We start from the raw sequence: 138,025 nt of genomic DNA, 5'->3' as shown, positions 1-138,025 counted from the left end.
AGCTGGTTAGAGACAGGTCTTTAGTTGGTTAGAGACAGGTCTTTAGTTGGTTAGAGACAGGTCTATAGCTGGTTAGAGACAGGTCTATAATTGGTTAGAGACATGTCTGTAGCTGGTTAGAGACAGGTCTGTAGCTGGTTAGAGACAGGTCTGTAGCTGGTTAGAGACAGGTCTTTAGTTGGTTAGAGACAGGTCTATAGCTGGTTAGAGACAGGTCTATAGCTGGTTATAAGACAGGTCTTTAGTTGGTTAGAGACATGTCTGTAGCTGGTTAGAGACAGGTCTGTAGCTGGTTAGAGACAGGTCTTTAGTTGGTTAGAGACAGGTCTTTAGTTGGTTAGAGACAGGTCTATAGCTGGTTAGAGACATGTCAGTAGCTGGTTAGAGACAGGTCTATAGCTGGTTAGAGACAGGTCTGTAGCTGGTTAGAGACAGGTCTATAGCTGGTTAGAGACAGGTCTTTAGTTGGTTGGAGACCGGTCTGTAGCTGGTTAGAGACAGGTCTGTAGCTGGTTAGAGACAGGTCTTTAGTTGGTTAGAGACAGGTCTATAGCTGGTTAGAGACAGGTCTATAGCTGGTTATAAGACAGGTCTTTAGTTGGTTAGAGACAGGTCTGTAGCTGGTTAGAGACAGGTCTATAGCTGGTTAGAGACAGGTCTATAGCTGGTTAGAGACAGGTCTATAGCTGGTTAGAGACAAGTCTGTAGCTGGTTATAAGACAGGTCTTTAGTTGGTTAGAGACAGGTCTGTAGCTGGTTAGAGACAGGTCTTTAGTTGGTTAGAGACAGGTCTGTAGCTGGTTAGAGACAGGTCTATAGCTGGTTAGAGACATGTCTGTAGCTGGTTAGAGACAGGTCTATAGCTGGTTAGAGACAGGTCTTTAGTTGGTTGGAGACCGGTCTGTAGCTGGTTAGAGACAGGTCTGTAGCTGGTTAGAGACAGGTCTTTAGTTGGTTAGAGACAGGTCTATAGCTGGTTAGAGACAGGTCTATAGCTGGTTATAAGACAGGTCTTTAGTTGGTTAGAGACAGGTCTGTAGCTGGTTAGAGACAGGTCTTTAGTTGGTTAGAGACAGGTCTGTAGCTGGTTAGAGACAGGTCTATAGCTGGTTAGAGACAGGTCTTTAGTTGGTTGGAGACAGGTCTGTAGCTGGTTAGAGACAGGTCTTTAGTTGGTTAGAGACAGGTCTTTAGTTGGTTAGAGACAGGTCTGTAGCTGGTTAGAGACAGGTCTTTAGTTGGTTAGAGACAGGTCTTTAGTTGGTTAGAGACAGGTCTGTAGCTGGTTAGAGACAGGTCTTTAGTTGGTTAGAGACAGGTCTATAGCTGGTTAGAGACATGTCAGTAGCTGGTTAGAGACAGGTCTATAGCTGGTTAGAGACAGGTCTGTAGCTGGTTAGAGACAGGTCTTTAGTTGGTTAGAGACAGGTCTGTAGCTGGTTAGAGACAGGTCTATAGCTGGTTAGAGACAGGTCTTTAGTTGGTTGGAGACCGGTCTGTAGCTGGTTAGAGACAGGTCTTTAGTTGGTTAGAGACAGGTCTTTAGTTGGTTAGAGACAGGTCTGTAGCTGGTTAGAGACAGGTCTTTAGTTGGTTAGAGACAGGTCTTTAGTTAGTTAGGGACAGGTCTGTAGCTGGTTAGAGACAGGTCTTTAGTTGGTTAGAGACAGGTGTATAGCTGGTTAGAGACAGGTCTTTAGTTGGTTAGAGACAGGTCTGTAGCTGGTTAGAGACAGGTCTTTAGTTGGTTAGAGACATGTCTGTAGCTGGTTAGAGACAGGTCTATAGCTGGTTAGAGACAGGTCTATAGCTGGTTAGAGACATGTCTGTAGCTGGTTAGAGACAGGTCTTTAGCTGGTTAGAGACAGGTCTTTAGTTGGTTAGAGACAGGTCTTTAGTTGGTTAGAGACAGGTCTATAGCTGGTTAGAGACAGGTCTGTAGCTGGTTAGAGACAGGTCTGTAGCTGGTTAGAGACAGGTCTTTAGTTGGTTAGAGACAGGTCTATAGCTGGTTAGAGACAGGTCTATAGCTGGTTATAAGACAGGTCTTTAGTTGGTTAGAGACAGGTCTGTACCTGGTTAGAGACAGGTCTTTAGTTGGTTAGAGACAGGTCTATAGCTGGTTAGAGACAGGTCTATAGCTGGTTATAAGACAGGTCTTTAGTTGGTTAGAGACAGGTCTGTAGCTGGTTAGAGACAGGTCTTTAGTTGGTTAGAGACAGGTGTATAGCTGGTTAGAGACAGGTCTTTAGTTGGTTAGAGACAGGTCTGTAGCTGGTTAGAGACAGGTCTTTAGTTGGTTAGAGACATGTCTGTAGCTGGTTAGAGACAGGTCTATAGCTGGTTAGAGACAGGTCTATAGCTGGTTAGTGACATGTCTTTAGTTGGTTAGAGACAGGTCTTTAGTTGGTTAGAGACAGGTCTTTAGTTGGTTAGAGACAGGTCTATAGCTGGTTAGAGACATGTCTGTAGCTGGTTAGAGACAGGTCTGTAGCTGGTTAGAGACAGGTCTGTAGCTGGTTAGAGACAGGTCTTTAGTTGGTTAGAGACAGGTCTATAGCTGGTTAGAGACAGGTCTATAGCTGGTTATAAGACAGCTGTTTAGTTGGTTAGAGACAGGTCTGTAGCTGGTTAGAGACAGGTCTTTAGCTGGTTAGAGACAGGTCTATAGCTGGTTAGAGACAGGTCTGTAGCTGGTTAGAGACAGGTCTTTAGTTGGTTAGAGACAGGTCTGTAGCTGGTTAGAGACAGGTCTTTAGTTGGTTAGAGACAGGTCTGTAGCTGGTTAGAGACAGGTCTTTAGTTGGTTAGAGACAGGTGTATAGCTGGTTAGAGACAGGTCTTTAGTTGGTTAGAGACAGGTCTTTAGTTGGTTAGAGACAGGTCTGTAGCTGGTTAGAGACAGGTCTTTAGCTGGTTAGAGACAGGTCTATAGCTGGTTAGAGACATGTCTGTAGCTGGTTAGAGACAGGTCTATAGCTGGTTAGAGACAGGTCTGTAGCTGGTTAGAGACAGGTCTTTAGTTGGTTAGAGACAGGTCTGTAGCTGGTTAGAGACAGGTCTTTAGTTGGTTAGAGACAGGTCTATAGCTGGTTAGAGACAGGTCTATAGCTGGTTATAAGACAGGTCTTTAGTTGGTTAGAGACAGGTCTGTAGCTGGTTAGAGACAGGTCTTTAGTTGGTTAGAGACAGGTCTGTAGCTGGTTAGAGACAGGTCTATAGCTGGTTAGAGACAGGTCTTTAGTTGGTTGGAGACCGGTCTGTAGCTGGTTAGAGACAGGTCTTTAGTTGGTTAGAGACAGGTCTTTAGTTGGTTAGAGACAGGTCTGTAGCTGGTTAGAGACAGGTCTTTAGTTGGTTAGAGACAGGTCTTTAGTTGGTTAGAGACAGGTCTGTAGCTGGTTAGAGACAGGTCTTTAGTTGGTTAGAGACAGGTCTATAGCTGGTTAGAGACATGTCAGTAGCTGGTTAGAGACAGGTCTATAGCTGGTTAGAGACAGGTCTGTAGCTGGTTAGAGACAGGTCTTTAGTTGGTTAGAGACAGGTCTGTAGCTGGTTAGAGACAGGTCTATAGCTGGTTAGAGACAGGTCTTTAGTTGGTTGGAGACCGGTCTGTAGCTGGTTAGAGACAGGTCTTTAGTTGGTTAGAGACAGGTCTTTAGTTGGTTAGAGACAGGTCTGTAGCTGGTTAGAGACAGGTCTTTAGTTGGTTAGAGACAGGTCTTTAGTTAGTTAGGGACAGGTCTTTAGCTGGTTAGAGACAGGTCTTTAGTTGGTTAGAGACAGGTGTATAGCTGGTTAGAGACAGGTCTTTAGTTGGTTAGAGACAGGTCTGTAGCTGGTTAGAGACAGGTCTTTAGTTGGTTAGAGACATGTCTGTAGCTGGTTAGAGACAGGTCTATAGCTGGTTAGAGACAGGTCTATAGCTGGTTAGAGACATGTCTGTAGCTGGTTAGAGACAGGTCTTTAGCTGGTTAGAGACAGGTCTTTAGTTGGTTAGAGACAGGTCTTTAGTTGGTTAGAGACAGGTCTATAGCTGGTTAGAGACAGGTCTGTAGCTGGTTAGAGACAGGTCTGTAGCTGGTTAGAGACAGGTCTTTAGTTGGTTAGAGACAGGTCTATAGCTGGTTAGAGACAGGTCTATAGCTGGTTATAAGACAGGTCTTTAGTTGGTTAGAGACAGGTCTGTACCTGGTTAGAGACAGGTCTGTTGCTGGTTAGAGACAGGTCTATAGCTGGTTAGAGACAGGTCTATAGCTGGTTATAAGACAGGTCTTTAGTTGGTTAGAGACAGGTCTGTAGCTGGTTAGAGACAGGTCTTTAGTTGGTTAGAGACAGGTGTATAGCTGGTTAGAGACAGGTCTTTAGTTGGTTAGAGACAGGTCTGTAGCTGGTTAGAGACAGGTCTTTAGTTGGTTAGAGACATGTCTGTAGCTGGTTAGAGACAGGTCTATAGCTGGTTAGAGACAGGTCTATAGCTGGTTAGTGACATGTCTTTAGTTGGTTAGAGACAGGTCTTTAGTTGGTTAGAGACAGGTCTTTAGTTGGTTAGAGACAGGTCTATAGCTGGTTAGAGACATGTCTGTAGCTGGTTAGAGACAGGTCTGTAGCTGGTTAGAGACAGGTCTGTAGCTGGTTAGAGACAGGTCTTTAGTTGGTTAGAGACAGGTCTATAGCTGGTTAGAGACAGGTCTATAGCTGGTTATAAGACAGCTCTTTAGTTGGTTAGAGACAGGTCTGTAGCTGGTTAGAGACAGGTCTTTAGCTGGTTAGAGACAGGTCTATAGCTGGTTAGAGACAGGTCTTTAGTTGGTTAGAGACAGGTCTTTAGTTGGTTAGAGACAGGTCTGTAGCTGGTTAGAGACAGGTCTTTAGTTGGTTAGAGACAGGTCTTTAGTTGGTTAGAGACAGGTCTGTAGCTGGTTAGAGACAGGTCTTTAGTTGGTTAGAGACAGGTCTGTAGCTGGTTAGAGACTGGTCTTTAGTTGGTTAGAGACAGGTGTATAGCTGGTTAGAGACAGGTCTTTAGTTGGTTAGAGACAGGTCTTTAGTTGGTTAGAGACAGGTCTATAGCTGGTTAGAGACATGTCTGTAGCTGGTTAGAGACACGTCTGTAGCTGGTTAGAGACAGGTCTGTAGGTGGTTAGAGACAGGTCTTTAGTTGGTTAGAGACAGGTCTATAGCTGGTAAGAGACAGGTCTATAGCTGGTTATAAGACAGGTCTTTAGTTGGTTAGAGACAGGTCTGTAGCTGGTTAGAGACAGGTCTTTAGTTGGTTAGAGACAGGTCTATAGCTGGTTAGAGACAGGTCTTTAGTTGGTTAGAGACAGGTCTTTAGTTGGTTAGAGACAGGTCTGTAGCTGGTTAGAGACAGGTCTTTAGTTGGTTAGAGACAGGTCTATAGCTGGTTAGAGACATGTCTGTAGCTGGTTAGAGACAGGTCTATAGCTGGTTAGAGACAGGTCTGTAGCTGGTTAGAGACAGGTCTTTAGTTGGTTAGAGACAGGTCTGTAGCTGGTTAGAGACAGGTCTTTAGTTGGTTAGAGACAGGTCTGTAGTTGGTTAGAGACAGGTCTTTAGTTGGTTAGAGACAGGTCTGTAGCTGGTTAGAGACAGGTCTTTAGTTGGTTAGAGACAGGTCTATAGCTGGTTAGACACAGGTCTATAGCTGGTTATAAGACAGGTCTTTAGTTGGTTAGAGACAGGTCTGTAGCTGGTTAGAGACAGGTCTTTAGTTGGTTAGAGACAGGTCTATAGCTGGTTAGAGACAGGTCTATAGCTGGTTATAAGACAGGTCTTTAGTTGGTTAGAGACAGGTCTGTAGCTGGTTAGAGACAGGTCTTTAGTTGGTTAGAGACAGGTGTATAGCTGGTTAGAGACAGGTCTTTAGTTGGTTAGAGACAGGTCTGTAGCTGGTTAGAGACAGGTCTTTAGTTGGTTAGAGACATGTCTGTAGCTGGTTAGAGACAGGTCTGTAGCTGGTTAGAGACAGGTCTATAGCTGGTTAGAGACATGTCTTTAGTTGGTTAGAGACAGGTCTTTAGCTGGTTAGAGACAGGTCTTTAGTTGGTTAGAGACAGGTCTTTAGTTGGTTAGAGACAGGTCTATAGCTGGTTAGAGACATATCTGTAGATGGTTAGAGACAGGTCTGTAGCTGGTTAGAGACAGGTCTATAGCTGGTTAGAGACAGGTCTTTAGTTGGTTAGAGACAGGTCTATAGCTGGTTAGAGACAGGTCTATAGCTGGTTATAAGACAGGTCTTTAGTTGGTTAGAGACAGGTCTGTAGCTGGTTAGAGACAGGTCTTTAGTTGGTTAGAGACAGGTCTATAGCTGGTTAGAGACAGGTCTATAGCTGGTTATAAGACAGGTCTTTAGTTGGTTAGAGACAGGTCTGTAGCTGGTTAGAGACAGGTCTATAGCTGGTTAGAGACAGGTCTTTAGTTGGTTAGAGACAGGTCTGTAGCTGGTTAGAGACATGTCTGTAGCTGGTTAGAGACAGGTCTATAGCTGGTTAAAGACAGGTCTTTAGTTGGTTGGAGACCGGTCTGAAGCTGGTTAGAGACAGGTCTATAGTTGGTTAGAGACAGGTCTGTAGCTGGTTAGAGACAGGTCTTTAGTTGGTTAGAGACAGGTCTTTAGTTGGTTAGAGACAGGTCTGTAGCTGGTTAGAGACAGGTCTTTAGTTGGTTAGAGACAGGTCTTTAGTTGGTTAGAGACAGGTCTGTAGCTGGTTAGAGACAGGTCTTTAGTTGGTTAGCGACAGGTCTATAGCTGGTTAGAGACATGTCTGTAGCTGGTTAGAGACAGGTCTATAGCTGGTTAGAGACAGGTCTGTAGCTGGTTAGAGACAGGTCTATAGCTGGTTAGAGACATGTCTGTAGCTGGTTAGAGACAGGTCTGTAGCTGGTTAGAGACAGGTCTATAGCTGGTTAGAGACAGGTCTGTAGCTGGTTAGAGACAGGTCTTTAGTTGGTTAGACACATGTCTGTAGCTGGTTAGAGACAGGTCTTTAGTTGGTTAGAGACATGTCTGTAGCTGGTTAGAGACATGTCTGTAGCTGGTTAGAGACAAGTCTATAGCTGGTTAGAGACAGGTCTGTTGCTGGTTAGAGACAGGTCTATAGCTGGTTAGAGACATGTCTGTAGCTGGTTAGAGACAGGTCTGTAGCTGGTTAGAGACAGGTCTTTAGTTGGTTAGAGACAGGTCTATAGCTGGTTAGAGACAGGTCTATAGCTGGTTATAAGACAGGTCTTTAGTTGGTTAGAGACAGGTCTGTAGCTTGTAACAGACAGGTCTGTAGCTGGTTAGAGACAGGTCTTTAGCTGGTTAGAGACAGGTCTATAGCTGGTTAGGGACAGGTCTGTAGCTGGTAAAAGACAGGTCTGTAGCTGGTAAGGGACAGGTCTGTAGCTGGTTAGAGACAGGTCTTTAGTTGGTTAGAGACAGGTCTGTAGCTGGTTAGAGACAGGTCTTTAGTTGGTTAGAGACAGGTCTTTAGTTGGTTAGAGACAGGTCTATAGCTGGTTAGAGACAGGTCTGTTGCTGGTTAGAGACAGGTCTTTAGTTGGTTAGAGACAGGTCTGTAGCTGGTTAGAGACAGGTCTATAGCTGGTTAGAGACATGTCTGTAGCTGGTTAGAGACAGGTCTATAGCTGGTTAGAGACAGGTCTATAGTTGGTTGGAGACAGGTCTGTAGCTGGTTAGAGACAGGTCTTTAGCTGGTTAGGGACAGGTCTGTAGCTGGTAAAAGACAGGTCTTTAGCTGGTAAGGGACAGGTCTGTAGCTGGTTAGAGACATGTCTGTAGCTGGTTAGAGACAGGTCTTTAGTTGGTTAGAGACAGGTCTGTAGCTGGTTAGAGACAGGTCTTTAGTTGGTTAGAGACAGGTCTTTAGTTGGTTAGAGACAGGTCTGTAGCTGGTTAGAGACAGGTCTTTAGTTGGTTAGAGACAGGTCTTTAGTTGGTTAGAGACAGGTCTATAGCTGGTTATAAGACAGGTCTTTAGTTGGTTAGAGACAGGTCTATAGCTGGTTATAAGACAGGTCTTTAGTTGGTTAGAGACAGGTCTGTAGCTGGTTAGAGACAGGTCTTTAGTTGGTTAGAGACAGGTCTATAGCTGGTTAGAGACAGGTCTATAGCTGGTTATAAGACAGGTCTGTAGCTGGTTAGAGACAGGTCTGTAGCTGGTTAGAGACAGGTCTTTAGTTGGTTAGAGACAGGTGTATAGCTGGTTAGAGACAGTTCTTTAGTTGGTTAGAGACAGGTCTGTAGCTGGTTAGAGACAGGTCTTTAGTTGGTTAGAGACATGTCTGTAGCTGGTTAGAGACAGGTCTTTAGTTGGTTAGAGACAGGTCTATAGCTGGTTAGAGATATGTCTTTAGTTGGTTAGAGACAGGTCTTTAGCTGGTTAGAGACAGGTCTTTAGTTGGTTAGAGACAGGTCTTTAGTTGGTTAGAGACAGGTCTATAGCTGGTTAGAGACAGGTCTGTAGCTGGTTAGAGACAGGTCTTTAGTTGGTTAGAGACAGGTCTATAGCTGGTTAGAGACAGGTCTATAGCTGGTTATAAGACAGGTCTTTAGTTGGTTAGAGACAGGTCTGTAGCTTGTAACAGACAGGTCTGTAGCTGGTTAGAGACAGGTCTTTAGCTGGTTAGAGACAGGTCTATAGCTGGTTAGGGACAGGTCTGTAGCTGGTAAAAGACAGGTCTGTAGCTGGTAAGGGACAGGTCTGTAGCTGGTTAGAGACAGGTCTTTAGTTGGTTAGAGACAGGTCTGTAGCTGGTTAGAGACAGGTCTTTAGTTGGTTAGAGACAGGTCTTTAGTTGGTTAGAGACAGGTCTATAGCTGGTTAGAGACAGGTCTGTTGCTGGTTAGAGACAGGTCTTTAGTTGGTTAGAGACAGGTCTGTAGCTGGTTAGAGACAGGTCTATAGCTGGTTAGAGACATGTCTGTAGCTGGTTAGAGACAGGTCTATAGCTGGTTAGAGACAGGTCTATAGTTGGTTGGAGACAGGTCTGTAGCTGGTTAGAGACAGGTCTTTAGCTGGTTAGGGACAGGTCTGTAGCTGGTAAAAGACAGGTCTTTAGCTGGTAAGGGACAGGTCTGTAGCTGGTTAGAGACATGTCTGTAGCTGGTTAGAGACAGGTCTTTAGTTGGTTAGAGACAGGTCTGTAGCTGGTTAGAGACAGGTCTTTAGTTGGTTAGAGACAGGTCTTTAGTTGGTTAGAGACAGGTCTGTAGCTGGTTAGAGACAGGTCTTTAGTTGGTTAGAGACAGGTCTTTAGTTGGTTAGAGACAGGTCTATAGCTGGTTATAAGACAGGTCTTTAGTTGGTTAGAGACAGGTCTATAGCTGGTTATAAGACAGGTCTTTAGTTGGTTAGAGACAGGTCTGTAGCTGGTTAGAGACAGGTCTTTAGTTGGTTAGAGACAGGTCTATAGCTGGTTAGAGACAGGTCTATAGCTGGTTAGAGACAGGTCTATAGCTGGTTAGAGACATGTCAGTAGCTGGTTAGAGACAGGTCTATAGCTGGTTAGAGACAGGTCTTTAGCTGGTTAGAGACAGGTCTATAGCTGGTTAGGGACAGGTCTGTAGCTGGTAAAAGACAGGTCTGTAGCTGGTAAGGGACAGGTCTGTAGCTGGTTAGAGACAGGTCTTTAGTTGGTTAGAGACAGGTCTGTAGCTGGTTAGAGACAGGTCTTTAGTTGGTTAGAGACAGGTCTTTAGTTGGTTAGAGACAGGTCTATAGCTGGTTAGAGACAGGTCTGTTGCTGGTTAGAGACAGGTCTTTAGTTGGTTAGAGACAGGTCTGTAGCTGGTTAGAGACAGGTCTATAGCTGGTTAGAGACATGTCTGTAGCTGGTTAGAGACAGGTCTATAGCTGGTTAGAGACAGGTCTATAGTTGGTTGGAGACAGGTCTGTAGCTGGTTAGAGACAGGTCTTTAGCTGGTTAGGGACAGGTCTGTAGCTGGTAAAAGACAGGTCTTTAGCTGGTAAGGGACAGGTCTGTAGCTGGTTAGAGACATGTCTGTAGCTGGTTAGAGACAGGTCTTTAGTTGGTTAGAGACAGGTCTGTAGCTGGTTAGAGACAGGTCTTTAGTTGGTTAGAGACAGGTCTTTAGTTGGTTAGAGACAGGTCTGTAGCTGGTTAGAGACAGGTCTTTAGTTGGTTAGAGACAGGTCTTTAGTTGGTTAGAGACAGGTCTATAGCTGGTTATAAGACAGGTCTTTAGTTGGTTAGAGACAGGTCTATAGCTGGTTATAAGACAGGTCTTTAGTTGGTTAGAGACAGGTCTGTAGCTGGTTAGAGACAGGTCTTTAGTTGGTTAGAGACAGGTCTATAGCTGGTTAGAGACAGGTCTATAGCTGGTTATAAGACAGGTCTGTAGCTGGTTAGAGACAGGTCTGTAGCTGGTTAGAGACAGGTCTTTAGTTGGTTAGAGACAGGTGTATAGCTGGTTAGAGACAGTTCTTTAGTTGGTTAGAGACAGGTCTGTAGCTGGTTAGAGACAGGTCTTTAGTTGGTTAGAGACATGTCTGTAGCTGGTTAGAGACAGGTCTTTAGTTGGTTAGAGACAGGTCTATAGCTGGTTAGAGATATGTCTTTAGTTGGTTAGAGACAGGTCTTTAGCTGGTTAGAGACAGGTCTTTAGTTGGTTAGAGACAGGTCTTTAGTTGGTTAGAGACAGGTCTATAGCTGGTTAGAGACAGGTCTGTAGCTGGTTAGAGACAGGTCTTTAGTTGGTTAGAGACAGGTCTATAGCTGGTTAGAGACAGGTCTATAGCTGGTTATAAGACAGGTCTTTAGTTGGTTAGAGACAGGTCTGTAGCTTGTAACAGACAGGTCTGTAGCTGGTTAGAGACAGGTCTTTAGCTGGTTAGAGACAGGTCTATAGCTGGTTAGGGACAGGTCTGTAGCTGGTAAAAGACAGGTCTGTAGCTGGTAAGGGACAGGTCTGTAGCTGGTTAGAGACAGGTCTTTAGTTGGTTAGAGACAGGTCTGTAGCTGGTTAGAGACAGGTCTTTAGTTGGTTAGAGACAGGTCTTTAGTTGGTTAGAGACAGGTCTATAGCTGGTTAGAGACAGGTCTGTTGCTGGTTAGAGACAGGTCTTTAGTTGGTTAGAGACAGGTCTGTAGCTGGTTAGAGACAGGTCTATAGCTGGTTAGAGACATGTCTGTAGCTGGTTAGAGACAGGTCTATAGCTGGTTAGAGACAGGTCTATAGTTGGTTGGAGACAGGTCTGTAGCTGGTTAGAGACAGGTCTTTAGCTGGTTAGGGACAGGTCTGTAGCTGGTAAAAGACAGGTCTTTAGCTGGTAAGGGACAGGTCTGTAGCTGGTTAGAGACATGTCTGTAGCTGGTTAGAGACAGGTCTTTAGTTGGTTAGAGACAGGTCTGTAGCTGGTTAGAGACAGGTCTTTAGTTGGTTAGAGACAGGTCTTTAGTTGGTTAGAGACAGGTCTGTAGCTGGTTAGAGACAGGTCTTTAGTTGGTTAGAGACAGGTCTTTAGTTGGTTAGAGACAGGTCTATAGCTGGTTATAAGACAGGTCTTTAGTTGGTTAGAGACAGGTCTATAGCTGGTTATAAGACAGGTCTTTAGTTGGTTAGAGACAGGTCTGTAGCTGGTTAGAGACAGGTCTTTAGTTGGTTAGAGACAGGTCTATAGCTGGTTAGAGACAGGTCTATAGCTGGTTATAAGACAGGTCTTTAGTTGGTTAGAGACAGGTCTGTAGCTGGTTAGAGACAGGTCTTTAGTTGGTTAGAGACAGGTGTATAGCTGGTTAGAGACAGTTCTTTAGTTGGTTAGAGACAGGTCTGTAGCTGGTTAGAGACAGGTCTTTAGTTGGTTAGAGACATGTCTGTAGCTGGTTAGAGACAGGTCTATAGCTGGTTAGAGACAGGTCTATAGCTGGTTAGAGATATGTCTTTAGTTGGTTAGAGACAGGTCTTTAGCTGGTTAGAGACAGGTCTTTAGTTGGTTAGAGACAGGTCTTTAGTTGGTTAGAGACAGGTCTATAGCTGGTTAGAGACATGTCTGTAGCTGGTTAGAGACAGGTCTGTAGCTGGTTAGAGACAGGTCTGTAGCTGGTTAGAGACAGGTCTTTAGTTGGTTAGAGACAGGTCTATAGCTGGTTAGAGACAGGTCTATAGCTGGTTATAAGACAGGTCTTTAGTTGGTTAGAGACAGGTCTGTAGCTGGTTAGAGACAGGTCTTTAGTTGGTTAGAGACAGGTCTATAGCTGGTTAGAGACAGGTCTTTAGTTGGTTAGAGACAGGTCTGTAGCTGGTTAGAGACATGTCTGTAGCTGGTTAGAGACAGGTCTATAGCTGGTTAGAGACAGGTCTTTAGTTGGTTGGAGACCGGTCTGAAGCTGGTTAGAGACAGGTCTATAGTTGGTTAGAGACAGGTGTGTAGCTGGTTAGAGACAGGTCTTTAGTTGGTTAGAGACAGGTCTTTAGTTGGTTAGAGACAGGTCTTTAGTTGGTTAGAGACAGGTCTGTAGCTGGTTAGAGACAGGTCTTTAGTTGGTTAGAGACAGGTCTATAGCTGGTTAGAGACATGTCTGTAGCTGGTTAGAGACAGGTCTATAGCTGGTTAGAGACAGGTCTGTAGCTGGTTAGAGACAGGTCTTTAGTTGGTTAGAGACAGGTCTGTAGCTGGTTAGAGACAGGTCTTTAGTTGGTTAGAGACAGGTCTGTAGCTGGTTAGAGACAGGTCTTTAGTTGGTTAGAGACAGGTGTATAGCTTGTTAGAGACAGGTCTTTAGTTGGTTAGAGACAGGTCTTTAGTTGGTTAGAGACAGGTCTATAGCTGGTTAGAGACATGTCTGTAGCTGGTTAGAGACAGGTCTGTAGCTGGTTAGAGACAGGTCTGTAGCTGGTTAGAGACAGGTCTTTAGTTGGTTAGAGACAGGTCTATAGCTGGTTAGAGACAGGTCTATAGCTGGTTATAAGACAGGTCTTTAGTTGGTTAGAGACAGGTCTATAGCTGGTTAGAGACAGGTCTATAGCTGGTTATAAGACAGGTCTTTAGTTGGTTAGAGACAGGTCTGTAGCTTGTTAGAGACAGGTCTTTAGTTGGTTAGAGACAGGTGTATAGCTGGTTAGAGACAGGTCTTTAGTTGGTTAGAGACAGGTCTTTAGTTGGTTAGAGACAGGTCTATAGCTGGTTAGAGACAGGTCTGTAGCTGGTTAGAGACAGGTCTTTAGTTGGTTAGAGACAGGTCTGTAGCTGGTTAGAGACAGGTCTATAGCTGGTTAGAGACATGTCTGTAGCTGGTTAGAGACAGGTCTATAGCTGGTTAGAGACAGGTCTATAGTTGGTTGGAGACAGGTCTGTAGCTGGTTAGAGACAGGTCTTTAGCTGGTTAGGGACAGGTCTGTAGCTGGTAAAAGACAGGTCTGTAGCTGGTTAGAGACATGTCTGTAGCTGGTTAGAGACAGGTCTTTAGTTGGTTAGAGACAGGTCTGTAGCTGGTTAGAGACAGGTCTTTAGTTGGTTAGAGACAGGTCTTTAGTTGGTTAGAGACAGGTCTGTAGCTGGTTAGAGACAGGTCTTTAGTTGGTTAGAGACAGGTCTTTAGTTGGTTTGAGACAGGTCTATAGCTGGTTAGAGACATGTCTGTAGCTGGTTAGAGACAGGTCTTTCGCTGGTTAGAGACAGGTCTTTAGTTGGTTGGAGACAGGTCTTTAGTTGGTTAGAGACAGGTCTATAGCTGGTTAGAGACATGTCTGTAGCTGGTTAGAGACAGGTCTGTAGCTGGTTAGAGACAGGTCTGTAGCTGGTTAGAGACAGGTCTTTAGTTGGTTAGAGACAGGTCTATAGCTGGTTAGAGACAGGTCTATAGCTGGTTATAAGACAGGTCTTTAGTTGGTTAGAGACAGGTCTGTAGCTGGTTAGAGACAGGTCTTTAGTTGGTTAGAGACAGGTCTATAGCTGGTTAGAGACAGGTCTTTAGTTGGTTAGAGACAGGTCTGTAGCTGGTTAGAGACATGTCTGTAGCTGGTTAGAGACAGGTCTATAGCTGGTTAGAGACAGGTCTTTAGTTGGTTGGAGACCGGTCTGAAGCTGGTTAGAGACAGGTCTATAGTTGGTTAGAGACAGGTCTGTAGCTGGTTAGAGACAGGTCTTTAGTTGGTTAGAGACAGGTCTTTAGTTGGTTAGAGACAGGTCTGTAGCTGGTTAGAGACAGGTCTTTAGTTGGTTAGAGAGAGGTCTATAGCTGGTTAGAGACATGTCTGTAGCTGGTTAGAGACAGGTCTATAGCTGGTTAGAGACAGGTCTATAGTTGGTTGGAGACAGGTCTGTAGCTGGTTAGAGACAGGTCTTTAGCTGGTTAGGGACAGGTCTGTAGCTGGTAAAAGACAGGTCTGTAGCTGGTTAGAGACATGTCTGTAGCTGGTTAGAGACAGGTCTTTAGTTGGTTAGAGACAGGTCTGTAGCTGGTTAGAGACAGGTCTTTAGTTGGTTAGAGACAGGTCTTTAGTTGGTTAGAGACAGGTCTGTAGCTGGTTAGAGACAGGTCTTTAGTTGGTTAGAGACAGGTCTTTAGTTGGTTTGAGACAGGTCTATAGCTGGTTAGAGACATGTCTGTAGCTGGTTAGAGACAGGTCTTTCGCTGGTTAGAGACAGGTCTTTAGTTGGTTGGAGACAGGTCTTTAGTTGGTTAGAGACAGGTCTATAGCTGGTTAGAGACATGTCTGTAGCTGGTTAGAGACAGGTCTATAGCTGGTTAGAGACAGGTCTGTAGCTGGTTAGAGACAGGTCTTTAGTTGGTTAGAGACAGGTCTATAGCTGGTTAGAGACAGGTCTATAGCTGGTTATAAGACAGGTCTTTAGTTGGTTAGAGACAGGTCTGTAGCTGGTTAGAGACAGGTCTTTAGTTGGTTAGAGACAGGTCTATAGCTGGTTAGAGACAGGTCTTTAGTTGGTTAGAGACAGGTCTGTAGCTGGTTAGAGACATGTCTGTAGCTGGTTAGAGACAGGTCTATAGCTGGTTAGAGACAGGTCTTTAGTTGGTTGGAGACCGGTCTGAAGCTGGTTAGAGACAGGTCTATAGTTGGTTAGAGACAGGTCTGTAGCTGGTTAGAGACAGGTCTTTAGTTGGTTAGAGACAGGTCTTTAGTTGGTTAGAGACAGGTCTTTAGTTGGTTAGAGACAGGTCTGTAGCTGGTTAGAGACAGGTCTTTAGTTGGTTAGAGAGAGGTCTATAGCTGGTTAGAGACATGTCTGTAGCTGGTTAGAGACAGGTCTATAGCTGGTTAGAGACAGGTCTGTAGCTGGTTAGAGACAGGTCTTTAGTTGGTTAGAGACAGGTCTGTAGCTGGTTAGAGACAGGTCTTTAGTTGGTTAGAGACAGGTCAGTAGCTGGATAGAGACAGGTCTTTAGTTGGTTAGAGACAGGTGTATAGCTTGTTAGAGACAGGTCTTTAGTTGGTTAGAGACAGGTCTTTAGTTGGTTAGAGACAGGTCTATAGCTGGTTAGAGACATGTCTGTAGCTGGTTAGAGACAGGTCTGTAGCTGGTTAGAGACAGGTCTTTAGATGGTTAGAGACAGGTCTATAGCTGGTTAGAGACAGGTCTAAAGCTGGTTATAAGACAGGTCTTTAGTTGATTAGAGACAGGTCTGTAGCTGGTTAGAGACAGGTCTTTAGTTGGTTAGAGACAGGTCTATAGCTGGTTAGAGACAGGTCTATAGCTGGTTATAAGACAGCTCTTTAGTTGGTTAGAGACAGGTCTGTAGCTGGTTAGAGACAGGTCTTTAGTTGGTTAGAGACAGGTGTATAGCTGGTTAGAGACAGGTCTTTAGTTGGTTAGAGACAGGTCTGTAGCTGGTTAGAGACAGGTCTTTAGTTGGTTAAAGACATGTCTGTAGCTGGTTAGAGACAGGTCTATAGCTGGTTAGAGACAGGTCTTTAGTTGGTTAGAGACAGGTCTGTAGCTGGTTAGAGACAGGTCTTTAGTTGGTTAGAGACAGGTCTGTAGCTGGTTAGAGACAGGTCTATATCTGGTTAGAGACAGGTCTTTCGTTGGTTAGAGACTGGTCTGTAGCTGGTTAGAGACACGTCTGTAGCTGGTTAGAGACAGGTCTTTAGTTGGTTAGAGACAGGTCTTTAGTTGGTTAGAGACAGGTCTATAGCTGGTTAGAGACAGGTCTATAGCTGGTTATAAGACAGGTCTTTAGTTGGTTAGAGACAGGTCTGTAGCTGGTTAGAGACAGGTCTTTAGTTGGTTAGAGACAGGTCTATAGCTGGTTAGAGACAGGTCTATAGCTGGTTATAAGAAAGGTCTTTAGTTGGTTAGAGACAGGTCTGTAGCTGGTTAGAGACAGGTCTATAGCTGGTTAGAGACAGGTCTTTAGTTGGTTAGAGACAGGTCTTTAGTTGGTTAGAGACAGTTCTGTAGCTGGTTAGAGACAGGTCTTTAGTTGGTTAGAGACAGGTCTTTAGTTGGTTTGAGACAGGTCTATAGCTGGTTAGAGACATGTCTGTAGCTGGTTAGAGACAGGTCTGTAGCTGGTTAGAGACAGGTCTGTAGCTGGTTAGAGACAGGTCTTTAGTTGGTTAGAGACAGGTCTATAGCTGGTTATAAGACAGGTCTTTAGTTGGTTAGAGACAGGTCTGTAGCTGGTTAGAGACAGGTCTTTAGTTGGTTAGAGACATGTCTGTAGCTGGTTAGAGACAGGTCTATAGCTGGTTAGAGACAGGTCTATAGCTGGTTAGAGACATGTCTTTAGTTGGTTAGAGACAGGTCTTTCGCTGGTTAGAGACAGGTCTTTAGTTGGTTGGAGACAGGTCTTTAGTTGGTTAGAGACAGGTCTATAGCTGGTTAGAGACATGTCTGTAGCTGGTTAGAGACAGGTCTGTAGCTGGTTAGAGACAGGTCTGTAGCTGGTTAGAGACAGGTCTTTAGTTGGTTAGAGACAGGTCTATAGCTGGTTAGAGACAGGTCTATAGCTGGTTATAAGACAGGTCTTTAGTTGGTTAGAGACAGGTCTGTAGCTGGTTAGAGACAGGTCTTTAGTTGGTTAGAGACAGGTCTATAGCTGGTTAGAGACAGGTCTTTAGTTGGTTAGAGACAGGTCTGTAGCTGGTTAGAGACATGTCTGTAGCTGGTTAGAGACAGGTCTATAGCTGGTTAGAGACAGGTCTTTAGTTGGTTGGAGACCGGTCTGAAGCTGGTTAGAGACAGGTCTATAGTTGGTTAGAGACAGGTCTGTAGCTGGTTAGAGACAGGTCTTTAGTTGGTTAGAGACAGGTCTTTAGTTGGTTAGAGACAGGTCTGTAGCTGGTTAGAGACAGGTCTATAGCTGGTTAGAGACAGGTCTGTAGCTGGTTAGAGACAGGTCTATAGCTGGTTAGAGACAGGTCTATAGCTGGTTATAAGACAGGTCTTTAGTTGGTTAGAGACAGGTCTGTAGCTGGTAACATACAGGTCTGTAGCTGGTTAGAGACAGGTCTTTAGTTGGTTAGATACAGGTCTTTAGTTGGTTAGAGACAGGTCTATAGCTGGTTAGAGACAGGTCTGTAGCTGGTTAGAGACAGGTCTTTAGTTGGTTAGAGACAGGTCTGTAGCTGGTTAGAGACAGGTCTATAGCTGGTTAGAGACATGTCTGTAGCTGGTTAGAGACAGGTCTATAGCTGGTTAGAGACAGGTCTATAGTTGGTTGGAGACAGGTCTGTAGCTGGTTAGAGACAGGTCTTTAGCTGGTTAGGGACAGGTCTGTAGCTGGTAAAAGACAGGTCTGTAGCTGGTAAGGGACAGGTCTGTAGCTGGTTAGAGACATGTCTGTAGCTGGTTAGAGACAGGTCTTTAGTTGGTTAGAGACAGGTCTGTAGCTGGTTAGAGACAGGTCTTTAGTTGGTTAGAGACAGGTCTTTAGTTGGTTAGAGACAGGTCTGTAGCTGGTTAGAGACAGGTCTTTAGTTGGTTGGAGACAGGTCTGTAGCTGGTTAGAGACAGGTCTATATCTGGTTAGAGACAGGTCTTTAGTTGGTTAGAGACAGGTCTTTAGCTGGTTAGAGACAAGTCTGTAGCTGGTTAGAGACAGGTCTTTAGTTGGTTAGAGACAGGTCTTTAGTTGGTTAGAGACAGGTCTATAGCTGGTTAGAGACAGGTCTATAGCTGGTTAGGGACAGGTCTGTAGCTGGTAAAAGACAGGTCTGTAGCTGGTAAGGGACAGGTCTGTAGCTGGTTAGAGACATGTCTGTAGCTGGTTAGAGACAGGTCTTTAGTTGGTTAGAGACAGGTCTGTAGCTGGTTAGAGACAGGTCTTTAGTTGGTTAGAGACAATTCTTTAGTTGGTTAGAGACAGGTCTGTAGCTGGTTAGAGACAGGTCTTTAGTTGGTCGGAGACAGGTCTGTAGCTGGTTAGAGACAGGTCTATATCTGGTTAGAGACAGGTCTTTAGTTGGTTAGAGACAGGTCTGTAGCTGGTTAGAGACAAGTCTGTAGCTGGTTAGAGACAGGTCTTTAGTTGGTTAGAGACAGGTCTTTAGTTGGTTAGAGACAGGTCTATAGCTGGTTAGAGACAGGTCTATAGTTGGTTGGAGACAGGTCTGTAGCTGGTTAGAGACAGGTCTTTAGCTGGTTAGGGACAGGTCTGTAGCTGGTAAAAGACAGGTCTGTAGCTGGTAAGGGACAGGTCTGTAGCTGGTTAGAGACATGTCTGTAGCTGGTTAGAGACAGGTCTTTAGTTGGTTAGAGACAGGTCTGTAGCTGGTTAGAGACAGGTCTTTAGTTGGTTAGAGACAGGTCTTTAGTTGGTTAGAGACAGGTCTGTAGCTGGTTAGAGACAGGTCTTTAGTTGGTTGGAGACAGGTCTGTAGCTGGTTAGAGACAGGTCTATATCTGGTTAGAGACAGGTCTTTAGTTGGTTAGAGACAGGTCTGTAGCTGGTTAGAGACAAGTCTGTAGCTGGTTAGAGACAGGTCTTTAGTTGGTTAGAGACAGGTCTTTAGTTGGTTAGAGACAGGTCTATAGCTGGTTAGAGACAGGTCTATAGCTGGTTAGGGACAGGTCTGTAGCTGGTAAAAGACAGGTCTGTAGCTGGTAAGGGACAGGTCTGTAGCTGGTTAGAGACATGTCTGTAGCTGGTTAGAGACAGGTCTTTAGTTGGTTAGAGACAGGTCTGTAGCTGGTTAGAGACAGGTCTTTAGTTGGTTAGAGACAATTCTTTAGTTGGTTAGAGACAGGTCTGTAGCTGGTTAGAGACAGGTCTTTAGTTGGTCGGAGACAGGTCTGTAGCTGGTTAGAGACAGGTCTATATCTGGTTAGAGACAGGTCTTTAGTTGGTTAGAGACAGGTCTGTAGCTGGTTAGAGACAAGTCTGTAGCTGGTTAGAGACAGGTCTTTAGTTGGTTAGAGACAGGTCTTTAGTTGGTTAGAGACAGGTCTATAGCTGGTTAGAGACAGGTCTATAGCTGGTTAGAGACAGGTCTATAGCTGGTTAGAGACATGTCTGTAGCTGGTTAGAGACAGGTCTACAGCTGGTTAGAGACATGTCTGTAGCTGGTTAGAGACAGGTCTACAGCTGGTTAGAGACAGGTCTATAGCTGGTTAGAGACAGGTCTTTAGTTGGTTAGAGACAGGTCTGTAGCTGGTTAGAGACAGGTCTATAGCTGGTTAGAGACATGTCTGTAGCTGGTTAGAGACAGGTCTATAGCTGGTTAGAGACAGGTCTATACCTGGTAAGAGACAGGTCTGTAGCTGGTTAGAGACAGGTCTGTAGCTGGTTAGAGACAGGTCTGTAGCTGGTTAGAGACAGGTCTTTACCTGGTTAGAGACAGGTCTATAGCTGGTTAGAGACAGGTCTATAGCTGGTTAGAGACATGTCTGTAGCTGGTTAGAGACAGGTCTGTAGCTGGTTAGAGACAGGTCTATAGCTGGTTAGAGACAGGTCTTTAGTTGGTTAGAGACAGGTCTATAGCTGGTTAGAGACAGGTCTATAGCTGGCTATAAGACAGGTCTTTAGTTGGTTAGAGACAGGTCTGTAGCTGGTTAGAGACAGGTCTGTAGCTGGTTAGAGACAGGTCTTTAGTTGGTTAGAGACATGTCTGTAGCTGGTTAGAGACAGGTCTATAGCTGGTTAGAGACATGTCTGTAGCTGGTTAGAGACAGGTCTATAGCTGGTTAGAGACAGGTCTTTAGTTGGTTGGAGACAGGTCTTTAGTTGGTTAGAGACAGGTCTATAGCTGGTTAGAGACAGGTCTATAGCTGGTTTTAAGACAGGTCTTTAGTTGGTTAGAGACAGGTCTGTAGCTGGTTAGAGACAGGTCTATAGCTGGTTAGAGACAGGTCTGTAGCTGGTTAGAGACAGGTCTTTAGTTGGTTAGAGACAGGTCTATAGCTGGTTAGAGACAGGTCTATAGCTGGTTATAAGACAGGTCTTTAGTTGGTTAGAGACATGTCTGTAGCTGGTTAGAGACAGGTCTGTAGCTGGTTAGAGACAGGTCTATAGTTGGTTAGAGACAGGTCTGTAGCTGGTTAGAGACAGGTCTTTAGTTGGTTAGAGACAGGTCTGTAGCTGGTTAGAGACAGGTCTTTAGTTGGTTAGAGACAGGTCTGTTGCTGGTTAGAGACAGGTCTTTAGTTGGTTAGAGACAGGTCTGTAGCTGGTTAGAGACAGGTCTATAGCTGGTTAGAGGCATGTCTGTAGCTGGTTAGAGACAGGTCTATAGCTGGTTAGAGACAGGTCTATAGTTGGTTGGAGACAGGTCTGTAGCTGGTTAGAGACAGGTCTTTAGCTGGTTAGGGACAGGTCTGTAGCTGGTAAAAGACAGGTCTGTAGCTGGTAAGGGACAGGTCTGTAGCTGGTTAGAGACATGTCTGTAGCTGGTTAGAGACAGGTCTTTAGTTGGTTAGAGACAGGTCTGTAGCTGGTTAGAGACAGGTCTTTAGTTGGTTAGAGACAGGTCTTTAGTTGGTTAGAGACAGGTCTGTAGCTGGTTAGAGACAGGTCTTTAGTTGGTTGGAGACAGGTCTGTAGCTGGTTAGAGACAGGTCTATATCTGGTTAGAGACAGGTCTTTAGTTGGTTAGAGACAGGTCTTTAGCTGGTTAGAGACAAGTCTGTAGCTGGTTAGAGACAGGTCTTTAGTTAGTTAGAGACAGGTCTTTAGTTGGTTAGAGACAGGTCTATAGCTGGTTAGAGACAGGTCTATAGCTGGTTAGAGACAGGTCTATAGCTGGTTAGAGACATGTCTGTAGCTGGTTAGAGACAGGTCTACAGCTGGTTAGAGACATGTCTGTAGCTGGTTAGAGACAGGTCTACAGTTGGTTAGAGACAGGTCTTTAGTTGGTTAGAGACAGGTCTATAGCTGGTTAGAGACATGTCTGTAGCTGGTTAGAGACAGGTCTATAGCTGGTTAGAGACAGGTCTTTAGTTGGTTAGAGACAGGTCTGTAGCTGGTTAGAGACAGGTCTATAGCTGGTTAGAGACATGTCTGTAGCTGGTTAGAGACAGGTCTATAGCTGGTTAGAGACAGGTCTATACCTGGTAAGAGACAGGTCTGTAGCTGGTTAGAGACAGGTCTGTAGCTGGTTAGAGACAGGTCTGTAGCTGGTTAGAGACAGGTCTTTACCTGGTTAGAGACAGGTCTATAGCTGGTTAGAGACAGGTCTATAGCTGGTTAGAGACAGGTCTGTAGCTGGTTAGAGACAGGTCTATAGCTGGTTAGAGACATGTCTGTAGCTGGTTAGAGACAGGTCTATAGCTGGTTAGAGACAGGTCTATAGCTGGTTAGAGACATGTCTGTAGCTGGTTAGAGACAGGTCTTTAGTTGGTTAGACACAGGTCTGTAGCTGGTTAGAGACAGGTCTTTAGTTGGTTAGAGACAGGTCTTTAGTTGGTTAGAGACAGGTCTATAGCTGGTTAGAGACAGGTCTATAGCTGGTTATAAGACAGGTCTTTAGTTGGTTAGAGACAGGTCTGTAGCTGGTAACAGACAGGTCTGTAGCTGGTTAGAGACAGGTCTTTAGCTGGTTAGAGACAGGTCTTTAGTTGGTTAGAGACAGGTCTTTAGTTGGTTAGAGACAGGTCTATAGCTGGTTAGAGACAGGTCTGTAGCTAGTTAGAGACAGGTCTTTAGTTGGTTAGAGACAGGTCTGTAGCTGGTTAGAGACAGGTCTATAGCTGGTTAGAGACATGTCTGTAGCTGGTTAGAGACAGGTCTATAGCTGGTTAGAGACAGGTCTATAGTTGGTTGGAGACAGGTCTGTAGCTGGTTAGAGACAGGTCTTTAGCTGGTTAGGGACAGGTCTGTAGCTGGTAAAAGACAGGTCTGTAGCTGGTAAGGGACAGGTCTGTTGCTGGTTAGAGACATGTCTATAGCTGGTTAGAGACAGGTCTTTAGTTGGTTAGAGACAGGTCTGTAGCTGGTTAGAGACAGGTCTTTAGTTGGTTAGAGACAGGTCTTTAGTTGGTTAGAGACAGGTCTGTAGCTGGTTAGAGACAGGTCTTTAGTTGGTTGGAGACAGGTCTGTAGCTGGTTAGAGACAGGTCTATATCTGGTTAGAGACAGGTCTTTAGTTGGTTAGAGACAGGTCTGTAGCTGGTTAGAGACAAGTCTGTAGCTGGTTAGAGACAGGTCTTTAGTTGGTTAGAGACAGGTCTTTAGTTGGTTAGAGACAGGTCTTTAGCTGGTTAGAGACAGGTCTATAGCTGGTTAGGGACAGGTCTGTAGCTGGTAAAAGACAGGTCTGTAGCTGGTAAGGGACAGGTCTGTAGCTGGTTAGAGACATGTCTGTAGCTGGTTAGAGACAGGTCTTTAGTTGGTTAGAGACAGGTCTTTAGTTGGTTAGAGACAGGTCTGTAGCTGGTTAGAGACAGGTCTTTAGTTGGTCGGAGACAGGTCTGTAGCTGGTTAGAGACAGGTCTATATCTGGTTAGAGACAGGTCTTTAGTTGGTTAGAGACAGGTCTGTAGCTGGTTAGAGACAAGTCTGTAGCTGGTTAGAGACAGGTCTTTAGTTGGTTAGAGACAGGTCTTTAGTTGGTTAGAGACAGGTCTATAGCTGGTTAGAGACAGGTCTATAGCTGGTTAGAGACAGGTCTATAGCTGGTTAGAGACATGTCTGTAGCTGGTTAGAGACAGGTCTACAGCTGGTTAGAGACATGTCTGTAGCTGGTTAGAGACAGGTCTACAGCTGGTTAGAGACAGGTCTATAGCTGGTTAGAGACAGGTCTTTAGATGGTTAGAGACAGGTCTGTAGCTGGTTAGAGACAGGTCTATAGCTGGTTAGAGACATGTCTGTAGCTGGTTAGAGACAGGTCTATAGATGGTTAGAGACAGGTCTATACCTGGTAAGAGACAGGTCTGTAGCTGGTTAGAGACAGGTCTGTAGCTGGTTAGAGACAGGTCTGTAGCTGGTTAGAGACAGGTCTTTACCTGGTTAGAGACAGGTCTATAGCTGGTTAGAGACAGGTCTATAGCTGGTTAGAGACATGTCTGTAGCTGGTTAGAGACAGGTCTGTAGCTGGTTAGAGACAGGTCTATAGCTGGTTAGAGACAGGTCTTTAGTTGGTTAGAGACAGGTCTATAGCTGGTTAGAGACAGGTCTATAGCTGGCTATAAGACAGGTCTTTAGTTGGTTAGAGACAGGTCTGTAGCTGGTTAGAGACAGGTCTATAGCTGGTTAGAGACAGGTCTTTAGTTGGTTAGAGACATGTCTGTAGCTGGTTAGAGACAGGTCTATAGCTGGTTAGAGACATGTCTGTAGCTGGTTAGAGACAGGTCTATAGCTGGTTAGAGACAGGTCTTTAGTTGGTTGGAGACAGGTCTTTAGTTGGTTAGAGACAGGTCTATAGCTGGTTAGAGACAGGTCTTTAGTTGGTTAGAGACAGGTCTGTAGCTGGTTAGAGACAGGTCTATAGCTGGTTAGAGACAGGTCTGTAGCTGGTTAGAGACAGGTCTTTAGTTGGTTAGAGACAGGTCTATAGCTGGTTAGAGACAGGTCTATAGCTGGTTATAAGACAGGTCTTTAGTTGGTTAGAGACATGTCTGTAGCTGGTTAGAGACAGGTCTGTAGCTGGTTAGAGACAGGTCTATAGTTGGTTAGAGACAGGTCTGTAGCTGGTTAGAGACAGGTCTTTAGTTGGTTAGAGACAGGTCTGTAGCTGGTTAGAGACAGGTCTTTAGTTGGTTAGAGACAGGTCTGTAGCTGGTTAGAGACAGGTCTTTAGTTGGTTAGAGACAGGTCTGTAGCTGGTTAGAGACAGGTCTATAGCTGGTTAGAGGCATGTCTGTAGCTGGTTAGAGACAGGTCTATAGCTGGTTAGAGACAGGTCTATAGTTGGTTGGAGACAGGTCTGTAGCTGGTTAGAGACAGGTCTTTAGCTGGTTAGGGACAGGTCTGTAGCTGGTAAAAGACAGGTCTGTAGCTGGTAAGGGACAGGTCTGTAGCTGGTTAGAGACATGTCTGTAGCTGGTTAGAGACAGGTCTTTAGTTGGTTAGAGACAGGTCTGTAGCTGGTTAGAGACAGGTCTTTAGTTGGTTAGAGACAGGTCTTTAGTTGGTTAGAGACAGGTCTGTAGCTGGTTAGAGACAGGTCTTTAGTTGGTTGGAGACAGGTCTGTAGCTGGTTAGAGACAGGTCTATATCTGGTTAGAGACAGGTCTTTAGTTGGTTAGAGACAGGTCTGTAGCTGGTTAGAGACAAGTCTGTAGCTGGTTAGAGACAGGTCTTTAGTTAGTTAGAGACAGGTCTTTAGTTGGTTAGAGACAGGTCTATAGCTGGTTAGAGACAGGTCTATAGCTGGTTAGAGACAGGTCTATAGCTGGTTAGAGACATGTCTGTAGCTGGTTAGAGACAGGTCTACAGCTGGTTAGAGACATGTCTGTAGCTGGTTAGAGACAGGTCTACAGCTGGTTAGAGACAGGTCTTTAGTTGGTTAGAGACAGGTCTATAGCTGGTTAGAGACATGTCTGTAGCTGGTTAGAGACAGGTCTATAGCTGGTTAGAGACAGGTCTTTAGTTGGTTAGAGACAGGTCTGTAGCTGGTTAGAGACAGGTCTATAGCTGGTTAGAGACATGTCTGTAGCTGGTTAGAGACAGGTCTATAGCTGGTTAGAGACAGGTCTATACCTGGTAAGAGACAGGTCTGTAGCTGGTTAGAGACAGGTCTGTAGCTGGTTAGAGACAGGTCTTTACCTGGTTAGAGACAGGTCTATAGCTGGTTAGAGACATGTCTGTAGCTGGTTAGAGACAGGTCTGTAGCTGGTTAGAGACAGGTCTATAGCTGGTTATAAGACAGGTCTTTAGTTGGTTAGAGACAGGTCTATAGCTGGTTAGAGACAGGTCTATAGCTGGTTATAAGACAGGTCTTTAGTTGGTTAGAGACATGTCTGTAGCTGGTTAGAGACAGGTCTATAGCTGGTTAGAGACATGTCTGTAGCTGGTTAGAGACAGGTCTATAGCTGGTTAGAGACAGGTCTTTAGTTGGTTGGAGACAGGTCTTTAGTTGGTTAGAGACAGGTCTGTAGCTGGTTAGAGACAGGTCTTTAGTTGGTTAGAGACAGGTCTGTAGCTGGTTAGAGACAGGTCTATAGCTGGTTAGAGACATGTCTGTAGCTGGTTAGAGACAGGTCTATAGCTGGTTAGAGACAGGTCTATACCTGGTAAGAGACAGGTCTGTAGCTGGTTAGAGACAGGTCTGTAGCTGGTTAGAGACAGGTCTGTAGCTGGTTAGAGACAGGTCTTTACCTGGTTAGAGACAGGTCTATAGCTGGTTAGAGACAGGTCTATAGCTGGTTAGAGACATGTCTGTAGCTGGTTAGAGACAGGTCTGTAGCTGGTTAGAGACAGGTCTATAGCTGGTTACAAGACAGGTCTTTAGTTGGTTAGAGACAGGTCTATAGCTGGTTAGAGACAGGTCTATAGCTGGTTATAAGACAGGTCTTTAGTTGGTTAGAGACATGTCTGTAGCTGGTTAGAGACAGGTCTATAGCTGGTTAGAGACATGTCTGTAGCTGGTTAGAGACAGGTCTATAGCTGGTTAGAGACAGGTCTTTAGTTGGTTGGAGACAGGTCTTTAGTTGGTTAGAGACAGGTCTATAGCTGGTTAGAGACAGGTCTATAGCTGGTTATAAGACAGGTCTTTAGTTGGTTAGAGACAGGTCTGTAGCTGGTTAGAGACAGGTCTATAGCTGGTTAGAGACAGGTCTGTAGCTGGTTAGAGACAGGTCTTTAGTTGGTTAGAGACAGGTCTATAGCTGGTTAGAGACAGGTCTATAGCTGGTTATAAGACAGGTCTTTAGTTGGTTAGAGACATGTCTGTAGCTGGTTAGAGACAGGTCTGTAGCTGGTTAGAGACAGGTCTATAGTTGGTTAGAGACAGGTCTGTAGCTGGTTAGAGACAGGTCTTTAGTTGGTTAGAGACAGGTCTGTAGCTGGTTAGAGACAGGTCTTTAGTTGGTTAGAGACAGGTCTGTAGCTGGTTAGAGACAGGTCTGTAGCTGGTTAGAGACAGGTCTATAGCTGGTTAGAGACAGGTCTTTAGTTGGTTAGAGACATGTCTGTAGCTGGTTAGAGACAGGTCTATAGCTGGTTAGAGACATGTCTGTAGCTGGTTAGAGACAGGTCTATAGCTGGTTAGAGACAGGTCTATACCTGGTAAGAGACAGGTCTGTAGCTGGTTAGAGACAGGTCTGTAGCTGGTTAGAGACAGGTCTCTAGCTGGTTAGAGACAGGTCTATAGCTGGTTAGAGACAGGTCTACAGCTGGTTAGAGACTGGTCTTTAGTTGGTTAGAGACAGGTCTGTAGCTGGTTAGAGACAGGTCTATAGCTGGTTAGAGACATGTCTGTAGCTGGATAGAGACAGGTCTATAGCTGGTTAGAGACAGGTCTATACCTGGTAAGAGACAGGCCTGTAGCTGGTTAGAGACAGGTCTGTAGCTGGTTAGAGACAGGTCTGTAGCTGGTTAGAGACAGGTCTTTACCTGGTTAGAGACAGTTCTATAGCTGGTTAGAGACAGGTCTATAGCTGGTTAGAGACATGTCTGTAGCTGGTTAGAGACAGGTCTGTAGCTGGTTAGAGACAGGTCTTTAGTTGGTTAGAGACAGGTCTATAGCTGGTTAGAGACAGGTCTATAGCTGGTTATAAGACAGGTCTTTAGTTGGTTGGAGACAGGTCTTTAGTTGGTTAGAGACAGGTCTGTAGCTGGTTAGAGACAAGTCTGTAGCTGGTTAGAGACAGGTCTTTAGTTAGTTAGAGACAGGTCTTTAGTTGGTTAGAGACAGGTCTATAGCTGGTTAGAGACAGGTCTATAGCTGGTTAGAGACAGGTCTATAGCTGGTTAGAGACATGTCTGTAGCTGGTTAGAGACAGGTCTACAGCTGGTTAGAGACATGTCTGTAGCTGGTTAGAGACAGGTCTACAGCTGGTTAGAGACAGGTCTTTAGTTGGTTAGAGACAGGTCCATAGCTGGTTAGAGACATGTCTGTAGCTGGTTAGAGACAGGTCTATAGCTGGTTAGAGACAGGTCTTTAGTTGGTTAGAGACAGGTCTGTAGCTGGTTAGAGACAGGTCTATAGCTGGTTAGAGACATGTCTGTAGCTGGTTAGAGACAGGTCTATAGCTGGTTAGAGACAGGTCTATACCTGGTAAGAGACAGGTCTGTAGCTGGTTAGAGACAGGTCTGTTGCTGGTTAGAGACAGGTCTGTAGCTGGTTAGAGACAGGTCTTTACCTGGTTAGAGACAGGTCTATAGCTGGTTAGAGACAGGTCTATAGCTGGTTAGAGACATGTCTGTAGCTGGTTAGAGACAGGTCTGTAGCTGGTTAGAGACAGGTCTATAGCTGGTTATAAGACAGGTCTTTAGTTGGTTAGAGACAGGTCTATAGCTGGTTAGAGACAGGTCTATAGCTGGTTATAAGACAGGTCTTTAGTTGGTTAGAGACATGTCTGTAGCTGGTTAGAGACAGGTCTATAGCTGGTTAGAGACAGGTCTTTAGTTGGTTGGAGACAGGTCTTTAGTTGGTTAGAGACAGGTCTATAGCTGGTTAGAGACAGGTCTATAGCTGGTTATAAGACAGGTCTTTAGTTGGTTAGAGACAGGTCTGTAGCTGGTTAGAGACAGGTCTATAGCTGGTTAGAGACAGGTCTGTAGCTGGTTAGAGACAGGTCTTTAGTTGGTTAGAGACAGGTCTATAGCTGGTTAGAGACAGGTCTATAGCTGGTTATAAGACAGGTCTTTAGTTGGTTAGAGACATGTCTGTAGCTGGTTAGAGACAGGTCTGTAGCTGGTTAGAGACAGGTCTATAGTTGGTTAGAGACAGGTCTGTAGCTGGTTAGAGACAGGTCTTTAGTTGGTTAGAGACATGTCTGTAGCTGGTTAGAGACAGGTCTTTAGTTGGTTAGAGACAGGTCTGTAGCTGGTTAGAGACAGGTCTGTAGCTGGTTAGAGACAGGTCTATAGCTGGTTAGAGACAGGTCTTTAGTTGGTTAGAGACAGGTCTGTAGCTGGTTAGAGACAGGTCTATAGCTGGTTAGAGACATGTCTGTAGCTGGTTAGAGACAGGTCTATAGCTGGTTAGAGACAGGTCTATACCTGGTAAGAGACAGGTCTGTAGCTGGTTAGAGACAGGTCTGTAGCTGGTTAGAGACAGGTCTGTAGCTGGTTAGAGACAGGTCTATAGCTGGTTAGAGACATGTCTGTAGCTGGTTAGAGACAGGTCTATAGCTGGTTAGAGACAGGTCTATACCTGGTAAGAGACAGGTCTGTAGCTGGTTAGAGACAGGTCTGTAGCTGGTTAGAGACAGGTCTGTAGCTGGTTAGAGACAGGTCTTTACCTGGTTAGAGACAGGTCTATAGCTGGTTAGAGACAGGTCTATAGCTGGTTAGAGACATGTCTGTAGCTGGTTAGAGACAGGTCTGTAGATGGTTAGAGACAGGTCTGTAGCTGGTTAGAGACAGGTCTTTAGTTGGTTAGAGACAGGTCTATAGCTGGTTAGAGACAGGTCTATAGCTGGTTATAAGACAGGTCTTTAGTTGGTTGGTGACAGGTCTTTAGTTGGTTAGAGACAGGTCTATAGCTGGTTAGAGACAGGTCTATAGCTGGTTATAAGACAGGTCTTTAGTTGGTTAGAGACAGGTCTGTAGCTGGTTAGAGACAGGTCTATAGCTGGTTAGAGACAGGTCTGCAGCTGGTTAGAGACAGGTCTTTAGTTGGTTAGAGACAGGTCTATAGCTGGTTAGAGACAGGTCTATAGCTGGTTATAAGACAGGTCTTTAGTTGGTTAGAGACAGGTCTGTAGCTAGTTAGAGACAGGTCTATAGCTGGTTAGAGACAGGTCTTTAGTTGGTTAGAGACAGGTCTGTAGCTGGTTAGAGACAGGTCTATAGCTGGTTAGAGACAGGTCTGTAGCTGGTTAGAGACAGGTCTATAGTTGGTTAGAGACAGGTCTGTAGCTGGTTAGAGACAGGTCTATAGTTGGTTAGAGACAGGTCTGTAGCTGGTTAGAGACAGGTCTTTAGTTGGTTAGAGACAGGTCTTTAGTTGGTTAGAGACAGGTCTGTAGCTGGTTAGAGACAGGTCTTTAGTTGGTTAGAGACAGGTCTATAGGTGGTTAGAGACATGTCTGTAGCTGGTTAGAAACAGGTCTATAGCTGGTTAGAGACAGGTCTGTAGCTGGTTAGAGAAAGGTCTGTAGCTGGTTAGAGACATGTCTATAGCTGGTTAGAGACAGGTCTATAGCTGGTTATAAGACAGGTCTTTAGTTGGTTAGAGACAGGTCTGTAGCTAGTTAGAGACAGGTCTATAGCTGGTTAGAGACAGGTCTTTAGTTGGTTAGAGACAGGTCTGTAGCTGGTTAGAGACAGGTCTATAGCTGGTTAGAGACAGGTCTGTAGCTGGTTAGAGACAGGTCTATAGTTGGTTAGAGACAGGTCTGTAGCTGGTTAGAGACAGGTCTATAGTTGGTTAGAGACAGGTCTGTAGCTGGTTAGAGACAGGTCTTTAGTTGGTTAGAGACAGGTCTTTAGTTGGTTAGAGACAGGTCTTTCGCTGGTTAGAGACAGGTCTTTAGTTGGTTAGAGACAGGTCTATAGGTGGTTAGAGACATGTCTGTAGCTGGTTAGCAACAGGTCTATAGCTGGTTAGAGACAGGTCTGTAGCTGGTTAGAGAAAGGTCTGTAGCTGGTTAGAGACATGTCTGTAGCTGGTTAGAGACAGGTCTATAGCTGGTTAGAGACAGGTCTGTACCTGGTAAGAGACAGGTCCTTAGCTGGTTAGAGACTGGTCTGTAGCTGGTTAGAGACAGGTCTATAGCTGGTTAGAGACAGGTATTTACCTGGTAAGAGACAGGTCTTTAGCTGGTTAGCGACAGGTCTGTACCTGGTAAGAGACAGGTCTGTAGCTGGTTAGAGACTGGTCTGTAGCTGGTTAGAGACAGGTCTATATCTGGTTAGAGACAGGTTTTTAGTTGGTTAGAGACAGGTCTGTAGCTGGTTAGAGACATGTCTGTAGCTGGTTAGAGACAGGTCTTTAGTTGGTTAGAGACAGGTCTGTAGCTGGTTAGAGACAGGTCTATAGCTGGTTAGAGACATGTCTGTAGCTGGTTTGAGACAGGTCTATAGCTGGTTAGAGACAGGTCTGTACCTGGTAAGAGACAGGTCTGTAGCTGGTTAGAGACAGGTCTGTAGCTGGTTAGAGACAGGTCTATAGCTGGTTAGAGACAGGTCATTACCGGGTAAGAGACAGGTCTGTAGCTGGTTAGAGACAGGTCTGTACCTGGTAAGAGACAGGTCTGTAGCTGGTTAGAGACAGGTCTGTAGCTGGTAAGAGACAGGTCTGTAGCTGGTTAGAGACAGGTCTGTACCTGGTTAGAGACAGGTCTGTAGCTGGTTAGAGACAGGTCTGTAGCTGGTAACAGACAGGTCTGTAGCTGGTTAGAGACAGGTCTATAGCTGGTTAGAGACAGGTCTATAGCTGGTTAGGGACAGGTCTGTAGCTGGTAAAAGACAGGTCTGTAGCTGGTAAGAGACAGGTCTGTAGCTGGTTAGAGACATGTCTGTAGCTGGTTAGAGACAGGTCTTTAGTTGGTTAGAGACAGGTCTAAAGCTGGTTAGAGACAGGTCTGTAGCTGGTTAGAGACAGGTCTATAGCTGGTAAGAGACATGTCTGTAGCTGGTTAGAGACAGGTCTATAGCTGGTTAGAGACAGGTCTTTAGTTGGTTAGAGACAGGTCTGTAGCTGGTTAGAGACAGGTCTTTAGTTGGTTAGAGAAAGGTCTGTAGCTGGTTAGAGACAGGTCTATATCTGGTTAGAGACAGGTCTTTAGTTGGTTAGAGAGAGGTCTTTAGTTGGTTAGAGACATGTCTGTAGCTGGTTAGAGACAGGTCTGTAGCTGGTTAGAGACAGGTCTACAGCTGGTTAGAGACAGGTCTTTAATTGGTTAGAGACAGGTCTGTAGCTGGTTAGAGACATGTCTGTAGCTGGTTAGAGACAGGTCTATAGCTGGTTAGAGACAGGTCTTTAGTTGGTTAGAGACAGGTCTGTAGCTGGTTAGAGAAAGGTCTTTAGTTGGTTAGAGACAGGTCTTTAGCTGGTTAGAGACAGGTCTATAGCTGGTTAGAGACAGGTCTTTAGTTGGTTAGAGACAGGTCTGGTAGCTGGTTAGAGACAGGTCTTTAGTTGGTTAGAGACAGGTCTTTAGCTGGTTAGAGACAGGTCTGTAGCTGGTTAGAGACAGGTCTGTAGCTGGTTAGAGACAGGTCTGTACCTGGTAAGAGACAGGTCTGTAGCTGGTTAGAGACAGGTCTGTAGCTGGTTAGAGACAGGTCTATAGCTGGTTAGAGACAGGTCTTTAGTTGGTTAGAGACAGGTCTTTAGTTGGTTAGAGACAGGTCTATATCTGGTTAGAGACAGGTCTTTAGTTGGTTAGAGACAGGTCTTTAGTTGGTTAGAGACATGTCTTTAGTTGGTTAGAGACAGGTCTTTAGTTGGTTAGAGACAGGTCTGTAGCTGGTTAGAGACAGGTCTTTAGTTGGTTAGAGACAGGTCTATAGCTGGTTAGAGACATGTCTGTAGCTGGTTAGAGACAGGTCTTTGGGGGGTTAGAGACAGGTCTTTAGTTGGTTAGAGACAGGTCTGTAGCTGGTTAGAGACAGGTCTAAAGCTGGTTAGAGACAGGTCTTTAGTTGGTTAGAGACAGGTCTTTAGTTGGTTAGAGACATGTCTGTAGCTGGTTAGAGACAGGTCTTTAGTTGGGTAGAGACAGGTCTTTAGTTGGTTAGAGACAGGTCTATAGCTGGTTAGAGACAGGTCTATAGCTGGTTAGAGACAGGTCTGTAGCTGGTTAGAGACAGGTCTACAGCTGGTTAGAGACAGGTCTGTAGCTGGTTAGAGACAGGTCTACAGCTGGTTAGAGACAGGTCTTTAATTGGTTAGAGACATGTCTATAGCTGGTTAGAGACAGGTCTATAGCTGGTTAGAGACATGTCTGTAGCTGGTTAGAGACAGGTCTATAGCTGGTTAGAGACAGGTCTTTAGTTGGTTAGAGACAGGTCTGTAGCTGGTTAGAGACAGGTCTTTAGTTGGTTAGAGACAGGTCTGTAGCTGGTTAGAGACAGGTCTATAGCTGGTTAGAGACAGGTCTTTAGTTGGTTAGAGACAGGTCTGTAGCTGGTTAGAGACAGGTCTTTAGTTGGTTAGAGACAGGTCTGTAGCTGGTTAGAGACAGGTCTATATCTGGTTAGAGACAGGTCTTTAGTTGGTTAGAGACAGGTCTGTAGCTGGTTAGAGACATGTCTGTAGCTGCTTAGAGACAGGTCTTTAGTTGGTTAGAGACAGGTCTTTAGTTGGTTAGAGACAGGTCTGTAGCTGGTTAGAGACAGGTCTTTAGTTGGTTAGAGAAGGGTCTGTAGCTGGTTAGAGACAGGTGTGTACCTGGTAAGAGACAGGTCTTTAGCTGGTTAGAGACAGGTCTGTACCTGGTAAGAGACAGGTCTGTAGCTGGTTAGAGAAAGATCTGTAGCTGGTAACAGACAGGTCTGTAGCTGGTTAGAGACAGGTCTATAGCTGGTTAGAGACAGGTCTTTAGCTGGGTAGGGACAGGTCTGTAGCTGGTAACAGACAGGTCTGTAGCTGGTAAGAGAGAGGTCTATAGCTGATTAGAGACAGGTCTTTAGTTGGTTAGAGACAGGTCTGTAGCTGGTTAGAGACAGGTCTTTAGTTGGTTAGAGACAGGTCTGTAGCTGGTTATAGAAAGGTCTATATCTGGTTAGAGAAAGGTCTTTAGTTGGTTAGAGACAGGTCTGTAGCTGGTTAGAGACATGTCTGTAGCTGGTTAGAGACAGGTCTTTAGTTGGTTAGAGACAGGTATTTAGTTGGTTAGAGACAGGTCTTTAGTTGGTTAGAGACAGGTCTATAGCTGGTTAGAGACAGGTCTATAGCTGGTTAGAGACATGTCTGTAGCTGGTTAGAGACAGGTCTACAGCTGGTTAGAGACAGGTCTTTAGTTGGTTAGAGACAGGTCTTTAGTTGGTTAGAGACAGGTCTTTAGTTGGTTAGAGACAGGTCTGTAGCTGGTTAGAGACAGGTCTTTAGTTGGTTAGAGACATGTCTGTAGCTGGTTAGAGACAGGTCTATAGCTGGTTAGAGACAGGTCTTTAGTTGGTTAGAGACAGGTCTGTAGCTAGTTAGAGACAGGTCTTTAGTTGGTTAGAGACAGGTCTGTAGCTGGTTAGAGACAGGTCTTTAGTTGGTTAGAGAAAGGTCTATAGCTGGTTAAAGACAGGTCTGTAGCTGGTTAGAGACAGGTCTTTAGTTGGTTAGAGACAGGTCTGTAGCTGGTTAGAGACAGGTCTATATCTGGTTAGAGACAGGTCTTTAGTTGGTTAGAGACAGGTCTGTAGCTGGTTAGAGACATGTCTGTAGCTGCTTAGAGACAGGTCTTTAGTTGGTTAGAGACAGGTCTTTAGTTGGTTAGAGACAGGTCTGTAGCTGGTTAGAGACAGGTCTTTAGTTGGTTAGAGAAGGGTCTGTAGCTGGTTAGAGACAGGTCTGTACCTGGTAAGAGACAGGTCTGTAGCTGGTTAGAGACAGGTCTGTACCTGGTAAGAGACAGGTCTGTAGCTGGTTAAAGAAAGATCTGTAGCTGGTAACAGACAGGTCTGTAGCTGGTTAGAGACATGTCTATAGCTGGTTAGAGACAGGTCTATAGCTGGGTAGGGACAGGTCTGTAGCTGGTAACAGACAGGTCTGTAGCTGGTAAGAGAGAGGTCTATAGCTGATTAGAGACAGGTCTTTAGTTGGTTAGAGACAGGTCTGTAGTTGGTTAGAGACAGGTCTTTAGTTGGTTAGAGACAGGTCTGTAGCTGGTTATAGAAAGGTCTATATCTGGTTAGAGACAGGTCTTTAGTTGGTTAGAGACAGGTCTGTAGCTGGTTAGAGACATGTCTGTAGCTGGTTAGAGACAGGTCTTTAGTTGGTTAGAGACAGGTCTTTAGTTGGTTAGAGACAGGTCTTTAGTTGGTTAGAGACAGGTCTATAGCTGGTTAGAGACAGGTCTATAGCTGGTTAGAGACATGTCTGTAGCTGGTTAGAGACAGGTCTACAGCTGGTTAGAGACAGGTCTTTAGTTGGTTAGAGACAGGTCTTTAGTTGGTTAGAGACAGGTCTTTAGTTGGTTAGAGACAGGTCTGTAGCTGGTTAGAGACAGGACTTTAGTTGGTTAGAGACATGTCTGTAGCTGGTTAGAGACAGGTCTATAGCTGGTTAGAGACAGGTCTTTAGTTGGTTAGAGACAGGTCTGTTGCTAGTTAGAGACAGGTCTTTAGTTGGTTAAAGACAGGTCTGTAGCTGGTTAGAGACAGGTCTTTAGTTGGTTAGAGACAGGTCTTTAGTTGGTTAGAGACAGGTCTGTAGCTAGTTAGAGACAGGTCTTTAGTTGGTTAGAGACAGGTCTTTAGTTGGTTAGAGACAGGTCTGTAGCTGGTTAGAGACAGGTCTTTAGTTGGTTAGAGACAGGTCTTTAGTTGGTTAGAGACAGGTCTGTAGCTGGTTAGAGACAGGTCTACAGCTGGTTAGAGACAGGTCTTTAGTTGGTTAGAGACAGGTCTTTAGTTGGTTAGAGACAGGTCTGTAGCTGGTTAGAGACAGGTCTTTAGTTGGTTAGAGACAGGTCTATAGCTGGTTAGAGACAGGTCTATAGCTGGTTAGAGACAGGTCTTTAGTTGGTTAGAGACAGGTCTGTAGCTAGTTTGAGACAGGTCTTTAGTTGGTTAGAGACAGGTGGTCTTTAGTTGGTTAGAGACATGTCTGTAGCTGGTTAGAGACAGGTCTGTAGCTGGTTAGAGACAGGTCTTTAGTTGGTTAGAGACAGGTCTGTAGCTGGTAACAGACAGGTCTGTAGCTGGTTAGAGACAGGTCTATAGCTGGTTAGAGACAGGTCTATAGCTGGTTAGGGACAGGTCTGTAGCTGGTAACAGACAGGTCTGTAGCTGGTAAGAGACAGGTCTATAGCTGATTAGAGACAGGTCTTTAGTTGGTTAGAGACAGGTCTGTAGCTGGTTAGAGACAGGTCTTTAGTTGGTTAGAGACAGGTCTGTAGCTGGTTATAGAAAGGTCTATATCTGGTTAGAGACAGGTCTTTAGTTGGCTAGAGACAGGTCTGTAGCTGGTTAGAGACATGTCTGTAGCTGGTTAGAGACAGGTCTTTAGTTGGTTAGAGACAGGTCTTTAGTTGGTTAGAGACAGGTCTTTAGTTGGTTAGAGACATGTCTGTAGCTGGTTAGAGACAGGTCTACAGCTGGTTAGAGACAGGTCTTTAGTTGGTTAGAGACAGGTCTTTAGTTGGTTAGAGACAGGTCTGAAGCTGGTTAGAGACAGGTCTTTAGTTGGTTAGAGACAGGTCTTTAGTTGGTTAGAGACAGGTCTGTAGCTGGTTAGAGACAGGTCTTTAGCTGGTTAGAGACAGGTCTTTAGTTGGTTAGAGACAGGTCTTTAGTTGGTTAGAGACATGTCTGTAGCTGGTTAGAGACAGGTCTTTAGTTGGTTAGAGACAGGTCTTTAGTTGGTTAGAGACAGGTCTGTAGCTGGTTAGAGACAGGTCTATATCTGGTTAGAGACAGGTCTTTAGTTGGTTAGAGACAGGTCTTTAGTTGGTTAGAGACATGTCTGTAGCTGGTTAGAGACAGGTCTTTAGTTGGTTAGAGACAGGTCTTTAGTTGGTTAGAGACAGGTCTATAGCTGGTTAGAGACAGGTCTACAGCTGGTTAGAGACAGGTCTTTAATTGGTTAGAGACAGGTCTGTAGCTGGTTAGAGACAGGTCTTTAGTTGGTTAGAGACAGGTCTTTAGTTGGTTAGAGACAGGTCTGTAGCTGGTTAGAGACAGGTCTTTAGTTGGTTAGAGACAGGTCTGTAGCTGGTTAGAGACAGGTCTGTAGCTGGTTAGAGACAGGTCTTTAGTTGGTTAGAGACAGGTCTTTAGTTGGTTAGAGACAGGTCTGTAGCTGGTTAGAGACAGGTCTTTAGTTGGTTAGAGACAGGTCTGTAGCTGGTTAGAGACAGGTCTTTAGTTGGTTAGAGACAGGTCTGTAGCTGGTTAGAGACAGGTCTATATCTGGTTAGAGACAGGTCTTTAGTTTGTTAGAGACAGGTCTTTAGTTGGTTAGAGACATGTCTGTAGCTGGTTAGAGACAGGTCTTTAGTTGGTTAGAGACAGGTCTTTAGTTGGTTAGAGACAGGTCTATAGCTGGTTAGAGACAGGTCTATAGCTGGTTAGAGACATGTCTGTAGCTGGTTGGAGACAGGTCTACAGCTGGTTAGAGACAGGTCTGTAGCTGGTTAGAGACAGGACTACAGCTGGTTAGAGACAGGTCTTTAATTGGTTAGAGACAGGTCTATAGCTGGTTAGAGACAGGTCTATAGCTGGTTAGAGACATGTCTGTAGCTTGTTAGAGGCAGGTCTATAGCTGGTTAGAGACAGGTCTTTAGTTGGTTAGAGACAGGTCTGTAGCTGGTTAGACACAGGTCTTTAGTTGGTTAGAGACAGGTCTGTAGCTGGTTAGAGACAGGTCTTTAGTTGGTTAGAGACAGGTCTTTAGTTGGTTAGAGACAGGTCTTTAATTGGTTAGAGACAGGTCTGTAGCTGGTTAGAGACAGGTCTGTAGTTGGTTAGAGACAGGTCTGTTGCTGGTTAGAGACAGGTCTGTAGCTGGTTAGAGACAGGTCTTTAGTTGGTTAGAGACAGGTCTGTAGCTGGTTAGAGACAGGTCTTTAGTTGGTTAGAGACAGGTCTGTAGCTGGTTAGAGACAGGTCTTTAGTTGGTTAGAGACAGGTCTGTAGCTGGTTAGAGACAGGTCTATATCTGGTTAGAGACAGGTCTTTAGTTGGTTAGAGACAGGTCTGTAGCTGGTTAGAGACATGTCTGTAGCTGGTTAGAGACAGGTCTTTAGTTGGTTAGAGACAGGTCTTTAGTTGGTTAGAGACAGGTCTGTAGCTGGTTAGAGACAGGTCTTTAGTTGGTTAGAGAAAGGTCTGTAGCTGGTTAGAGACAGGTCTGTACCTGGTAAGAGACAGGTCTGTAGCTGGTTAGAGACAGGTCTGTACCTGGTAAGAGACAGGTCTTTAGCTGGTTAGAGAAAGGTCTGTAGCTGGTAACAGACAGGTCTGTAGCTGGTTAGAGACAGGTCTATAGCTGGGTAGGGACAGGTCTGTAGCTGGTAACAGACAGGTCTGTTGCTGGTAAGAGAGAGGTCTATAGCTGATTAGAGACAGGTCTTTAGTTGGTTAGAGACAGGTCTGTAGCTGGTTAGAGACAGGTCTTTAGTTGGTTAGAGACAGGTCTGTAGCTGGTTATAGAAAGGTCTATATCTGGTTAGAGACAGGTCTTTAGTTGGTTAGAGACAGGTCTGTAGCTGGTTAGAGACATGTCTGTAGCTGGTTAGGGACAGGTCTTTAGTTGGTTAGAGACAGGTCTTTAGTTGGTTAGAGACAGGTCTGTAGCTGGTTAGAGACATCTCTTTAGTTGGTTAGAGACAGGTCTGTAGCTGGTTATAGAAAGGTCTATATCTGGTTAGAGACAGGTCTTTAGTTGGTTAGAGACAGGTCTGTAGCTGGTTAGAGACATGTCTGTAGCTGGTTAGAGACAGGTCTTTAGTTGGTTAGAGACAGGTCTTTAGTTGGTTAGAGACAGGTCTGTAGCTGGTTAGAGACAGGTCTTTAGTTGGTTAGAGACAGGTCTTTAGTTGGTTAGAGACAGGTCTGTAGCTGGTTAGAGACAGGTCTTTAGTTGGTTAGAGACAGGTCTGTAGCTGGTTAGAGACAGGTCTGTAGCTGGTTAGAGACAGGTCTTTAGTTGGTTAGAGACAGGTCTGTAGCTGGTTAGAGACAGGTCTTTAGTTGGTTAGAGACAGGTCTTTAGTTGGTTAGAGACAGGTCTATATCTGGTTAGAGACAGGTCTTTAGTTGGTTAGAGACAGGTCTGTAGCTGGTTAGAGACATGTCTGTAGCTGGTTAGAGAAAGGTCTTTAGTTGGTTAGAGACAGGTCTTTAGTTGGTTAGAGACAGGTCTGTAGCTGGTTAGAGACAGGTCTACAGCTGGTTAGAGACATGTCTGTAGCTGGTTAGAGACAGGTCTTTAGTTGGTTAGAGACAGGTCTTTAGTTGGTTAGAGACAGGTCTGAAGCTGGTTAAAGACAGGTCTTTAGTTGGTTAGAGAAGGGTCTGTAGCTGGTTAGAGACAGGTCTGTACCTGGTAAGAGACAGGTCTGTAGCTGGTTAGAGACAGGTCTGTACCTGGTAAGAGACAGGTCTGTAGCTGGTTAGAGAAAGGTCTGTAGCTGGTAACAGACAGGTCTGTAGCTGGTTAGAGACAGGTCTATAGCTTTTTTAGAGACAGGTCTTTAGTTGGTTAGAGACAGGTCTTTAGTTGGTTAGAGACAGGTCTGTAGCTGGTTAGAGACAGGTCTTTAGTTGGTTGGACACAGGTCTGTTGCTGGTTAGAGACAGGTCTGTAGCTGGTTAGAGACAGGTCTTTAGTTGGTTAGAGACAGGTCTTTAGTTGGTTAGAGACATGTCTGTAGCTGGTTAGAGACAGGTCTTTAGTTGGTTAGAGACAGGTCTTTAGTTGATTCGAGACAGGTCTGTAGCTGGTTAGAGACAGGTCTTTAGTTGGTTAGAGACAGGTCTTTAGTTGGTTAGAGACAGGTCCTTAGCTGGTTAGAGACAGGTCTTTAGTTGGTTAGAGACAGGTCTGTAGCTGGTTAGAGACAGGTCTTTAGTTGGTTAGAGACAGGTCTTTAGTTGGTTAGAGACAGGTCTGTAGCTGGTTAGAGACAGGTCTTTAGTTGGTTAGAGACAGGTCTATAGCTTGTTAGAGACAGGTCTTTAGTTGGTTAGAGACAGGTCTGTAGCTGGTTAGAGACAGGTCTATATCTGGTTAGAGACAGGTCTTTAGTTGGTTAGAGACAGGTCTTTAGTTGGTTAGAGACATGTCTGTAGCTGGTTAGAGACAGGTCTTTAGTTGGTTAGAGACAGGTCTTTAGTTGGTTAGAGACAGGTCTATAGCTGGTTAGAGACAGGTCCATAGCTGGTTAGAGACATGTCTGTAGCTGGTTAGAGACAGGTCTACAGCTGGTTAGAGACATGTCTGTAGCTGGTTAGAAACAGGTCTACAGCTGGTTAGAGACAGGTCTTTAATTGGTTAGAGACAGGTCTGTAGCTGGTTAGAGACAGGTCTTTAGTTGGTTAGAGACAGGTCTTTAGTTGGTTAGAGACAGGTCTTTAGTTGGTTAGAGACAGGTCTGTAGCTGGTTAGAGACAGGTCTTTAGTTGGTTAGAGACAGGTCTGTAGCTGGTTAGAGACAGGTCTGTAGCTGGTTAGAGACAGGTCTTTAGTTGGTTAGAGACAGGTCTTTAGTTGGTTAGAGACATGTCTGTAGCTGGTTAGAGACAGGTCTTTAGTTGGTTAGAGACAGGTCTTTAGTTGGTTAGAGACAGGTCTATAGCTGGTTAGAGACAGGTCTATAGCTGGTTAGAGACAGGTCTGTAGCTGGTTAGAGACAGGTCTACAGCTGGTTAGAGACAGGTCTGTAGCTGGTTAGAGACAGGTCTACAGCTGGTTAGAGACAGGTATTTAATTGGTTAGAGACAGGTCTATAGCTGGTTAGAGACATGTCTGTAGCTGGTTAGAGACAGGTCTATAGCTGGTTAGAGACAGGTCTTTAGTTGGTTAGAGACAGGTCTGTAGCTGGTTAGAGACAGGTCTTTAGTTGGTTAGAGACAGGTCTGTAGCTGGTTAGAGACAGGTCTATAGCTGGTTAGAGACAGGTCTTTAGTTGGTTAGAGACAGGTCTGTAGCTGGTTAGAGACAGGTCTTTAGTTGGTTAGAGACAGGTCTGTTGCTGGTTAGAGACAGGTCTGTAGCTGGTTAGAGACAGGTCTTTAGTTGGTTAGAGACAGGTCTTTAGTTGGTTAGAGACAGGTCTGTAGCTGGTTAGAGACAGGTCTTTAGTTGGTTAGAGACAGGTCTGTAGCTGGTTAGAGACAGGTCTATAGTTGGTTAGAGACAGGTCTGTAGCTGGTTAGAGACAGGTCTATATCTGGTTAGAGACAGGTCTTTAGTTGGTTAGAGACAGGTCTGTAGCTGGTTAGAGACATGTCTGTAGCTGGTTAGAGACAGGTCTTTAGTTGGTTAGAGACAGGTCTTTAGTTGGTTAGAGACAGGTCTGTAGCTGGTTAGAGACAGGTCTTTAGTTGGTTAGAGAAGGGTCTGTAGCTGGTTAGAGACAGGTCTGTACCTGGTAAGAGACAGGTCTGTAGCTGGTTAGAGACAGGTCTGTACCTGGTAAGAGACAGGTCTGTAGCTGGTTAGAGAAAGGTCTGTAGCTGGTAACAGACAGGTCTGTAGCTGGTTAGAGACAGGTCTATAGCTGGTTAGAGACAGGTCTATAGCTGGGTAGGGACAGGTCTGTAGCTGGTAAAAGACAGGTCTGTAGCTGGTAAGAGAGAGGTCTATAGCTGATTAGAGACAGGTCTGTAGTTGGTTAGAGACAGGTCTGTAGCTGGTTAGAGACAGGTCTTTAGTTGGTTAGAGACAGGTCTGTAGCTGGTTATAGAAAGGTCTATATCTGGTTAGAGACAGGTCTTTAGTTGGTTAGAGACAGGTCTGTAGCTGGTTATAGACATATCTTTAGCTGGTTAGAGACAGGTCTTTAGTTGGTTAGAGACAGGTCTTTAGTTGGTTAGAGACAGGTCTTTCGTTGGTTAGAGACAGGTCTATAGCTGGTTGGAGACAGGTCTATAGCTGGTTAGAGACATGTCTGTAGCTGGTTAGAGACAGGTCTACAGCTGGTTAGAGACAGGTCTTTAGTTGGTTAGAGACAGGTCTTTAGTTGGTTAGAGACAGGTCTGTAGCTGGTTAGAGACAGGTCTTTAGTTGGTTAGAGACAGGTCTATAGCTGGTTAGAGACAGGTCTTTAGTTGGTTAGAGACAGGTCTGTAGCTAGTTAGAGACATGTCTTTAGTTGGTTAGAGACAGGTCTTTAGTTGGTTAGAGACAGGTCTGTAGCTAGTTAGAGACATGTCTTTAGTTGGTTAGAGACAGGTCTTTAGTTGGTTAGAGACAGGTCTGTAGCTGGTTAGAGACAGGTCTTTACCTGGTTAGAGACAGGTCTATAGCTGGTTAGAGACAGGTCTGTAGCTGGTTAGAGACAGGTCTTTAGCTGGTTAGAGACAGGTCTTTAGTTGGTTAGAGACAGGTCTTTAGTTGGTTAGAGACATGTCTGTAGCTGGTTAGAGACAGGTCTGTAGCTGGTTAGAGACAGGTCTTTAGTTGGTTAGAGACAGGTCTGTAGCTGGTAACAGACAGGTCTGTAGCTGGTTAGAGACAGGTCTATAGCTGGTTAGAGACAGGTCTATAGCTGGTTAGGGACAGGTCTGTAGCTGGTAACAGACAGGTCTGTAGCTGGTAAGAGACAGGTCTATAGCTGATTAGAGACAGGTCTTTAGTTGGTTAGAGACAGGTCTGTAGCTGGTTAGAGACAGGTCTTTAGTTGGTTAGAGACAGGTCTGTAGCTGGTTATAGAAAGGTCTATATCTGGTTAGAGACAGGTCTTTAGTTGGCTAGAGACAGGTCTGTAGCTGGTTAGAGACATGTCTGTAGCTGGTTAGAGACAGGTCTTTAGTTGGTTAGAGACAGGTCTTTAGTTGGTTAGAGACAGGTCTTTAGTTGGTTAGAGACATGTCTGTAGCTGGTTAGAGACAGGTCTACAGCTGGTTAGAGACAGGTCTTTAGTTGGTTAGAGACAGGTCTTTAGTTGGTTAGAGACAGGTCTGTAGCTGGTTAGAGACAGGTCTTTAGTTGGTTAGAGACAGGTCTTTAGTTGGTTAGAGACAGGTCTGTAGCTTGTTAGAGACAGGTCTTTAGCTGGTTAGAGACAGGTCTTTAGTTGGTTAGAGACATGTCTTTAGTTGGTTAGAGACCGGTCTGTAGCTGGTTAGAGACAGGTCTTTAGTTGGTTAGAGACAGGTCTTTAGTTAGTTAGAGACAGGTCTGTAGCTGGTTAGAGACAGGTCTATATCTGGTTAGAGACAGGTCTTTAGTTGGTTAGAGACAGGTCATTAGTTGGTTAGAGACATGTCTGTAGCTGGTTAGAGACAGGTCTTTAGTTGGTTAGAGACAGGTCTTTAGTTGGTTAGAGACAGGTCTATAGCTGGTTAGAGACAGGTCTATAGCTGGTTAGAGACATGTCTGTAGCTGGTTAGAGACAGGTCTACAGCTGGTTAGAGACCTGTCTGTAGCTGGTTAGAGACAGGTCTACAGCTGGTTAGAGACAGGTCTTTAATTGGTTAGAGACAGGTCTGTAGCTGGTTAGAGACAGGTCTTTAGTTGGTTAGAGACAGGTATTTAGTTGGTTAGAGACAGGTCTGTAGCTGGTTAGAGACAGGTCTTTAGTTGGTTAGAGACAGGTCTGTAGCTGGTTAGAGACATGTCTGTAGCTGGTTAGAGACAGGTCTGTAGCTGGTTAGAGACAGGTCTTTAGTTGGTTAGAGACAGGTCTGTAGCTGGTAACAGACAGGGCTGTAGCTGGTTAGAGACAGGTCTATAGCTGGTTAGAGACAGGTCTATAGCTGGTTAGGGACAGGTCTGTAGCTGGTAACAGACAGGTCTGTAGCTGGTAAGAGACAGGTCTATAGCTGATTAGAGACAGGTCTTTAGTTGGTTAGAGACAGGTCTGTAGCTGGTTAGAGACAGGTCTTTAGTTGGTTAGAGAAAGGTCTGTAGCTGGTTATAGAAAGGTCTATATCTGGTTAGAGACAGGTCTTTAGTTGGCTAGAGACAGGTCTGTAGCTGGTTAGAGACATGTCTGTAGCTGGTTAGAGACAGGTCTTTAGTTGGTTAGAGACAGGTCTTTAGTTGGTTAGAGACATGTCTGTAGCTGGTTAGAGACAGGTCTCTAGCTGGTTAGAGACAGGTCTTTAGTTGGTTAGAGACAGGTCTTTAGTTGGTAAGAGACAGGTCTGTAGCTGGTTAGAGACAGGTCTTTAGTTGGTTAGAGACAGGTCTTTAGTTGGTTAGAGACAGGTCTGTAGCTGGTTAGAGACAGGTCTTTAGCTGGTTAGAGACAGGTCTTTAGTTGGTTAGAGACATGTCTTTAGTTGGTTAGAGACCGGTCTGTAGCTGGTTAGAGACAGGTCTTTAGTTGGTTAGAGACAGGTATTTAGTTAGTTAGAGACAGGTCTGTAGCTGGTTAGAGACAGGTCTATATCTGGTTAGAGACAGGTCTTTAGTTGGTTAGAGACAGGTCTTTAGTTGGTTAGAGACATGTCTGTAGCTGGTTAGAGACAGGTCTTTAGTTGGTTAGAGACAGGTCTTTAGTTGGTTAGAGACAGGTCTATAGCTGGTTAGAGACAGGTCTATAGCTGGTTAGAGACATGTCTGTAGCTGGTTAGAGACAGGTCTACAGCTGGTTAGAGACCTGTCTGTAGCTGGTTAGAGACAGGTCTACAGCTGGTTAGAGACAGGTCTTTAATTGGTTAGAGACAGGTCTGTAGCTGGTTAGAGACAGGTCTTTAGTTGGTTAGAGACAGGTATTTAGTTGGTTAGAGACAGGTCTTTAGTTGGTTAGAGACAGGTCTTTAGTTGGTTAGAGACAGGTCTATAGCTGGTTAGAGACAGGTCTATAGCTGGTTAGAGACATGTCTGTAGCTGGTTAGAGACAGGTCTATAGCTGGTTAGAGACAGGTCTTTAGTTGGTTAGAGACAGGTCTGTAGCTGGTTAGACACAGGTCTTTAGTTGCTTAGAGACAGGTCTGTAGCTGGTTAGAGACAGGTCTATAGCTGGTTAGAGACAGGTCTTTAGTTGGTTAGAGACAGGTCTGTAGCTGGTTAGAGACAGGTCTGTAGCTGGTTAGAGACATGTCTGTAGCTGGTTAGGGACAGGTCTTTAGTTGGTTAGAGACAGGTCTTTAGTTGGTTAGAGACAGGTCTGTAGCTGGTTAGAGACATCTCTTTAGTTGGTTAGAGACAGGTCTGTAGCTGGTTATAGAAAGGTCTATATCTGGTTAGAGACAGGTCTTTAGTTGGTTAGAGACAGGTCTGTAGCTGGTTAGAGACATGTCTGTAGCTGGTTAGAGACAGGTCTTTAGTTGGTTAGAGACAGGTCTTTAGTTGGTTAGAGACAGGTCTGTAGCTGGTTAGAGACAGGTCTTTAGTTGGTTAGAGACAGGTCTTTAGTTGGTTAGAGACAGGTCTGTAGCTGGTTAGAGACAGGTCTTTAGTTGGTTAGAGACAGGTCTGTAGCTGGTTAGAGACAGGTCTGTAGCTGGTTAGAGACAGGTCTTTAGTTGGTTAGAGACAGGTCTGTAGCTGGTTAGAGACAGGTCTGTAGCTGGTTAGAGACAGGTCTTTAGTTGGTTAGAGACAGGTCTGTAGCTGGTTAGAGACAGGTCTTTAGTTGGTTAGAGACAGGTCTTTAGTTGGTTAGAGACAGGTCTGTAGCTGGTTAGAGACATGTCTGTAGCTGGTTAGAGAAAGGTCTTTAGTTGGTTAGAGACAGGTCTTTAGTTGGTTAGAGACAGGTCTGTAGCTGGTTAGAGACAGGTCTACAGCTGGTTAGAGACATGTCTGTAGCTGGTTAGAGACAGGTCTTTAGTTGGTTAGAGACAGGTCTTTAGTTGGTTAGAGACAGGTCTGAAGCTGGTTAAAGACAGGTCTTTAGTTGGTTAGAGAAGGGTCTGTAGCTGGTTAGAGACAGGTCTGTACCTGGTAAGAGACAGGTCTGTAGCTGGTTAGAGACAGGTCTGTACCTGGTAAGAGACAGGTCTGTAGCTGGTTAGAGAAAGGTCTTTAGCTGGTAACAGACAGGTCTGTAGCTGGTTAGAGACAGGTCTATAGCTTTTTTAGAGACAGGTCTTTAGTTGGTTAGAGACAGGTCTTTAGTTGGTTAGAGACAGGTCTGTAGCTGGTTAGAGACAGGTCTTTAGTTGGTTGGAGACAGGTCTGTTGCTGGTTAGAGACAGGTCTGTAGCTGGTTAGAGACAGGTCTTTAGTTGGTTAGAGACAGGTCTTTAGTTGGTTAGAGACATGTCTGTAGCTGGTTAGAGACAGGTCTTTAGTTGGTTAGAGACAGGTCTTTAGTTGATTCGAGACAGGTCTGTAGCTGGTTAGAGACAGGTCTTTAGTTGGTTAGAGACAGGTCTTTAGTTGGTTAGAGACAGGTCCTTAGCTGGTTAGAGACAGGTCTTTAGTTGGTTAGAGACAGGTCTGTAGCTGGTTAGAGACAGGTCTTTAGTTGGTTAGAGACAGGTCTTTAGTTGGTTAGAGACAGGTCTGTAGCTGGTTAGAGACAGGTCTTTAGTTGGTTAGAGACAGGTGTATAGCTTGTTAGAGACAGGTCTTTAGTTGGTTAGAGACAGGTCTGTAGCTGGTTAGAGACAGGTCTATATCTGGTTAGAGACAGGTCTTTAGTTGGTTAGAGACAGGTCTTTAGTTGGTTAGAGACATGTCTGTAGCTGGTTAGAGACAGGTCTTTAGTTGGTTAGAGACAGGTCTTTAGTTGGTTAGAGACAGGTCTATAGCTGGTTAGAGACAGGTCCATAGCTGGTTAGAGACATGTCTGTAGCTGGTTAGAGACAGGTCTACAGCTGGTTAGAGACATGTCTGTAGCTGGTTAGAAACAGGTCTACAGCTGGTTAGAGACAGGTCTTTAATTGGTTAGAGACAGGTCTGTAGCTGGTTAGAGACAGGTCTTTAGTTGGTTAGAGACAGGTCTTTAGTTGGTTAGAGACAGGTCTTTAGTTGGTTAGAGACAGGTCTGTAGCTGGTTAGAGACAGGTCTTTAGTTGGTTAGAGACAGGTCTGTAGCTGGTTAGAGACAGGTCTGTAGCTGGTTAGAGACAGGTCTTTAGTTGGTTAGAGACAGGTCTTTAGTTGGTTAGAGACATGTCTGTAGCTGGTTAGAGACAGGTCTTTAGTTGGTTAGAGACAGGTCTTTAGTTGGTTAGAGACAGGTCTATAGCTGGTTAGAGACAGGTCTATAGCTGGTTAGAGACAGGTCTGTAGCTGGTTAGAGACAGGTCTACAGCTGGTTAGAGACAGGTCTGTAGCTGGTTAGAGACAGGTCTACAGCTGGTTAGAGACAGGTATTTAATTGGTTAGAGACAGGTCTATAGCTGGTTAGAGACATGTCTGTAGCTGGTTAGAGACAGGTCTATAGCTGGTTAGAGACAGGTCTTTAGTTGGTTAGAGACAGGTCTGTAGCTGGTTAGAGACAGGTCTTTAGTTGGTTAGAGACAGGTCTGTAGCTGGTTAGAGACAGGTCTATAGCTGGTTAGAGACAGGTCTTTAGTTGGTTAGAGACAGGTCTGTAGCTGGTTAGAGACAGGTCTTTAGTTGGTTAGAGACAGGTCTGTTGCTGGTTAGAGACAGGTCTGTAGCTGGTTAGAGACAGGTCTTTAGTTGGTTAGAGACAGGTCTTTAGTTGGTTAGAGACAGGTCTGTAGCTGGTTAGAGACAGGTCTTTAGTTGGTTAGAGACAGGTCTGTAGCTGGTTAGAGACAGGTCTATAGTTGGTTAGAGACAGGTCTGTAGCTGGTTAGAGACAGGTCTATATCTGGTTAGAGACAGGTCTTTAGTTGGTTAGAGACAGGTCTGTAGCTGGTTAGAGACATGTCTGTAGCTGGTTAGAGACAGGTCTTTAGTTGGTTAGAGACAGGTCTTTAGTTGGTTAGAGACAGGTCTGTAGCTGGTTAGAGACAGGTCTTTAGTTGGTTAGAGAAGGGTCTGTAGCTGGTTAGAGACAGGTCTGTACCTGGTAAGAGACAGGTCTGTAGCTGGTTAGAGACAGGTCTGTACCTGGTAAGAGACAGGTCTGTAGCTGGTTAGAGAAAGGTCTGTAGCTGGTAACAGACAGGTCTGTAGCTGGTTAGAGACAGGTCTATAGCTGGTTAGAGACAGGTCTATAGCTGGGTAGGGACAGGTCTGTAGCTGGTAAAAGACAGGTCTGTAGCTGGTAAGAGAGAGGTCTATAGCTGATTAGAGACAGGTCTGTAGTTGGTTAGAGACAGGTCTGTAGCTGGTTAGAGACAGGTCTTTAGTTGGTTAGAGACAGGTCTGTAGCTGGTTATAGAAAGGTCTATATCTGGTTAGAGACAGGTCTTTAGTTGGTTAGAGAAAGGTCTGTAGCTGGTTATAGACATGTCTGTAGCTGGTTAGAGACAGGTCTTTAGTTGGTTAGAGACAGGTCTTTAGTTGGTTAGAGACAGGTCTTTCGTTGGTTAGAGACAGGTCTATAGCTGGTTGGAGACAGGTCTATAGCTGGTTAGAGACATGTCTGTAGCTGGTTAGAGACAGGTCTACAGCTGGTTAGAGACAGGTCTTTAGTTGGTTAGAGACAGGTCTTTAGTTGGTTAGAGACAGGTCTTTAGTTGGTTAGAGACAGGTCTGTAGCTGGTTAGAGACAGGTCTTTAGTTGGTTAGAGACAGGTCTATAGCTGGTTAGAGACAGGTCTTTAGTTGGTTAGAGACAGGTCTGTAGCTAGTTAGAGACATGTCTTTAGTTGGTTAGAGACAGGTCTTTAGTTGGTTAGAGACAGGTCTGTAGCTAGTTAGAGACATGTCTTTAGTTGGTTAGAGACAGGTCTTTAGTTGGTTAGAGACAGGTCTGTAGCTGGTTAGAGACAGGTCTTTACCTGGTTAGAGACAGGTCTATAGCTGGTTAGAGACAGGTCTGTAGCTGGTTAGAGACAGGTCTTTAGCTGGTTAGAGACAGGTCTTTAGTTGGTTAGAGACAGGTCTTTAGTTGGTTAGAGACATGTCTGTAGCTGGTTAGAGACAGGTCTGTAGCTGGTTAGAGACAGGTCTTTAGTTGGTTAGAGACAGGTCTGTAGCTGGTAACAGACAGGTCTGTAGCTGGTTAGAGACAGGTCTATAGCTGGTTAGGGACAGGTCTGTAGCTGGTAACAGACAGGTCTGTAGCTGGTAAGAGACAGGTCTATAGCTGATTAGAGACAGGTCTTTAGTTGGTTAGAGACAGGTCTGTAGCTGGTTAGAGACAGGTCTTTAGTTGGTTAGAGACAGGTCTGTAGCTGGTAACAGACAGGTCTATAGCTGGTTAGAGACAGGTCTATAGCTGGTTAGGGACAGGTCTGTAGCTGGTAACAGACAGGTCTGTAGCTGGTAAGAGACAGGTCTATAGCTGATTAGAGACAGGTCTTTAGTTGGTTAGAGACAGGTCTGTAGCTGGTTAGAGACAGGTCTTTAGTTGGTTAGAGACAGGTCTGTAGCTGGTTATAGAAAGGTCTATATCTGGTTAGAGACAGGTCTTTAGTTGGCTAGAGACAGGTCTGTAGCTGGTTAGAGACATGTCTGTAGCTGGTTAGAGACAGGTCTTTAGTTGGTTAGAGACAGGTCTTTAGTTGGTTAGAGACAGGTCTTTAGTTGGTTAGAGACATGTCTGTAGCTGGTTAGAGACAGGTCTACAGCTGGTTAGAGACAGGTCTTTAGTTGGTTAGAGACAGGTCTTTAGTTGGTTAGAGACAGGTCTGTAGCTGGTTAGAGACAGGTCTTTAGTTGGTTAGAGACAGGTCTTTAGTTGGTTAGAGACAGGTCTGTAGCTGGTTAGAGACAGGTCTTTAGCTGGTTAGAGACAGGTCTTTAGTTGGTTAGAGACATGTCTTTAGTTGGTTAGAGACCGGTCTGTAGCTGGTTAGAGACAGGTCTTTAGTTGGTTAGAGACAGGTCTTTAGTTAGTTAGAGACAGGTCTGTAGCTGGTTAGAGACAGGTCTATATCTGGTTAGAGACAGGTCTTTAGTTGGTTAGAGACAGGTCATTAGTTGGTTAGAGACATGTCTGTAGCTGGTTAGAGACAGGTCTTTAGTTGGTTAGAGACAGGTCTTTAGTTATTTAGAGACAGGTCTATAGCTGGTTAGAGACAGGTCTATAGCTGGTTAGAGACATGTCTGTAGCTGGTTAGAGACAGGTCTACAGCTGGTTAGAGACCTGTCTGTAGCTGGTTAGAGACAGGTCTACAGCTGGTTAGAGACAGGTCTTTAATTGGTTAGAGACAGGTCTGTGGCTGGTTAGAGACAGGTCTTTAGTTGGTTAGAGACAGGTATTTAGTTGGTTAGAGACAGGTCTGTAGCTGGTTAGAGACAGGTCTTTAGTTGGTTAGAGACAGGTCTGTAGCTGGTTAGAGACATGTCTGTAGCTGGTTAGAGACAGGTCTGTAGCTGGTTAGAGACAGGTCTTTAGTTGGTTAGAGACAGGTCTGTAGCTGGTAACAGACAGGTCTGTAGCTGGTTAGAGACAGGTCTATAGCTGGTTAGAGACAGGTCTATAGCTGGTTAGGGACAGGTCTGTAGCTGGTAACAGACAGGTCTGTAGCTGGTAAGAGACAGGTCTATAGCTGATTAGAGACAGGTCTTTAGTTGGTTAGAGACAGGTCTGTAGCTGGTTAGAGACAGGTCTTTAGTTGGTTAGAGACAGGTCTGTAGCTGGTTATAGAAAGGTCTATATCTGGTTAGAGACAGGTCTTTAGTTGGCTAGAGACAGGTCTGTAGCTGGTTAGAGACATGTCTGTAGCTGGTTAGAGACAGGTCTTTAGTTGGTTAGAGACAGGTCTTTAGTTGGTTAGAGACATGTCTGTAGCTGGTTAGAGACAGGTCTCTAGCTGGTTAGAGACAGGTCTTTAGTTGGTTAGAGACAGGTCTGTAGCTGGTTAGAGACAGGTCTTTAGTTGGTTAGAGACAGGTCTTTAGTTGGTTAGAGACAGGTCTGTAGCTGGTTAGAGACAGGTCTTTAGCTGGTTAGAGACAGGTCTTTAGTTGGTTAGAGACATGTCTTTAGTTGGTTAGAGACCGGTCTGTAGCTGGTTAGAGACAGGTCTTTAGTTGGTTAGAGACAGGTATTTAGTTAGTTAGAGACAGGTCTGTAGCTGGTTAGAGACAGGTCTATATCTGGTTAGAGACAGGTCTTTAGTTGGTTAGAGACAGGTCTTTAGTTGGTTAGAGACATGTCTGTAGCTGGTTAGAGACAGGTCTTTAGTTGGTTAGAGACAGGTCTTTAGTTGGTTAGAGACAGGTCTATAGCTGGTTAGAGACAGGTCTATAGCTGGTTAGAGACATGTCTGTAGCTGGTTAGAGACAGGTCTACAGCTGGTTAGAGACCTGTCTGTAGCTGGTTAGAGACAGGTCTACAGCTGGTTAGAGACAGGTCTTTAATTGGTTAGAGACAGGTCTGTAGCTGGTTAGAGACAGGTCTTTAGTTGGTTAGAGACAGGTATTTAGTTGGTTAGAGACAGGTCTTTAGTTGGTTAGAGACAGGTCTATAGCTGGTTAGAGACAGGTCTATAGCTGGTTAGAGACATGTCTGTAGCTGGTTAGAGACAGGTCTACAGCTGGTTAGAGACCTGTCTGTAGCTGGTTAGAGACAGGTCTACAGCTGGTTAGAGACAGGTCTTTAATTGGTTAGAGACAGGTCTGTAGCTGGTTAGAGACAGGTCTTTAGTTGGTTAGAGACAGGTCTTTAGTTGGTTAGAGACAGGTCTGTAGCTGGTTAGAGACAGGTCGTTAGTTGGTTAGAGACAGGTCTGTAGCTGGTTAGAGACAGGTCTGTAGCTGGTTAGAGACAGGTCTTTAGTTGGTTAGAGTCAGGTCTTTAGTTGGTTAGAGACAGGTCTGTAGCTGGTTAGAGACAGGTCTTTAGTTGGTTAGAGACAGGTCTATAGCTGGTTAGAGACAGGTCTTTAGTTGGTTAGAGACAGGTCTGTAGCTGGTTAGAGACAGGTCTATATCTGGTTAGAGACAGGTCTTTAGTTGGTTAGAGACAGGTATTTAGTTGGTTAGAGACATGTCTGTAGCTGGTTAGAGACAGGTCTTTAGTTGGTTAGAGACAGGTCTTTAGTTGGTTAGAGACAGGGCTATAGCTGGTTAGAGACAGGTCTATAGCTGGTTAGAGACATGTCTGTAGCTGGTTAGAGACAGGTCTACAGCTGGTTAGAGACAGGTCTGTAGCTGGTTAGAGACAGGACTACAGCTGGTTAGAGACAGGTCTTTAATTGGTTAGAGACAGGTCTATAGCTGGTTAGAGACAGGTCTATAGCTGGTTAGAGACATGTCTGTAGCTGGTTAGAGACAGGTCTATAGCTGGTTAGAGACAGGTCTTTAGTTGGTTAGAGACAGGTCTGTAGCTGGTTAGACACAGGTCTTTAGTTGCTTAGAGACAGGTCTGTAGCTGGTTAGAGACAGGTCTATAGCTGGTTAGAGACAGGTCTTTAGTTGGTTAGAGACAGGTCTTTAATTGGTTAGAGACAGGTCTGTAGCTGGTTAGAGACAGGTCTGTAGTTGGTTAGAGACAGGTCTTTAATTGGTTAGAGACAGGTCTGTAGCTGGTTAGAGACAGGTCTGTAGTTGGTTAGAGACAGGTCTGTTGCTGGTTAGAGACAGGTCTGTAGCTGGTTAGAGACAGGTCTTTAGTTGGTTAGAGACAGGTCTTTAGTTGGTTAGAGACAGGTCTGTAGCTGGTTAGAGACAGGTCTTTAGTTGGTTAGAGACAGGTCTATAGCTGGTTAGAGACATGTCTGTAGCTGGTTAGAGACAGGTCTACAGCTGGTTAGAGACCTGTCTGTAGCTGGTTAGAGACAGGTCTACAGCTGGTTAGAGACAGGTCTTTAATTGGTTAGAGACAGGTCTGTAGCTGGTTAGAGACAGGTCTTTAGTTGGTTAGAGACAGGTATTTAGTTGGTTAGAGACAGGTCTTTAGTTGGTTAGAGACAGGTCTATAGCTGGTTAGAGACAGGTCTATAGCTGGTTAGAGACATGTCTGTAGCTGGTTAGAGACAGGTCTACAGCTGGTTAGAGACCTGTCTGTAGCTGGTTAGAGACAGGTCTGTAGCTGGTTAGAGACAGGTCTTTAGTTGGTTAGAGACAGGTCTTTAGTTGGTTAGAGACAGGTCTGTAGCTGGTTAGAGACAGGTCTTTAGTTGGTTAGAGACAGGTCTGTAGCTGGTTAGAGACAGGTCTGTAGCTGGTTAGAGACAGGTCTTTAGTTGGTTAGAGTCAGGTCTTTAGTTGGTTAGAGACAGGTCTGTAGCTGGTTAGAGACAGGTCTTTAGTTGGTTAGAGACAGGTCTATAGCTGGTTAGAGACAGGTCTTTAGTTGGTTAGAGACAGGTCTGTAGCTGGTTAGAGACAGGTCTATATCTGGTTAGAGACAGGTCTTTAGTTGGTTAGAGACAGGTATTTAGTTGGTTAGAGACATGTCTGTAGCTGGTTAGAGACAGGTCTTTAGTTGGTTAGAGACAGGTCTTTAGTTGGTTAGAGACAGGTCTATAGCTGGTTAGAGACAGGTCTATAGCTGGTTAGAGACATGTCTGTAGCTGGTTAGAGACAGGTCTACAGCTGGTTAGAGACAGGTCTGTAGCTGGTTAGAGACAGGACTACAGCTGGTTAGAGACAGGTCTTTAATTGGTTAGAGACAGGTCTGTAGCTGGTTAGAGACAGGTCTTTAGTTGGTTAGAGACAGGTATTTAGTTGGTTAGAGACAGGTCTTTAGTTGGTTAGAGACAGGTCTATAGCTGGTTAGAGACAGGTCTATAGCTGGTTAGAGACATGTCTGTAGCTGGTTAGAGACAGGTCTACAGCTGGTTAGAGACCTGTCTGTAGCTGGTTAGAGACAGGTCTGTAGCTGGTTAGAGACAGGTCTTTAGTTGGTTAGAGACAGGTCTTTAGTTGGTTAGAGACAGGTCTGTAGCTGGTTAGAGACAGGTCTTTAGTTGGTTAGAGACAGGTCTGTAGCTGGTTAGAGACAGGTCTGTAGCTGGTTAGAGACAGGTCTTTAGTTGGTTAGAGTCAGGTCTTTAGTTGGTTAGAGACAGGTCTGTAGCTGGTTAGAGACAGGTCTTTAGTTGGTTAGAGACAGGTCTATAGCTGGTTAGAGACAGGTCTTTAGTTGGTTAGAGACAGGTCTGTAGCTGGTTAGAGACAGGTCTATATCTGGTTAGAGACAGGTCTTTAGTTGGTTAGAGACAGGTATTTAGTTGGTTAGAGACATGTCTGTAGCTGGTTAGAGACAGGTCTTTAGTTGGTTAGAGACAGGTCTTTAGTTGGTTAGAGACAGGTCTATAGCTGGTTAGAGACAGGTCTATAGCTGGTTAGAGACATGTCTGTAGCTGGTTAGAGACAGGTCTACAGCTGGTTAGAGACAGGTCTGTAGCTGGTTAGAGACAGGACTACAGCTGGTTAGAGACAGGTCTTTAATTGGTTAGAGACAGGTCTATAGCTGGTTAGAGACAGGTCTATAGCTGGTTAGAGACATGTCTGTAGCTGGTTAGAGACAGGTCTATAGCTGGTTAGAGACAGGTCTTTAGTTGGTTAGAGACAGGTCTGTAGCTGGTTAGACACAGGTCTTTAGTTGCTTAGAGACAGGTCTGTAGCTGGTTAGAGACAGGTCTATAGCTGGTTAGAGACAGGTCTTTAGTTGGTTAGAGACAGGTCTTTAATTGGTTAGAGACAGGTCTGTAGCTGGTTAGAGACAGGTCTGTAGTTGGTTAGAGACAGGTCTTTAATTGGTTAGAGACAGGTCTGTAGCTGGTTAGAGACAGGTCTGTAGTTGGTTAGAGACAGGTCTGTTGCTGGTTAGAGACAGGTCTGTAGCTGGTTAGAGACAGGTCTTTAGTTGGTTAGAGACAGGTCTTTAGTTGGTTAGAGACAGGTCTGTAGCTGGTTAGAGACAGGTCTTTAGTTGGTTAGAGACAGGTCTGTAGCTGGTTAGAGACAGGTCTTTAGTTGGTTAGAGACAGGTCTGTAGCTGGTTAGAGACATGTCTATATCTGGTTAGAGACAGGTCTTTAGTTGGTTAGAGACAGGTCTGTAGCTGGTTAGAGACATGTCTGTAGCTGGTTAGAGACAGGTCTTTAGTTGGTTAGAGACAGGTCTTTAGTTGGTTAGAGACAGGTCTGTAGCTGGTTAGAGACAGGTCTTTAGTTGGTTAGAGAAGGGTCTGTAGCTGGTTAGAGACAGGTCTGTACCTGGTAAGAGACAGGTCTGTAGCTGGTTAGAGACAGGTCTGTACCTGGTAAGAGACAGGTCTGTAGCTGGTTAGAGAAAGGTCTGTAGCTGGTTAGAGAGAGGTCTGTAGCTGGTTAGAGACAGGTCTATAGCTGGTTAGAGACAGGTCTATAGCTGGGTAGGGACAGGTCTGTAGCTGGTAACAGACAGGTCTGTAGCTGGTAAGAGAGAGGTCTATAGCTGATTAGAGACAGGTCTTTAGTTGGTTAGAGACAGGTCTGTAGCTGGTTAGAGACAGGTCTTTAGTTGGTTAGAGACAGGTCTGTAGCTGGTTATAGAAAGGTCTATATCTGGTTAGAGACAGGTCTTTAGTTGGTTAGAGACAGGTCTTTAGTTGGTTAGAGACAGGTCTGTAGCTGGTTAGAGACAGGTCTTTAGTTGGTTAGAGACAGGTCTGTAGCTGGTTATAGAAAGGTCTATATCTGGTTAGAGACAGGTCTTTAGTTGGTTAGAGACAGGTCTGTAGCTGGTTAGAGACATGTCTGTAGCTGGTTAGAGACAGGTCTTTAGTTGGTTAGAGACAGGTCTTTAGTTGGTTAGAGACAGGTCTGTAGCTGGTTAGAGACAGGTCTTTAGTTGGTTAGAGACAGGTCTTTAGTTGGTTAGAGACAGGTCTGTAGCTGGTTAGAGACAGGTCTTTAGTTGGTTAGAGACAGGTCTGTAGCTGGTTAGAGACAGGTCTGTAGCTGGTTAGAGACAGGTCTTTAGTTAGTTAGAGACAGGTCTGTAGCTGGTTAGAGACAGGTCTTTAGTTGGTTAGAGACAGGTCTTTAGTTGGTTAGAGACAGGTCTATATCTGGTTAGAGACAGGTCTTTAGTTGGTTAGAGACAGGTCTGTAGCTGGTTAGAGACATGTCTGTAGCTGGTTAGAGAAAGGTCTTTAGTTGGTTAGAGACAGGTCTTTAGTTGGTTAGAGACAGGTCTGTAGCTGGTTAGAGACAGGTCTTTAGTTCGTTAGAGAAGGGTCTGTAGCTGGTTAGAGACAGGTCTGTACCTGGTAAGAGACAGGTCTGTAGCTGGTTAGAGACAGGTCTGTACCTGGTAAGAGACAGGTCTGTAGCTGGTTAGAGAAAGGTCTGTAGCTGGTAACAGACAGGTCTGTAGCTGGTTAGAGACAGGTCTATAGCTGGTTAGAGACAGGTCTATAGCTGGGTAGGGACAGGTCTGTAGCTGGTAACAGACAGGTCTGTAGCTGGTAAGAGAGAGGTCTATAGCTGATTAGAGACAGGTCTTTAGTTGGTTAGAGACATGTCTGTAGCTGGTTAGAGACAGGTCTATAGCTGGTTAGAGACAGGTCTTTAGTTGGTTAGAGACAGGTCTGTAGCTGGTTAGAGACAGGTCTTTAGTTGGTTAGAGACAGGTCTGTAGCTGGTTAGAGACAGGTCTATAGCTGGTTAGAGACAGGTCTTTAGTTGGTTAGAGACAGGTCTTTAGTTGGTTAGAGACAGGTCTGTAGCTGGTTAGAGACAGGTCTTTAGATGGTTGGAGACAGGTCTGTTGCTGGTTAGAGACAGGTCTGTAGCTGGTTAGAGACAGGTCTTTAGTTGGTTAGAGACAGGTCTTTAGTTGGTTAGAGACATGTCTGTAGCTGGTTAGAGACAGGTCTTTAGTTGGTTAGAGACAGGTCTTTAGTTGGTTAGAGACAGGTCTGTAGCTGGTTAGAGACAGGTCTTTAGTTGGTTAGAGACAGGTCTTTAGTTGGTTAGAGACAGGTCTGTAGCTGGTTAGAGACAGTTCTTTAGTTGGTTAGAGACAGGTCTGTAGCTGGTTAGAGACAGGTCTTTAGTTGGTTAGAGACAGGTCTGTAGCTGTTTAGAGACAGGTCTTTAGTTGGTTAGAGACAGGTCTGTAGCTGGTTAGAGACAGGTCTATAGCTTTTTTAGAGACAGGTCTTTAGTTGGTTAGAGACAGGTCTTTAGTTGGTTAGAGACAGGTCTGTAGCTGGTTAGAGACAGGTCTTTAGTTGGTTGGAGACAGGTCTGTTGCTGGTTAGAGACAGGTCTGTAGCTGGTTAGAGACAGGTCTTTAGTTGGTTAGAGACAGGTCTTTAGTTGGTTAGAGACATGTCTGTAGCTGGTTAGAGACAGGTCTTTAGTTGGTTAGAGACAGGTCTTTAGTTGATTAGAGACAGGTCTGTAGCTGGTTAGAGACAGGTCTTTAGTTGGTTAGAGACAGGTCTTTAGTTGGTTAGAGACAGGTCTGTAGCTGGTTAGAGACAGGTCTTTAGTTGGTTAGAGACAGGTCTGTAGCTGGTTAGAGACAGGTCTTTAGTTGGTTAGAGACAGGTCTTTAGTTGGTTAGAGACAGGTCTGTAGCTGGTTAGAGACAGGTCTTTAGTTGGTTAGAGACAGGTCTATAGCTGGTTAAAGACAGGTCTTTAGTTGGTTAGAGACAGGTCTGTAGCTGGTTAGAGACAGGTCTATATCTGGTTAGAGACAGGTCTTTAGTTGGTTAGAGACAGGTCTTTAGTTGGTTAGAGACATGTCTGTAGCTGGTTAGAGACAGGTCTTTAGTTGGTTAGAGACAGGTCTTTAGTTGGTTAGAGACAGGTCTATAGCTGGTTAGAGACAGGTCTATAGCTGGTTAGAGACAGGTCTATAGCTGGTTAGAGACATGTCTGTAGCTGGTTAGAGACAGGTCTACAGCTGGTTAGAGACATGTCTGTAGCTGGTTAGAAACAGGTCTACAGCTGGTTAGAGACAGGTCTTTAATTGGTTAGAGACAGGTCTGTAGCTGGTTAGAGACAGGTCTTTAGTTGGTTAGAGACAGGTCTTTAGTTGGTTAGAGACAGGTCTGTAGCTGGTTAGAGACAGGTCTTTAGTTGGTTAGAGACAGGTCTGTAGCTGGTTAGAGACAGGTCTGTAGCTGGTTAGAGACAGGTCTTTAGTTGGTTAGAGACAGGTCTTTAGTTGGTTAGAGACATGTCTGTAGCTGGTTAGAGACAGGTCTTTAGTTGGTTAGAGACAGGTCTTTAGTTGGTAAGAGACAGGTCTATAGCTGGTTAGAGACAGGTCTATAGCTGGTTAGAGACAGGTCTGTAGCTGGTTAGAGACAGGTCTACAGCTGGTTAGAGACAGGTCTGTAGCTGGTTAGAGACAGGTCTACAGCTGGTTAGAGACAGGTATTTAATTGGTTAGAGACAGGTCTATAGCTGGTTAGAGACATGTCTGTAGCTGGTTAGAGACAGGTCTATAGCTGGTTAGAGACAGGTCTGTAGTTGGTTAGAGACAGGTCTGTAGCTGTTTAGAGACAGGTCTTTAGTTGGTTAGAGACAGGTCTGTAGCTGGTTAGAGACAGGTCTATAGCTGGTTAGAGACAGGTCTTTAGTTGGTTAGAGACAGGTCTGTAGCTGGTTAGAGACAGGTCTTTAGTTGGTTAGAGACAGGTCTGTTGCTGGTTAGAGACAGGTCTGTAGCTGGTTAGAGACAGGTCTTTAGTTGGTTAGAGACAGGTCTTTAGTTGGTTAGAGACAGGTCTGTAGCTGGTTAGAGACAGGTCTTTAGTTGGTTAGAGACAGGTCTGTAGCTGGTTAGAGACAGGTCTTTAGTTGGTTAGAGACAGGTCTGTAGCTGGTTAGAGACAGGTCTATATCTGGTTAGAGACAGGTCTTTAGTTGGTTAGAGACAGGTCTGTAGCTGGTTAGAGACATGTCTGTAGCTGGTTAGAGACAGGTCTTTAGTTGGTTAGAGACAGGTCTGTAGCTGGTTAGAGACAGGTCTTTAGTTGGTTAGAGAAGGGTCTGTAGCTGGTTAGAGACAGGTCTGTACCTGGTAAGAGACAGGTCTGTAGCTGGCTAGAGACAGGTCTGTACCTGGTAAGAGACAGGTCTGTAGCTGGTTAGAGAAAGGTCTGTAGCTGGTAACAGACAGGTCTGTAGCTGGTTAGAGACAGGTCTATAGCTGGTTAGAGACAGGTCTATAGCTGGGTAGGGACAGGTCTGTAGCTGGTAAAAGACAGGTCTGTAGCTGGTAAGAGAGAGGTCTATAGCTGATTAGAGACAGGTCTGTAGTTGGTTAGAGACAGGTCTGTAGCTGGTTAGAGACAGGTCTTTAGTTGGTTAGAGACAGGTCTGTAGCTGGTTATAGAAAGGTCTATATCTGGTTAGAGACAGGTCTTTAGTTGGTTAGAGACAGGTCTGTAGCTGGTTATAGACATGTCTGTAGCTGGTTAGAGACAGGTCTTTAGTTGGTTAGAGACAGGTCTTTAGTTGGTTAGAGACAGGTCTTTAGTTGGTTAGAGACAGGTCTATAGCTGGTTGGAGACAGGTCTATAGCTGGTTAGAGACATGTCTGTAGCTGGTTAGAGACAGGTCTACAGCTGGTTAGAGACAGGTCTTTAGTTGGTTAGAGACAGGTCTTTAGTTGGTTAGAGACAGGTCTTTAGTTGGTTAGAGACAGGTCTGTAGCTGGTTAGAGACAGGTCTTTAGTTGGTTAGAGACAGGTCTATAGCTGGTTAGAGACAGGTCTATAGCTGGTTAGAGACAGGTCTTTAGTTGGTTAGAGACAGGTCTGTAGCTAGTTAGAGACATGTCTTTAGTTGGTTAGAGACAGGTCTTTAGTTGGTTTGAGACAGGTCTGTAGCTGGTTAGAGACAGGTCTTTACCTGGTTAGAGACAGGTCTATAGCTGGTTAGAGACAGGTCTGTAGCTGGTTAGAGACAGGTCTTTAGCTGGATAGAGACAGGTCTTTAGTTGGTTAGAGACAGGTCTTTAGTTGGTTAGAGACAGGTCTGTAGCTGGTTAGAGACAGGTCTTTAGTTGGTTAGAGACAGGTCTTTAGTTGGTTAGAGACAGGTCTGTAGCTGGTTAGAGACAGGTCTTTAGTTGGTTAGAGACAGGTCTGTTGCTGGTTAGAGACAGGTCTGTAGCTGGTTAGAGACAGGTCTTTAGTTGGTTAGAGACAGGTCTTTAGTTGGTTAGAGACAGGTCTGTAGCTGGTTAGAGACAGGTCTTTAGTTGGTTAGAGACAGGTCTGTAGCTGGTTAGAGACAGGTCTTTAGTTGGTTAGAGACAGGTCTGTAGCTGGTTAGAGACAGGTCTATATCTGGTTAGAGACAGGTCTTTAGTTGGTTAGAGACAGGTCTGTAGCTGGTTAGAGACATGTCTGTAGCTGGTTAGAGACAGGTCTTTAGTTGGTTAGAGACAGGTCTTTAGTTGGTTAGAGACAGGTCTGTAGCTGGTTAGAGACAGGTCTTTAGTTGGTTAGAGAAGGGTCTGTAGCTGGTTAGAGACAGGTCTGTACCTGGTAAGAGACAGGTCTGTAGCTGGCTAGAGACAGGTCTGTACCTGGTAAGAGACAGGTCTGTAGCTGGTTAGAGAAAGGTCTGTAGCTGGTAACAGACAGGTCTGTAGCTGGTTAGAGACAGGTCTATAGCTGGTTAGAGACAGGTCTATAGCTGGGTAGGGACAGGTCTGTAGCTGGTAAAAGACAGGTCTGTAGCTGGTAAGAGAGAGGTCTATAGCTGATTAGAGACAGGTCTGTAGTTGGTTAGAGACAGGTCTGTAGCTGGTTAGAGACAGGTCTTTAGTTGGTTAGAGACAGGTCTGTAGCTGGTTATAGAAAGGTCTATATCTGGTTAGAGACAGGTCTTTAGTTGGTTAGAGACAGGTCTGTAGCTGGTTATAGACATGTCTGTAGCTGGTTAGAGACAGGTCTTTAGTTGGTTAGAGACAGGTCTTTAGTTGGTTAGAGACAGGTCTTTAGTTGGTTAGAGACAGGTCTATAGCTTGTTGGAGACAGGTCTATAGCTGGTTAGAGACATGTCTGTAGCTGGTCAGAGACAGGTCTACAGCTGGTTAGAGACAGGTCTTTAGTTGGTTAGAGACAGGTCTTTAGTTGGTTAGAGACAGGTCTTTAGTTGGTTAGAGACAGGTCTGTAGCTGGTTAGAGACAGGTCTTTAGTTGGTTAGAGACAGGTCTATAGCTGGTTAGAGACAGGTCTATAGCTGGTTAGAGACAGGTCTTTAGTTGGTTAGAGACAGGTCTGTAGCTAGTTAGAGACATGTCTTTAGTTGGTTAGAGACAGGTCTTTAGTTGGTTAGAGACAGGTCTGTAGCTGGTTAGAGACAGGTCTTTAATTGGTTAGAGACAGGTCTATAGCTGGTTAGAGACAGGTCTGTAGCTGGTTAGAGACAGGTCTTTAGCTGGATAGAGACAGGTCTTTAGTTGGTTAGAGACAGGTCTTTAGTTGGTTAGAGACAGGTCTGTAGCTGGTTAGAGACAGGTCTTTAGTTGGTTAGAGACAGGTCTTTAGTTGGTTAGAGACAGGTCTGTAGCTGGTTAGAGACAGGTCTATATCTGGTTAGAGACAGGTCTTCAGTTGGTTAGAGACAGGTCTTTAGTTGGTTAGAGACATGTCTGTAGCTGGTTAGAGACGGGTCTTTAGTTGGTTAGAGACAGGTCTTTAGTTGGTTAGAGACAGGTCTATAGCTGGTTAGAGACAGGTCTATAGCTGGTTAGAGACAGGTCTATAGCTGGTTAGAGACATGTCTGTAGCTGGTTAGAGACAGGTCTACAGCTGGTTAGAGACCTGTCTGTAGCTGGTTAGAGACAGGTCTACAGCTGGTTAGAGACATGTCTTTAATTGGTTAGAGACAGGTCTGTAGCTGGTTAGAGACAGGTCTTTAGTTGGTTAGAGACAGGTCTGTAGCTGGTTAGAGACAGGTCTTTAGTTGGTTAGAGACAGGTCTTTAGTTGGTTAGAGACAGGTCTTTAGTTGGTTAGAGACAGGTCTATAGCTGGTTAGAGACATGTCTGTAGCTGGTTAGAGACAGGTCTACAGCTGGTTAGAGACAGGTCTGTAGCTGGTTAGAGACAGGACTACAGCTGGTTAGAGACAGGTCTTTAATTGGTTAGAGACAGGTCTATAGCTGGTTAGAGACAGGTCTATAGCTGGTAAGAGAAAGGTCTGTAGCTGGTTAGAGACAGGTCTATAGCTGGTTAGAGACAGGTCTTTAGTTGGTTAGAGACAGGTCTGTAGCTGGTTAGAGACAGGTCTTTAGTTGCTTAGAGACAGGTCTGTAGCTGGTTAGAGACAGGTCTATAGCTGGTTAGAGACAGGTCTTTAGTTGGTTAGAGACAGGTCTTTAGTTGGTTAGAGACAGGTCTGTAGCTGGTTAGAGACAGGTCTTTAGTTGGTTAGAGACAGGTCTGTTGCTGGTTAGAGACAGGTCTGTAGCTGGTTAGAGACAGGTCTTTAGTTGGTTAGAGACAGGTCTTTAGTTGGTTAGAGACAGGTCTGTAGCTGGTTAGAGACAGGTCTTTAGTTGGTTAGAGACAGGTCTGTAGCTGGTTAGAGACAGGTCTTTAGTTGGTTAGATACAGGTCTGTAGCTGGTTAGAGACAGGTCTATATCTGGTTAGAGACAGGTCTTTAGTTGGTTAGAGACAGGTCTGTAGCTGGTTAGAGACATGTCTGTAGCTGGTTAGAGACAGGTCTTTAGTTGGTTAGAGACAGGTCTTTAGTTGGTTAGAGACAGGTCTGTAGCTGGTTAGAGACAGGTCTTTAGTTGGTTAGAGAAGGGTCTGTAGCTGGTTAGAGACAGGTCTGTACCTGGTAAGAGACAGGTCTGTAGCTGGTTAGAGACAGGTCTGTACCTGGTAAGAGACAGGTCTGTAGCTGGTTAGAGAAAGGTCTGTAGCTGGTAACAGACAGGTCTGTAGCTGGTTAGAGACATGTCTATAGCTGGTTAGACAGAGGTCTATAGCTGGGTAGGGACAGGTCTGTAGCTGGTAACAGACAGGTCTGTAGCTGGTAAGAGAGAGGTCTTTAGTTGGTTAGAGACAGGTCTGTAGCTGGTTAGAGACAGGTCTTTAGTTGGTTAGAGACAGGTCTGTAGCTGGTTATAGAAAGGTCTATATCTGGTTAGAGACAGGTCTTTAGTTGGTTAGAGACAGGTCTGTAGCTGGTTAGAGACATGTCTGTAGCTGGTTAGGGACAGGTCTTTAGTTGGTTAGAGACAGGTCTTTAGTTGGTTAGAGACAGGTCTGTAGCTGGTTAGAGACAGGTCTTTAGTTGGTTAGAGACAGGTCTGTAGCTGGTTATAGAAAGGTCTATATCTGGTTAGAGACAGGTCTTTAGTTGGTTAGAGACAGGTCTGTAGCTGGTTAGAGACAGGTCTTTAGTTGGTTAGAGACAGGTCTGTAGCTGGTTAGAGACAGGTCTTTAGTTGGTTAGAGACAGGTCTGTAGCTGGTTATAGAAAGGTCTATATCTGGTTAGAGACAGGTCTTTAGTTGGTTAGAGACAGGTCTGTAGCTGATTAGAGACAGGTCTTTAGTTGGTTAGAGACAGGTCTGTAGCTGGTTAGAGACAGGTCTTTAGTTGGTTAGAGACAGGTCTGTAGCTGGTTATAGAAAGGTCTATATCTGGTTAGAGACAGGTCTTTAGTTGGTTAGAGACAGGTCTGTAGCTGGTTAGAGACATGTCTGTAGCTGGTTAGGGACAGGTCTTTAGTTGGTTAGAGACAGGTCTTTAGTTGGTTAGAGACAGGTCTGTAGCTGGTTAGAGACAGGTCTTTAGTTGGTTAGAGACAGGTCTGTAGCTGGTTATAGAAAGGTCTTTATCTGGTTAGAGACAGGTCTTTAGTTGGTTAGAGACAGGTCTGTAGCTGGTTAGAGACAGGTCTGTAGCTGGTTAGAGACAGGTCTTTAATTGGTTAGAGACAGGTCTTTAGTTGGTTAGAGACAGGTCTGTAGCTGGTAAGAGACAGGTCTTTAGTTGGTTAGAGACAGGTCTTTAGTTGGTTAGAGACAGGTCTGTAGCTGGTTAGAGACAGGTCTTTAGTTGGTTAGAGACAGGTCTGTAGCTGGTTAGAGACAGGTCTGTAGCTGGTTAGAGACAGGTCTTTAGTTGGTTAGAGACAGGTCTGTAGCTGGTTAGAGACAGGTCTTTAGTTGGTTAGAGACAGGTCTGTAGCTGGTTAGAGACAGGTCTATATCTGGTTAGAGACAGGTCTTTAGTTGGTTAGAGACAGGTCTGTAGCTGGTTAGAGACATGTCTGTAACTGGTTAGAGACAGGTCTTTAGTTGGTTAGAGACAGGTCTTTAGTTGGTTAGAGACAGGTCTTTAGCTGGTTAGAGACAGGTCTTTAGTTGTTTAGAGAAGGGTCTGTAGCTGGTTAGAGACAGGTCTGTACCTGGTAAGAGACAGGTCTGTAGCTGGTTAGAGACAGGTCTGTACCTGGTAAGAGACAGGTCTGTAGCTGGTTAGAGAAAGGTCTGTAGCTGGTAACAGACAGGTCTGTAGCTGGTTAGAGACAGGTCTATAGCTGGTTAGAGACAGGTCTATAGCTGGGTAGGGACAGGTCTGTAGCTGGTAACAGACAGGTCTGTAGCTGGTAAGAGAGAGGTCTATAGCTGATTAGAGACAGGTCTTTAGTTGGTTAGAGACATGTCTGTAGCTGGTTAGAGACAGGTCTATAGCTGGTTAGAGACAGGTCTTTAGTTGGTTAGAGACAGGTCTGTAGCTGGTTAGAGACAGGTCTTTAGTTGGTTAGAGACAGGTCTGTAGCTGGTTAGAGACAGGTCTATAGCTGGTTAGAGACAGGTCTTTAGTTGGTTAGAGACAGGTCTTTAGTTGGTTAGAGACAGGTCTGTAGCTGGTTAGAGACAGGTCTTTAGATGGTTGGAGACAGGTCTGTTGCTGGTTAGAGACAGGTCAGTAGCTGGTTAGAGACAGGTCTTTAGTTGGTTAGAGACATGTCTGTAGCTGGTTAGAGACAGGTCTTTAGTTGGTTAGAGACAGGTCTTTAGTTGGTTAGAGACAGGTCTGTAGCTGGTTAGAGACAGGTCTTTAGTTGGTTAGAGACAGGTCTTTAGTTGGTTAGAGACAGGTCTGTAGCTGGTTAGAGACAGGTCTTTAGTTGGTTAGAGACAGGTCTGTAGCTGGTTAGAGACAGGTCTTTAGTTGGTTAGAGACAGGTCTGTAGCTGGTTAGAGACAGGTCTTTAGGTGGTTAGAGACAGGTCTGTAGCTGGTTAGAGACAGGTCTATATCTGGTTAGAGACAGGTCTTTAGTTGGTTAGAGACAGGTCTTTAATTGGTTTGAGACAGGTCTATAGCTGGTTAGAGACAGGTCTATAGCTGGTTAGAGACAGGTCTGTAGCTGGTTAGAGACAGGTCTATAGCTGGTTAGAGACAGGTCTTTAGTTGGTTAGAGACAGGTCTGTAGCTGGTTAGAGACAGGTCTTTAGTTGCTTAGAGACAGGTCTGTAGCTGGTTAGAGACAGGTCTATAGCTGGTTAGAGACAGGTCTTTAGTTGGTTAGAGACAGGTCTTAAGTTGGTTAGAGACAGGTCTGTAGCTGGTTAGAGACAGGTCTTTAGTTGGTTAGAGACAGGTCTGTTGCTGGTTAGAGACAGGTCTGTAGCTGGTTAGAGACAGGTCTTTAGTTGGTTAGAGACAGGTCTTTAGTTGGTTAGAGACAGGTCTGTAGCTGGTTAGAGACAGGTCTTTAGTTGGTTAGAGACAGGTCTGTAGCTGGTTAGAGACAGGTCTTTAGTTGGTTAGATACAGGTCTGTAGCTGGTTAGAGACAGGTCTATATCTGGTTAGAGACAGGTCTTTAGTTGGTTAGAGACAGGTCTGTAGCTGGTTAGAGACATGTCTGTAGCTGGTTAGAGACAGGTCTTTAGTTGGTTAGAGACAGGTCTTTAGTTGGTTAGAGACAGGTCTGTAGCTGGTTAGAGACAGGTCTTTAGTTGGTTAGAGAAGGGTCTGTAGCTGGTTAGAGACAGGTCTGTACCTGGTAAGAGACAGGTCTGTAGCTGGTTAGAGACAGGTCTGTACCTGGTAAGAGACAGGTCTGTAGCTGGTTAGAGAAAGGTCTGTAGCTGGTAACAGACAGGTCTGTAGCTGGTTAGAGACATGTCTATAGCTGGTTAGACACAGGTCTATAGCTGGGTAGGGACAGGTCTGTAGCTGGTAACAGACAGGTCTGTAGCTGGTAAGAGAGAGGTCTATAGCTGATTAGAGACAGGTCTTTAGTTGGTTAGAGACAGGTCTGTAGCTGGTTAGAGACAGGTCTTTAGTTGGTTAGAGACAGGTCTGTAGCTGGTTATAGAAAGGTCTATATCTGGTTAGAGACAGGTCTTTAGTTGGTTAGAGACAGGTCTGTAGCTGGTTAGAGACATGTCTGTAGCTGGTTAGGGACAGGTCTTTAGTTGGTTAGAGACAGGTCTTTAGTTGGTTAGAGACAGGTCTGTAGCTGGTTAGAGACAGGTCTTTAGTTGGTTAGAGACAGGTCTGTAGCTGGTTATAGAAAGGTCTATATCTGGATAGAGACAGGTCTTTAGTTGGTTAGAGACAGGTCTATAGCTGGTTAGAGACAGGTCTATAGCTGGTTAGAGACAGGTCTATAGCTGGTTAGAGACATGTCTGTAGCTGGTTAGAGACAGGTCTACAGCTGGTTAGAGACCTGTCTGTAGCTGGTTAGAGACAGGTCTACAGCTGGTTAGAGACATGTCTTTAATTGGTTAGAGACAGGTCTGTAGCTGGTTAGAGACAGGTCTTTAGTTGGTTAGAGACAGGTCTTTAGTTGGTTAGAGACAGGTCTGTAGCTGGTTAGAGACAGGTCTTTAGTTGGTTAGAGACAGGTCTGTAGCTGGTTAGAGACAGGTCTGTAGCTGGTTAGAGACAGGTCTTTAGTTGGTTAGAGACAGGTCTTTAGTTGGTTAGAGACAGGTCTTTAGTTGGTTAGAGACAGGTCTATAGCTGGTTAGAGACATGTCTGTAGCTGGTTAGAGACAGGTCTTTAGTTGCTTAGAGACAGGTCTGTAGCTGGTTAGAGACAGGTCTTTAGTTGGTTAGAGACAGGTCTTTAGTTGGTTAGAGACAGGTCTGTAGCTGGTTAGAGACAGGTCTTTAGTTGGTTAGAGACAGGTCTGTTGCTGGTTAGAGACAGGTCTGTAGCTGGTTAGAGACAGGTCTTTAGTTGGTTAGAGACAGGTCTTTAGTTGGTTAGAGACAGGTCTGTAGCTGGTTAGAGACAGGTCTTTAGTTGGTTAGAGACAGGTCTGTAGCTGGTTAGAGACAGGTCTTTAGTTGGTTAGATACAGGTCTGTAGCTGGTTAGAGACAGGTCTATATCTGGTTAGAGACAGGTCTTTAGTTGGTTAGAGACAGGTCTGTAGCTGGTTAGAGACATGTCTGTAGCTGGTTAGAGACAGGTCTTTAGTTGGTTAGAGACAGGTCTTTAGTTGGTTAGAGACAGGTCTGTAGCTGGTTAGAGACAGGTCTTTAGTTGGTTAGAGAAGGGTCTGTAGCTGGTTAGAGACAGGTCTGTACCTGGTAAGAGACAGGTCTGTAGCTGGTTAGAGACAGGTCTGTACCTGGTAAGAGACAGGTCTGTAGCTGGTTAGAGAAAGGTCTGTAGCTGGTAACAGACAGGTCTGTAGCTGGTTAGAGACATGTCTATAGCTGGTTAGACAGAGGTCTATAGCTGGGTAGGGACAGGTCTGTAGCTGGTAACAGACAGGTCTGTAGCTGGTAAGAGAGAGGTCTTTAGTTGGTTAGAGACAGGTCTGTAGCTGGTTAGAGACAGGTCTTTAGTTGGTTAGAGACAGGTCTGTAGCTGGTTATAGAAAGGTCTATATCTGGTTAGAGACAGGTCTTTAGTTGGTTAGAGACAGGTCTGTAGCTGGTTAGAGACATGTCTGTAGCTGGTTAGGGACAGGTCTTTAGTTGGTTAGAGACAGGTCTTTAGTTGGTTAGAGACAGGTCTGTAGCTGGTTAGAGACAGGTCTTTAGTTGGTTAGAGTCAGGTCTGTAGCTGGTTATAGAAAGGTCTATATCTGGTTAGAGACAGGTCTTTAGTTGGTTAGAGACAGGTCTGTAGCTGGTTAGAGACAGGTCTTTAGTTGGTTAGAGACAGGTCTGTAGCTGGTTAGAGACAGGTCTTTAGTTGGTTAGAGACAGGTCTGTAGCTGGTTATAGAAAGGTCTATATCTGGTTAGAGACAGGTCTTTAGTTGGTTAGAGACAGGTCTGTAGCTGATTAGAGACAGGTCTTTAGTTGGTTAGAGACAGGTCTGTAGCTGGTTAGAGACAGGTCTTTAGTTGGTTAGAGACAGGTCTGTAGCTGGTTATAGAAAGGTCTATATCTGGTTGGAGACAGGTCTTTAGTTGGTTAGAGACAGGTCTGTAGCTGGTTAGAGACATGTCTGTAGCTGGTTAGGGACAGGTCTTTAGTTGGTTAGAGACAGGTCTTTAGTTGGTTAGAGACAGGTCTGTAGCTGGTTAGAGACAGGTCTTTAGTTGGTTAGAGACAGGTCTGTAGCTGGTTATAGAAAGGTCTATATCTGGTTAGAGACAGGTCTTTAGTTGGTTAGAGACAGGTCTGTAGCTGGTTAGAGACATGTCTGTAGCTGGTTAGAGACAGGTCTTTAATTGGTTAGAGACAGGTCTTTAGTTGGTTAGAGACAGGTCTGTAGCTGGTAAGAGACAGGTCTTTAGTTGGTTAGAGACAGGTCTTTAGTTGGTTAGAGACAGGTCTGTAGCTGGTTAGAGACAGGTCTTTAGTTGGTTAGAGACAGGTCTGTAGCTGGTTAGAGACAGGTCTGTAGCTGGTTAGAGACAGGTCTTTAGTTGGTTAGAGACAGGTCTGTAGCTGGTTAGAGACAGGTCTTTAGTTGGTTAGAGACAGGTCTGTAGCTGGTTAGAGACAGGTCTATATCTGGTTAGAGACAGGTCTTTAGTTGGTTAGAGACAGGTCTGTAGCTGGTTAGAGACATGTCTGTAACTGGTTAGAGACAGGTCTTTAGTTGGTTAGAGACAGGTCTTTAGTTGGTTAGAGACAGGTCTGTAGCTGGTTAGAGACAGGTCTTTAGTTGTTTAGAGAAGGGTCTGTAGCTGGTTAGAGACAGGTCTGTACCTGGTAAGAGACAGGTCTGTAGCTGGTTAGAGACAGGTCTGTACCTGGTAAGAGACAGGTCTGTAGCTGGTTAGAGAAAGGTCTGTAGCTGGTAACAGACAGGTCTGTAGCTGGTTAGAGACAGGTCTATAGCTGGTTAGAGACAGGTCTATAGCTGGGTAGGGACAGGTCTGTAGCTGGTAACAGACAGGTCTGTAGCTGGTAAGAGAGAGGTCTATAGCTGATTAGAGACAGGTCTTTAACTGGTTAGAGACATGTCTGTAGCTGGTTAGAGACAGGTCTATAGCTGGTTAGAGACAGGTCTTTAGTTGGTTAGAGACAGGTCTGTAGCTGGTTAGAGACAGGTCTTTAGTTGGTTAGAGACAGGTCTGTAGCTGGTTAGAGACAGGTCTATAGCTGGTTAGAGACAGGTCTTTAGTTGGTTAGAGACAGGTCTTTAGTTGGTTAGAGACAGGTCTGTAGCTGGTTAGAGACAGGTCTTTAGATGGTTGGAGACAGGTCTGTTGCTGGTTAGAGACAGGTCTGTAGCTGGTTAGAGACAGGTCTTTAGTTGGTTAGAGACATGTCTGTAGCTGGTTAGAGACAGGTCTTTAGTTGGTTAGAGACAGGTCTTTAGTTGGTTAGAGACAGGTCTGTAGCTGGTTAGAGACAGGTCTTTAGTTGGTTAGAGACAGGTCTTTAGTTGGTTAGAGACAGGTCTGTAGCTGGTTAGAGACAGGTCTTTAGTTGGTTAGAGACAGGTCTGTAGCTGGTTAGAGACAGGTCTTTAGTTGGTTAGAGACAGGTCTGTAGCTGGTTAGAGACAGGTCTTTAGGTGGTTAGAGACAGGTCTGTAGCTGGTTAGAGACAGGTCTATATCTGGTTAGAGACAGGTCTTTAGTTGGTTAGAGACAGGTCTTTAATTGGTTAGAGACAGGTCTATAGCTGGTTAGAGACAGGTCTATAGCTGGTTAGAGACAGGTCTGTAGCTGGTTAGAGACAGGTCTATAGCTGGTTAGAGACAGGTCTTTAGTTGGTTAGAGACAGGTCTGTAGCTGGTTAGAGACAGGTCTTTAGTTGCTTAGAGACAGGTCTGTAGCTGGTTAGAGACAGGTCTATAGCTGGTTAGAGACAGGTCTTTAGTTGGTTAGAGACAGGTCTTAAGTTGGTTAGAGACAGGTCTGTAGCTGGTTAGAGACAGGTCTTTAGTTGGTTAGAGACAGGTCTGTTGCTGGTTAGAGACAGGTCTGTAGCTGGTTAGAGACAGGTCTTTAGTTGGTTAGAGACAGGTCTTTAGTTGGTTAGAGACAGGTCTGTAGCTGGTTAGAGACAGGTCTTTAGTTGGTTAGAGACAGGTCTGTAGCTGGTTAGAGACAGGTCTTTAGTTGGTTAGATACAGGTCTGTAGCTGGTTAGAGACAGGTCTATATCTGGTAGAGACAGGTCTTTAGTTGGTTAGAGACAGGTCTTAAGTTGGTTAGAGACAGGTCTGTAGCTGGTAACAGACAGGTCTTTAGTTGGTTAGAGACAGGTCTGTTGCTGGTTAGAGACAGGTCTGTAGCTGGTTAGAGACAGGTCTTTAGTTGGTTAGAGACAGGTCTTTAGTTGGTTAGAGACAGGTCTGTAGCTGGTTAGAGACAGGTCTTTAGTTGGTTAGAGACAGGTCTGTAGCTGGTTAGAGACAGGTCTTTAGTTGGTTAGATACAGGTCTGTAGCTGGTTAGAGACAGGTCTATATCTGGTTAGAGACAGGTCTTTAGTTGGTTAGAGACAGGTCTGTAGCTGGTTAGAGACAGGTCTTTAGTTGGTTAGAGACAGGTCTTTAGTTGGTTAGAGACAGGTCTGTAGCTGGTTAGAGACAGGTCTTTAGTTGGTTAGAGAAGGGTCTGTAGCTGGTTAGAGACAGGTCTGTACCTGGTAAGAGACAGGTCTGTAGCTGGTTAGAGACAGGTCTGTACCTGGTAAGAGACAGGTCTGTAGCTGGTTAGAGAAAGGTCTGTAGCTGGTAACAGACAGGTCTGTAGCTGGTTAGAGACATGTCTATAGCTGGTTAGACACAGGTCTATAGCTGGGTAGGGACAGGTCTGTAGCTGGTAACAGACAGGTCTGTAGCTGGTAAGAGAGAGGTCTATAGCTGATTAGAGACAGGTCTTTAGTTGGTTAGAGACAGGTCTGTAGCTGGTTAGAGACAGGTCTTTAGTTGGTTAGAGACAGGTCTGTAGCTGGTTATAGAAAGGTCTATATCTGGTTAGAGACAGGTCTTTAGTTGGTTAGAGACAGGTCTGTAGCTGGTTAGAGACATGTCTGTAGCTGGTTAGGGACAGGTCTTTAGTTGGTTAGAGACAGGTCTTTAGTTGGTTAGAGACAGGTCTGTAGCTGGTTAGAGACAGGTCTTTAGTTGGTTAGAGACAGGTCTGTAGCTGGTTATAGAAAGGTCTATATCTGGTTAGAGACAGGTCTTTAGTTGGTTAGAGACAGGTCTGTAGCTGGTTAGAGACATGTCTGTAGCTGGTAAGAGACAGGTCTTTAATTGGTTAGAGACAGGTCTTTAGTTGGTTAGAGACAGGTCTGTAGCTGGTAAGAGACAGGTCTTTAGTTGGTTAGAGACAGGTCTTTAGTTGGTTAGAGACAGGTCTGTAGCTGGTTAGAGACAGGTCTTTAGTTGGTTAGAGACAGGTCTGTAGCTGGTTAGAGACAGGTCTGTAGCTGGTTAGAGACAGGTCTTTAGTTGGTTAGAGACAGGTCTGTAGCTGGTTAGAGACAGGTCTTTAGTTGGTTAGAGACAGGTCTGTAGCTGGTTAGAGACAGGTCTATATCTGGTTAGAGACAGGTCTTTAGTTGGTTAGAGACAGGTCTGTAGCTGGTTAGAGACATGTCTGTAACTGGTTAGAGACAGGTCTTTAGTTGGTTAGAGACAGGTCTTTAGTTGGTTAGAGACAGGTCTGTAGCTGGTTAGAGACAGGTCTTTAGTTGTTTAGAGAAGGGTCTGTAGCTGGTTAGAGACAGGTCTGTACCTGGTAAGAGACAGGTCTGTAGCTGGTTAGAGACAGGTCTGTACCTGGTAAGAGACAGGTCTGTAGCTGGTTAGAGAAAGGTCTGTAGCTGGTAACAGACAGGTCTGTAGCTGGTTAGAGACAGGTCTATAGCTGGTTAGAGACAGGTCTATAGCTGGGTAGGGACAGGTCTGTAGCTGGTAACAGACAGGTCTGTAGCTGGTAAGAGAGAGGTCTGTAGCTGGTTAGAGACAGGTCTTTAGTTGGTTAGAGTCAGGTCTGTAGCTGGTTAGAGACAGGTCTTTAGTTGGTTAGAGACAGGTCTTTAGTTGGTTAGAGACAGGTCTGTAGCTGGTTAGAGACAGGTCTTTAGTTGGTTAGAGACAGGTCTGTAGCTGGTTAGAGACAGGTCTTTAGTTGGTTAGAGACAGGTCTGTAGCTGGTTATAGAAAGGTCTATATCTGGTTAGAGACAGGTCTTTAGTTGGTTAGAGACAGGTCTGTAGCTGATTAGAGACAGGTCTTTAGTTGGTTAGAGACAGGTCTGTAGCTGGTTAGAGACAGGTCTTTAGTTGGTTAGAGACAGGTCTGTAGCTGGTTATAGAAAGGTCTATATCTGGTTAGAGACAGGTCTTTAGTTGGTTAGAGACAGGTCTGTAGCTGGTTAGAGACATGTCTGTAGCTGGTTAGGGACAGGTCTTTAGTTGGTTAGAGACAGGTCTTTAGTTGGTTAGAGACAGGTCTGTAGCTGGTTAGAGACAGGTCTTTAGTTGGTTAGAGACAGGTCTGTAGCTGGTTATAGAAAGGTCTATATCTGGTTAGAGACAGGTCTTTAGTTGGTTAGAGACAGGTCTGTAGCTGGTTAGAGACATGTCTGTAGCTGGTTAGAGACAGGTCTTTAATTGGTTAGAGACAGGTCTTTAGTTGGTTAGAGACAGGTCTGTAGCTGGTAAGAGACAGGTCTTTAGTTGGTTAGAGACAGGTCTTTAGTTGGTTAGAGACAGGTCTGTAGCTGGTTAGAGACAGGTCTTTAGTTGGTTAGAGACAGGTCTGTAGCTGGTTAGAGACAGGTCTGTAGCTGGTTAGAGACAGGTCTTTAGTTGGTTAGAGACAGGTCTGTAGCTGGTTAGAGACAGGTCTTTAGTTGGTTAGAGACAGGTCTGTAGCTGGTTAGAGACAGGTCTATATCTAGTTAGAGACAGGTCTTTAGTTGGTTAGAGACAGGTCTGTAGCTGGTTAGAGACATGTCTGTAACTGGTTAGAGACAGGTCTTTAGTTGGTTAGAGACAGGTCTTTAGTTGGTTAGAGACAGGTCTGTAGCTGGTTAGAGACAGGTCTTTAGTTGTTTAGAGAAGGGTCTGTAGCTGGTTAGAGACAGGTCTGTACCTGGTAAGAGACAGGTCTGTAGCTGGTTAGAGACAGGTCTGTACCTGGTAAGAGACAGGTCTGTAGCTGGTTAGAGAAAGGTCTGTAGCTGGTAACAGACAGGTCTGTAGCTGGTTAGAGACAGGTCTATAGCTGGTTAGAGACAGGTCTATAGCTGGGTAGGGACAGGTCTGTAGCTGGTAACAGACAGGTCTGTAGCTGGTAAGAGAGAGGTCTATAGCTGATTAGAGACAGGTCTTTAGTTGGTTAGAGACATGTCTGTAGCTGGTTAGAGACAGGTCTATAGCTGGTTAGAGACAGGTCTTTAGTTGGTTAGAGACAGGTCTGTAGCTGGTTAGAGACAGGTCTTTAGTTGGTTAGAGACAGGTCTGTAGCTGGTTAGAGACAGGTCTATAGCTGGTTAGAGACAGGTCTTTAGTTGGTTAGAGACAGGTCTTTAGTTGGTTAGAGACAGGTCTGTAGCTGGTTAGAGACAGGTCTTTAGATGGTTGGAGACAGGTCTGTTGCTGGTTAGAGACAGGTCTGTAGCTGGTTAGAGACAGGTCTTTAGTTGGTTAGAGACATGTCTGTAGCTGGTTAGAGACAGGTCTTTAGTTGGTTAGAGACAGGTCTTTAGTTGGTTAGAGACAGGTCTGTAGCTGGTTAGAGACAGGTCTTTAGTTGGTTAGAGACAGGTCTTTAGTTGGTTAGAGACAGGTCTGTAGCTGGTTAGAGACAGGTCTTTAGTTGGTTAGAGACAGGTCTGTAGCTGGTTAGAGACAGGTCTTTAGTTGGTTAGAGAAAGGTCTGTAGCTGGTTAGAGACAGGTCTTTAGGTGGTTAGAGACAGGTCTGTAGCTGGTTAGAGACAGGTCTATATCTGGTTAGAGACAGGTCTTTAGTTGGTTAGAGACAGGTCTTTAATTGGTTAGAGACAGGTCTATAGCTGGTTAGAGACAGGTCTATAGCTGGTTAGAGACAGGTCTGTAGCTGGTTAGAGACAGGTCTATAGCTGGTTAGAGACAGGTCTTTAGTTGGTTAGAGACAGGTCTGTAGCTGGTTAGAGACAGGTCTTTAGTTGCTTAGAGACAGGTCTGTAGCTGGTTAGAGACAGGTCTATAGCTGGTTAGAGACAGGTCTTTAGTTGGTTAGAGACAGGTCTTAAGTTGGTTAGAGACAGGTCTGTAGCTGGTTAGAGACAGGTCTTTAGTTGGTTAGAGACAGGTCTGTTGCTGGTTAGAGACAGGTCTGTAGCTGGTTAGAGACAGGTCTTTAGTTGGTTAGAGACAGGTCTTTAGTTGGTTAGAGACAGGTCTGTAGCTGGTTAGAGACAGGTCTTTAGTTGGTTAGAGACAGGTCTGTAGCTGGTTAGAGACAGGTCTTTAGTTGGTTAGATACAGGTCTGTAGCTGGTTAGAGACAGGTCTATATCTGGTTAGAGACAGGTCTTTAGTTGGTTAGAGACAGGTCTGTAGCTGGTTAGAGACATGTCTGTAGCTGGTTAGAGACAGGTCTTTAGTTGGTTAGAGACAGGTCTTTAGTTGGTTAGAGACAGGTCTGTAGCTGGTTAGAGACAGGTCTTTAGTTGGTTAGAGAAGGGTCTGTAGCTGGTTAGAGACAGGTCTGTACCTGGTAAGAGACAGGTCTGTAGCTGGTTAGAGACAGGTCTGTACCTGGTAAGAGACAGGTCTGTAGCTGGTTAGAGAAAGGTCTGTAGCTGGTAACAGACAGGTCTGTAGCTGGTTAGAGACATGTCTATAGCTGGTTAGACACAGGTCTATAGCTGGGTAGGGACAGGTCTGTAGCTGGTAACAGACAGGTCTGTAGCTGGTAAGAGAGAGGTCTATAGCTGATTAGAGACAGGTCTTTAGTTGGTTAGAGACAGGTCTGTAGCTGGTTAGAGACAGGTCTTTAGTTGGTTAGAGACAGGTCTGTAGCTGGTTATAGAAAGGTCTATATCTGGTTAGAGACAGGTCTTTAGTTGGTTAGAGACAGGTCTGTAGCTGGTTAGAGACATGTCTGTAGCTGGTTAGGGACAGGTCTTTAGTTGGTTAGAGACAGGTCTTTAGTTGGTTAGAGACAGGTCTGTAGCTGGTTAGAGACAGGTCTTTAGTTGGTTAGAGACAGGTCTGTAGCTGGTTATAGAAAGGTCTATATCTGGTTAGAGACAGGTCTTTAGTTGGTTAGAGACAGGTCTGTAGCTGGTTAGAGACATGTCTGTAGCTGGTAAGAGACAGGTCTTTAATTGGTTAGAGACAGGTCTTTAGTTGGTTAGAGACAGGTCTGTAGCTGGTAAGAGACAGGTCTTTAGTTGGTTAGAGACAGGTCTGTAGCTGGTTATAGAAAGGTCTATATCTGGTTAGAGACAGGTCTTTAGTTGGTTAGAGACAGGTCTGTAGCTGGTTAGAGACATGTCTGTAGCTGGTTAGAGACAGGTCTTTAATTGGTTAGAGACAGGTCTTTAGTTGGTTAGAGACAGGTCTGTAGCTGGTAAGAGACAGGTCTTTAGTTGGTTAGAGACAGGTCTTTAGTTGGTTAGAGACAGGTCTGTAGCTGGTTAGAGACAGGTCTTTAGTTGGTTAGAGACAGGTCTGTAGCTGGTTAGAGACAGGTCAGTAGCTGGTTAGAGACAGGTCTTTAGTTGGTTAGAGACAGGTCTGTAGCTGGTTAGAGACAGGTCTTTAGTTGGTTAGAGACAGGTCTGTAGCTGGTTAGAGACAGGTCTATATCTGGTTAGAGACAGGTCTTTAGTTGGTTAGAGACAGGTCTGTAGCTGGTTAGAGACATGTCTGTAACTGGTTAGAGACAGGTCTTTAGTTGGTTAGAGACAGGTCTTTAGTTGGTTAGAGACAGGTCTGTAGCTGGTTAGAGACAGGTCTTTAGTTGTTTAGAGAAGGGTCTGTAGCTGGTTAGAGACAGGTCTGTACCTGGTAAGAGACAGGTCTGTAGCTGGTTAGAGACAGGTCTGTACCTGGTAAGAGACAGGTCTGTAGCTGGTTAGAGAAAGGTCTGTAGCTGGTAACAGACAGGTCTGTAGCTGGTTAGAGACAGGTCTATAGCTGGTTAGAGACAGGTCTATAGCTGGGTAGGGACAGGTCTGTAGCTGGTAACAGACAGGTCTGTAGCTGGTAAGAGAGAGGTCTATAGCTGATTAGAGACAGGTCTTTAGTTGGTTAGAGACATGTCTGTAGCTGGTTAGAGACAGGTCTATAGCTGGTTAGAGACAGGTCTTTAGTTGGTTAGAGACAGGTCTGTAGCTGGTTAGAGACAGGTCTTTAGTTGGTTAGAGACAGGTCTGTAGCTGGTTAGAGACAGGTCTATAGCTGGTTAGAGACAGGTCTTTAGTTGGTTAGAGACAGGTCTTTAGTTGGTTAGAGACAGGTCTGTAGCTGGTTAGAGACAGGTCTTTAGATGGTTGGAGACAGGTCTGTTGCTGGTTAGAGACAGGTCTGTAGCTGGTTAGAGACAGGTCTTTAGTTGGTTAGAGACATGTCTGTAGCTGGTTAGAGACAGGTCTTTAGTTGGTTAGAGACAGGTCTTTAGTTGGTTAGAGACAGGTCTGTAGCTGGTTAGAGACAGGTCTTTAGTTGGTTAGAGACAGGTCTTTAGTTGGTTAGAGACAGGTCTGTAGCTGACAGGTCTGTAGCTGGTTAGAGACAGGTCTTTAGTTGGTTAGAGAAAGGTCTGTAGCTGGTTAGAGACAGGTCTTTAGGTGGTTAGAGACAGGTCTGTAGCTGGTTAGAGACAGGTCTATATCTGGTTAGAGACAGGTCTTTAGTTGGTTAGAGACAGGTCTTTAATTGGTTAGAGACAGGTCTATAGCTGGTTAGAGACAGGTCTATAGCTGGTTAGAGACAGGTCTGTAGCTGGTTAGAGACAGGTCTATAGCTGGTTAGAGACAGGTCTTTAGTTGGTTAGAGACAGGTCTGTAGCTGGTTAGAGACAGGTCTTTAGTTGCTTAGAGACAGGTCTGTAGCTGGTTAGAGACAGGTCTATAGCTGGTTAGAGACAGGTCTTTAGTTGGTTAGAGACAGGTCTTAAGTTGGTTAGAGACAGGTCTGTAGCTGGTTAGAGACAGGTCTTTAGTTGGTTAGAGACAGGTCTGTTGCTGGTTAGAGACAGGTCTGTAGCTGGTTAGAGACAGGTCTTTAGTTGGTTAGAGACAGGTCTTTAGTTGGTTAGAGACAGGTCTGTAGCTGGTTAGAGACAGGTCTTTAGTTGGTTAGAGACAGGTCTGTAGCTGGTTAGAGACAGGTCTTTAGTTGGTTAGATACAGGTCTGTAGCTGGTTAGAGACAGGTCTATATCTGGTTAGAGACAGGTCTTTAGTTGGTTAGAGACAGGTCTGTAGCTGGTTAGAGACATGTCTGTAGCTGGTTAGAGACAGGTCTTTAGTTGGTTAGAGACAGGTCTTTAGTTGGTTAGAGACAGGTCTGTAGCTGGTTAGAGACAGGTCTTTAGTTGGTTAGAGAAGGGTCTGTAGCTGGTTAGAGACAGGTCTGTACCTGGTAAGAGACAGGTCTGTAGCTGGTTAGAGACAGGTCTGTACCTGGTAAGAGACAGGTCTGTAGCTGGTTAGAGAAAGGTCTGTAGCTGGTAACAGACAGGTCTGTAGCTGGTTAGAGACATGTCTATAGCTGGTTAGACACAGGTCTATAGCTGGGTAGGGACAGGTCTGTAGCTGGTAACAGACAGGTCTGTAGCTGGTAAGAGAGAGGTCTATAGCTGATTAGAGACAGGTCTTTAGTTGGTTAGAGACAGGTCTGTAGCTGGTTAGAGACAGGTCTTTAGTTGGTTAGAGACAGGTCTGTAGCTGGTTATAGAAAGGTCTATATCTGGTTAGAGACAGGTCTTTAGTTGGTTAGAGACAGGTCTGTAGCTGGTTAGAGACATGTCTGTAGCTGGTTAGGGACAGGTCTTTAGTTGGTTAGAGACAGGTCTTTAGTTGGTTAGAGACAGGTCTGTAGCTGGTTAGAGACAGGTCTTTAGTTGGTTAGAGACAGGTCTGTAGCTGGTTATAGAAAGGTCTATATCTGGTTAGAGACAGGTCTTTAGTTGGTTAGAGACAGGTCTGTAGCTGGTTAGAGACATGTCTGTAGCTGGTAAGAGACAGGTCTTTAATTGGTTAGAGACAGGTCTTTAGTTGGTTAGAGACAGGTCTGTAGCTGGTAAGAGACAGGTCTTTAGTTGGTTAGAGACAGGTCTTTAGTTGGTTAGAGACAGGTCTGTAGCTGGTTAGAGACAGGTCTTTAGTTGGTTAGAGACAGGTCTGTAGCTGGTTAGAGACAGGTCTGTAGCTGGTTAGAGACAGGTCTTTAGTTGGTTAGAGACAGGTCTGTAGCTGGTTAGAGACAGGTCTTTAGTTGGTTAGAGACAGGTCTGTAGCTGGTTAGAGACAGGTCTATATCTGGTTAGAGACAGGTCTTTAGTTGGTTAGAGACAGGTCTGTAGCTGGTTAGAGACATGTCTGTAACTGGTTAGAGACAGGTCTTTAGTTGGTTAGAGACAGGTCTTTAGTTGGTTAGAGACAGGTCTGTAGCTGGTTAGAGACAGGTCTTTAGTTGTTTAGAGAAGGGTCTGTAGCTGGTTAGAGACAGGTCTGTACCTGGTAAGAGACAGGTCTGTAGCTGGTTAGAGACAGGTCTGTACCTGGTAAGAGACAGGTCTGTAGCTGGTTAGAGAAAGGTCTGTAGCTGGTAACAGACAGGTCTGTAGCTGGTTAGAGACAGGTCTATAGCTGGTTAGAGACAGGTCTATAGCTGGGTAGGGACAGGTCTGTAGCTGGTAACAGACAGGTCTGTAGCTGGTAAGAGAGAGGTCTATAGCTGATTAGAGACAGGTCTTTAGTTGGTTAGAGACATGTCTGTAGCTGGTTAGAGACAGGTCTATAGCTGGTTAGAGACAGGTCTTTAGTTGGTTAGAGACAGGTCTGTAGCTGGTTAGAGACAGGTCTTTAGTTGGTTAGAGACAGGTCTGTAGCTGGTTAGAGACAGGTCTATAGCTGGTTAGAGACAGGTCTTTAGTTGGTTAGAGACAGGTCTTTAGTTGGTTAGAGACAGGTCTGTAGCTGATTAGAGACAGGTCTTTAGATGGTTGGAGACAGGTCTGTTGCTGGTTAGAGACAGGTCTGTAGCTGGTTAGAGACAGGTCTTTAGTTGGTTAGAGACAGGTCTTTAGTTGGTTAGAGACATGTCTGTAGCTGGTTAGAGACAGGTCTTTAGTTGGTTAGAGACAGGTCTTTAGTTGGTTAGAGACAGGTCTGTAGCTGGTTAGAGACAGGTCTTTAGTTGGTTAGAGACAGGTCTTTAGTTGGTTAGAGACAGGTCTGTAGCTGGTTAGAGACAGGTCTTTAGTTGGTTAGAGACAGGTCTGTAGCTGGTTAGAGACAGGTCTTTAGTTGGTTAGAGACAGGTCTATAGCTGGTTAGAGACAGGTCTTTAGGTGGTTAGAGACAGGTCTGTAGCTGGTTAGAGACAGGTCTATATCTGGTTAGAGACAGGTCTTTAGTTGGTTAGAGACAGGTCTGTAGCTGGTTAGAGACATGTCTGTAGCTGGTTAGAGACAGGTCTTTAGTTGGTTAGAGACAGGTCTTTAGTTGGTTAGAGACAGGTCTGAAGCTGGTTAAAGACAGGTCTTTAGTTGGTTAGAGAAGGGTCTGTAGCTGGTTAGAGACAGGTCTGTACCTGGTAAGAGACAGGTCTGTAGCTGGTTAGAGACAGGTCTGTACCTGGTAAGAGACAGGTCTGTAGCTGGTTAGAGAAAGGTCTGTAGCTGGTAACAGACAGGTCTTTAGCTGGTTAGAGACAGGTCTATAGCTGGTTAGAGACAGGTCTATAGCTGGGTAGGGACAGGTCTGTAGCTGGTAACAGACAGGTCTGTAGCTGGTAAGAGAGAGGTCTATAGCTGATTAGAGACAGGTCTTTAGTTGGTTAGAGACATGTCTGTAGCTGGTTAGAGACAGGTCTATAGCTGGTTAGAGACAGGTCTTTAGTTGGTTAGAGACAGGTCTGTAGCTGGTTAGAGACAGGTCTTTAGTTGGTTAGAGACAGGTCTGTAGCTGGTTAGAGACAGGTCTATAGCTTTTTTAGAGACAGGTCTTTAGTTGGTTAGAGACAGGTCTTTAGTTGGTTAGAGACAGGTCTGTAGCTGGTTAGAGACAGGTCTTTAGTTGGTTGGAGACAGGTCTGTTGCTGGTTAGAGACAGGTCTGTAGCTGGTTAGAGACAGGTCTTTAGTTGGTTAGAGACAGGTCTTTAGTTGGTTAGAGACATGTCTGTAGCTGGTTAGAGACAGGTCTTTAGTTGGTTAGAGACAGGTCTTTAGTTGGTTAGAGACAGGTCTGTAGCTGGTTAGAGACAGGTCTTTAGTTGGTTAGAGACAGGTCTTTAGTTGGTTAGAGACAGGTCTGTAGCTGGTTAGAGACAGGTCTTTAATTGGTTAGAGACAGGTCTATAGCTGGTTAGAGACATGTCTGTAGCTGGTTAGAGACAGGTCTATAGCTGGTTAGAGACAGGTCTTTAGTTGGTTACAGACAGGTCTGTAGCTGGTTAGAGACAGGTCTTTAGTTGGTTAGAGACAGGTCTGTAGCTGGTTAGAGACAGGTCTTTAGTTGGTTAGAGACAGGTCTGTAGCTGGTTAGATACAGGTCTTTAGGTGGTTAGAGACAGGTCTGTAGCTGGTTAGAGACAGGTCTATATCTGGTTAGAGACAGGTCTTTAGTTGGTTAGAGACAGGTCTGTAGCTGGTTAGAGACATGTCTGTAGCTGGTTAGAGACAGGTCTTTAGTTGGTTAGAGACAGGTCTTTAGTTGGTTAGAGACAGGTCTGAAGCTGGTTAAAGACAGGTCTTTAGTTGGTTAGAGAAGGGTCTGTAGCTGGTTAGAGACAGGTCTGTACCTGGTAAGAGACAGGTCTGTAGCTGGTTAGAGACAGGTCTGTACCTGGTAAGAGACAGGTCTGTAGCTGGTTAGAGAAAGGTCTGTAGCTGGTAACAGACAGGTCTGTAGCTGGTTAGAGACAGGTCTATAGCTGGTTAGAGACAGGTCTATAGCTGGGTAGGGACAGGTCTGTAGCTGGTAACAGACAGGTCTGTAGCTGGTAAGAGAGAGGTCTATAGCTGATTAGAGACAGGTCTTTAGTTGGTTAGAGACATGTCTGTAGCTGGTTAGAGACAGGTCTATAGCTGGTTAGAGACAGGTCTTTAGTTGGTTAGAGACAGGTCTGTAGCTGGTTAGAGACAGGTCTTTAGTTGGTTAGAGACAGGTCTGTAGCTGGTTAGAGACAGGTCTATAGCATTTTTAGAGACAGGTCTTTAGTTGGTTAGAGACAGGTCTGTAGTTGGTTAGAGACAGGTCTGTAGCTGGTTAGAGACAGGTCTTTAGTTGGTTGGAGACAGGTCTGTTGCTGGTTAGAGACAGGTCTGTAGCTGGTTAGAGACAGGTCTTTAGTTGGTTAGAGACAGGTCTTTAGTTGGTTAGAGACATGTCTGTAGCTGGTTAGAGACAGGTCTTTAGTTGGTTAGAGACAGGTCTTTAGTTGGTTAGAGACAGGTCTGTAGCTGGTTAGAGACAGGTCTTTAGTTGGTTAGAGACAGGTCTTTAGTTGGTTAGAGACAGGTCTGTAGCTGGTTAGAGACAGGTCTTTAATTGGTTAGAGACAGGTCTATAGCTGGTTAGAGAAATGTCTGTAGCTGGTTAGAGAGAGGTCTATAGCTGGTTAGAGACAGGTCTTTAGTTGGTTAGAGACAGGTCTGTAGCTGGTTAGAGACAGGTCTTTAGTTGGTTAGAGACAGGTCTTTAGTTGGTTAGAGACAGGTCTGTAGCTGGTTAGAGACAGGTCTTTAGTTGGTTGGAGACAGGTCTGTTGCTGGTTAGAGACAGGTCTGTAGCTGGTTAGAGACAGGTCTTTAGTTGGTTAGAAACAGGTCTTTAGTTGGTTAGAGACATGTCTGTAGCTGGTTAGAGACAGGTCTTTAGTTGGTTAGAGACAGGTCTTTAGTTGGTTAGAGACAGGTCTGTAGCTGGTTAGAGACAGGTCTTTAGTTGGTTAGAGACAGGTCTTTAGTTGGTTAGAGACAGGTCTGTAGCTGGTTAGAGACAGGTCTTTAATTGGTTAGAGACAGGTCTATAGCTGGTTAGAGAAATGTCTGTAGCTGGTTAGAGACAGGTCTATAGCTGGTTAGAGACAGGTCTTTAGTTGGTTAGAGACAGGTCTGTAGCTGGTTAGAGACAGGTCTTTAGTTGGTTAGAGACAGGTCTGTAGCTGGTTAGAGACAGGTCTATAGCTGGTTAGAGACAGGTCTTTAGTTGGTTAGAGACAGGTCTGTAGCTGGTTAGAGACAGGTCTTTAGTTGGTTAGAGACAGGTCTGTTGCTGGTTAGAGACAGGTCTGTAGCTGGTTAGAGACAGGTCTTTAGTTGGTTAGAGACAGGTCTTTAGTTGGTTAGAGACAGGTCTGTAGCTGGTTAGAGACAGGTCTTTAGTTGGTTAGAGACAGGTCTGTAGCTGGTTAGAGACAGGTCTATATCTGGTTAGAGACAGGTCTTTAGTTGGTTAGAGACAGGTCTGTAGCTGGTTAGAGACATGTCTGTAGCTGGTTAGAGACAGGTCTTTAGTTGGTTAGAGACAGGTCTTTAGTTGGTTAGAGACAGGTCTGTAGCTGGTTAGAGACAGGTCTTTAGTTGGTTAGAGAAGGGTCTGTAGCTGGTTAGAGACAGGTCTGTACCTGGTAAGAGACAGGTCTGTAGCTGGTTAGAGACAGGTCTGTACCTGGTAAGAGACAGGTCTGTAGCTGGTTAGAGAAAGGTCTGTAGCTGGTAACAGACAGGTCTGCACCTGGTTAGAGACAGGTCTATAGCTGGTTAGAGACAGGTCTATAGCTGGGTAGGGACAGGTCTCTACCTGGTAACAGACAGGTCTGTAGCTGGTAAGAGAGAGGTCTATAGCTGATTAGAGACAGGTCTGTAGTTGGTTAGAGACAGGTCTGTAGCTGGTTAGAGACAGGTCTTTAGTTGGTTAGAGACAGGTCTGTAGCTGGTTATAGAAAGGTCTATATCTGGTTAGAGACAGGTCTTTAGTTGGTTAGAGACAGGTCTGTAGCTGGTTAGAGACATGTCTGTAGCTGGTTAGAGACAGGTCTTTAGTTGGTTAGAGACAGGTCTTTAGTTGGTTAGAGACAGGTCTTTAGTTGGTTAGAGACAGGTCTATAGCTGGTTAGAGACAGGTCTATAGCTGGTTAGAGACATGTCTGTAGCTGGTTAGAGACAGGTCTACAGCTGGTTAGAGACAGGTCTTTAGTTTGTTAGAGACAGGTCTTTAGTTGGTTAGAGACAGGTCTTTAGTTGGTTAGAGACAGGTCTGTAGCTGGTTAGAGACAGGTCTTTAGTTGGTTAGAGACAGGTCTATAGCTGGTTAGAGACAGGTCTATAGCTGGTTAGAGACAGGTCTTTAGTTGGTTAGAGACAGGTCTGTAGCTAGTTAGAGACATGTCTTTAGTTGGTTAGAGACAGGTCTTTAGTTGGTTAGAGACAGGTCTGTAGCTGGTTAGAGACAGGTCTTTACCTGGTTAGAGACAGGTCTATAGCTGGTTAGAGACAGGTCTGTAGCTGGTTAGAGACAGGTCTTTAGTTGGTTAGAGACAGGTCTGTATCTGGTTAGAGACAGGTCGATATCTGGTTAGAGACAGGTCTGTAGCTAGTTAGAGACAGGTCTTTAGTTGGTTAGAGACAGGTCTTTAGTTGGTTAGAGACAGGTCTGTAGCTGGTTAGAGACAGGTCTTTAGTTGGTTAGAGACAGGTCTTTAGTTGGTTAGAGACAGGTCTGTAGCTGGTTAGAGACAGGTCTACAGCTTGTTAGAGACAGGTCTTTAGTTGGTTAGAGACAGGTCTTTAGTTGGTTAGAGACAGGTCTGTAGCTGGTTAGAGACAGGTCTTTAGTTGTTTAGAGAAGGGTCTGTAGCTGGTTAGAGACAGGTCTGTACCTGGTAAGAGACAGGTCTGTAGCTGGTTAGAGACAGGTCTGTACCTGGTAAGAGACAGGTCTGTAGCTGGTTAGAGAAAGGTCTGTAGCTGGTAACAGACAGGTCTGTAGCTGGTTAGAGACAGGTCTATAGCTGGTTAGAGACAGGTCTATAGCTGGGTAGGGACAGGTCTGTAGCTGGTAACAGACAGGTCTGTAGCTGGTAAGAGAGAGGTCTATAGCTGATTAGAGACAGGTCTTTAGTTGGTTAGAGACATGTCTGTAGCTGGTTAGAGACAGGTCTATAGCTGGTTAGAGACAGGTCTTTAGTTGGTTAGAGACAGGTCTGTAGCTGGTTAGAGACAGGTCTTTAGTTGGTTAGAGACAGGTCTGTAGCTGGTTAGAGACAGGTCTATAGCTGGTTAGAGACAGGTCTTTAGTTGGTTAGAGACAGGTCTTTAGTTGGTTAGAGACAGGTCTGTAGCTGGTTAGAGACAGGTCTTTAGATGGTTGGAGACAGGTCTGTTGCTGGTTTGAGACAGGTCTGTAGCTGGTTAGAGACAGGTCTTTAGTTGGTTAGAGACAGGTCTTTAGTTGGTTAGAGACAGGTCTTTAGTTGGTTAGAGACAGGTCTGTAGCTGGTTAGAGACAGGTCTTTAGATGGTTGGAGACAGGTCTGTTGCTGGTTAGAGACAGGTCTGTAGCTGGTTAGAGACAGGTCTTTAGTTGGTTAGAGACAGGTCTTTAGTTGGTTAGAGACAGGTCTTTAGTTGGTTAGAGACAGGTCTGTAGCTGGTTAGAGACAGGTCTTTAGTTGGTTAGAGACAGGTCTGTAGCTGGTTAGAGACAGGTCTATAGCTGGTTAGAGACAGGTCTTTAGTTGGTTAGAGACAGGTCTTTAGTTGGTTAGAGACATGTCTGTAGCTGGTTAGAGACAGGTCTTTAGTTGGTTAGAGACAGGTCTTTAGTTGGTTAGAGACAGGTCTGTAGCTGGTTAGAGACAGGTCTTTAGTTGGTTAGAGACAGGTTATTAGTTGGTTAGAGACAGGTCTGTAGCTGGTTAGAGACAGGTCTTTAGTTGGTTAGAGACAGGTCTGTAGCTGGTTAGAGACAGGTCTTTAGTTGGTTAGAGACAGGTCTGTAGCTGGTTAGAGACAGGTCTTTAGGTGGTTAGAGACAGGTCTGTAGCTGGTTAGAGACAGGTCTATATCTGGTTAGAGACAGGTCTTTAGTTGGTTACAGACAGGTCTGTTGCTGGTTAGAGACAGGTCTATATCTGGTTAGAGACAGGTCTTTAGTTGGTTAGAGACAGGTCTGTAGCTGGTTAGAGACATGTCTGTAACTGGTTAGAGACAGGTCTTTAGTTGGTTAGAGACAGGTCTTTAGTTGGTTAGAGACAGGTCTGTAGCTGGTTAGAGACAGGTCTTTAGTTGTTTAGAAAAGGGTCTGTAGCTGGTTAGAGACAGGTCTGTACCTGGTAAGAGACAGGTCTGTAGCTGGTTAGAGACAGGTCTGTACCTGGTAAGAGACAGGTCTGTAGCTGGTTAGAGAAAGGTCTGTAGCTGGTAACAGACAGGTCTGTAGCTGGTTAGAGACAGGTCTATAGCTGGTTAGAGACAGGTCTATAGCTGGGTAGGGACAGGTCTGTAGCTGGTAACAGACAGGTCTGTAGCTGGTAAGAGAGAGGTCTATAGCTGATTAGAGACAGGTCTTTAGTTGGTTAGAGACATGTCTGTAGCTGGTTAGAGACAGGTCTATAGCTGGTTAGAGACAGGTCTTTAGTTGGTTAGAGACAGGTCTGTAGCTGGTTAGAGACAGGTCTTTAGTTGGTTATAGACAGGTCTGTAGCTGGTTAGAGACAGGTCTATAGCTGGTTAGAGACAGGTCTTTAGTTGATTAGAGACAGGTCTTTAGTTGGTTAGAGACAGGTCTGTAGCTGGTTAGAGACAGGTCTTTAGATGGTTGGAGACAGGTCTGTTGCTGGTTAGAGACAGGTCTGTAGCTGGTTAGAGACAGGTCTTTAGTTGGTTAGAGACAGGTCTTTAGTTGGTTAGAGACATGTCTGTAGCTGGTTAGAGACAGGTCTTTAGTTGGTTAGAGACAGGTCTTTAGTTGGTTAGAGACAGGTCTGTAGCTGGTTAGAGACAGGTCTTTAGTTGGTTAGAGACAGGTCTTTAGTTGGTTAGAGACAGGTCTGTAGCTGGTTAGAGACAGGTCTTTAGTTGGTTAGAGACAGGTCTGTAGCTGGTTAGAGACAGGTCTTTAGTTGGTTAGAGACAGGTCTGTAGCTGGTTAGAGACAGGTCTTTAGGTGGTTAGAGACAGGTCTGTAGCTGGTTAGAGACAGGTCTATATCTGGTTAGAGACAGGTCTTTAGTTGGTTAGAGACAGGTCTGTAGCTGGTTAGAGACATGTCTTTAGCTGGTTAGAGACAGGTCTTTAGTTGGTTAGAGACAGGTCATTAGTTGGTTAGAGACAGGTCTGAAGCTGGTTAAAGACAGGTCTTTAGTTGGTTAGAGAAGGGTCTGTAGCTGGTTAGAGACAGGTCTGTACCTGGTAAGAGACAGGTCTGTAGCTGGTTAGAGACAGGTCTGTACCTGGTAAGAGACAGGTCTGTAGCTGGTTAGAGAAAGGTCTGTAGCTGGTAACAGACAGGTCTGTAGCTGGTTAGAGACAGGTCTATAGCTGGTTAGAGACAGGTCTATAGCTGGGTAGGGACAGGTCTGTAGCTGGTAAACGACAGGTCTGTAGCTGGTAAGAGAGAGGTCTATAGCTGATTAGAGACAGGTCTTTAGTTGGTTAGAGACATGTCTGTAGCTGGTTAGAGACAGGTCTATAGCTGGTTAGAGACAGGTCTTTAGTTGGTTAGAGACAGGTCTGTAGCTGGTTAGAGACAGGTCTTTAGTTGGTTAGAGACAGGTCTGTAGCTGGTTAGAGACAGGTCTTTAGTTGGTTAGAGACTGGTCTGTAGCTGGTTAGAGACAGGTCTTTAGTTGGTTGGAGACAGGTCTGTTGCTGGTTAGAGACAGGTCTGTAGCTGGTTAGAGACAGGTCTTTAGTTGGTTAGAGACAGGTCTTTAGTTGGTTAGAGACATGTCTGTAGCTGGTTAGAGACAGGTCTTTAGTTGGTTAGAGACAGGTCTTTAGTTGGTTAGAGACAGGTCTGTAGCTGGTTAGAGACAGGTCTTTAGTTGGTTAGAGACAGGTCTTTAGTTGGTTAGAGACAGGTCTGTAGCTGGTTAGAGACAGGTCTTTAATTGGTTAGAGACAGGTCTATAGCTGGTTAGAGAAATGTCTGTAGCTGGTTAGAGACAGGTCTATAGCTGGTTAGAGACAGGTCTTTAGTTGGTTAGAGACAGGTCTGTAGCTGGTTAGAGACAGGTCTTTAGTTGGTTAGAGACAGGTCTGTAGCTGGTTAGAGACAGGTCTATAGCTGGTTAGAGACAGGTCTATAGCTGGTTAGAGACAGGTCTGTAGCTGGTTAGAGACAGGTCTTTAGTTGGTTAGAGACAGGTCTGTAGCTAGTTAGAGACATGTCTTTAGTTGGTTAGAGACAGGTCTTTAGTTGGTTAGAGACAGGTCTGTAGCTGGTTAGAGACAGGTCTTTACCTGGTTAGAGACAGGTCTATAGCTGGTTAGAGACAGGTCTGTAGCTGGTTAGAGACAGGTCTTTAGTTGGTTAGAGACAGGTCTGTATCTGGTTAGAGACAGGTCGATATCTGGTTAGAGACAGGTCTGTAGCTAGTTAGAGACAGGTCTTTAGTTGGTTAGAGACAGGTCTTTAGTTGGTTAGAGACAGGTCTGTAGCTGGTTAGAGACAGGTCTTTAGTTGGTTAGAGACAGGTCTTTAGTTGGTTAGAGACAGGTCTGTAGCTGGTTAGAGACAGGTCTACAGCTTGTTAGAGACAGGTCTTTAGTTGGTTAGAGACAGGTCTTTAGTTGGTTAGAGACAGGTCTGTAGCTGGTTAGAGACAGGTCTTTAGTTGTTTAGAGAAGGGTCTGTAGCTGGTTAGAGACAGGTCTGTACCTGGTAAGAGACAGGTCTGTAGCTGGTTAGAGACAGGTCTGTACCTGGTAAGAGACAGGTCTGTAGCTGGTTAGAGAAAGGTCTGTAGCTGGTAACAGACAGGTCTGTAGCTGGTTAGAGACAGGTCTATAGCTGGTTAGAGACAGGTCTATAGCTGGGTAGGGACAGGTCTGTAGCTGGTAACAGACAGGTCTGTAGCTGGTAAGAGAGAGGTCTATAGCTGATTAGAGACAGGTCTTTAGTTGGTTAGAGACATGTCTGTAGCTGGTTAGAGACAGGTCTATAGCTGGTTAGAGACAGGTCTTTAGTTGGTTAGAGACAGGTCTGTAGCTGGTTAGAGACAGGTCTTTAGTTGGTTAGAGACAGGTCTGTAGCTGGTTAGAGACAGGTCTATAGCTGGTTAGAGACAGGTCTTTAGTTGGTTAGAGACAGGTCTTTAGTTGGTTAGAGACAGGTCTGTAGCTGGTTAGAGACAGGTCTTTAGATGGTTGGAGACAGGTCTGTTGCTGGTTAGAGACAGGTCTGTAGCTGGTTAGAGACAGGTCTTTAGCTGGTTAGAGACAGGTCTTTAGTTGGTTAGAGACAGGTCTTTAGTTGGTTAGAGACAGGTCTGTAGCTGGTTAGAGACAGGTCTTTAGATGGTTGGAGACAGGTCTGTTGCTGGTTAGAGACAGGTCTGTAGCTGGTTAGAGACAGGTCTTTAGTTGGTTAGAGACAGGTCTTTAGTTGGTTAGAGACAGGTCTTTAGTTGGTTAGAGACAGGTCTGTAGCTGGTTAGAGACAGGTCTTTAGTTGGTTAGAGACAGGTCTGTAGCTGGTTAGAGACAGGTCTATAGCTGGTTAGAGACAGGTCTTTAGTTGGTTAGAGACAGGTCTTTAGTTGGTTAGAGACATGTCTGTAGCTGGTTAGAGACAGGTCTTTAGTTGGTTAGAGACAGGTCTTTAGTTGGTTAGAGACAGGTCTGTAGCTGGTTAGAGACAGGTCTTTAGTTGGTTAGAGACAGGTTATTAGTTGGTTAGAGACAGGTCTGTAGCTGGTTAGAGACAGGTCTTTAGTTGGTTAGAGACAGGTCTGTAGCTGGTTAGAGACAGGTCTTTAGTTGGTTAGAGACAGGTCTGTAGCTGGTTAGAGACAGGTCTTTAGGTGGTTAGAGACAGGTCTGTAGCTGGTTAGAGACAGGTCTATATCTGGTTAGAGACAGGTCTTTAGTTGGTTAGAGACAGGTCTGTAGCTGGTTAGAGACAGGTCTATATCTGGTTAGAGACAGGTCTTTAGTTGGTTAGAGACAGGTCTGTAGCTGGTTAGAGACATGTCTGTAACTGGTTAGAGACAGGTCTTTAGTTGGTTAGAGACAGGTCTTTAGTTGGTTAGAGACAGGTCTGTAGCTGGTTAGAGACAGGTCTTTAGTTGTTTAGAAAAGGGTCTGTAGCTGGTTAGAGACAGGTCTGTACCTGGTAAGAGACAGGTCTGTAGCTGGTTAGAGACAGGTCTGTACCTGGTAAGAGACAGGTCTGTAGCTGGTTAGAGAAAGGTCTGTAGCTGGTAACAGACAGGTCTGTAGCTGGTTAGAGACAGGTCTATAGCTGGTTAGAGACAGGTCTATAGCTGGGTAGGGACAGGTCTGTAGCTGGTAACAGACAGGTCTGTAGCTGGTAAGAGAGAGGTCTATAGCTGATTAGAGACAGGTCTTTAGTTGGTTAGAGACATGTCTGTAGCTGGTTAGAGACAGGTCTATAGCTGGTTAGAGACAGGTCTTTAGTTGGTTAGAGACAGGTCTGTAGCTGGTTAGAGACAGGTCTTTAGTTGGTTAGAGACAGGTCTGTAGCTGGTTAGAGACAGGTCTATAGCTGGTTAGAGACAGGTCTTTAGTTGGTTAGAGACAGGTCTTTAGTTGGTTAGAGACAGGTCTGTAGCTGGTTAGAGACAGGTCTTTAGATGGTTGGAGACAGGTCTGTTGCTGGTTAGAGACAGGTCTGTAGCTGGTTAGAGACAGGTCTTTAGTTGGTTAGAGACAGGTCTTTAGTTGGTTAGAGACATGTCTGTAGCTGGTTAGAGACAGGTCTTTAGTTGGTTAGAGACAGGTCTTTAGTTGGTTAGAGACAGGTCTGTAGCTGGTTAGAGACAGGTCTTTAGTTGGTTAGAGACAGGTCTTTAGTTGGTTAGAGACAGGTCTGTAGCTGGTTAGAGACAGGTCTTTAGTTGGTTAGAGACAGGTCTGTAGCTGGTTAGAGACAGGTCTTTAGTTGGTTAGAGACAGGTCTGTAGCTGGTTAGAGACAGGTCTTTAGGTGGTTAGAGACAGGTCTGTAGCTGGTTAGAGACAGGTCTATATCTGGTTAGAGACAGGTCTTTAGTTGGTTAGAGACAGGTCTGTAGCTGGTTAGAGACATGTCTGTAGCTGGTTAGAGACAGGTCTTTAGTTGGTTAGAGACAGGTCATTAGTTGGTTAGAGACAGGTCTGAAGCTGGTTAAAGACAGGTCTGTACCTGGTAAGAGACAGGTCTGTAGCTGGTTAGAGACAGGTCTGTACCTGGTAAGAGACAGGTCTGTAGCTGGTTAGAGAAAGGTCTGTAGCTGGTAACAGACAGGTCTGTAGCTGGTTAGAGACAGGTCTATAGCTGGTTAGAGACAGGTCTATAGCTGGGTAGGGACAGGTCTGTAGCTGGTAACAGACAGGTCTGTAGCTGGTAAGAGAGAGGTCTATAGCTGATTAGAGACAGGTCTTTAGTTGGTTAGAGACATGTCTGTAGCTGGTTAGAGACAGGTCTATAGCTGGTTAGAGACAGGTCTTTAGTTGGTTAGAGACAGGTCTGTAGCTGGTTAGAGACAGGTCTTTAGTTGGTTAGAGACAGGTCTGTAGCTGGTTAGAGACAGGTCTATAGCTTTTTTAGAGACAGGTCTTTAGTTGGTTAGAGACAGGTCTTTAGTTGGTTGGAGACAGGTCTTTAGTTGGTTAGAGACAGGTCTATAGCTGGTTAGAGACAGGTCTTTAGTTGGTTAGAGACAGGTCTGTAGCTGGTTAGAGACAGGTCTATAGCTGGTTAGAGACAGGTCTGTAGCTGGTTAGAGACAGGTCTTTAGTTGGTTAGAGACAGGTCTATAGCTGGTTAGAGACAGGTCTATAGCTGGTTATAAGACAGGTCTTTAGTTGGTTAGAGACATGTCTGTAGCTGGTTAGAGACAGGTCTGTAGCTGGTTAGAGACAGGTCTATAGTTGGTTAGAGACAGGTCTGTAGCTGGTTAGAGACAGGTCTTTAGTTGGTTAGAGACAGGTCTGTAGCTGGTTAGAGACAGGTCTTTAGTTGGTTAGAGACAGGTCTGTTGCTGGTTAGAGACAGGTCTTTAGTTGGTTAGAGACAGGTCTGTAGCTGGTTAGATACATGTCTGTAGCTGGTTAGAGACAGGTCTTTAGTTGGTTAGAGACAGGTCTTTAGTTGGTTAGAGACAGGTCTTTAGTTGGTTAGAGACAGGTCTATAGCTGGTTAGAGACAGGTCTATAGCTGGTTAGTGACATGTCTGTAGCTGGTTAGAGACAGGTCTACAGCTGGTTAGAGACAGGTCTTTAGTTGGTTAGAGACAGGTCTTTAGTTGGTTAGAGACAGGTCTTTAGTTGGTTAGAGACAGGTCTGTAGCTGGTTAGAGACAGGTCTTTAGTTGGTTAGAGACAGGTCTATAGCTGGTTAGAGACAGGTCTATAGCTGGTTAGAGACAGGTCTTTAGTTGGTTAGAGACAGGTCTGTAGCTAGTTAGAGACATGTCTTTAGTTGGTTAGAGACAGGTCTTTAGTTGGTTAGAGACAGGTCTGTAGCTGGTTAGAGACAGGTCTTTACCTGGTTAGAGACAGGTCTATAGCTGGTTAGAGACAGGTCTGTAGCTGGTTAGAGACAGGTCTTTAGTTGGTTAGAGACAGGTCTGTAGCTGGTTAGAGACAGGTCTATATCTGGTTAGAGACAGGTCTGTAGCTAGTTAGAGACAGGTCTTTAGTTGGTTAGAGACAGGTCTTTAGTTGGTTAGAGACAGGTCTGTAGCTGGTTAGAGAAAGGTCTTTAGTTGGTTAGAGACAGGTCTTTAGTTGGTTAGAGACATGTCTGTAGCTGGTTAGAGACAGGTCTATAGCTGGTTAGAGACAGGTCTTTAGTTGGTTAGAGACAGGTCTGTAGCTGGTTAGAGACAGGTCTTTAGTTGGTTAGAGACAGGTCTGTAGCTGGTTAGAGACAGGTCTATAGCTGGTTAGAGACAGGTCTTTAGTTGGTTAGAGACAGGTCTTTAGTTGGTTAGAGACAGGTCTGTAGCTGGTTAGAGACAGGTCTTTAGATGGTTGGAGACAGGTCTGTTGCTGGTTAGAGACAGGTCTGTAGCTGGTTAGAGACAGGTCTTTAGTTGGTTAGAGACAGGTCTTTAGTTGGTTAGAGACAGGTCTTTAGTTGGTTAGAGACAGGTCTGTAGCTGGTTAGAGACAGGTCTTTAGATGGTTGGAGACAGGTCTGTTGCTGGTTAGAGACAGGTCTGTAGCTGGTTAGAGACAGGTCTTTAGTTGGTTAGAGACAGGTCTTTAGTTGGTTAGAGACAGGTCTTTAGTTGGTTAGAGACAGGTCTTTAGTTGGTTAGAGACAGGTCTGTAGCTGGTTAGAGACAGGTCTATAGCTGGTTAGAGACAGGTCTTTAGTTGGTTAGAGACAGGTCTTTAGTTGGTTAGAGACATGTCTGTAGCTGGTTAGAGACAGGTCTTTAGTTGGTTAGAGACAGGTCTTTAGTTGGTTAGAGACAGGTCTGTAGCTGGTTAGAGACAGGTCTTTAGTTGGTTAGAGACAGGTTATTAGTTGGTTAGAGACAGGTCTGTAGCTGGTTAGAGACAGGTCTTTAGTTGGTTAGAGACAGGTCTGTAGCTGGTTAGAGACAGGTCTTTAGTTGGTTAGAGACAGGTCTGTAGCTGGTTAGAGACAGGTCTTTAGGTGGTTAGAGACAGGTCTGTAGCTGGTTAGAGACAGGTCTATATCTGGTTAGAGACAGGTCTTTAGTTGGTTAGAGACAGGTCTGTAGCTGGTTAGAGACAGGTCTATATCTGGTTAGAGACAGGTCTTTAGTTGGTTAGAGACAGGTCTGTAGCTGGTTAGAGACATGTCTGTAACTGGTTAGAGACAGGTCTTTAGTTGGTTAGAGACAGGTCTTTAGTTGGTTAGAGACAGGTCTGTAGCTGGTTAGAGACAGGTCTTTAGTTGTTTAGAAAAGGGTCTGTAGCTGGTTAGAGACAGGTCTGTACCTGGTAAGAGACAGGTCTGTAGCTGGTTAGAGACAGGTCTGTACCTGGTAAGAGACAGGTCTGTAGCTGGTTAGAGAAAGGTCTGTAGCTGGTAACAGACAGGTCTGTAGCTGGTTAGAGACAGGTCTATAGCTGGTTAGAGACAGGTCTATAGCTGGGTAGGGACAGGTCTGTAGCTGGTAACAGACAGGTCTGTAGCTGGTAAGAGAGAGGTCTATAGCTGATTAGAGACAGGTCTGTACCTGGTAAGAGACATGTCTGTAGCTGGTTAGAGACAGGTCTGTACCTGGTAAGAGACAGGTCTGTAGCTGGTTAGAGAAAGGTCTGTAGCTGGTAACAGACAGGTCTGTAGCTGGTTAGAGACAGGTCTATAGCTGGTTAGAGACAGGTCTATAGCTGGGTAGGGACAGGTCTGTAGCTGGTAACAGACAGGTCTGTAGCTGGTAAGAGAGAGGTCTATAGCTGATTATAGACAGGTCTTTAGTTGGTTAGAGACATGTCTGTAGCTGGTTAGAGACAGGTCTATAGCTGGTTAGAGACAGGTCTTTAGTTGGTTAGAGACAGGTCTGTAGCTGGTTAGAGACCGGTCTTTAGTTGGTTAGAGACAGGTCTGTAGCTGGTTAGAGACAGGTCTATAGCTTTTTTAGAGACAGGTCTTTAGTTGGTTAGAGACAGGTCTTTAGTTGGTTAGAGACAGGTCTGTAGCTGGTTAGAGACAGGTCTTTAGTTGGTTGGAGACAGGTCTGTTGCTGGTTAGAGACAGGTCTGTAGCTGGTTAGAGACAGGTCTTTAGTTGGTTAGAGACAGGTCTTTAGTTGGTTAGAGACATGTCTGTAGCTGGTTAGAGACAGGTCTTTAGTTGGTTAGAGACAGGTCTTTAGTTGGTTAGAGACAGGTCTGTAGCTGGTTAGAGACAGGTCTTTAGTTGGTTAGACACAGGTCTTTAGTTGGTTAGAGACAGGTCTGTAGCTGGTTAGAGACAGGTCTTTAATTGGTTAGAGACAGGTCTATAGCTGGTAACAGACAGGTCTGTAGCTGGTAAGAGAGAGGTCTATAGCTGATTAGAGACAGGTCTGTAGCTGGTTAGAGACAGGTCTGTAGCTGGTTAGAGACAGGTCTTTAGTTGGTTAGAGACAGGTCTGTAGCTGGTTATAGAAAGGTCTATATCTGGTTAGAGACAGGTCTTTAGTTGGTTAGAGACAGGTCTGTAGCTGGTTAGAGACATGTCTGTAGCTGGTTAGAGACAGGTCTTTAGTTGGTTAGAGACAGGTCTTTAGTTGGTTAGAGACAGGTCTTTAGTTGGTTAGAGACAGGTCTATAGCTGGTTAGAGACAGGTCTATAGCTGGTTAGAGACATGTCTGTAGCTGGTTAGAGACAGGTCTACAGCTGGTTAGAGACAGGTCTTTAGTTGGTTAGAGACAGGTCTTTAGTTGGTTAGAGACAGGTCTTTAGTTGGTTAGAGACAGGTCTGTAGCTGGTTAGAGACAGGTCTTTAGTTGGTTAGAGACAGGTCTATAGCTGGTTAGAGACAGGTCTATAGCTGGTTAGAGACAGGTCTTTAGTTGGTTAGAGACAGGTCTGTAGCTAGTTAGAGACATGTCTTTAGTTGGTTAGAGACAGGTCTTTAGTTGGTTAGAGACAGGTCTGTAGCTGGTTAGAGACAGGTCTTTACCTGGTTAGAGACAGGTCTATAGCTGGTTAGAGACAGGTCTGTAGCTGGTTAGAGACAGGTCTTTAGTTGGTTAGAGACAGGTCTGTAGCTGGTTAGAGACAGGTCTATATCTGGTTAGAGACAGGTCTGTAGCTAGTTAGAGACAGGTCTTTAGTTGGTTAGAGACAGGTCTTTAGTTGGTTAGAGACAGGTCTGTAGCTGGTTAGAGACAGGTCTTTAGTTGGTTAGAGACAGGTCTTTAGTTGGTTAGAGACATGTCTGTAGCTGGTTAGAGACAGGTCTATAGCTGGTTAGAGACAGGTCTTTAGTTGGTTAGAGACAGGTCTGTAGCTGGTTAGAGACAGGTCTTTAGTTGGTTAGAGACAGGTCTGTAGCTGGTTAGAGACAGGTCTATAGCTGGTTAGATACAGGTCTTTAGTTGGTTAGAGACAGGTCTTTAGTTGGTTAGAGACAGGTCTGTAGCTGGTTAGAGACAGGTCTTTAGATGGTTGGAGACAGGTCTGTTGCTGGTTAGAGACAGGTCTGTAGCTGGTTAGAGACAGGTCTTTAGTTGGTTAGAGACAGGTCTTTAGTTGGTTAGAGACAGGTCTTTAGTTGGTTAGAGACAGGTCTGTAGCTGGTTAGAGACAGGTCTTTAGATGGTTGGAGACAGGTCTGTTGCTGGTTAGAGACAGGTCTGTAGCTGGTTAGAGACAGGTCTTTAGTTGGTTAGAGACAGGTCTTTAGTTGGTTAGAGACAGGTCTTTAGTTGGTTAGAGACAGGTCTGTAGCTGGTTAGAGACAGGTCTTTAGTTGGTTAGAGACAGGTCTGTAGCTGGTTAGAGACAGGTCTATAGCTGGTTAGAGACAGGTCTTTAGTTGGTTAGAGACAGGTCTTTAGTTGGTTAGAGACATGTCTGTAGCTGGTTAGAGACAGGTCTTTAGTTGGTTAGAGACAGGTCTTTAGTTGGTTAGAGACAGGTCTGTAGCTGGTTAGAGACAGGTCTTTAGTTGGTTAGAGACAGGTTATTAGTTGGTTAGAGACAGGTCTGTAGCTGGTTAGAGACAGGTCTTTAGTTGGTTAGAGACAGGTCTGTAGCTGGTTAGAGACAGGTCTTTAGTTGGTTAGAGACAGGTCTGTAGCTGGTTAGAGACAGGTCTTTAGGTGGTTAGAGACAGGTCTGTAGCTGGTTAGAGACAGGTCTATATCTGGTTAGAGACAGGTCTTTAGTTGGTTAGAGACAGGTCTGTAGCTGGTTAGAGACAGGTCTATATCTGGTTAGAGACAGGTCTTTAGTTGGTTAGAGACAGGTCTGTAGCTGGTTAGAGACATGTCTGTAACTGGTAAAAGACAGGTCTGTAGCTGGTAACAGACAGGTCTGTAGCTGGTTAGAGACAGGTCTTTAGTTGGTTAGAGACAGGTCTTTAGTTGGTTAGAGACAGGTCTATAGCTGGTTAGAGACATGTCTGTCGCTGGTTAGAGACAGGTCTTTAGTTGGTTAGAGACATGTCTGTAGCTGGTTAGAGACAGGTCTATAGCTGGTGAGAGACAGGTCTTTAGTTGGTTAGAGACAGGTCTTTAGTTGGTTAGAGACAGGTCTATAGCTGGTTAGAGACATGTCTGTAGCTGGTTAGAGACAGGTCTGTAGCTGGTTAGAGACAGGTCTATAGCTGGTTAGAGACATGTCTGTAGCTGGTTAGAGACAGGTCTATAGCTGGTTAGAGACAGGTCTTTAGTTGGTTAGAGACAGGTCTTTAGTTGGTTAGAGACAGGTCTGTAGCTGGTTAGAGACAGGTCTATAGCTGGTTAGAGACAGGTCTTTAGTTGGTTAGAGACAGGTCTTTAGTTGGTTAGAGACAGGTCTGTAGCTGGTTAGAGACAGGTCTTTAGATGGTTGGAGACAGGTCTGTTGCTGGTTAGAGACAGGTCTGTAGCTGGTTAGAGACAGGTCTTTAGTTGGTTAGAGACAGGTCTTTAGTTGGTTAGAGACAGGTCTTTAGTTGGTTAGAGACAGGTCTGTAGCTGGTTAGAGACAGGTCTTTAGATGGTTGGAGACAGGTCTGTTGCTGGTTAGAGACAGGTCTGTAGCTGGTTAGAGACAGGTCTTTAGTTGGTTAGAGACAGGTCTTTAGTTGGTTAGAGACAGGTCTTTAGTTGGTTAGAGACAGGTCTGTAGCTGGTTAGAGACAGGTCTTTAGTTGGTTAGAGACAGGTCTGTAGCTGGTTAGAGACAGGTCTATAGCTGGTTAGAGACAGGTCTTTAGTTGGTTAGAGACAGGTCTTTAGTTGGTTAGAGACATGTCTGTAGCTGGTTAGAGACAGGTCTTTAGTTGGTTAGAGACAGGTCTTTAGTTGGTTAGAGACAGGTCTGTAGCTGGTTAGAGACAGGTCTTTAGTTGGTTAGAGACAGGTTATTAGTTGGTTAGAGACAGGTCTGTAGCTGGTTAGAGACAGGTCTTTAGTTGGTTAGAGACAGGTCTGTAGCTGGTTAGAGACAGGTCTTTAGTTGGTTAGAGACAGGTCTGTAGCTGGTTAGAGACAGGTCTTTAGGTGGTTAGAGACAGGTCTGTAGCTGGTTAGAGACAGGTCTATATCTGGTTAGAGACAGGTCTTTAGTTGGTTAGAGACAGGTCTGTAGCTGGTTAGAGACAGGTCTATATCTGGTTAGAGACAGGTCTTTAGTTGGTTAGAGACAGGTCTGTAGCTGGTTAGAGACATGTCTGTAACTGGTTAGAGACAGGTCTTTAGTTGGTTAGAGACAGGTCTTTAGTTGGTTAGAGACAGGTCTGTAGCTGGTTAGAGACAGGTCTTTAGTTGTTTAGAAAAGGGTCTGTAGCTGGTTAGAGACAGGTCTGTACCTGGTAAGAGACAGGTCTGTAGCTGGTTAGAGACAGGTCTGTACCTGGTAAGAGACAGGTCTGTAGCTGGTTAGACAAAGGTCTGTAGCTGGTAACAGACAGGTCTGTAGCTGGTTAGAGACAGGTCTATAGCTGGTTAGAGACAGGTCTATAGCTGGGTAGGGACAGGTCTGTAGCTGGTAACAGACAGGTCTGTAGCTGGTAAGAGAGAGGTCTATAGCTGATTAGAGACAGGTCTTTAGTTGGTTAGAGACATGTCTGTAGCTGGTTAGAGACAGGTCTATAGCTGGTTAGAGACAGGTCTTTAGTTGGTTAGAGACAGGTCTGTAGCTGGTTAGAGACAGGTCTTTAGTTGGTTAGAGACAGGTCTGTAGCTGGTTAAAGACAGGTCTATAGCTGGTTAGAGACAGGTCTTTAGTTGGTTAGAGACAGGTCTTTAGTTGGTTAGAGACAGGTCTGTAGCTGGTTAGAGACAGGTCTTTAGATGGTTGGAGACAGGTCTGTTGCTGGTTAGAGACAGGTCTGTAGCTGGTTAGAGACAGGTCTTTAGTTGGTTAGAGACAGGTCTTTAGTTGGTTAGAGACATGTCTGTAGCTGGTTAGAGACAGGTCTTTAGTTGGTTAGAGACAGGTCTTTAGTTGGTTAGAGACAGGTCTGTAGCTGGTTAGAGACAGGTCTTTAGTTGGTTAGAGACAGGTCTTTAGTTGGTTAGAGACAGGTCTGTAGCTGGTTAGAGACAGGTCTTTAGTTGGTTAGAGACAGGTCTGTAGCTGGTTAGAGACAGGTCTTTAGTTGGTTAGAGACAGGTCTGTAGCTGGTTAGAGACAGGTCTTTAGGTGGTTAGAGACAGGTCTGTAGCTGGTTAGAGACAGGTCTATATCTGGTTAGAGACAGGTCTTTAGTTGGTTAGAGACAGGTCTGTAGCTGGTTAGAGACATGTCTGTAGCTGGTTAGAGACAGGTCTTTAGTTGGTTAGAGACAGGTCATTAGTTGGTTAGAGACAGGTCTGAAGCTGGTTAAAGACAGGTCTTTAGTTGGTTAGAGAAGGGTCTGTAGCTGGTTAGAGACAGGTCTGTACCTGGTAAGAGACAGGTCTGTAGCTGGTTAGAGACAGGTCTGTACCTGGTAAGAGACAGGTCTGTAGCTGGTTAGAGAAAGGTCTGTAGCTGGTAACAGACAGGTCTGTAGCTGGTTAGAGACAGGTCTATAGCTGGTTAGAGACAGGTCTATAGCTGGGTAGGGACAGGTCTGTAGCTGGTAACAGACAGGTCTGTAGCTGGTAAGAGAGAGGTCTATAGCTGATTAGAGACAGGTCTTTAGTTGGTTAGAGACATGTCTGTAGCTGGTTAGAGACAGGTCTATAGCTGGTTAGAGACAGGTCTTTAGTTGGTTAGAGACAGGTCTGTAGCTGGTTAGAGACAGGTCTTTAGTTGGTTAGAGACAGGTCTGTAGCTGGTTAGAGACAGGTCTTTAGTTGGTTAGAGACAGGTCTGTAGCTGGTTAGAGACAGGTCTTTAGTTGGTTGGAGACAGGTCTGTTGCTGGTTAGAGACAGGTCTGTAGCTGGTTAGAGACAGGTCTTTAGTTGGTTAGAGACAGGTCTTTAGTTGGTTAGAGACATGTCTGTAGCTGGTTAGAGACAGGTCTTTAGTTGGTTAGAGACAGGTCTTTAGTTGGTTAGAGACAGGTCTGTAGCTGGTTAGAGACAGGTCTGTACCTGGTAAGAGACAGGTCTGTAGCTGGTTAGACAAAGGTCTGTAGCTGGTAACAGACAGGTCTTTAATTGGTTAGAGACAGGTCTATAGCTGGTTAGAGAAATGTCTGTAGCTGGTTAGAGACAGGTCTATAGCTGGTTAGAGACAGGTCTTTAGTTGGTTAGAGACAGGTCTGTAGCTGGTTAGAGACAGGTCTTTAGTTGGTTAGAGACAGGTCTGTAGCTGGTTAGAGACAGGTCTATAGCTGGTTAGAGACAGGTCTTTAGTTGGTTAGAGACAGGTCTGTAGCTGGTTAGAGACAGGTCTTTAGTTGGTTAGAGACAGGTCTGTTGCTGGTTAGAGACAGGTCTGTAGCTGGTTAGAGACAGGTCTTTAGTTGGTTAGAGACAGGTCTTTAGTTGGTTAGAGACAGGTCTGTAGCTGGTTAGAGACAGGTCTTTAGTTGGTTAGAGACAGGTCTGTAGCTGGTTAGAGACAGGTCTATATCTGGTTAGAGACAGGTCTTTAGTTGGTTAGAGACAGGTCTGTAGCTGGTTAGAGACATGTCTGTAGCTGGTTAGAGACAGGTCTTTAGTTGGTTAGAGACAGGTCTTTAGTTGGTTAGAGACAGGTCTGTAGCTGGTTAGAGACAGGTCTTTAGTTGGTTAGAGAAGGGTCTGTAGCTGGTTAGAGACAGGTCTGTACCTGGTAAGAGACAGGTCTGTAGCTGGTTAGAGACAGGTCTGTACCTGGTAAGAGACAGGTCTGTAGCTGGTTAGAGAAAGGTCTGTAGCTGGTAACAGACAGGTCTGTACCTGGTTAGAGACAGGTCTATAGCTGGTTAGAGACAGGTCTATAGCTGGGTAGGGACAGGTCTGTAGCTGGTAACAGACAGGTCTGTAGCTGGTAAGAGAGAGGTCTATAGCTGATTAGAGACAGGTCTGTAGTTGGTTAGAGACAGGTCTGTAGCTGGTTAGAGACAGGTCTTTAGTTGGTTAGAGACAGGTCTGTAGCTGGTTATAGAAAGGTCTATATCTGGTTAGAGACAGGTCTTTAGTTGGTTAGAGACAGGTCTGTAGCTGGTTAGAGACATGTCTGTAGCTGGTTAGAGACAGGTCTTTAGTTGGTTAGAGACAGGTCTTTAGTTGGTTAGAGACAGGTCTTTAGTTGGTTAGAGACAGGTCTATAGCTGGTTAGAGACAGGTCTATAGCTGGTTAGAGACATGTCTGTAGCTGGTTAGAGACAGGTCTACAGCTGGTTAGAGACAGGTCTTTAGTTTGTTAGAGACAGGTCTTTAGTTGGTTAGAGACAGGTCTTTAGTTGGTTAGAGACAGGTCTGTAGCTGGTTAGAGACAGGTCTTTAGTTGGTTAGAGACAGGTCTATAGCTGGTTAGAGACAGGTCTATAGCTGGTTAGAGACAGGTCTTTAGTTGGTTAGAGACAGGTCTGTAGCTAGTTAGAGACATGTCTTTAGTTGGTTAGAGACAGGTCTTTAGTTGGTTAGAGACAGGTCTGTAGCTGGTTAGAGACAGGTCTTTACCTGGTTAGAGACAGGTCTATAGCTGGTTAGAGACAGGTCTGTAGCTGGTTAGAGACAGGTCTTTAGTTGGTTAGAGACAGGTCTGTATCTGGTTAGAGACAGGTCGATATCTGGTTAGAGACAGGTCTGTAGCTAGTTAGAGACAGGTCTTTAGTTGGTTAGAGACAGGTCTTTAGTTGGTTAGAGACAGGTCTGTAGCTGGTTAGAGACAGGTCTTTAGTTGGTTAGAGACAGGTCTTTAGTTGGTTAGAGACAGGTCTGTAGCTGGTTAGAGACAGGTCTACAGCTTGTTAGAGACAGGTCTTTAGTTGGTTAGAGACAGGTCTTTAGTTGGTTAGAGACAGGTCTGTAGCTGGTTAGAGACAGGTCTTTAGTTGTTTAGAGAAGGGTCTGTAGCTGGTTAGAGACAGGTCTGTACCTGGTAAGAGACAGGTCTGTAGCTGGTTAGAGACAGGTCTGTACCTGGTAAGAGACAGGTCTGTAGCTGGTTAGAGAAAGGTCTGTAGCTGGTAACAGACAGGTCTGTAGCTGGTTAGAGACAGGTCTATAGCTGGTTAGAGACAGGTCTATAGCTGGGTAGGGACAGGTCTGTAGCTGGTAACAGACAGGTCTGTAGCTGGTAAGAGAGAGGTCTATAGCTGATTAGAGACAGGTCTTTAGTTGGTTAGAGACATGTCTGTAGCTGGTTAGAGACAGGTCTATAGCTGGTTAGAGACAGGTCTTTAGTTGGTTAGAGACAGGTCTGTAGCTGGTTAGAGACAGGTCTTTAGTTGGTTAGAGACAGGTCTGTAGCTGGTTAGAGACAGGTCTATAGCTGGTTAGAGACAGGTCTTTAGTTGGTTAGAGACAGGTCTTTAGTTGGTTAGAGACAGGTCTGTAGCTGGTTAGAGACAGGTCTTTAGATGGTTGGAGACAGGTCTGTTGCTGGTTAGAGACAGGTCTGTAGCTGGTTAGAGACAGGTCTTTAGTTGGTTAGAGACAGGTCTTTAGTTGGTTAGAGACAGGTCTTTAGTTGGTTAGAGACAGGTCTGTAGCTGGTTAGAGACAGGTCTTTAGATGGTTGGAGACAGGTCTGTTGCTGGTTAGAGACAGGTCTGTAGCTGGTTAGAGACAGGTCTTTAGTTGGTTAGAGACAGGTCTTTAGTTGGTTAGAGACAGGTCTTTAGTTGGTTAGAGACAGGTCTGTAGCTGGTTAGAGACAGGTCTTTAGTTGGTTAGAGACAGGTCTGTAGCTGGTTAGAGACAGGTCTATAGCTGGTTAGAGACAGGTCTTTAGTTGGTTAGAGACAGGTCTTTAGTTGGTTAGAGACATGTCTGTAGCTGGTTAGAGACAGGTCTTTAGTTGGTTAGAGACAGGTCTTTAGTTGGTTAGAGACAGGTCTGTAGCTGGTTAGAGACAGGTCTTTAGTTGGTTAGAGACAGGTTATTAGTTGGTTAGAGACAGGTCTGTAGCTGGTTAGAGACAGGTCTTTAGTTGGTTAGAGACAGGTCTGTAGCTGGTTAGAGACAGGTCTTTAGTTGGTTAGAGACAGGTCTGTAGCTGGTTAGAGACAGGTCTTTAGGTGGTTAGAGACAGGTCTGTAGCTGGTTAGAGACAGGTCTATATCTGGTTAGAGACAGGTCTTTAGTTGGTTAGAGACAGGTCTGTAGCTGGTTAGAGACAGGTCTATATCTGGTTAGAGACAGGTCTTTAGTTGGTTAGAGACAGGTCTGTAGCTGGTTAGAGACATGTCTGTAACTGGTTAGAGACAGGTCTTTAGTTGGTTAGAGACAGGTCTTTAGTTGGTTAGAGACAGGTCTGTAGCTGGTTAGAGACAGGTCTTTAGTTGTTTAGAAAAGGGTCTGTAGCTGGTTAGAGACAGGTCTGTACCTGGTAAGAGACAGGTCTGTAGCTGGTTAGAGACAGGTCTGTACCTGGTAAGAGACAGGTCTGTAGCTGGTTAGAGAAAGGTCTGTAGCTGGTAACAGACAGGTCTGTAGCTGGTTAGAGACAGGTCTATAGCTGGTTAGAGACAGGTCTATAGCTGGGTAGGGACAGGTCTGTAGCTGGTAAAAGACAGGTCTTTAGCTGGTAAGAGAGAGGTCTATAGCTGATTAGAGACAGGTCTTTAGTTGGTTAGAGACATGTCTGTAGCTGGTTAGAGACAGGTCTATAGCTGGTTAGAGACAGGTCTTTAGTTGGTTAGAGACAGGTCTGTAGCTGGTTAGAGACAGGTCTTTAGTTGGTTAGAGACAGGTCTGTAGCTGGTTAGAGACAGGTCTATAGCTGGTTAGAGACAGGTCTTTAGTTGGTTAGAGACAGGTCTTTAGTTGGTTAGAGACAGGTCTGTAGCTGGTTAGAGACAGGTCTTTAGATGGTTGGAGACAGGTCTGTTGCTGGTTAGAGACAGGTCTGTAGCTGGTGAGAGACAGGTCTTTAGTTGGTTAGAGACAGGTCTTTAGTTGGTTAGAGACATGTCTGTAGCTGGTTAGAGACAGGTCTTTAGTTGGTTAGAGACAGGTCTTTAGTTGGTTAGAGACAGGTCTGTAGCTGGTTAGAGACAGGTCTTTAGTTGGTTAGAGACAGGTCTTTAGTTGGTTAGAGACAGGTCTGTAGCTGGTTAGAGACAGGTCTTTAGTTGGTTAGAGACAGGTCTGTAGCTGGTTAGAGACAGGTCTTTAGTTGGTTAGAGACAGGTCTGTAGCTGGTTAGAGACAGGTCTTTAGGTGGTTAGAGACAGGTCTGTAGCTGGTTAGAGACAGGTCTATATCTGGTTAGAGACAGGTCTTTAGTTTGTTAGAGACAGGTCTGTAGCTGGTTAGAGACATGTCTGTAGCTGGTTAGAGACAGGTCTTTAGTTGGTTAGAGACAGGTCATTAGTTGTTTAGAGACAGGTCTGAAGCTGGTTAAAGACAGGTCTTTAGTTGGTTAGAGAAGGGTCTGTAGCTGGTTAGAGACAGGTCTGTACCTGGTAAGAGACAGGTCTGTAGCTGGTTAGAGACAGGTCTGTACCTGGTAAGAGACAGGTCTGTAGCTGGTTAGAGAAAGGTCTGTAGCTGGTAACAGACAGGTCTGTAGCTGGTTAGAGACAGGTCTATAGCTGGTTAGAGACAGGTCTATAGCTGGGTAGGGACAGGTCTGTAGCTGGTAACAGACAGGTCTGTAGCTGGTAAGAGAGAGGTCTATAGCTGATTAGAGACAGGTCTTTAGTTGGTTAGAGACATGTCTGTAGCTGGTTAGAGACAGGTCTATAGCTGGTTAGAGACAGGTCTTTAGTTGGTTAGAGACAGGTCTGTAGCTGGTTAGAGACAGGTCTATAGCTTTTTTAGAGACAGGTCTTTAGTTGGTTAGAGACAGGTCTTTAGTTGGTTAGAGACAGGTCTGTAGCTGGTTAGAGACAGGTCTTTAGTTGGTTGGAGACAGGTCTGTTGCTGGTTAGAGACAGGTCTGTAGCTGGTTAGAGACAGGTCTTTAGTTGGTTAGAGACAGGTCTTTAGTTGGTTAGAGACATGTCTGTAGCTGGTTAGAGACAGGTCTTTAGTTGGTTAGAGACAGGTCTTTAGTTGGTTAGAGACAGGTCTGTAGCTGGTTAGAGACAGGTCTTTAGTTGGTTAGAGACAGGTCTTTAGTTGGTTAGAGACAGGTCTGTAGCTGGTTAGAGACAGGTCTTTAATTGGTTAGAGACAGGTCTATAGCTGGTAACAGACAGGTCTGTAGCTGGTAAGAGAGAGGTCTATAGCTGATTAGAGACAGGTCTGTAGTTGGTTAGAGACAGGTCTGTAGCTGGTTAGAGACAGGTCTTTAGTTGGTTAGAGACAGGTCTGTAGCTGGTTATAGAAAGGTCTATATCTGGTTAGAGACAGGTCTTTAGTTGGTTAGAGACAGGTCTGTAGATGGTTAGAGACATGTCTGTAGCTGGTTAGAGACAGGTCTTTAGTTGGTTAGAGACAGGTCTTTAGTTGGTTAGAGACAGGTCTATAGCTGGTTAGAGACAGGTCTATAGCTGGTTAGAGACATGTCTGTAGCTGGTTAGAGACAGGTCTACAGCTGGTTAGAGACAGGTCTTTAGTTGGTTAGAGACAGGTCTTTAGTTGGTTAGAGACAGGTCTTTAGTTGGTTAGAGACAGGTCTGTAGCTGGTTAGAGACAGGTCTTTAGTTGGTTAGAGACAGGTCTATAGCTGGTTAGAGACAGGTCTATAGCTGGTTAGAGACAGGTCTTTAGTTGGTTAGAGACAGGTCTGTAGCTAGTTAGAGACATGTCTTTAGTTGGTTAGAGACAGGTCTTTAGTTGGTTAGAGACAGGTCTGTAGCTGGTTAGAGACAGGTCTTTACCTGGTTAGAGACAGGTCTATAGCTGGTTAGAGACAGGTCTGTAGCTGGTTAGAGACAGGTCTTTAGTTGGTTAGAGACAGGTCTGTAGCTGGTTAGAGACAGGTCTTTAGTTGGTTAGAGACAGGTCTGTAGCTAGTTAGAGACAGGTCTTTAGTTGGTTAGAGACAGGTCTTTAGTTGGTTAGAGACAGGTCTGTAGCTGGTTAGAGACAGGTCTTTAGTTGGTTAGAGACAGGTCTTTAGTTGGTTAGAGACATGTCTGTAGCTGGTTAGAGACAGGTCTTTAGTTGGTTAGAGACAGGTCTTTAGTTGGTTAGAGACAGGTCTGTAGCTGGTTAGAGACAGGTCTTTAGTTGGTTAGAGACAGGTTATTAGTTGCTTAGAGACAGGTCTGTAGCTGGTTAGAGACAGGTCTTTAGTTGGTTAGAGACAGGTCTGTAGCTGGTTAGAGACAGGTCTTTAGTTGGTTAGAGACAGGTCTGTAGCTGGTTAGAGACAGGTCTTTAGGTGGTTAGAGACAGGTCTGTAGCTGGTTAGAGACAGGTCTATATCTGGTTAGAGACAGGTCTTTAGTTGGTTAGAGACAGGTCTGTACCTGGTAAGAGACAGGTCTGTAGCTGGTTAGAGAAAGGTCTGTAGCTGGTAACAGACAGGTCTGTAGCTGGTTAGAGACAGGTCTATAGCTGGTTAGAGACAGGTCTATAGCTGGGTAGGGACAGGTCTGTAGCTGGTAACAGACAGGTCTGTAGCTGGTAAGAGAGAGGTCTATAGCTGATTAGAGACAGGTCTTTAGTTGGTTAGAGACATGTCTGTAGCTGGTTAGAGACAGGTCTATAGCTGGTTAGAGACAGGTCTTTAGTTGGTTAGAGACAGGTCTGTAGCTGGTTAGAGACAGGTCTTTAGTTGGTTAGAGACAGGTCTGTAGCTGGTTAGAGACAGGTCTTTAGATGGTTGGAGACAGGTCTGTTGCTGGTTAGAGACAGGTCTGTAGCTGGTTAGAGACAGGTCTTTAGTTGGTTAGAGACAGGTCTTTAGTTGGTTAGAGACATGTCTGTAGCTGGTTAGAGACAGGTCTTTAGTTGGTTAGAGACAGGTCTTTAGTTGGTTAGAGACAGGTCTGTAGCTGGTTAGAGACAGGTCTTTAGTTGGTTAGAGACAGGTCTGTAGCTGGTTAGAGACAGGTCTTTAGTTGGTTAGAGACAGGTCTATAGCTGGTTAGAGACAGGTCTATAGCTGGTTAGAGACAGGTCTTTAGTTGGTTAGAGACAGGTCTGTAGCTAGTTAGAGACATGTCTTTAGTTGGTTAGAGACAGGTCTTTAGTTGGTTAGAGACAGGTCTGTAGCTGGTTAGAGACAGGTCTTTACCTGGTTAGAGACAGGTCTATAGCTGGTTAGAGACAGGTCTGTAGCTGGTTAGAGACAGGTCTTTAGTTGGTTAGAGACAGGTCTGTAGCTGGTTAGAGACAGGTCTATATCTGGTTAGAGACAGGTCTGTAGCTAGTTAGAGACAGGTCTTTAGTTGGTTAGAGACAGGTCTTTAGTTGGTTAGAGACAGGTCTGTAGCTGGTTAGAGACAGGTCTTTAGTTGGTTAGAGACAGGTCTTTAGTTGGGTAGAGACATGTCTGTAGCTGGTTAGAGACAGGTCTTTAGTTGGTTAGAGACAGGTCTTTAGTTGGTTAGAGACAGGTCTGTAGCTGGTTAGAGACAGGTCTTTAGTTGGTTAGAGACAGGTTATTAGTTGCTTAGAGACAGGTCTGTAGCTGGTTAGAGACAGGTCTTTAGTTGGTTAGAGACAGGTCTGTAGCTGGTGAGAGACAGGTCTTTAGTTGGTTAGAGACAGGTCTGTAGCTGGTTAGAGACAGGTCTTTAGGTGGTTAGAGACAGGTCTGTAGCTGGTTAGAGACAGGTCTATATCTGGTTAGAGACAGGTCTTTAGTTGGTTAGAGACAGGTCTGTACCTGGTAAGAGACAGGTCTGTAGCTGGTTAGAGAAAGGTCTGTAGCTGGTAACAGACAGGTCTGTAGCTGGTTAGAGACAGGTCTATAGCTGGTTAGAGACAGGTCTATAGCTGGGTAGGGACAGGTCTTTAGCTGGTAACAGACAGGTCTGTAGCTGGTAAGAGAGAGGTCTATAGCTGATTAGAGACAGGTCTTTAGTTGGTTAGAGACATGTCTGTAGCTGGTTAGAGACAGGTCTATAGCTGGTTAGAGACAGGTCTTTAGTTGGTTAGAGACAGGTCTGTAGCTGGTTAGAGACAGGTCTTTAGTTGGTTAGAGACAGGTCTGTAGCTGGTTAGAGACAGGTCTTTAGATGGTTGGAGACAGGTCTGTTGCTGGTTAGAGACAGGTCTGTAGCTGGTTAGAGACAGGTCTTTAGTTGGTTAGAGACAGGTCTTTAGTTGGTTAGAGACATGTCTGTAGCTGGTTAGAGACAGGTCTTTAGTTGGTTAGAGACAGGTCTTTAGTTGGTTAGAGACAGGTCTGTAGCTGGTTAGAGACAGGTCTTTAGTTGGTTAGAGACAGGTCTTTAGTTGGTTAGAGACAGGTCTGTAGCTGGTTAGAGACAGGTCTTTAGTTGGTTAGAGACAGGTCTGTAGCTGGTTAGAGACAGGTCTTTAGTTGGTTAGAGACAGGTCTGTAGCTGGTTAGAGACAGGTCTTTAGGTGGTTAGAGACAGGTCTGTAGCTGGTTAGAGACAGGTCTATATCTGGTTAGAGACAGGTCTTTAGTTGGTTAGAGACAGGTCTGTAGCTGGTTAGAGACATGTCTGTAGCTGGTTAGAGACAGGTCTTTAGTTGGTTAGAGACAGGTCTTTAGTTGGTTAGAGACAGGTCTGAAGCTGGTTAAAGACAGGTCTTTAGTTGGTTAGAGAAGGGTCTGTAGCTGGTTAGAGACAGGTCTGTACCTGGTAAGAGACAGGTCTTTAGCTGGTTAGAGACAGGTCTGTACCTGGTAAGAGACAGGTCTGTAGCTGGTTAGAGAAAGGTCTGTAGCTGGTAACAGACAGGTCTGTAGCTGGTTAGAGAGAGGTCTATAGCTGGTTAGAGACAGGTCTATAGCTGGGTAGGGACAGGTCTGTAGCTGGTAACAGACAGGTCTGTAGCTGGTAAGAGAGAGGTCTATATCTGATTAGAGACAGGTCTTTAGTTGGTTAGAGACATGTCTGTAGCTGGTTAGAGACAGGTCTATAGCTGGTTAGAGACAGGTCTTTAGTTGGTTAGAGACAGGTCTGTAGCTGGTTAGAGACAGGTCTTTAGTTGGTTAGAGACAGGTCTGTAGCTGGTTAGAGACAGGTCTATAGCTTTTTTAGAGACAGGTCTTTAGTTGGTTAGAGACAGGTCTTTAGTTGGTTAGAGACAGGTCTGTAGCTGGTTAGAGACAGGTCTTTAGTTGGTTGGAGACAGGTCTGTTGCTGGTTAGAGACAGGTCTGTAGCTGGTTAGAGACAGGTCTTTAGTTGGTTAGAGACAGGTCTTTAGTTGGTTAGAGACATGTCTGTAGCTGGTTAGAGACAGGTCTTTAGTTGGTTAGAGACAGGTCTTTAGTTGGTTAGAGACAGGTCTGTAGCTGGTTAGAGACAGGTCTTTAGTTGGTTAGAGACAGGTCTTTAGTTGGTTAGAGACAGGTCTGTAGCTGGTTAGAGACAGGTCTTTAATTGGTTAGAGACAGGTCTATAGCTGGTTAGAGACATGTCTGTAGCTGGTTAGAGACAGGTCTATAGCTGGTTAGAGACAGGTCTTTAGTTGGTTAGAGACAGGTCTGTAGCTGGTTAGAGACAGGTCTTTAGTTGGTTAGAGACAGGTCTGTAGCTGGTTAGAGACAGGTCTTTAGTTGGTTAGAGACAGGTCTGTAGCTGGTTAGAGACAGGTCTTTAGGTGGTTAGAGACAGGTCTGTAGCTGGTTAGAGACAGGTCTATATCTGGTTAGAGACAGGTCTTTAGTTGGTTAGAGACAGGTCTGTAGCTGGTTAGAGACATGTCTGTAGCTGGTTAGAGACAGGTCTTTAGTTGGTTAGAGACAGGTCTTTAGTTGGTTAGAGACAGGTCTGAAGCTGGTTAGAGACAGGTCTTTAGTTGGTTAGAGAAGGGTCTGTAGCTGGTTAGAGACAGGTCTGTACCTGGTAAGAGACAGGTCTGTAGCTGGTTAGAGACAGGTCTGTACCTGGTAAGAGACAGGTCTGTAGCTGGTTAGAGAAAGGTCTGTAGCTGGTAACAGACAGGTCTGTAGCTGGTTAGAGACAGGTCTATAGCTGGGTAGGGACAGGTCTGTAGCTGGTAACAGACAGGTCTGTAGCTGGTAAGAGAGAGGTCTATAGCTGATTAGAGACAGGTCTTTAGTTGGTTAGAGACATGTCTGTAGCTGGTTAGAGACAGGTCTATAGCTGGTTAGAGACAAGTCTTTAGTTGGTTAGAGACAGGTCTGTAGCTGGTTAGAGACAGGTCTTTAGTTGGTTAGAGACAGGTCTGTAGCCGGTTAGAGACAGGTCTATAGCTTTTTTAGAGACAGGTCTTTAGTTGGTTAGAGACAGGTCTGTAGCTGGTTAGAGACAGGTCTTTAGTTGGTTGGAGACAGGTCTGTTGCTGGTTAGAGACAGGTCTGTAGCTGGTTAGAGACAGGTCTTTAGTTGGTTAGAGACAGGTCTTTAGTTGGTTAGAGACATGTCTGTAGCTGGTTAGAGACAGGTCTTTAGTTGGTTAGAGACAGGTCTTTAGTTGGTTAGAGACAGGTCTGTAGCTGGTTAGAGACAGGTCTTTAGTTGGTTAGAGACAGGTCTTTAGTTGGTTAGAGACAGGTCTGTAGCTGGTTAGAGACAGGTCTTTAGTTGGTTAGAGACAGGTCTTTAGTTGGTTAGAGACAGGTCTGTAGCTGGTTAGAGACAGGTCTTTAGTTGGTTGGAGACAGGTCTGTTGCTGGTTAGAGACAGGTCTGTAGCTGGTTAGAGACAGGTCTTTAGTTGGTTAGAGACAGGTCTTTAGTTGGTTAGAGACATGTCTGTAGCTGGTTAGAGACAGGTCTTTAGTTGGTTAGAGACAGGTCTTTAGTTGGTTAGAGACAGGTCTGTAGCTGGTTAGAGACAGGTCTTTAGTTGGTTAGAGACAGGTCTTTAGTTGGTTAGAGACAGGTCTGTAGCTGGTTAGAGACAGGTCTTTAATTGGTTAGAGACAGGTCTATAGCTGGTTAGAGAAATGTCTGTAGCTGGTTAGAGACAGGTCTATAGCTGGTTAGAGACAGGTCTTTAGTTGGTTAGAGACAGGTCTGTAGCTGGTTAGAGACAGGTCTTTAGTTGGTTAGAGACAGGTCTGTAGCTGGTTAGAGACAGGTCTATAGCTGGTTAGAGACAGGTCTTTAGTTGGTTAGAGACAGGTCTGTAGCTGGTTAGAGACAGGTCTTTAGTTGGTTAGAGACAGGTCTGTTGCTGGTTAGAGACAGGTCTGTAGCTGGTTAGAGACAGGTCTTTAGTTGGTTAGAGACAGGTCTTTAGTTGGTTAGAGACAGGTCTGTAGCTGGTTAGAGACAGGTCTTTAGTTGGTTAGAGACAGGTCTGTAGCTGGTTAGAGACAGGTCTATATCTGGTTAGAGACAGGTCTTTAGTTGGTTAGAGACAGGTCTGTAGCTGGTTAGAGACATGTCTGTAGCTGGTTAGAGACAGGTCTTTAGTTGGTTAGAGACAGGTCTTTAGTTGGTTAGAGACAGGTCTGTAGCTGGTTAGAGACAGGTCTTTAGTTGGTTAGAGAAGGGTCTGTAGCTGGTTAGAGACAGGTCTGTACCTGGTAAGAGACAGGTCTGTAGCTGGTTAGAGACAGGTCTGTACCTGGTAAGAGACAGGTCTGTAGCTGGTTAGAGAAAGGTCTGTAGCTGGTAACAGACAGGTCTGAACCTGGTTAGAGACAGGTCTATAGCTGGTTAGAGACAGGTCTATAGCTGGGTAGGGACAGGTCTGTAGCTGGTAACAGACAGGTCTGTAGCTGGTAAGAGAGAGGTCTATAGCTGATTAGAGACAGGTCTGTAGTTGGTTAGAGACAGGTCTGTAGCTGGTTAGAGACAGGTCTTTAGTTGGTTAGAGACAGGTCTGTAGCTGGTTATAGAAAGGTCTATATCTGGTTAGAGACAGGTCTTTAGTTGGTTAGAGACAGGTCTGTAGCTGGTTAGAGACAGGTCTTTAGTTGGTTAGAGACAGGTCTTTAGTTGGTTAGAGACAGGTCTTTAGTTGGTTAGAGACAGGTCTATAGCTGGTTAGAGACAGGTCTATAGCCGGTTAGAGACATGTCTGTAGCTGGTTAGAGACAGGTCTACAGCTGGTTAGAGACAGGTCTTTAGTTGGTTAGAGACAGGTCTTTAGTTGGTTAGAGACAGGTCTTTAGTTGGTTAGAGACAGGTCTGTAGCTGGTTAGAGACAGGTCTTTAGTTGGTTAGAGACAGGTCTATAGCTGGTTAGAGACAGGTCTATAGCTGGTTAGAGACAGGTCTTTAGTTGGTTAGAGACAGGTCTGTAGCTAGTTAGAGACATGTCTTTAGTTGGTTAGAGACAGGTCTTTAGTTGGTTAGAGACAGGTCTGTAGCTGGTTAGAGACAGGTCTTTACCTGGTTAGAGACAGGTCTATAGCTGGTTAGAGACAGGTCTGTAGCTGGTTAGAGACAGGTCTTTAGTTGGTTAGAGACAGGTCTGTAGCTGGTTAGAGACAGGTCTATATCTGGTTAGAGACAGGTCTGTAGCTAGTTAGAGACAGGTCTTTAGTTGGTTAGAGACAGGTCTTTAGTTGGTTAGAGACAGGTCTGTAGCTGGTTAGAGACAGGTCTTTAGTTGGTTAGAGACAGGTCTTTAGTTGGTTAGAGACAGGTCTGTAGCTGGTTAGAGACAGGTCTACAGCTTGTTAGAGACAGGTCTTTAGTTGGTTAGAGACAGGTCTTTAGTTGGTTAGAGACAGGTCTGTAGCTGGTTAGAGACAGGTCTTTAGTTGTTTAGAGAAGGGTCTGTAGCTGGTTAGAGACAGGTCTGTACCTGGTAAGAGACAGGTCTGTAGCTGGTTAGAGACAGGTCTGTACCTGGTAAGAGACAGGTCTGTAGCTGGTTAGAGAAAGGTCTGTAGCTGGTAACAGACAGGTCTGTAGCTGGTTAGAGACAGGTCTATAGCTGGTTAGAGACAGGTCTATAGCTGGGTAGGGACAGGTCTGTAGCTGGTAACAGACAGGTCTGTAGCTGGTAAGAGAGAGGTCTATAGCTGATTAGAGACAGGTCTTTAGTTGGTTAGAGACATGTCTGTAGCTGGTTAGAGACAGGTCTATAGCTGGTTAGAGACAGGTCTTTAGTTGGTTAGAGACAGGTCTGTAGCTGGTTAGAGACAGGTCTTTAGTTGGTTAGAGACAGGTCTGTAGCGGGTTAGAGACAGGTCTATAGCTGGTTAGAGACAGGTCTTTAGTTGGTTAGAGACAGGTCTTTAGTTGGTTAGAGACAGGTCTGTAGCTGGTTAGAGACAGGTCTTTAGATGGTTGGAGACAGGTCTGTTGCTGGTTAGAGACAGGTCTGTAGCTGGTTAGAGACAGGTCTTTAGTTGGTTAGAGACAGGTCTTTAGTTGGTTAGAGACAGGTCTTTAGTTGGTTAGAGACAGGTCTGTAGCTGGTTAGAGACAGGTCTTTAGATGGTTGGAGACAGGTCTGTTGCTGGTTAGAGACAGGTCTGTAGCTGGTTAGAGACAGGTCTTTAGTTGGTTAGAGACAGGTCTTTAGTTGGTTAGAGACAGGTCTGTAGCTGGTTAGAGACAGGTCTTTAGTTGGTTAGAGACAGGTCTGTAGCTGGTTAGAGACAGGTCTATAGCTGGTTAGAGACAGGTCTTTAGTTGGTTAGAGACAGGTCTTTAGTTGGTTAGAGACATGTCTGTAGCTGGTTAGAGACAGGTCTTTAGTTGGTTAGAGACAGGTCTTTAGTTGGTTAGAGACAGGTCTGTAGCTGGTTAGAGACAGGTCTTTAGTTGGTTAGAGACAGGTTATTAGTTGGTTAGAGACAGGTCTGTAGCTGGTTAGAGACAGGTCTTTAGTTGGTTAGAGACAGGTCTGTAGCTGGTTAGAGACAGGTCTTTAGTTGGTTAGAGACAGGTCTGTAGCTGGTTAGAGACAGGTCTTTAGGTAGTTAGAGACAGGTCTGTAGCTGGTTAGAGACAGGTCTATATCTGGTTAGAGACAGGTCTTTAGTTGGTTAGAGACAGGTCTGTAGCTGGTTAGAGACATGTCTGTAACTGGTTAGAGACAGGTCTTTAGTTGGTTAGAGACAGGTCTTTAGTTGGTTAGAGACAGGTCTGAAGCTGGTTAAAGACAGGTCTTTAGTTGGTTAGAGAAGGGTCTGTAGCTGGTTAGAGACAGGTCTGTACCTGGTAAGAGACAGGTCTGTAGCTGGTTAGAGACAGGTCTGTACCTGGTAAGAGACAGGTCTGTAGCTGGTTAGAGAAAGGTCTGTAGCTGGTAACAGACAGGTCTGTAGCTGGTTAGAGACAGGTCTATAGCTGGTTAGAGACAGGTCTATAGCTGGGTAGGGACAGGTCTGTAGCTGGTAACAGACAGGTCTGTAGCTGGTAAGAGAGAGGTCTATAGCTGATTAGAAACTGGTCTTTAGTTGGTTAGAGACATGTCTGTAGCTGGTTAGAGACAGGTCTATAGCTGGTTAGAGACAGGTCTTTAGTTGGTTAGAGACAGGTCTGTAGCTGGTTAGAGACAGGTCTTTAGTTGGTTAGAGACAGGTCTGTAGCTGGTTAGAGACAGGTCTATAGCTTTTTTAGAGACAGGTCTTTAGTTGGTTAGAGACAGGTCTTTAGTTGGTTAGAGACAGGTCTATAGCTGGTTAGAGACAGGTCTGTAGCTGGTTAGAGACAGGTCTTTAGTTGGTTGGAGACAGGTCTGTTGCTGGTTAGAGACAGGTCTGTAGCTGGTTAGAGACAGGTCTTTAGTTGGTTAGAGACAGGTCTTTACTTGGTTAGAGACATGTCTGTAGCTGGTTAGAGACAGGTCTTTAGTTGGTTAGAGACAGGTCTTTAGTTGGTTAGAGACAGGTCTGTAGCTGGTTAGAGACAGGTCTTTTAGTTGGTTAGAGACAGGTCTTTAGTTGGTTAGAGACAGGTCTGTAGCTGGTTAGAGACAGGTCTTTAATTGGTTAGAGACAGGTCTATAGCTGGTTAGAGACATGTCTGTAGCTGGTTAGAGACAGGTCTATAGCTGGTTAGAGACAGGTCTTTAGTTGGTTAGAGACAGGTCTGTAGCTGGTTAGAGACAGGTCTTTAGTTGGTTAGAGACAGGTCTATAGCTGGTTAGAGACAGGTCTATAGCTGGTTAGAGACAGGTCTTTAGTTGGTTAGAGACAGGTCTGTAGCTGGTTAGAGACAGGTCTTTAGTTGGTTAGAGACAGGTCTGTTGCTGGTTAGAGACAGGTCTGTAGCTGGTTAGAGACAGGTCTTTAGTTGGTTAGACACAGGTCTTTAGTTGGTTAGAGACAGGTCTGTAGCTGGTTAGAGACAGGTCTTTAGTTGGTTAGAGACAGGTCTGTTGCTGGTTAGAGACAGGTCTGTAGCTGGTTAGAGACAGGTCTTTAGTTGGTTAGACACAGGTCTTTAGTTGGTTAGAGACAGGTCTGTAGCTGGTTAGAGACAGGTCTTTAGTTGGTTAGAGACAGGTCTGTAGCTGGTTTGAGACAAGTCTTTAGTTGGTTAGAGACAGGTCTGTAGCTGGTTAGAGACAGGTCTATATCTGGTTAGAGACAGGTCTTTAGTTGGTTAGAGACAGGTCTGTAGCTGGTTAGAGACATGTCTGTAGCTGGTTAGAGACAGGTCTTTAGTTGGTTAGAGACAGGTCTTTAGTTGGTTAGAGACAGGTCTGTAGCTGGTTAGAGACAGGTCTTTAGTTGGTTAGAGAAGGGTCTGTAGCTGGTTAGAGACAGGTCTGTACCTGGTAAGAGACAGGTCTGTAGCTGGTTAGAGACAGGTCTGTACCTGGTAAGAGACAGGTCTGTAGCTGGTTAGAGAAAGGTCTCTAGCTGGTAACAGACAGGTCTGTAGCTGGTTAGAGACAGGTCTATAGCTGGTTAGAGACAGGTCTATAGCTGGGTAGGGACAGGTCTGTAGCTGGTAACAGACAGGTCTGTAGCTGGTAAGAGAGAGGTCTATAGCTGATTAGAGACAGGTCTTTAGTTGGTTAGAGACAGGTCTGTAGCTGGTTAGAGACAGGTCTTTAGTTGGTTAGAGACAGGTCTGTAGCTGGTTATAGAAAGGTCTATATCTGGTTAGAGACAGGTCTTTAGTTGGTTAGAGACAGGTCTGTAGCTGGTTAGAGACATGTCTGTAGCTGGTTAGAGACAGGTCTTTAGTTGGTTAGAGACAGGTCTTTAGTTGGTTAGAGACAGGTCTTTAGTTGGTTAGAGACAGGTCTATAGCTGGTTAGAGACAGGTCTATAGCTGGTTAGAGACATGTCTGTAGCTGGTTAGAGACAGGTCTACAGCTGGTTAGAGACAGGTCTTTAGTTGGTTAGAGACAGGTCTTTAGTTGGTTAGAGACAGGTCTGTAGCTGGTTAGAGACAGGTCTTTAGTTGGTTAGAGACAGGTCTATAGCTGGTTAGAGACAGGTCTATAGCTGGTTAGAGACAGGTCTTTAGTTGGTTAGAGACAGGTCTGTAGCTAGTTAGAGACATGTCTTTATTTGGTTAGAGACAGGTCTTTAGTTGGTTAGAGACAGCTCTGTAGCTGGTTAGAGACAGGTCTTTAGTTGGTTAGAGACAGGTCTTTAGTTGGTTAGAGACAGGTCTGTAGCTGGTTAGAGACAGGTCTACAGCTTGTTAGAGACAGGTCTTTAGTTGGTTAGAGACAGGTCTTTAGTTGGTTAGAGACAGGTCTATAGCTGGTTAGAGACAGGTCTTTAGTTGGTTAGAGACAGGTCTTTAGTTGGTTAGAGACAGGTCTGTAACTGGTTAGAGACAGGTCTTTACCTGGTTAGAGACAGGTCTATAGCTGGTTAGAGACAGGTCTATAGCTGGTTAGAGACAGGTCTATAGCTGGTTAGAGACAGGTCTTTAGTTGGTTAGAGACAGGTCTATAGCTGGTTAGAGACATGTCTTTAGTTGGTTAGAGACAGGTCTTTAGTTGGTTAGAGACAGGTCTGTAACTGGTTAGAGACAGGTCTTTACCTGGTTAGAGACAGGTCTATAGCTGGTTAGAGACAGGTCTGTAGCTGGTTAGAGACAGGTCTTTAGTTGGTTAGAGACAGGTCTGTAGCTGGTTAGAGACAGGTCTATATCTGGTTAGAGACAGGTCTGTAGCTAGTTAGAGACAGGTCTTTATTTGGTTAGAGACAGGTCTTTAGTTGGTTAGAGACAGCTCTGTAGCTGGTTAGAGACAGGTCTTTAGTTGGTTAGAGACAGGTCTTTAGTTGGTTAGAGACAGGTCTGTAGCTGGTTAGAGACAGGTCTACAGCTTGTTAGAGACAGGTCTTTAGTTGGTTAGAGACAGGTCTTTAGTTGGTTAGAGACAGGTCTGTAGCTGGTTAGAGACAGGTCTTTAGTTGGTTAGAGACAGGTCTGTAGCTGGTTAGAGACAGGTCTATATCTGGTTAGAGACAGGTCTGTAGCTGGTTAGAGACAGGTCTTTAGTTGGTTAGAGACAGGTCTGTAGCTGGTTAGAGACATGTCTGTAGCTGGTTAGAGACAGGTCTGTTGCTGGTTAGAGACAGGTCTTTAGTTGGTTAGAGACAGGTCTGTAGCTGGTAACAGACAGGTCTGTAGCTGGTTAGAGACAGGTCAATAGCTGGTTAGAGACAGGTCTATAGCTGGTTAGGGACAGGTCTGTAGCTGGTAACAGACAGGTCTGTAGCTGGTAAGAGACAGGTTTATAGCTGATTAGAGACAGGTCTTTAGTTGGTTAGAGACAGGTCTGTAGCTGGTTAGAGACAGGTCTTTAGTTGGTTAGAGACAGGTCTGTAGCTGGTTAGAGACAGGTCTGTAGCTGGTTAGAGACAGGTCTTTAGTTGGTTAGAGACAGGTCTTTAGTTGGTTAGAGACAGGTCTGTAGCTGGTTAGAGACAGGTCTTTAGTTGGTTAGAGACAGGTCTGTAGCTGGTTAGAGACATGTCTGTAGCTGGTTAGAGACAGGTCTTTAGTTGGTTAGAGACAGGTCTTTAGTTGGTTAGAGACAGGTCTGTAGCTGGTTAGAGACAGGTCTTTAGTTGGTTAGAGAAGGGTCTGTAGCTGGTTAGAGACAGGTCTGTACCTGGTAAGAGACAGGTCTGTAGCTGGTTAGAGACAGGTCTGTACCTGGTAAGAGACAGGTCTGTAGCTGGTTAGAGAAAGGTCTGTAGCTGGTAACAGACAGGTCTGTAGCTGGTTAGAGACAGGTCTATAGCTGGTTAGAGACAGGTCTATAGCTGGGTAGGGACAGGTCTGTAGCTGGTAACAGACAGGTCTGTAGCTGGTAAGAGAGAGGTCTATAGCTGATTAGAGACAGGTCTGTAGTTGGTTAGAGACAGTTCTGTAGCTGGTTAGAGACAGGTCTTTAGTTGGTTAGAGACAGGTCTGTAGCTGGTTATAGAAAGGTCTATATCTGGTTAGAGACAGGTCTTTAGTTGGTTAGAGACAGGTCTGTAGCTGGTTAGAGACATGTCTGTAGCTGGTTAGAGACAGGTCTTTAGTTGGTTAGAGACAGGTCTTTAGTTGGTTAGAGACAGGTCTTTAGTTGGTTAGAGACAGGTCTATAGCTGGTTAGAGACAGGTCTATAGCTGGTTAGAGACATGTCTGTAGCTGGTTAGAGACAGGTCTTTAGTTGGTTAGAGACAGGTCTGTAGCTGGTAACAGACAGGTCTGTAGCTGGTTAGAGACAGGTCAATAGCTGGTTAGAGACAGGTCTATAGCTGGTTAGGGACAGGTCTGTAGCTGGTAACAGACAGGTCTGTAGCTGGTAAGAGACAGGTTTATAGCTGATTAGAGACAGGTCTTTAGTTGGTTAGAGACAGGTCTGTAGCTGGTTAGAGACAGGTCTTTAGTTGGTTAGAGACAGGTCTGTAGCTGGTTAGAGACAGGTCTGTAGCTGGTTAGAGACAGGTCTTTAGTTGGTTAGAGACACGTCTGTAGCTGGTTAGAGACAGGTCTGTAGCTGGTTAGAGACAGGTCTTTAGTTGGTTAGAGACAGGTCTGTAGCTGGTTAGAGACATGTCTGTAGCTGGTTAGAGACAGGTCTTGAGTTGGTTAGAGACAGGTCTTTAGTTGGTTAGAGACAGGTCTGTAGCTGGTTAGAGACAGGTCTTTAGTTGGTTAGAGAAGGGTCTGTAGCTGGTTAGAGACAGGTCTGTACCTGGTAAGAGACAGGTCTGTAGCTGGTTAGAGACAGGTCTGTACCTGGTAAGAGACAGGTCTGTAGCTGGTTAGAGAAAGGTCTGTAGCTGGTAACAGACAGGTCTGTAGCTGGTTAGAGACAGGTCTATAGCTGGTTAGAGACAGGTCTATAGCTGGGTAGGGACAGGTCTGTAGCTGGTAACAGACAGGTCTGTAGCTGGTAAGAGAGAGGTCTATAGCTGATTAGAGACAGGTCTGTAGTTGGTTAGAGACAGGTCTGTAGCTGGTTAGAGACAGGTCTTTAGTTGGTTAGAGACAGGTCTGTAGCTGGTTATAGAAAGGTCTATATCTGGTTAGAGACAGGTCTTTAGTTGGTTAGAGACAGGTCTGTAGCTGGTTAGAGACATGTCTGTAGCTGGTTAGAGACAGGTCTTTAGTTGGTTAGAGACAGGTCTTTAGTTGGTTAGAGACAGGTCTTTAGTTGGTTAGAGACAGGTCTATAGCTGGTTAGAGACAGGTCTATAGCTGGTTAGAGACATGTCTGTAGCTGGTTAGAGACAGGTCTTTAGTTGGTTAGAGACAGGTCTTTAGTTGGTTAGAGACAGGTCTTTAGTTGGTTAGAGACAGGTCTGTAGCTGGTTAGAGACAGGTCTTTAGTTGGTTAGAGACAGGTCTATAGCTGGATAGAAACAGGTCTATAGCTGGTTAGAGACAGGTCTTTAGTTGGTTAGAGACAGGTCTGTAGCTAGTTAGAGACATGTCTTTAGTTGGTTAGAGACAGGTCTTTAGTTGGTTAGAGACAGGTCTGTAGCTGGTTAGAGACATGTCTTTAGTTGGTCAGAGACAGGTCTTTAGTTGGTTAGAGACAGGTCTGTAGCTGGTTAGAGACAGGTCTACAGCTTGTTAGAGACAGGTCTTTAGTTGGTTAGAGACAGGTCTTTAGTTGGTTAGAGACAGGTCTGTAGCTGGTTAGAGACAGGTCTTTAGTTGGTTAGAGACAGGTCTGTAGCTGGTTAGAGACAGGTCTTTAGTTGGTTAGAGACAGGTCTATAGCTGGTTAGAGACAGGTCTATAGCTGGTTAGAGACAGGTCTTTAGTTGGTTAGAGACAGGTCTGTAGCTAGTTAGAGACAGGTCTTTAGTTGGTTAGAGACAGGTGGTCTTTAGTTGGTTAGAGACAGGTCTGTAGCTGGTTAGAGACAGGTCTTTAGTTGGTTAGAGACAGGTCTATAGCTGGTTAGAGACAGGTCTGTAGCTGGTTAGAGACAGGTCTTTAGTTGGTTAGAGACAGGTCTGTAGCTGGTTAGAGACATGTCTGTAGCTGGTTAGAGACAGGTCTGTAGCTGGTTAGAGACAGGTCTTTAGTTGGTTAGAGACAGGTCCTTAGCTGGTAACAGACAGGTCTGTAGCTGGTTAGAGACAGGTCAATAGCTGGTTAGAGACATGTCTATAGCTGGTTAGGGACAGGTCTGTAGCTGGTAAAATACAGGTCTGTAGCTGGTAAGAGACAGGTTTATAGCTGATTAGAGACAGGTCTTTAGTTGGTTAGAGACAGGTCTGTAGCTGGTTAGAGACAGGTCTTTAGTTGGTTAGAGACAGGTCTGTAGCTGGTTATAGAAAGGTCTATATCTGGTTAGAGACATGTCTGTAGCTGGTTAGGGACAGGTCTTTAGTTGGTTAGAGACAGGTCTTTAGTTGGTTAGAGACAGGTCTGTAGCTGGTTAGAGACAGGTCTTTAGTTGGTTAGAGACAGGTCTTTAGCTGGTTATAGAAAGGTCTATATCTGGTTAGAGACAGGTCTTTAGTTGGTTAGAGACAGGTCTGTAGCTGGTTAGAGACATGTCTGTAGCTGGTTAGAGACAGGTCTTTAGTTGGTTAGAGACAGGTCTTTAGTTGGTTAGAGACAGGTCTATAGCTGGTTGGAGACAGGTCTTTAGTTGGTTAGAAACAGGTCTGTAGCTGGTTAGAGACAGGTCTACAGCTGGTTAGAGACAGGTCTTTAATTGGTTAGAGACAGGTCTATAGCTGGTTAGAGACAGGTCTATAGCTGGTTAGAGACATGTCTGTAGCTGGTTACAGACAGGTCTATAGCTGGTTAGAGACAGGTCTTTAGTTGGTTAGAGACAGGTCTGTAGCTGGTTAGAGACAGGTCTTTAGTTGGTTAGAGACAGGTCTGTAGCTGGTTAGACACAAGTCTGTAGCTGGTAACAGACAGGTCTGTAGCTGGTTAGAGACAGGTCTATAGCTGGTTAGGGACAGGTCTGTAGCTGGTAAGGGACAGGTCTGTAGCTGGTAACAGACAGGTCTGTAGCTGGTTAGAGACAGGTCTTTAGTTGGTTAGAGACAGGTCTTTAGTTGGTTAGAGACAGGTCTATAGCTGGTTAGAGACATGTCTGTCGCTGGTTAGAGACAGGTCTTTAGTTGGTTAGAGACAGGTCTTTAGTTGGTTAGAGACAGGTCTATAGCTGGTTAGAGACATGTCTGTAGCTGGTTAGAGACAGGTCTATAGCTGGTGAGAGACAGGTCTTTAGTTGGTTAGAGACAGGTCTTTAGTTGGTTAGAGACAGGTCTATAGCTGGTTGGAGACATGTCTGTAGGTGGTTAGAGACAGGTCTGTAACTGGTTAGAGACAGGTCTATAGCTGGTTAGAGACATGTCTGTAGCTGGTTAGAGACAGGTCTATAGCTGGTTAGAGACAGGTCTGTAGCTGGTTAGAGAAAGGTCTTTAGTTGGTTAGAGACAGGTCTTTAGTTGGTTAGAGACAGGTCTGTAGCTGGTTAGAGACAGGTCTTTAGTTGGTTAGAGACAGGTCTGTAGCTGGTTAGAGACAGGTCTTTAGTTGGTTAGAGACAGGTCTGTAGCTGGTTAGAGACAGGTCTATATCTGGTTAGAGACAGGTATTTCGTTGGTTAGAGACAGGTCTGTAGCTGGTTAGAGACATGTCTGTAGCTGGTTAGAGACAGGTCTTTAGTTGGTTAGAGACAGGTCTTTAGTTGGTTAGAGACAGGTCTATAGCTGGTTAGAGACAGGTCTATAGCTGGTTAGAGACAGGTCTATAGCTGGTTAGAGACATGTCTGTAGCTGGTTAGAGACAGGTCTACAGCTGGTTAGAGACAGGTCTTTAGTTGGTTAGAGACAGGTCTATAGCTGGTTAGAGACAGGTCTATAGCTGGTTAGAGACAGGTCTATAGCTGGTTAGAGACATGTCTATAGCTGGTTAGAGACAGGTCTATAGCTGGTTAGAGACATGTCTGTAGCTGGTTAGAGACAGGTCTACAGCTGGTTAGAGACAGGTCTTTAGTTGGTTAGAGACAGGTCTTTAGTTGGTTAGAGACAGGTCTGTAGCTGGTTAGAGACAGGTCTTTAGTTGGTTAGAGAAAGGTCTATAGCTGGTTAGAGACAGGTCTATAGCTGGTTAGAGACAGGTCTTTAGTTGGTTAGAGACAGGTCTGTAGCTAGTTAGAGACAGGTCTTTAGTTGGTTAGAGACAGGTCTGTAGCTGGTTAGAGACAGGTCTTTACCTGGTTAGAGACAGGTCTATAGCTGGTTAGAGACAGGTCTGTAGCTGGTTAGAGACAGGTCTTTAGTTGGTTAGAGACAGGTCTGTAGCTGGTTAGAGACAGGTCTATATCTGGTTTGAGACAGGTCTTTAGTTGGTTAGAGACAGGTCTGTAGCTAGTTAGAGACAGGTCTTTAGTTGGTTAGAGACAGGTCTTTAGTTGGTTAGAGACAGGTCTGTAGCTGGTTAGAGACAGGTCTTTAGTTGGTTAGAGACAGGTCTTTAGTTGGTTAGAGACAGGTCTGTAGCTGGTTAGAGACAGGTCTTTAGTTGGTTAGAGACAGATGGTCTTTAGTTGGTTAGAGACAGGTCTGTAGCTGGTTAGAGACAGGTCTTTAGTTGGTTAGAGACAGGTCTATAGCCGGTTAGAGACAGGTCTTTAGTTGGTTAGAGACAGGTCTGTAGCTAGTTAGAGACAGGTCTGTAGCTGGTTAGAGACATGTCTGTAGCTGGTTAGAGACAGGTCTGTAGCTGGTTAGAGACAGGTCTTTAGTTGGTTAGAGACAGGTCTGTAGCTGGTAACAGAGAGGTCTGTAGCTGGTTAGAGACAGGTCTATAGATGGTTAGAGACAGGTCTATAGATGGTTAGGGACAGGTCTGTAGCTGGTAACAGACAGGTCTGTAGCTGGTAAGAGACAGGTCTATAGCTGATTAGAGACAGGTCTTTAGTTGGTTAGAGACAGGTCTGTAGCTGGTTAGAGACAGGTCTTTAGTTGGTTAGAGACAGGTCTGTAGCTGGTTAGAGACATGTCTGTAGCTGGTTAGAGACAGGTCTTTATTTGGTTAGAGACAGGTCTTTAGTTGGTTAGAGACAGGTCTTTAGTTGGTTAGAGACATGTCTGTAGCTGGTGAGAGACAGGTCTACAGCTGGTTAGAGACAGGTCTTCAGTTGGTTAGAGACAGGTCTGTAGCTGGTTAGAGACATGTCTGTAGCTGGTTAGGGACAGGTCTTTAGTTGGTTAGAGACAGGTCTTTAGTTGGTTAGAGACAGGTCTGTAGCTGGTTAGAGACAGGTCTTTAGTTGGTTAGAGACAGGTCTGTAGCTGGTTATAGAAAGGTCTATATATGGTTAGAGACATGTCTTTAGTTGGTTAGAGACAGGTCTGTAGCTGGTTAGAGACATGTCTGTAGCTGGTTAGAGACAGGTCTTTAGTTGGTTAGAGACAGGTCTATAGCTGGTTGGAGACAGGTCTTTAGTTGGTTAGAGACAGGACTACAGCTGGTTAGAGACAGGTCTTTAGTTGGTTAGAGACAGGTCTGTAGCTGGTTAGAGACAGGTCTACAGCTGGTTAGAGACAGGTCTTTAGTTGGTTAGAGACAGGTCTATAGCTGGTTAGAGACAGGTCTATAGCTGGTTAGAGACATGTCTGTAGCTGGTTACAGACAGGTCTATAGCTGGTTAGAGACAGGTCTTTAGTTGGTTAGAGACAGGTCTGTAGCTGGTTAGAGACAGGTCTTTAGTTGGTTAGAGACAGGTCTGTAGCTGGTTAGACACAAGTCTGTAGCTGGTAACAGACAGGTCTGTAGCTGGTTAGAGACAGGTCTATAGCTGGTTAGAGACAGGTCTATAGCTGGTTAGGGACAGGTCTGTAGCTGGTAAAAGACAGGTCTGTAGCTGGTAACAGACAGGTCTGTAGCTGGTTAGAGACAGGTCTTTAGTTGGTTAGAGACAGGTCTTTAGTTGGTTAGAGACAGGTCTTTAGTTGGTTAGAGACAGGTCTATAGCTGGTTAGAGACATGTCTGTCGCTGGTTAGAGACAGGTCTTTAGTTGGTTAGAGACATGTCTGTAGCTGGTTAGAGACAGGTCTATAGCTGGTGAGAGACAGGTCTTTAGTTGGTTAGAGACAGGTCTTTAGTTGGTTAGAGACAGGTCTATAGCTGTTAAGAGACATGTCTGTAGCTGGTTAGAGACAGGTCTGTAGCTGGTTAGAGACAGGTCTATAGCTGGTTAGAGACATGTCTGTAGCTGGTTAGAGACAGGTCTTTAGTTGGTTAGAGACAGGTCTTTAGTTGGTTAGAGACAGGTCTGTAGCTGAATAGAGACAGGTCTTTAGTTGGTTAGAGACACGTCTGTAGCTGGTTAGAGACAGGTCTTTAGTTGGTTAGAGACAGGTCTGTAGCTGGTTAGAGACAGGTCTATAGCTGGTTAGAGACAGGTCTATAGCTGGTTAGAGACATGTCTGTAGCTGGTTAGAGACAGGTCTATAGCTGGTTAGAGACAGGTCTTTAGTTGGTTAGAGACAGGTCTGTAGCTGGTTAGAGACAGGTCTTTAGTTGGTTAGAGACAGGTCTGTAGCTGGTTAGAGACAGGTCTATAGCTGGTTAGAGACAGGTCTTTAGCTGGTTAGAGACAGGTCTGTAGCTGGTAAGAGACAGGTCTTTAGTTGGTTAGAGACAGGTCTTTAGTTGGTTAGAGACAGGTCTGTAGCTGGTTAGAGACAGGTCTTTAGTTGGTTAGAGACAGGTCTGTAGCTGGTTAGAGACAGGTCTGTAGCTGGTTAGAGACAGGTCTTTAGTTGGTTAGAGACTGGTCTTTAGTTGGTTAGAGACAGGTCTGTAGCTGGTTAGAGACAGGTTTATAGCTGGTTAGAGACAGGTCTTTAGTTGGTTAGAGACAGGTCTTTAGTTGGTTAGAGACAGGTCTATAGCTGGTTAGAGACATGTCTGTAGCTGGTTTGAGACAGGTCTATAGCTGGTTAGAGACAGGTCTGTAGCTGGTTAGAGATAGGTCTTTAGTTGGTTAGAGACAGGTCTGTAGCTGGTTAGAGACAGGTCTGTAGCTGGTTAGAGACAGGTCTGTAGCTGGTTAGACACAAGTCTGTAGCTGGTAACAGACAGGTCTGTAGCTGGTTAGAGACAGGTCTGTAGCTGGTTAGAGACAGGTCTGTAGCTGGTTAGACACAAGTCTGTAGCTGGTAACAGACAGGTCTGTAGCTGGTTAGAGACAGGTCTATAGCTGGTTAGAGACAGGTCTATAGCTGGTTAGGGACAGGTCTGTAGCTGGTAAAAGACAGGTCTGTAGCTGGTAACTGACAGGTCTGTAGCTGGTTAGAGACAAGTCTGTAGCTGGTTAGAGACAGGTCTTTAGTTGGTTAGAGACAGGTCTTTAGTTGGTTAGAGACAGGTCTTTAGTTGGTTAGAGACAGGTCTTTAGTTGGTTAGAGACAGGTCTATAGCTGGTTAGAGACATGTCTGTAGCTGGTTTGAGACAGGTCTATAGCTGGTTAGAGACAGGTCTGTAGCTGGTTAGAGACAGGTCTTTAGTTGGTTAGAGACAGGTCTGTAGCTGGTTAGAGACAGGTCTGTAGCTGGTTAGAGACAGGTCTGTAGCTGGTTAGACACAAGTCTGTAGCTGGTAACAGACAGGTCTGTAGCTGGTTAGAGACAGGTCTATAGCTGGTTAGAGACAGGTCTATAGCTGGTTAGGGACAGGTCTGTAGCTGGTAAAAGACAGGTCTGTAGCTGGTAACAGACAGGTCTGTAGCTGGTTAGAGACAAGTCTTTAGTTGGTTAGAGACAGGTCTTTAGTTGGTTAGAGACAGGTCTATAGCTGGTTAGAGACAGGTCTGTCGCTGGTTAGAGACAGGTCTTTAGTTGGTTAGAGACATGTCTGTAGCTGGTTAGAGACAGGTCTATAGCTGGTGAGAGACAGGTCTTTAGTTGGTTAGAGACAGGTCTTTAGTTGGTTAGAGACAGGTCTATAGCTGGTTAGAGACATGTCTGTAGCTGGTTAGAGACAGGTCTGTAGCTGGTTAGAGACAGGTCTATAGCTGGTTAGAGACATGTCTGTAGCTGGTTAGAGACAGGTCTATAGCTGGTAAGAGATAGGTCTGTAGCTGGTTAGAGACAGGTCTTTAGTTGGTTAGAGACAGGTCTGTAGCTGGTTAGAGACAGGTCTTTAGTTGGTTAGAGACAGGTCTGTAGCTGGTTAGAGACAGGTCTTTAGTTGGTTAGAGACAGGTCTGTAGCTGGTTAGAGACAGGTCTTTAGTTGGTTAGAGACAGGTCTTTAGTTGGTTAGAGACAGGTCTGTAGCTGAATAGAGACAGGTCTTTAGTTGGTTAGAGACAGGTCTGTAGCTGGTTAGAGACAGGTCTTTAGTTGGTTAGAGACAGGTCTGTAGCTGGTTAGAGACAGGTCTATATCTGGTTAGAGACAGGTCTTTCGTTGCTTAGAGACAGGTCTGTAGCTGGTTAGAGACATGTCTGTAGCTGGTTAGAGACAGGTCTTTAGTTGGTAACAGACAGGTCTTTAGTTGGTTAGAGACAGGTCTATAGCTGGTTAGAGACAGGTCTATAGCTGGTTAGAGACAGGTCTATAGCTGGTTAGAGACATGTCTGTAGCTGGTTAGAGACAGGTCTACAGCTGGTTAGAGACAGGTCTTTAGTTGGTTAGAGACAGGTCTATAGCTGATTAGAGACAGGTCTATAGCTGGTTAGAGACAGGTCTATAGCTGGTTAGTGACATGTCTGTAGCTGGTTAGAGACAGGTCTATAGCTGGTTAGAGACAGGTCTTTAGTTGGTAACAGACAGGTCTTTAGTTGGTTTGAGACAGGTCTGTAGCTGGTTAGAGACAGGTCTTTAGTTGGTTAGAGACAGGTCTGTAGCTGGTTAGAGACAGGTCTATAGCTGGTTAGAGACAGGTCTGTAGCTGGTTAGAGACAGGTCTTTAGTTGGTTAGAGACAGGTCTTTAGTTGGTTAGAGACAGGTCTTTAGTTAGCTGGTTAGAGACAGGTCTGTAGCTGGTTAGAGACAGGTCTTTAGTTGGTTAGAGACAGGTCTTTAGTTGGTTAGAGACAGGTCTGTAGCTGGTTAGAGACAGGTTTATAGCTGGTTAGAGACAGGTCTTTAGTTGGTTAGAGACAGGTCTTTAGCTGGTTAGAGACAGGTCTGTAGCTGGTTAGAGACAGGTCTTTAGTTGGTTAGAGACAGGTCTTTAGTTGGTTAGAGACAGGTCTGTAGCTGGTTAGAGACAGGTCTGTAGCTGGTTAGAGACAGGTCTTTAGTTGGTTAGAGACAGGTCTTTAGTTGGTTAGAGACAGGTCTGTAGCTGGTTAGAGACAGGTTTATAGCTGGTTAGAGACAGGTCTTTAGTTGGTTAGAGACAGGTCTTTAGTTGGTTAGAGACAGGTCTATAGCTGGTTAGAGACATGTCTGTAGCTGGTTTGAGACAGGTCTATAGCTGGTTAGAGACAGGTCTGTAGCTGGTTAGAGACAGGTCTTTAGTTGGTTCGAGACAGGTCTGTAGCTGGTTAGAGACAGGTCTGTAGCTGGTTAGACACAAGTCTGTAGCTGGTAACAGACAGGTCTGTAGCTGGTTAGAGACAGGTCTATAGCTGGTTAGAGACAGGTCTATAGCTGGTTAGGGACAGGTCTGTAGCTGGTAAAAGACAGGTCTGTAACTGGTAACAGACAGGTCTGTAGCTGGTTAGAGACAGGTCTTTAGTTGGTTAGAGACAGGTCTTTAGTTGGTTAGAGACAGGTCTTTAGTTGGTTAGAGACAGGTCTATAGCTGGTTAGAGACATGTCTGTCGCTGGTTAGAGACAGGTCTTTAGTTGGTTAGAGACATGTCGTTAGCTGGTTAGAGACAGGTCTATAGCTGGTGAGAGACAGGTCTTTAGTTGGTTAGAGACAGGTCTGTAGCTGAATAGAGACAGGTCTTTAGTTGGTTAGAGACAGGTCTGTAGCTGGTTAGAGACAGGTCTTTAGTTGGTTAGAGACAGGTCTGTAGCTGGTTAGAGACAGGTCTATAGCTGGTTAGAGACAGGTCTATAGCTGGTTAGAGACAGGTCTGTAGCTGGTTAGAGACAGGTCTATAGCTGGTTAGAGACAGGTCTTTAGTTGGTTAGAGACAGGTCTGTAGCTGGTTAGAGACAGGTCTTTAGTTGGTTAGAGACAGGTCTGTAGCTGGTTAGAGAAGGGTCTTTAGTTGGTTAGAGACAGGTCTTTAGCTGGTTAGAGACAGGTCTGTAGCTGGTTAGAGACAGGTCTTTAGCTGGTTAGAGACAGGTCTTTAGTTGGTTAGAGACAGGTCTGTAGCTGGTTAGAGACAGGTCTTTAGTTGGTTAGAGACAGGTCTGTAGCTGGTTAGAGACAGGTCTGTAGCTGGTTAGAGACAGGTCTTTAGTTGGTTAGAGACAGGTCTTTAGTTGGTTAGAGACAGGTCTGTAGCTGGTTAGAGACAGGTTTATAGCTGGTTAGAGACAGGTCTTTAGTTGGTTAGAGACAGGTCTTTAGTTGGTTAGAGACAGGTCTATAGCTGGTTAGAGACATGTCTGTAGCTGGTTTGAGACAGGTCTATAGCTGGTTAGAGACAGGTCTGTAGCTGGTTAGAGACAGGTCTTTAGTTGGTTAGAGACAGGTCTGTAGCTGGTTAGAGACAGGTCTGTAGCTGGTTAGAGACAGGTCTGTAGCTGGTTAGACACAAGTCTGTAGCTGGTAACAGACAGGTCTGTAGCTGGTTAGAGACAGGTCTATAGCTGGTTAGAGACAGGTCTATAGCTGGTTAGGGACAGGTCTGTAGCTGGTAAAAGACAGGTCTGTAGCTGGTAACAGACAGGTCTGTAGCTGGTTAGAGACAGGTCTTTAGTTGGTTAGAGACAGGTCTATAGCTGGTTAGAGACATGTCTGTCGCTGGTTAGAGACAGGTCTTTAGTTGGTTAGAGACATGTCTGTAGCTGGTTAGAGACAGGTCTATAGCTGGTGAGAGACAGGTCTTTAGTTGGTTAGAGACAGGTCTTTAGTTGGTTAGAGACAGGTCTATAGCTGGTTAGAGACATGTCTGTAGCTGGTTAGAGACAGGTCTGTAGCTGGTTAGAGACAGGTCTATAGCTGGTTAGAGACATGTCTGTAGCTGGTTAGAGACAGGTCTATAGCTGGTTAGAGACAGGTCTGTAGCTGGTTAGAGACAGGTCTTTAGTTGGTTAGAGACAGGTCTTTAGTTGGTTAGAGACAGGTCTGTAGCTGAATAGAGACAGGTCTTTAGTTGGTTAGAGACAGGTCTGTAGCTGGTTAGAGACAGGTCTTTAGTTGGTTAGAGACAGGTCTGTAGCTGGTTAGAGACAGGTCTATATCTGGTTAGAGACAGGTCTTTCGTTGGTTAGAGACAGGTCTGTAGCTGGTTAGAGACATGTCTGTAGCTGGTTAGAGACAGGTCTTTAGTTGGTAACAGACAGGTCTTTAGTTGGTTAGAGACAGGTCTATAGCTGGTTAGAGACAGGTCTATAGCTGGTTAGAGACAGGTCTATAGCTGGTTAGAGACATGTCTGTAGCTGGTTAGAGACAGGTCTACAGCTGGTTAGAGACAGGTCTTTAGTTGGTTAGAGACAGGTCTATAGCTGGTTAGAGACAGGTCTATAGCTGGTTAGAGACAGGTCTATAGCTGGTTAGTGACATGTCTGTAGCTGGTTAGAGACAGGTCTATAGCTGGTTAGAGACAGGTCTTTAGTTGGTTTGAGACAGGTCTGTAGCTGGTTAGAGACAGGTCTTTAGTTGGTTAGAGACAGGTCTGTAGCTGGTTAGAGACAGGTCTATAGCTGGTTAGAGACAGGTCTGTAGCTGGTTAGAGACAGGTCTTTAGTTGGTTAGAAACAGGTCTTTAGTTGGTTAGAGACAGGTCTGTAGCTGGTTAGAGACAGGTCTTTAGTTGGTTAGAGACAGGTCTGTAGCTGGTTAGAGACAGGTCTGTAGCTGGTTAGAGACAGGTCTTTAGTTGGTTAGAGACAGGTCTTTAGTTGGTTAGAGACAGGTCTGTAGCTGGTTAGAGACAGGTTTATAGCTGGTTAGAGAAGGGTCTTTAGTTGGTTAGAGACAGGTCTTTAGCTGGTTAGAGACAGGTCTGTAGCTGGTTAGAGACAGGTCTTTAGTTGGTTAGAGACAGGTCTTTAGTTGGTTAGAGACAGGTCTGTAGCTGGTTAGAGACAGGTCTTTAGTTGGTTAGAGACAGGTCTGTAGCTGGTTAGAGACAGGTCTGTAGCTGGTTAGAGACAGGTCTTTAGTTGGTTAGAGACAGGTCTTTAGTTGGTTAGAGACAGGTTTATAGCTGGTTAGAGACAGGTCTTTAGTTGATTAGAGACAGGTCTTTAGTTGGTTAGAGACAGGTCTATAGCTGGTTAGAGACATGTCTGTAGCTGGTTTGAGACAGGTCTATAGCTGGTTAGAGACAGGTCTGTAGCTGGTTAGAGACAGGTCTTTAGTTGGTTAGAGACAGGTCTGTAGCTGGTTAGAGACAGGTCTGTAGCTGGTTAGACACAAGTCTGTAGCTGGTAACAGACAGGTCTGTAGCTGGTTAGAGACAGGTCTATAGCTGGTTAGACACAGGTCTATAGCTGGTTAGGGACAGGTCTGTAGCTGGTAAAAGACAGGTCTGTAGCTGGTAACAGACAGGTCTGTAGCTGGTTAGAGACAGGTCTTTAGTTGGTTAGAGACAGGTCTTTAGTTGGTTAGAGACAGGTCTTTAGTTGGTTAGAGACAGGTCTATAGCTGGTTAGAGACATGTCTGTAGCTGGTTAGAGACAGGTCTGTAGCTGGTTAGAGACAGGTCTATAGCTGGTTAGAGACATGTCTGTAGCTGGTTAGAGACAGGTCTATAGCTGGTTAGAGACAGGTCTGTAGCTGGTTAGAGACAGGTCTTTAGTTGGTGCGAGACAGGTCTTTAGTTGGTTAGAGACAGGTCTGTAGCTGAATAGAGACAGGTCTTTAGTTGGTTAGAGACAGGTCTTTAGCTGGTTAGAGACAGGTCTTTAGTTGGTTAGAGACAGGTCTGTAGCTGGTTAGAGACAGGTCTTTCGTTGGTTAGAGACAGGTCTGTAGCTGGTTAGAGACATGTCTGTAGCTGGTTAGAGACAGGTCTTTAGTTGGTAACAGACAGGTCTTTAGTTGGTTAGAGACAGGTCTTTAGCTGGTTAGAGACAGGTCTTTCGTTGGTTAGAGACAGGTCTGTAGCTGGTTAGAGACATGTCTGTAGCTGGTTAGAGACAGGTCTTTAGTTGGTAACAGACAGGTCTTTAGTTGGTTAGAGACAGGTCTATAGCTGGTTAGAGACAGGTCTATAGCTGGTTAGAGACAGGTCTATAGCTGGTTAGAGACATGTCTGTAGCTGGTTAGAGACAGGTCTACAGCTGGTTAGAGACAGGTCTTTAGTTGGTTAGAGACAGGTCTATAGCTGGTTAGAGACAGGTCTATAGCTGGTTAGAGACAGGTCTATAGCTGGTTAGTGACATGTCTGTAGCTGGTTAGAGACAGGTCTATAGCTGGTTAGAGACAGGTCTTTAGTTGGTTAGAGACAGGTCTGTAGCTGGTTAGAGACAGGTCTTTAGTTGGTTAGAGACAGGTCTGTAGCTGGTTAGAGACAGGTCTATAGCTGGTTTTAGACAGGTCTTTACCTGGTTAGAGACAGGTCTGTAGCTGGTTAGAGACAGGTCTTTAGTTGGTTAGAGACAGGTCTTTAGTTGGTTAGAGACAGGTCTGTAGCTGGTTAGAGACAGGTCTTTAGTTGGTTAGAGACAGGTCTGTAGCTGGTTAGAGACAGGTCTGTAGCTGGTTAGAGACAGGTCTTTAGTTGGTTAGAGACAGGTCTTTAGTTGGTTAGAGACAGGTCTGTAGCTGGTTAGAGACAGGTTTATAGCTGGTTAGAGACAGGTCTTTAGTTGGTTAGAGACAGGTCTTTAGTTGGTTAGAGACAGGTCTATAGCTGGTTAGAGACATGTCTGTAGCTGGTTTGAGACAGGTCTATAGCTGGTTAGAGACAGGTCTGTAGCTGGTTAGAGACAGGTCTTTAGTTGGTTAGAGACAGGTCTTTAGTTGGTTAGAGACAGGTCTTTAGTTGGTTAGAGACAGGTCTGTAGCTGGTTAGAGACAGGTCTTTAGTTGGTTAGAGACAGGTCTGAAGCTGGTTAGAGACAGGTCTTTAGTTGGTTAGAGACAGGTCTGTAGCTGGTTAGAGACAGGTCTATATCTGCTTAGAGACAGGTCTTTAGTTGGTTAGAGACAGGTCTGTAGCTGGTTAGAGACAGGTCTTTAGTTGGTTAGAGACAGGTCTGTAGCTGGTTAGAGACAGGTCTTTAGTTGGTCAGAGACAGGTCTATAGCTGGTTAGAGACAGGTCTTTAGTTGGTTAGAGACAGGTCTATACCTGGTTAGAGACATGTCTGTAGCTGGTTAGAGACAGGTCTACAGCTGGTTAGAGAAAGGTCTTTAGTTGGTTAGAGACAGGTCTTTAGTTGGTTAGAGACAGGTCTGTAGCTGGTTAGAGACAGGTTTATAGCTGGTTAGAGACAGGTCTTTAGTTGGTTAGAGACAGGTCTATAGCTGGTTAGAGACATGTCTGTAGCTGGTTAGAGACAGGTCTACAGCTGGTTAGAGACAGGTCTATAGCTGGTTAGAGACAGGTCTGTAGCTGGTTAGAGACAGGTCTTTAGTTGGTTAGAGACAGGTCTTTAGTTGGTTAGAGACAGGTCTTTAGTTGGTTAGAGACAGGTCTGTAGCTGGTTAGAGACAGGTCTTTAGTTGGTTAGAGACAGGTCTGTAGCTGGTTAGAGACAGGTCTTTAGTTGGTTAGAGACAGGTCTGTAGCTGGTTAGAGACAGGTCTATATCTGGTTAGAGACAGGTCTTTAGTTGGTTAGAGACAGGTCTGTAGCTGGTTAGAGACAGGTCTTTAGTTGGTTAGAGACAGGTCTGTAGCTGGTTAGAGACAGGTCTTTAGTTGGTCAGAGACAGGTCTATAGCTGGTTAGAGACAGGTCTTTAGTTGGTTAGAGACAGGTCTATACCTGGTTAGAGACAGGTCTATAGCTGGTTAGAGACATGTCTGTACCTGGTTTGAGACAGGTCTATAGCTGGTTAGAGACAGGTCTGTAGCTGGTTAGAGACAGGTCTTTAGTTGGTTAGAGACAGGTCTTTAGTTGGTTAGAGACAGGTCTGTAGCTGGTTAGAGACAGGTCTTTAGTTGGTTAGAGACAGGTCTGTAGCTGGTTAGAGACAGGACTTTAGTTGGTTAGAGACAGGTCTGTAGCTGGTTAGAGACAGGTCTTTAGTTGGTTAGAGACAGGTCTGTAGCTGGTTAGAGACAGGTCTTTAGTTGGTTAGAGACAGGTCTATAGCTGGTTAGAGACAGGTCTTTAGTTGGTTAGAGACAGGTCTATACCTGGTTAGAGACATGTCTGTAGCTGGTTAGAGACAGGTCTACAGCTGGTTAGAGACAGGTCTTTAGTTGGTTAGAGACAGGTCTATAGCTGGTTAGAGACAGGTCTAAAGCTGGTTAGAGACATGTCTGTAGCTGGTTAGAGACAGGTCTTTAGTTGGTTAGAGACAGGTCTGTAGCTGGTTAGAGACAGGTCTTTAGTTGGTTAGAGACAGGTCTGTAGCTGGTTAGAGACAGGTCTGTAGCTGGTTAGAGACAGGTCTTTAGTTGGTTAGAGACAGGTCTTTAGTTGGTTAGAGACAGGTCTGTAGCTGGTTAGAGACAGGTCTATAGCTGGTTAGAGACAGGTCTTTAGTTGGTTAGAGACAGGTCTATAGCTGGTTAGAGACATGTCTGTAGCTGGTTAGAGACAGGTCTATAGCTGGTTAGAGACAGGTCTGTAGCTGGTTAGAGACAGGTCTTTAGTTGGTTAGAGACAGGTCTTTAGTTGGTTAGAGACAGGTCTATATCTGGTTAGAGACAGGTCTTTCGTTGGTTAGAGACAGGTCTGTAGCTGGTTAGAGACATGTCTGTAGCTGGTTAGAGACAGGTCTTTAGTTGGTTAGAGACAGGTCTTTAGTTGGTTAGAGACAGGTCTATAGCTGGTTAGAGACAGGTCTATAGCTGGTTAGAGACAGGTCTATAGCTGGTTAGAGACATGTCTGTAGCTGGTAAGAGACAGGTCTACAGCTGGTTAGAGACAGGTCTTTAGTTGGTTAGAGACAGGTCTATAGCTGGTTAGAGACAGGTCTATAGCTGGTTAGAGACAGGTCTATAGCTGGTTAGAGACATGTCTATAGCTGGTTAGAGACAGGTCTATAGCTGGTTAGAGACATGTCTTTAGTTGGTTAGAGAAAGGTCTATAGCTGGTTAGAGACAGGTCTGTAGCTAGTTAGAGACAGGTCTTTAGTTGGTTAGAGACAGGTCTTTAGTTGGTTAGAGACCGGTCTGTAGCTGGTTAGAGACAGGTCTTTACCTGGTTAGAGACAGGTCTATAGCTGGTTAGAGACAGGTCTGTAGCTGGTTAGAGACAGGTCTTTAGTTGGTTAGAGACAGGTCTGTAGCTGGTTAGAGACAGGTCTATATCTTGTTAGAGACAGGTCTTTAGTTGGTTAGAGACAGGTCTGTAGCTAGTTAGAGACAGGTCTTTAGTTGGTTAGAGACAGGTCTTTAGTTGGTTAGAGACAGGTCTGTAGCTGGTTAGAGACAGGTCTAAAGCTGGTTAGAGACAGGTCTTTAGTTGGTTAGAGACAGGTCTATAGCTGGTTAGAGACAGGTCTATAGCTGGTTAGAGACAGGTCTATAGCTGGTTAGAGACATGTCTATAGCTGGTTAGAGACAGGTCTATAGCTCGTTAGAGACATGTCTGTAGCTGGTTAGAGACAGGTCTACAGCTGGTTAGAGACAGGTCTTTAGTTGGTTAGAGACAGGTCTTTAGTTGGTTAGAGACAGGTCTTTAGTTGGTTAGAGACAGGTCTGTAGCTGGTTAGAGACAGGTCTTTAGTTGGTTAGAGAAAGGTCTATAGCTGGTTAGCGACAGGTCTATAGCTGGTTAGAGACAGGTCTTTAGTTGGTTAGAGACAGGTCTGTAGCTAGTTAGAGACAGGTCTTTAGTTGGTTAGAGACAGGTCTTTAGTTGGTTAGAGACAGGTCTGTAGCTGGTTAGAGACAGGTCTTTACCTGGTTAGAGACAGGTCTATAGCTGGTTAGAGACAGGTCTGTAGCTGGTTAGAGACAGGTCTTTAGTTGGTTAGAGCCTGGTCTGTAGCTGGTTAGAGACAGGTCTATATCTGGTTAGAGACAGGTCTTTAGTTGGTTAGAGACAGGTCTGTAGCTAGTTAGAGACAGGTCTTTAGTTGGTTAGAGACAGGTCTTTAGTTGGTTAGAGACAGGTCTGTAGCTGGTTAGAGACAGGTCTTTAGTTGGTTAGAGACAGGTCTTTAGTTGGTTAGAGACAGGTCTGTAGCTGGTTAGAGACAGGTCTACAGCTGGTTAGAGACAGGTCTTTAGTTGGTTTAGAGACAGGTCTTTAGTTGGTTAGAGACAGGTCTGTAGCTGGTTAGAGACAGGTCTTTAGTTGGTTAGAGACAGGTCTGTAGCTGGTTAGAGACAGGTCTTTAGTTGGTTAGAGACAGGTCTATAGCTGGTTAGAGACAGGTCTATAGCTGGTTAGAGACAGGTCTTTAGTTGGTTAGAGACAGGTCTGTAGCTAGTTAGAGACAGGTCTTTAGTTGGTTAGAGACAGGTGGTCTTTAGTTGGTTAGAGACAGGTCTGTAGCTGGTTAGAGACAGGTCTTTAGTTGGTTAGAGACAGGTCTATAGCTGGTTAGAGACAGGTCTTTAGTTGGTTAGAGACAGGTCTATAGCTGGTTAGAGACAGGTCTTTAGTTGGTTAGAGACAGGTCTTTAGTTGGTTAGAGACAGGTCTGTAGCTGGTTAGAGACAGGTCTTTAGTTGGTTAGAGACAGGTCTGTAGCTGGTTAGAGACAGGTCTTTAGTTGGTTAGAGACAGGTCTATAGCTGGTTAGAGACAGGTCTATAGCTGGTTAGAGACAGGTCTTTAGTTGGTTAGAGACAGGTCTGTAGCTAGTTAGAGACAGGTCTTTAGTTGGTTAGAGACAGGTGGTCTTTAGTTGGTTAGAGACAGGTCTGTAGCTGGTTAGAGACAGGTCTTTAGTTGGTTAGAGACAGGTCTATAGCTGGTTAGAGACAGGTCTGTAGCTGGTTAGAGACAGGTCTTTAGTTGGTTAGAGACAGGTCTGTAGCTGGTTAGACACATGTCTGTAGCTGGTTAGAGACAGGCCTATAGCTGGTTAGAGACAGGTCTTTAGTTGGTTAGAGACAGGTCTGTAGCTGGTAACAGACAGGTCTGTAGCTGGTTAGAGACAGGTCTATAGCTGGTTAGAGACAGGTCTATAGATGGTCAGGGACAGGTCTGTAGCTGGTAACAGACAGGTCTGTAGCTGGTAAGAGACAGGTCTATAGCTGATTAGAGACAGGTCTTTAGTTGGTTAGAGACAGGTCTGTAGCTGGTTAGAGACAGGTCTTTAGTTGGTTAGAGACAGGTCATTAGCTGGTTAGAGACATGTCTGTAGCTGGTTAGAGACAGGTCTTTATTTGGTTAGAGACAGGTCTTTAGTTGGTTAGAGACAGGTCTTTAGTTGGTTAGAGACATGTCTGTAGCTGGTGAGAGACAGGTCTACAGCTGGTTAGAGACAGGTCTTCAGTTGGTTAGAGACAGGTCTGTAGCTGGTTAGAGACATGTCTGTAGCTGGTTAGGGACAGGTCTTTAGTTGGTTAGAGACAGGTCTTTAGTTGGTTAGAGACAGGTCTGTAGCTGGTTATAGAAAGGTCTATATCTGGTTAGAGACAGGTCTTTAGTTGGTTAGAGACAGGTCTGTAGCTGGTTAGAGACATGTCTGTAGCTGGTTAGAGACAGGTCTTTAGTTGGTTAGAGACAGGTCTATAGCTGGTTGGAGACAGGTCTTTAGTTGGTTAGAGACAGGTCTACAGCTGGTTAGAGACAGGTCTTTAGTTGGTTAGAGACAGGTCTGTAGCTGGTTAGAGACAGGTCTACAGCTGGTTAGAGACAGGTCTTTAGTTGGTTAGAGACAGGTCTATAGCTGGTTAGAGACATGTCTGTAGCTGGTTACTGACAGGTCTATAGCTGGTTAGAGACAGGTCTTTAGTTGGTTAGAGACAGGTCTGTAGCTGGTTAGAGACAGGTCTTTAGTTGGTTAGAGACAGGTCTGTAGCTGGTTAGAAACAAGTCTGTAGCTGGTAACAGACAGGTCTGTAGCTGGTTAGAGACAGGTCTATAGCTGGTTAGAGACAGGTCTATAGCTGGTTAGGGACAGGTCTGTAGCTGGTAAAAGACAGGTCTGTAGCTGGTAACAGACAGGTCTACAGCTGGTTAGAGACAGGTCTTTAGTTGGTTAGAGACAGGTCTTTAGTTGGTTAGAGACAGGTCTTTAGTTGGTTAGAGACAGGTCTATAGCTGGTTAGAGACATGTCTGTCGCTGGTTAGAGACAGGTCTTTAGTTGGTTAGAGACATGTCTGTAGCTGGTTAGAGACAGGTCTATAGCTGGTGAGAGACAGGTCTTTAGTTGGTTAGAGACAGGTCTTTAGTTGGTTAGAGACAGGTCTATAGCTGGTTAGAGACATGTCTGTAGCTGGTTAGAGACAGGTCTGTAGCTGGTTAGAGACAGGTCTATAGCTGGTTAGAGACATGTCTGTAGCTGGTTAGAGACATGTCTGTAGCTGGTTAGAGACAGGTCTATAGCTGGTTAGAGACAGGTCTGTAGCTGGTTAGAGACAGGTCTTTAGTTGGTTAGAGACAGGTCTTTAGTTGGTTAGAGACAGGTCTGTAGCTGGTTAGAGACAGGTCTTTAGTTGGTTAGAGACAGGTCTGTAGCTGGTTAGAGACAGGTCTTTAGTTGGTTAGAGACAGGTCTGTAGCTGGTTAGAGACAGGTCTGTAGCTGGTTAGAGACAGGTCTTTAGTTGGTTAGAGACAGGTCTGTAGCTGGTTAGAGACAGGTCTTTAGTTGGTTAGAGACAGGTCTGTAGCTGGTTAGAGACAGGTCTATATCTGGTTAGAGACAGGTCTTTAGTTGGTTAGAGACATGTCTATAGCTGGTTAGAGACATGTCTGTAGCTGGTTAGAGACAGGTCTACAGCTGGTTAGAGACAGGTCTTTAGTTGGTTAGAGACAGGTCTTTAGTTGGTTAGAGACAGGTCTTTAGTTTGTTAGAGACAGGTCTGTAGCTGGTTAGAGACAGGTCTTTAGTTGGTTAGAGAAAGGTCTATAGCTGGTTAGAGACAGGTCTATAGCTGGTTAGAGACAGGTCTTTAGTTGGTTAGAGACAGGTCTGTAGCTAGTTAGAGACAGGTCTTTAGTTGGTTAGAGACAGGTCTTTAGTTGGTTAGAAACAGGTCTTTAGTTGGTTAGAGACCGGTCTGTAGCTGGTTAGAGACAGGT

This window comes from Telmatherina bonti (genome assembly GCF_933228915.1).
Source record: "Telmatherina bonti genome assembly, chromosome: 21".
NCBI lineage: Eukaryota > Metazoa > Chordata > Actinopteri > Atheriniformes > Telmatherinidae > Telmatherina > Telmatherina bonti.
The sequence above is the reverse complement of the archived record's forward strand: the minus strand, read 5'-3'. Positions refer to the sequence as shown.